The 122,036-nt window shown below is 37.1% G+C and overlaps 2 protein-coding genes across 3 annotated transcripts; one reads left to right on the plus strand and one right to left on the minus strand.

Moving 5' to 3' along the window:
- Positions 1 to 11,881: 11,881 nt before the first annotated feature.
- LOC5571696 (putative mediator of RNA polymerase II transcription subunit 12) lies at positions 11,882 to 111,308 on the minus strand. 2 transcript variants are annotated; one of them, XM_001659789.2, is made up of 3 exons: positions 110,640 to 111,308; positions 25,505 to 25,812; positions 11,882 to 13,194 (listed from the first exon to the last, which is right to left on the minus strand). In XM_001659789.2, exons 1-3 carry the CDS (start codon positions 111,045 to 111,047, stop codon positions 12,408 to 12,410), a joined length of 1,503 nt encoding a protein of 500 aa, XP_001659839.2. In that variant the 5' UTR covers positions 111,048 to 111,308; the 3' UTR covers positions 11,882 to 12,407. The 2 variants fall into 2 exon arrangements, with proteins under 2 accessions (XP_001659839.2, XP_021697702.1); XM_021842010.1 differs by lacking the exon at positions 110,640 to 111,308 and adding an exon at positions 25,881 to 26,952.
- A 4,035-nt stretch (positions 111,309 to 115,343) lies between these two features.
- LOC5567984 (adrenodoxin-like protein, mitochondrial) lies at positions 115,344 to 116,725 on the plus strand. The gene is made up of 3 exons (XM_001657755.2): positions 115,344 to 115,622; positions 115,702 to 115,753; positions 116,169 to 116,725. Exons 1-3 carry the CDS (start codon positions 115,529 to 115,531, stop codon positions 116,518 to 116,520), a joined length of 498 nt encoding a protein of 165 aa, XP_001657805.2. The 5' UTR covers positions 115,344 to 115,528; the 3' UTR covers positions 116,521 to 116,725.
- The last annotated feature ends 5,311 nt before the right edge of the window (positions 116,726 to 122,036 follow it).

Raw genomic sequence — 122,036 nt, forward strand, 5'->3', positions numbered from 1 at the left:
CTTTGCTATAGTGCGCATCTATGCCGGCCGCCATGTGCATTATGCGCACTATTGAGAATTGAGCTGCGAAGCGGCGAAGTTGGTCAAAAATCGAACTTCGCACGTTGGTGCACCCATTTTTAGTCGCGAAGCAGTATATTTAACCGCAGACAGACGTTTAAGCAGGAACAAATTTATTCAAAATTCCTGTGTAAATTCTACCGTGGTGTCACCTAGGGAGCAAATTGCTGCAGTACAGTGACAGTTCGTAAAAGCACGTGGCTTCATCTTCTCGCTTACCACCCAGTCCACCACCCACTGAACAAAAATATCAAAACAATCACTTTAAAAATGATTCACACAATTGTGATATTTTCACGCCAATTTATTTTACATGAGTTACGATCATTCAAGGGTGTTATACTAGCATGAATCTGTGAGTAAATTAAATGACAACTTGTGGTAAAAATTACAATGGATTTCATTAACTTTTACATGAGAAATTAGAACCAAAAGGGAACATCACCCACCCAGCGCGAAAAAAAGGTGCATAGTTTTTAGCGTTGAGCTCGTGGACTGTGGGTGCGGTTGTGTGTCATGCTGTCAACGAAATGTGATCAGGATGGTGGCGGGACGCATACGCCACTAACGCCATCTGTTAGGGCGATGACATATTGCAGGAGTAGAGAAGGGATAAAAGGAGAGAAGAGAAAAGAGTCAAAGCTCTCTCAATGCAAACTATATGGAAAACGCGCTTACCTGGTATACTGAAGGCGAAGCAAAGAGGTTCAAAGAGATCTGTGGAAATCATTTGCTGCTTCGACGCGCAAGAACGCTAGTGAACGCTAGAGAAATATGATATGACTGCGCTCGTTTTTGGCGTAAATGGAGCACGGATCAGAACGTTTGCTAGTAAATTAAATCCACAAATAGGGAATTTTATAATTGAATGAATTAAGTTTTGTAACTTATCATAATTACAACTGATTTATTGATAAACTGTTAGCGTGATAAATCAAAATCCGGACAGGACCAATATCCGGACACTCTGGTGAAATTCAATCATTTCAATGTTAAATATCCTTCCTAGTGTGAGAATATTATTCCTACTATTAATGTTAACTATGTCAACAATAGTTAACATGAATTGTAACATGAATTGACATCAAGTTAGCCTTGTAAAACATTATTAAAGACAAAAACAAAAGTCGGTTCCGCTAGGACGCGTTTGCTTTCAAAATTAACGATAACCAAAGAAATTCTACTCAATGCGCCATCGCGTTTCGGCGATTCATCACGCGTTTGTTACGTCCTTATCATATGTGATTCATGTTCTGTAGTGATTTGTTTGTATTTTGTTCTCGGTAAAGTCAATAGTTTCGAAGAAATTAATGAAATGCATGTAATTCTGTGCCAGAAGAAGACTGTCCGGATACTTATATGTGTGGTTTCGAATCCTGACACAGTGTGTTAGCATACAATTTTTCAAAGTTCAAAAAGAAATACAACATCATAATTGTTCGAAAACCTGGAAAACTCATTGAATGTTGAACCGTTGTGATTTTAAATAGTATTAACTGAAAATGTTTGTAAATTATGTGTAATTATTGGGGGAACGATGCACGTATCACAAGTATCTTTTGAAGACTACAAAACCTACGTTTTATGATGTTTCTGTATAATCCAACAGAGGAACAACATTATTTTTACAAATCCATGAATCTTTGTATCGTGATATCAAGGTATGTTTAATGGTTTTTATTTTTTTTTGAAGAACAACTGTGATTTTTTGAATGTCCGGAATTTGATTCATGTGTCCGGATTTATGGACACGATATGATGCAGAATTAACTCAATTTTCATTAAATTCATCGTAAATTTGGTGAAAATTATCAAGTTCTAACCTAAAAGCTATCATCTCAAAGTAATACATAATAAAATAACGATTAACCAATCGTATGCAAGCATTTGAATATGTGTATCATCTTAGGTGTCCGGGTTTTGATGCATCACAGTAATCAGTATTTTTGTTTTCTATATTATTTTATTGCTTTCTCCAGTTGATAACTACTTCGAAACATCTTTTATCATTAAATGTGGTGGAAGAATCCCTACTTGATATTGTTGGCGAAAATGAAAAACTGTTTTTGATCGAAATGGCATTTGAATATAAACAAGAACAGGGGTGAATAATATTTTGCTTGTTCAGCACTAATCTCTCTTTTAAATATCTAGATTTTTCAACAATTTTATTACAATCATGAATAATTATAATTCGTCAATCATCTATTTCTTATTTCTATTTGTCTTGTTTCCTGTCTACATTTTCCTCATAAATCGAGATAAAAAGATGTCGAAGAATATGATCAGTTGATCATGTAAGCTCAGGCTTTGATTTAAAATTTCATCAGTTTGAACATTCACTCTTGTGTAATTTTCAGAGTACTCTTGGCTTTATGTGACTCCATTTTGCTGATTTGAAGAGCAGATTGTTCGCTGTTAGATGATTTGACAGCAAATAAACAGAAATACAGAATGATAATACTGACATCTAAATTTGAAAAAAAAATATTCAGATGGACTTTCCATCGAAAATTGAAATTCAAGGTAAAAGCAATATTCTCCGTCCCAACCTCACCTCCCAAATAATCTATCCAGCCCAATGTGAAACAAAACAACGCCATCATGGGTTCCGGGCAATTCGATCGGATAAGTAACTGTTTGTAAAACGCCTCAAAAAACAGGAAATCTTCCTAGAGTTCTTGATTACGATCCAATATCAAGCACCAGTTCAATAAAATTTTGTGAAATATCTAGATATTTTGTGCAACACTATGGCTTACGTAAAACAAACTTGCTCCTTGTGGATCACTTGTCAATGCGGTATATAAAAAATCGACAAGGCATGTTTGATAAAATCTCAAACTATATTACTTAGTACAGACAGAAAGCGAGGATGTGAAAGAGGAGCGTACGCGTTGAAGGTCTCTCCATGCATCTTGTATGAAAATCGCGCTTACCTGGCATACTGAAGCGATGCGAAGAGGGATGGAAAGTGTGATCAAGCGTGAAAGCAGTTCGTATGGTGCTTCGACGCGCGAAAACGCTTGAAGATAATTTGAACTATTATTGGCAGCACTAATATTGCGCGTGAATTTCGAACTGATGAAAACAGTTGGGAGTAAACTAAATTAACAAACACAAAAGAAAAGTTCTTTTTTATATTTGAAAAAAAAATGTGTGCTTTGTACCACTGAACTGATCTTATACAATAAAATTCCGCAACTCAAAATTATCACTCTGCCATTCCGTAGAAAAAAAAAGGAAACCACAATGTTCCACGACTTATAAATAAGAGAGTCGATTTGTTATCAATCATTAAAACCATAGCTTTTACTTTAATAAAACGGGAAATTGCTCTCAAATTTGATCGATTATTACTCGTTCGGAAAATCAATATTTACTTAAAAATTAACTGCAATTGGAACTATTCGTGATCTTGTTTATAATATCGATGATTCAAGCTTAGAAAAGATTCCCATAAACATTTACAGTACTCGTAGAAAAGGTATGCAATTAACATACTATTTCATTCCATAGATATTGAGCTTCTCGAGAGTTTTTAGCATTTCGATCACTTCCTCCTTACTTCGAGTGTTACGCGCCATGGTCTGGTACTAGTTGGGCACTTTGCGAATCTTTTCTCAAAACCGCAGACCACCAAATAAGTTGCGCGCCGATCGATTATGCGCCGAGTTGTGGGTCGATCAAAACGATTGCAATCGCCTGCAACTTGAACACAAGAAGGTATACGAACAATTTTATTCCGTAGGTTTTGTATCGATAAAACAATTATGATCGCTCTCCAGTTTAGGACTCGAACCCTAAAAGTGATTCACTTCCTCGGCGAGATATTTTGACATTTCTTTATTTACTTTTTGGCTGGCGCACAACTCGGCGCATGGGCCACCGGCGCGCAACTTGTTGGACAGTCTGCGGATTTAAGTAAAGATTCGCAATACAAACATGATATTATATCTATAACTAGTGTATTGTTTAATCTTCCAGTCGTCGCGCGGTTCACCACCGTCAAAACCACCACACTGCTGTTGAGGACGAAAAGCGAGTTTTTTTTTTCAATAGTGTTGTACAAAATACAACATCGTGACGACTGAAGTGTTAAGTGAATTTAAAGAAATTATTCGTTCATAACAGCAGAAGTTTAATAATTTAATTTTGTGTGGAAAAAGGCATTCAATTTCAAAATTCTCGAAAATTATAACCTTTTTTGAAAAAATATTCGGTAGGCTTGATAGATATCATTTTTTAAATTTCTTTATAAGTATCATTTCAAATATTACATATATTTCTTCTGTGTGTTCTGTGTTTTATTTTGAATTCTCTGAAGAGCTTTCTTCCTGGTTACAATTACAACAGCTAGTCCATATTGGTACAGCATACAACATGGTTGGCCTGAAAATTTGTTTGCATATCAAAAGCTTGTTCTTAAGACAAAGTTTTGATTTTCTATTAATAATGGGATAGAGACATTTTACATATTTGTTACATTTGACTTGAATGACCTCAATGTGATTTTTGAAAGTTAAATTCTTATCTAGCATGAGCCCTAGATACTTAACTTCATCTGACCAATTTATTGGAACCCCTCTCATCGTGACAACATGTCTACTTGAAGGTTTCAAATAAAGAGCTTTTGGTTTATGTGGGAATATTATTAGTTGAGTTTTGGAAGCATTAGGAGAAATCTTCCATTTTTGCAAGTATGAAGAAAAAATATCCAAACTTTTTTGCAATCGACTACAGATGACACGCAGGCTTCGTCCTTTGGCGGAGAGGCCTGTGTCATCCGCAAACAAAGATTTTTGACATCCCTGAGTTAACTCAGGTAAGTCAGATGTGAAAATATTGTATAATATTGGTCCCAAAATGCTGCCTTGGGGACACCAGCTCTTACAGGAAGTCTTTCAGACCTGGAGTTCTGATAATTAAGCATAAGTGTACGGTTTGACAGATAACTTTGAATTATTCTAACAATGTATGTTGGAAAATTAAAGTTTTTCAATTTTACGATCAAGCCTTCAGTACCAAACACTGTCGAATGCATTTTTTATATCTAGATAAGCAAGACCAGTAGAATAGCCTTCAGATTTGTTGGAACGAATCAAATTTGTTACACGTAAAAGATGATGAGTGGTCGAATGTCCATGGCGGAATCCAAACTGTTTATTGGCAAAAAATGAATGTTCGTTGATGTGGGCCATCATTCTGTTCAAAATGACTTTTTCAAAATGTTTACTGATGAAGGAAAGCAAACTGATTGGACGATAGCTGGAAGCTTCTGCAGGATTTGTGTCTTGTTTTTAAATAGGCCAGGGGAAGTGGTTCACCTAGAGTGAATTCCTGTCAGAGAAAAAGTAGATTTTGTATGAGAATTGACAGAAAAATGAATGACAAGTTCATCCACTTCTCCTGGCCTATTGGTACAACCCTAGCATTTTTTCATTTGTCAGGAAAATATGCTAACTGAAAACATTTGTTAAAAATATCAACTAAGAATGATAAGCTACTTTCGGGAATTTTCTTGATGAGGATGTAAAAAATTCCATCATCGCCAGGAGCTTTCATATTTTGAATTTTTAAATTATAGTACTAATTTCTTCCAAATCAGTATCCCAGGAATTTTCGAAAACGTTCTCTTGATTGAGAATATTTTCGAAGTCTATTTTGAAGAACTTGATTTTCTATTGGACTAGTCCTTAATTAAAATTCTGCGCGCTTTCAAACTGCATAGCAAGTTTTTGAGTTTTTTCGCAATTAGTTAATAGTAATTTGTTTACTTCTTCCAATGCCGGTATTGGCTTCTGAGGTTTTTTTTTTCAAAATTTTAGATAATTTCCAAAAGAGCCAAGGTACAATTGAGAAATTTTATTTTCAAAAGTTTTTGTTTCTTAATTGAGAAAAACGTTGTGCGTTGAAATTGCCTTCTCCTCACGTTTTTTTTAAGACGGTTTATCATCATAGTCTATAATCACGTATTCAAATTTTACTTCACATTTCGGAACTGCAATGCTCCTGGCTTCAACTATGGAATTCGTTAAAGTTTCAAGAGCATTGTTTATATCAAGTTTTGTTCGAAAAAAATGTAAACAGATTAGAGTCAATTTATGTTCCATATATATATACCAGTCGGCTTGATAGCTATCATCATTATACACAACCATTACCATATATGTTTTGATTTATTTTTGTTCTCTTGAATTAATTAATTTAACTTTTTAGTAGTTGTTTTGATAATATGTGATAGTGATTCATATTTAAAAACTATGTCACGAAAATCTATTCATTGGTTATTTAATTAATGTAGTCAATCGTGTATTCAATCAGATTAACAACAACTTATTTATTCTGTTATATTTTTTCCAATTTTTATGTTGTACCATGCCCACACAGTTACGGATCACCCACAGTGACGGATCACTTTGGCGTTCAACATCGAATAACTTGCCTAAAACATAAACGTTGACGTAAAGCATATTTTTCCCATGTTATACTATTTGTCTTCTACCATTTTTAATGTCAAGCACAACATTCAACCGCTAAATAACGGTGTATTTGACAAATGTTTAGTTGGTACCACACAGCTATCATTGTATGATCGTTTTCTGTAAGAAGTGCCGTCAGCATTCATAAGCTCCCACAGGTGGTAAAATTCAAATGTTATAGCATAAAGCATGCTTGTTCGCTTCGATTCAGTATGAATTCATCATTGGAAAACATTTTTGTTGATTCTAAATACCAAATATTAGCACTTCTAACTAGTGATCCATAATATGGACCAGGAAATGATTGGTTACCATAGTTATGGATCACATCCAAAGAGTGTAGATTTCTGCCATTTTAAGCATTGGATTCGACATTTTTAGACAAAAGCACTAAGGATAAAACTAATAAAACATCAAGGTTTGTCAATTTCGTTTTTTAGCAGACAAAAATGGGTGGAAAACTTGGTATGGAGCGAAAACAGTTCATGTCTCAGTTACTACAATGCAGTATCACAAAAAAGGGCATTTTACCGTTGTTTCCAGCACTAATACTGCTATTTTTTTGCAGTAATATGTGACACATTGTTAACTTTCGTCAAATCAAGCAAAACAGATGCATTGAGTTGAAAATCTCTTGATTTTGCGCACTGATTCGTAATGTGTCATAATTTGATCCATAATATGAAAATTGATCCATAATATGGTTTTCAGAAACCGATACAATTTTTAATTTTTATGCAATCCTATGTAAATATTACATTCAAAACAGTTTACTATATGAAGATCCAATTTGAAACGATTCAATTCGTGCTTTAAATTACGTTTACTATGTAGTTTTATTGAATTTTATAGGTTGGACTCCATACTATTTGATCCATAACTGTGGGGTCATGGTATATACTCTGAATGATAGCCTATGATTGCTATTTCTGCTTGTTTCATCCAAGTTGTATCGGCCCTACATTTTAATTTCTAGCTGACTTGAGTGCGGATGATGACGAAAAATAAACATGCTTAGTGATTTAAATGGTTTTCTTCGCACGCCATCGAGAAGCAGTCTTCCTGCTTGATGAGAAATGATTTTAACAAACTTGCTACATTCTACAGAGTCGCCTTTACAGGCCTCTGCTGATGCGAATGGGACATGGGAAAGGAGAAGAAACCGAATAAAGCAGCCGTGCGCGCTCTCTCTCTGGTCGCGGGCAGCATGCTGTTGCCGAAGCACAAAATCAATGAAAACACGGAGCGCATTGAAACTCTTTCGAAACCTCTCCCAGTATGCCATACCATTTTTACCTCTTCTCTTCTCTTTTCGCCAACACTTCACTTCACTTCTCTTCTCTTTCGGTATGCCATCGGCCTTAGCTTATTGCCACTTGGCGATTTGTGGCGGCCATGTTTTTACACAAGTGGCTGAGTCTAACTTGAACGTCTGTCTGCGATTTAACTCAGGGTTTAATTTTACAAAAAATCAGCCACATAGTTTTCGAGTTTTGAGCACCGCCACATTTTTTTTTTAGAATGTACTGAAAATCCACGATTTTTCGAGAATTCCGCCGCAGTGTTGTCTACAATCGAAATTTTTCCCTCGATTTAGTCCACAGATTTGTTAAAAATGCTTCAAGTAATTCGTTCTGTTCCTCTACTTTAGAATCTTCAATTAATTTTGGCTAATAAATTCCTCGTGAACAGGAATTGCGCTAAAAATTCTATAAAGAGTTTGTTTTCCGGAGTTCATGTGTTTGAGTTTTACGAGTTTTCTTCCGACTGATAGGGCATCGGATGATTTGTTGTGTACGCTGGTTGGATGGTCATGAGTGGAGTGGCAGATTTCACTTAATACCCCGATCAGTGTTGCCACAAGTACAGATTTATCTGGAAAGGTACAGATTTTTTGATAGTTTTTGGTACAGATTATGTACGGTACAGATTACAGATTTTCACGAAAAAGTACAGATTGGTACAGATTTTTGGAATTGGTAATTTTGTGACACAAAATCCGAAAAAAACCGTGGTATTTGGAACTAATTTCCACAAAACTATAATTGAAAGATACAATTTTCATAGAATTGAATAATAATTATATTACAAGTGAAATTATTTCAATAAAAACTATGATAAACTTCCAAGTTCATTAGGATTTTAAGAGTTTTTTCAACAATTTCTATTAGATGTGGTACAGATTTTGGGTACAGATTTTTGGAATCTATGGTACAGATAAAAAAGATTTTTGAGCCTTCGGTACAGATAGGAATGTGGCAACACTGACCCCGATCACTTAATACGATGATGTGGAGTTCGGTTTTGCGTCGTCCGATAGATTTTTTTTCCTGTTTCGGAGCGTCTTGCTGGGTAGTGCTTCGTGAAGCCCAAGCAGGACGGTTCGGTTTTGCGTCGTCGGTAGAGTGTCCATTTCCCGGCCTTTTTGCTTGTCCCGGGATTCGGGACAAAAATCTCAGCTTGTCCCGGGAAATCCCGGGATCCCGGGATTTCTTAAATTACAATAAAACTTGTATTTTGGTTAAAATGGAAGTACAAATTCAACAACACGATGTTTCTTTTATAATGAAATGAGCAGATAATGTAACTTTCTAAGATAATATGCTGATTATATCAAATAACATTTCACATATAACTTTCTTATTCTGATGAAGTAACTAAGGTAAAAACCAAAACTTAGCTTGACTGATTACGGGTTTTTTTTTTTCAAATTCTCTATAACACTTATGAATGGAAGTATGGCTAAAAAACTAAGTCATAATATTAAAGCATGTTTTAGACAATCAACATTTTAGAACAAAAGAAACGATTAAATATCATTGAAGGTATTGTAGAATATCATGCTTAAAAACTGACAATTCGTTCCCTTAATGCTACACAACTAGATAACCCGAAATTTCAAATTTAAGAGTTCAATTTGTCGAAAGATAAATCATAATAAAATCTGCCAGATATTCACAAATTATAAGCGTGTAATTCAAAGTAAACAAGTCAAAGATTACCTTTCAATCATATTCTCTGTGATTAACCATCACCTTGTGAAACGGTCAACATTCAATGTTAAACACTATCAAATTTGCTTTCTAAATCTAGGCTTATAAAAACGGCACATGTTAAAGAGAAAAGCATTAAAATCAACTAGACAAATGAAAATATATGTTTCTTACTTGATAAATTGGCCGTTTCATGAAAGTAATTACTAGTTTATTCTTTTTTCCATTATGCTTTTCTATTTTATCAAATATGGTTTGATAGTAAGGAAGATCGTCATTGTTTTTCACTGAAATTAAGTGTTTTTCATTCACTTCTACGTTAATTTCGGGAATCCCGGGATTCCCGGGATGTCAGAACAAATTTCCCGGGAAACGGGAAATCCCGAAATTTGTCAAATCCCGGGATTTCTTGTCCCGAGATGTCCCGGGATGGACACTCTAGTCGTCGGATAGATTTTGCTCACCGTTTCGCGCGTGTTTTCGTCTCCGAAAATTTTTGTTTTTTTTTTTCTCTGATTTGGAGCGTCTTGCTGGGTAGGTATTTGGGAAGGCACAAGCAAGACGGTCTGTTGTCGGAACGCCAAGAAGTTTTGCTGTCAGTGTCAGTTTTGTGTTCAGTCGAGGATGGATTACCAACTGGTGAGTTCGTTTCATGCTTGTGATAACACATATTTTCTTGAAAGCGTAACTTTTAAGTAATATTAAAACAAACTTTGTATGGTTCGTCACTATAAGTGTCGGCATTATGCTTTTTTCTTATACAATTTCAATATACATATATTTTTCTCTTTTTGACATTATTAAAAAATATCTTTTGAATTGTTCGACATTGTGAATGTTGACGTATTCTTTAAAAACTTCTACCATATCGAGACAAAATGCACAGTAATACTCATATGTAGTTTTCAAACAAACTATGTATAGTTCGTCACTACAAGTGTCGGCATTATTCCTGTTTCATATAATTTAAAATATATACATGTAATTTTCAGTTTTCGTCATTAATAAAAACATCTTTTGAATTGTTCGACATTATATATGTTGACGTATTTTTTAAAGCTTCTACCAAAAACTTCTCGAGACAAAAATACAAAACTAGCTTTAAATATAAGTCGTATATATCCCCCTTGTCCATGGATCGCATCATCGACCAGAGGTGACTCCCAGATCTTTTCCTCCCTCACTAATAAACACCCGTGGTGATTGTGGAGATGCAGAGGTATTCTCGATCTCTAGAAGCAACAATCATTACACCCTAACATTCCTTCCCCATCCCAACTGACTGTAAGGACTTGGCCGGCGCCGTTATTGATCAAAAATATTAGATCTGCTAAAATTGCACTTCGAGAGTAAGCGGAAACTCCCATCCCTTATTCATTTGGATCGTAGTGCAATTCTTACCAGTTCCGATCAATCACGGAGTAGCAACCATTGACATGTACAGTCAGTCTATGCTATGCTATGCTTGAGTTTTACGAGTTTTCTTCCGACTGATATTATAAATATTGAATACTAACCCATACAAAGCTTATATTCGTCTCGTATAAAAAACAGAAGTGTAATCTTCTATGCGCCATCTATTTAACCGTTTATGGCAATCAAGTCTTATCATGGAAAGATAACTGTTAAGTAATATTTAAAATTACTGCAGTTCCTTATATTCTAAATTGAATAAAGTCCACATAGAACGTATTTTCATATCTAGTAATTCTGGACAAACATTTCAAAAGGGCACATCGACATTGGTAAACAATGGCTTTGCAAGACGCTGTGGGGCTCAATTCAACTAGATCACACTCACCAATACCACTATCAGGAAGAGCTAACACTAATCTTCTTGATAGTGGTGTTAGTTTACGTGGGCGGGCTAAAATGGGCTCAACAGCAACGTTTCCGAAAAAAGGCTCAAGACCTCGAGCTCTTTTCAATAATTTTTATTTTTTTATCATAAAACCTTAAGGTGATTATAGAACGAAGCCACACCTCAAATTTTCAAGAGCACAAGACTTGAGAACCATACAGCGCTCCACGTAGAAAATCAATCCCATTGGTCACCACCAGCAAGCAAGCAATTTGATTGGTTTTCAACGCGAACTGTTATCAGATACTCTCGTCTTGTGCACTTGAAAATTCAAAGTTTGGCTTCGTTTTATAATCACCTTAAACGACAAAGAAGTTTACATTATTGCATGAAGTAGAAAATCGAAAAATTAGAAATCGAAATGATTCTAATTAAAAAAAAATACACATTTGAAACCCGGTGAAAAAGAAGGAATTTCGAAATAAAAATTCGGTGGCCAGCCTTGTTCTTTCAACTCTACGCGTAGGATAGAAATGCAGACGCCCTTTCTTTAACATAATTCACATTTATTGGGATTATTTTATAATGTTTCTTTGTATATAGTTTCTGTCGAATATGTTAAATCATGGTTTCAAGATATTCACTAAATAGCATTTAATTACTCTCCGATGCTTATTCCTACGAAAAAAAAAAGAATCTCTAAAATAACTCTATTGAACTACGAAAATTGAGGAATAATGATGGTCATTGTGTGTGACGGATCAACCGCTTCGGCAAAACATGAATATGAATCCCATTTTCACGTACCTAATCAAAATGACGAATTCAATTTTCATTTGGGATCTGGGTGGTTGAAATGAAATGCTTCTCACAGATACGTTCCCGTTTTCCGTCTCTAGAAAAATGCAACCAGTACCTAGTCGAATGTTTTTTTTTGTTCTGAATTCCGGTTTGATGATCGATTGTTAATCTCTAAACGATCATTTACTGCTATTACTGTTTATATAAAATAAATACACGTTTTTTTGTTTCAGGCTAAGAAGAATCCAATGGCATTCTGATGGCGCGGTTTTATTCCTTGCTCGCACTTTCGTTGCTTTCGGTTGATTTCCGCTCGTCGCTTCTGGCAGAGCTGTTGGCCGAGCTGTCCTTCCTCGCATTACTGGTTCCGTTGGTGCTGTTGGTGGAGTTAGCATTGGCAGACGTTGCCAAATCAAACGATTGGATTTGTGCTTCATGCAACAATTGCATGATCTTCAGCGACGTTACCGATCCCAACCGTTCCGGGAGTTTTCGGAGAATTTCTCCGACATAAAGTCCGAATGCTCCGTGCTCATCCAGATTGACGGAATGATCCAGGTTGTTCTGGTATTTGACGGTACGATTGAGGTTGTAGTTCGACACGGATCCTGCCTCGTCCATGTCAAAGTTGAGCCGCTGGCGTTTCGGGACATTGTACGAAACTTCAACGTTGGAAGCCGGTATGGGAGATTCGGCCGGAGTGGGTTGGGACAGACTGGCGCGCATGGCTTGGGCTGCAGCCATAGGGTTCGGACCCATTGGACCCGGGTGATGTCCATCGCCACCACGGTGCCCATGTTGACCTCCATGGTGGCCCGGTTGACCTGGCCCGTGTTGTGACTGGAGGTGGTGCATGGCCATGTCCTGCCCCGGGTGGTAACCTTGGTGTTGTGCGTGAGGATATTGCTGCTGGAGTTTGGCCTGCTGGGCCTGGTAGTGCAACTGAGGATTCTGGGCCGCGGCCATCTGCTGCAGGTCGAGGTACGCGTGAAGATCGTCCTTGGCGTCCTCCATCTGACGCTTGCGGAGCGCGACCAGTGGGTTGGTCTCGTCATCGCTGGAAATGATAAAAGGGAAGGATGCTTATCAATCAATTTTGTAAAAATATTAAAATTCCGCTAACGTTTTTTTATAAAAATGTCTCTATGCGATTTGCAAATACTTAATTTCCAAGCAATTGAGAGCTTTTTAAAAGTGGGATTTTTGTGTTAGGTCAACTTTATAATCAAAAGAGTTATATTTCATCCAGAGAACAACAAATACCCGTTAAAAAAACTTGAAGTGATCGAAAGCTAGAAGCAGTACTTTTATGTACATCTGAAATGTACTGAGAGTGCAGGCAATAAGGATCAATAAATCAGCGGAAATGTCTCTGTCAGTACTGCGGACGATAGGAATCAACCAGCCCCTACACGCAAAAAAAATGTGCGGTAAAAACTACCATTTTAGGGGGTTAACTTAAGCGCTCGCACCGGCAATTTTCAGCAAACCAGAAATGCGCATGATTTTACCATGTCTGTAGTTGGAATCAGATTGTTGTAATTTATTTCTGTCAAATGTACCAGTAATGCGGTGGGGTATACCGTAAACATAGTAAATTGGTCTGAATTTCCATGGTAGTTTTAAGAATGGGCGTAGTCAGCTAAAATAGTTATTTTTACCACAGATTTTTTTCCCGTGTACTTTGAGGGAGGTTAACCTTTACGTTACCGGCCTCCGACAAGGCATTTTCAAATAGCTGCCATTTCGTCAATTTCCATTCGATTTTTTAAAAACCAGCGTCAGTTTACTTTGAAAATGTTTCAGTTATTTGTCATAAATGGAGAATGCTGAATATGGAACCATGCCGTAGATATTCCGGATTGTACTGGGGTCACGAGGGTGCCAAATTTGGGAAATGTGATTATTTTTTTGTTTATTTCAGTTACAACACTGAAGTTTTTATGTAAAACGTGAGATAATGATCAATTGTCATCATTTCAACATAATTTGAATAAGTGGACCGTTCCGGAACATCGTAGCCGGTTCCGCGAGGGCCAGTTTGGGGACATTTCCGTTTTATGTCCAAAACATACCGTGCGACGTCTCAATCTTCTTCAATTCGAGAGAGCATGTCAATAAAGGAAGAATAAACTAAATATCCATAGATGTGGCCACTCCAGAGCACCTGACACATGTTCTGCCAGGGCCTCTTTGAGGACATTTCCGTTTTTTGTCGGAAACATACCGTGCGACGTCTCAATCTTCATGAATTCGAGGGAACATGTCAATAAACAAAGATTTGGCCACTCCAAAGCAATACAATTTGAATTGGGGCGAATGAACTGGCTTATTAAGTTTCAAGCTTCAAAAATAATTAAAAAAAAGAAAAATGCATGAATAATTTGTAAGTAAAACCCTTGCGGATAATGAGCATGAGCTCAAGCATAGATGACCGCTTCGTAGTTGCAGTAGAGATTTGATGAATGGGGTTTGGGATTGGCTTATCATTCTCAAAGAGCACGAATCGAGAGTTCAAAGACTGAATATACCTCTGCATCTCCACAATTGTCTTGGACAGTACATTGGATTAGTGAGTGTTTCCGGTCCCATCGCTCGCTCCAGCTGGAGCGATGGGCCAATCATTTATAACTGGGTTACACAACTTTTTCTTCGCACTGCGCGAAACGGGTACGTCTGATTTCTATTGCATCGCTCTCCCCCGTAGGGGCAAGCGACACAATAGATGGACCGAACACTAATTTGTAGGAAAATCCTTTGCGGGTGATAGATGAAATCTCGAATGGGTTCCAAATTAGATAATTGCTGGCAAGATTATTGTTTAATTTCTGATGAAATCCTTAACATATTCTAAGCAAAGTTTTTGTTCTGTTGCACGTGGAATTCCTCCATTCATGAATAAGCGATTTACGGAACCGACGTTTGGTCGAGTTCAATCTTCTTTAAACGGGCAATAGGTTGTTCTATTTTTATACTGTTGAATCAATTATTCGCAGTAAACATGCCAAAGGTCAGTAAGCCAAAGGGATTTCATAAATCATAAGACTGTTTTTATGTTGTATTCATGATGAGTTCCAAAGCGAATTTTTTTTAAGTTTTTATCAACAAATTTATTGAGAAAACTGAGTAATTAATAGAAAATTTTCTTCGATGTTTACAATAGATTCTTGGTAACAATCCTTGGATTCTTGTTAAATTTCTGATGATGTTCGAAACAAAGTTCTGGTGGATTCCTTGTTAGTTTTCTTATCAGCTTTCTACTGAGTTTTAACTAGTTGCACAGTGCATTCCTGGCGTATTCATGAAGATCTGCATAACAGATTTTCCAAAAATCGTGGAAAACATCTGTTCAGAAAGATCCTGCCTAAGACTGCATCAGTGAAGAGAAGCCACATCAGTTTGTATGTATTTTATCCTAGATTTATTTCAGAATTTTCATTATGTTTTACCCTTGGCACATCATGTTTTGTTCAAATAACGGAAAATTTTCAAAAAAGGTTTTCGGCGAAACCTATTCCTTGTTCTCTGGAGTAGTCAGATCTGTTGGTAGCGAGATCATTCTTCATTTATTGACATATTTTTTCCTTCAAATAACGGTAATGTCATAAAATAGGCCTTTCTGGAACCTGTACGTGATGCTCAGGAGTGGAATTACAGGGTCTATTCCTCATTAATTGCCATGTTCTGTCGAATTCATGAAGATTGAAACGTTGCACAATAGGTTTTAGACATGAAACTGAAATGTCCCCTAAGAGGCATTGGCGAAACCAGTACCAGGTGCTTCCCAGTGAACACACGATCGTATGTAACAGGATATAAGAGTACAAATGTGGAGGTGATATAAGTACGTACATTTTGCATGCGGTCTAAAGACACGTGTACGTATATCGCCTCCACTTTTGTACTCTTATGCGCTATCGTATACGAGTTTGTGTTTACTGGGTTGGCAGTGACCTAATTAGTTGATACCTAGTTCATACTTCATTAATTGACATGTTCTTTTGCATTCACGAAGATTGACACGTCACACGGTTTGTTATGGATATAAAACCGAAATGTCCCCAAGGATGCCCTTGCGGAACCTGTACTTGGAGCTATGGAGTGACCACATCAGTTGATAATAAGCTAATTCTTTTTCAATTGACATGTACTTTCCAGTTCACAAAGATTGAGACATCACACGCTATATTTGGGCAAAAAGCAGAAATGTCCTCAAAGAGGTTCTCGTGGAACCTGTGCCAGAAGCTCTTAAGTGGCTAAATCTTCCATAACCGTGTTTATTTTTCATGTATTGACAAGTTCTTCAGAATTCATGAAGATTGAGATGTCGCACGGTATGTTTTTGGACATAAAACGGAAATGTGCTCCAAGAAGCCCTCGTAGAACCTGTGCCAGGACATCTGGAGTGGCCACATCTGTTTATACCGTGTTTTTCTTCTATTATTGATAAGTTCTTTCGAATTCACGAAGATTGAGACGTCGCACGGTATGTTTCCGACAAAAAAAAACGGAAATGTCTTCAAACAGGCCCTGCCGGAACCTGTGTCAGGTGCTCTGGAGTGGCCAAATCTATTGAAATTTGTTTTGGACATAAAACGGAAATGTCCCCAAATAGGCCCTCGTGGAACCTTTGCCAGGATCTGGAGTGGTCACATCTGTTTGTACTGCAGTTTTTCTTCTTTTATAGACATGTTCTCTAGAATTCACGAAGATTGAAACGTCGCACGGTATGTTTTGGACATGAAACGGAAATGTCCCCAAACTGGCCCTGGCGGAACCGGCTACGATTTTCCGGAACGGTCCACTTATTCAAATCATGTTGAAATTATGACAATCGATCATTATCTTATGTTTTACATAAAAACTTCAGTGTTGTTACTGAAATAAACAGAAAATAATCACATTTCCCAAATTAGGCACCCTCGTGACCCCAGTACAAACCGGAATATCTCCGGCATGGTTCCGTATTCAGCATTCTCCATTTATGACAAATAACTGAAACATTTTTAAAGTAAACTGACGCTGGTTTTTAAAAAATCGAATGGAAATTGACGAAATGGCAGCTATTTGAAAATGCCTTGTCGGAGGCCGGTACCGTAAAGGTTAAGGATGTCATTCACCAGCTCATGAACAATAAAGCTGCTGGTAAGGTTTCTATTGGAGCTAAACTCATAAAGATTGTCTGTACCGGCTAATAGGCACAGTCAGGGAAACAGAACAATTACCAGAGGTGTGGAAGGAAAGGAAAGGATAATATGCCCCATTTACAAGAAAGGCGACAAGTTAGATTGTGATAACATTCGAGCGATCACCATTCTAAATGCGGCCTATAAAGTATTATCCCAGATCATCTTCCGTCGTCTGTCACCTGTAGTAAACGAGTTCGTGGGAAGTTATCAAGCCGGCTTCGTTAACGGCCGATCGACAACGGACCAGATCTTTACTGTACGGCAAATCCTCCAAAAATGTCGTGAATACCAGGTCCCAACGCAACACCTTATCATCGATTTGGCAAATTATGGACGAGAACAGCTTTTCTGATGGAAAATTGCAAAATTGTGTGAAGATTTCAGGCGAACATTCCAGTTAGTTTGAATCCAATCAGGAACTAAGACAAGGTGATGGACTTTCGTGCCTGTTGTTCAATATCGCGCTACAAGGTGTACTACGGAGAGTCAGTCTCAACAGCCGGGGTACGATTTTCACGAGATCCAGTCAATTTGTTCACTTTGCGATGATATGAAAATTGCTGGTCGAACATTTGAAAAGGTGACAGACCTGTACACCCGCCTGAAACGCGAGGCAGCAATAGTTGGACTGGAGTGAATGCGTCCAAAACAAAGTACATGCTTATATATAGTGCCGAGCACGACGGGGCTCGCCCAGGAAGTAGTGTTACGATAGCCAGGGTACGTTCGAGATGGTCGACGAGTTCGTCTAACTTGGATCCTTGCTGAAGGCTGATAATAATGTTAGTCAGTTGGTCGGCGTTAAGTCAGAGGGGACCAAGTACAAAACTTGGGAAAATTGGATTATTCTCTCATTAGATGCGAAATTACGTTACCTCCGTTTCACTTTGACCAGATTTGATAGATGCTGTAAACTGCGAGAGATATGTAACAAATTTAATTTGGACGATCAATAATAAAAGTGTGCAGTCAGAGTGGACCAAGTGCCATAATAGCGAAAATGATCAGCGCTCTAAGGAATACGATGTAATGAAAAACATTTCAAGAGATTTGCCAGATTTTTCGACATCGAATGATTCTTCATCTTATCAATCAATAGAAATATATAAATTTTACTTAATTCGATGCATTTGATTTTGGTGTTTAACCATTTACCATATTTGGATGGGTGGTCAGAAATTGCAACAATTTCTGTTCAGACAGAGCGGACCAAGTGTTGAAAAACAATAAACTTATTGATTATTGCATTTTTGAGTCAATTTCAGAGACCGATAGAAGTTTATGGTAGTGCTTTGGTGTATGTCTGGAATATGCTAGAACCCGCTTTTTGGACCAGTATATTTTGGTCGATACTCGAGATTTTTACTTGGTCCACTTTGACTGAACACATATTTGAATATTTCTGGTCTTCAATGCACTGACCCTGCAAAACCTTAATTTTCAAGCTATCGTAATGCCACTGATTTCGGTATTGACAAATAAATTATTGAAAAATTTACGATACTTGTGTCGAAGGGTCTTGATAATCTGCTTTATCTTAAAGATATGCACCCAGTTTGACCGTGCAAGCATTATATGATTGTTATTTTCCTAGAAATTGTTCAGTCAGAGTGAACCAACTCACTGAACGGTGGTCTTTAGTTCAGTCAGAGGTGACCAAGTACACATAGTTCATCAAAAAATTGTTCTATCAGAGGTTTGTATTATGATTTTTCATTATTATCCCTTCACATTATATTGTTTGAAAGTAACACAAAGATGTGTAGAAATATTGAACCAAAATTTGAACGAGTTCCAAAATTACAGAGCGTTAGACTTTAAACCATTTTTCTCAAAATATGAAAAAATGCCACTTGGTCCACTCTGACTTACCGCCGACCAGTTGAAGTCAAGCATACTATGGCCTCCGCAAGAAGCTGTGATCAAGAAAAGGTTTACTCTCGTACCATATGCACAATACGAATATAAGACCAGTGGTCCTCTACGGTTTGTGGCGGCGAAGGATGAACCAAAGCTGGAAGGGTACGACTGGCAGGGCATGTTGCTAGAATGCCGTACAACAAACCTGAAAAATGGTGTTCGCTTCGATTATGGTTGGAACAAGAAGGCGTAAAGCGCAGCGAGCTAGGTGATTTGACCAGATATACCAGGACCTGAAGAGCGTGGGTCGCAATCAAGCGGCCATGAACTGAGTGAATTGTCGAAACATTGTTGGTGAGGTTTTATCAAGACCATTGATGTAGAACTAAATAAATAAATAAAAACTTGGGTTGCTGACTTAATTGGGTTTATTCTACGAGTGGCGTGAGGTGACAGTTGTCGGTGTCGTATAGCGAGGTGACAATTCTCGACTCGAGTGAAGTGACTCTCCATTTGATTTGCATGGCGAGTCACTTCACTCGAGTCGAGAATTGGCACCTCGCTATACGACACCGACAATTGTCATCTCACGCCACTCGTAGAATTAACCCAAATGTCTAAGAAAAGTGATCCTAGAAGCTTCACTTCACTTACCGAGCAATCATCAACCGAAAGGGTTCAGCTGAAACACTTTTCAGCTCAAGCAGAGCAGTGTAGAAAAAGTGAAATGGGAAGTGATGAAGTAGGTTGCAGAGCTATCCTTCATCTCTTCCATGATTCACTTTGGCATAGGGGTTTTTCTCGGCCGATTTGTCTGAAGCATTGCCATTAGGACCATTTTAATACGACTCATATTGTGATCAAATATGAGCCCAGTAGCTTTCAAAAACATCACTGCCGAAGTGAATCAAAAGTGCCAAGAATAGGATCCAGCTCCCTGTGTTGCGCAGAATTGGTCAGCAGTTAAATTGTCCAGAACCGTTTCAAGATCTAATTCCTAACGCTAAGCATTAAGACCTTGCAGAACCCCGCTGTTTTGAACAGAATTTTGGTTCTGGACGTCCACATCCCCCCTACGTTGCATTATGTTTTATTTTATAGATCTCATGCGTTTTTTGAATAGCGTCAAAACCGTTTGTTTTAGTTTGTTCGGAGAGTTTTCTTGGTATATGAAAACGCATATTTTGATGAAAAGAGTTTTGTGATGAATCCACCTAGCAGTGAGATAGAAAAACTTTTTTTTCATAACATTTAGATAGACATATGGTGTCCTCGGCAAAGTTGTAGAATTGCCAACTTGAAACAACTTTGTCAAATACACGATTTTCCTACAGTGATACCTCCATGAGTCGATGTTCCATGACTCGATATCGACTCATGGAACCATACTAGAAACAAAATTTCATGGTTACTAAGATGGTCCCTCGAAAAGGATTTCTGTTCCATGACTCGATATTTCCATGAGTCGATGGTCCCTTCAATATCGACTCATAGAGGTGTCACTGTATCTCTTATACTTTTTGAGATATTTGCCGTTGTATGTGAATGGCCCCTAATAATCATATTTTTTATCATAACTTTTTTTCCCAGACTATCTTTTGAAGTAACAAATTTATTTATGAATTACTCTTTTCTCAAGGGGTTTTTTAGCCCCCTATAACTGCCTTCGGCGCAACATGGCGCATACAACTCTTAGAAATAACGAAAGTACCATATCTTCCCTTTCGGCAAAAGACAAAAACTTTTATCTATAAGCTATCTATAAGCTATCTATCAAAAACTTTTATCTACTATCAAACAAATAAGCCTTATTAAAACGAATTCGACCGATAATTCCTTTACTTTAAGAGATAGACAGGTGTGATGTTCAGCAAAAACACGCGTTTTAAGATATCTAACAACTTTGTAGAAGACATGAAAAATGTTAAAAATCTTGTAAAAAGGAGTGAAAAAAATACGCTCTTTACTTTAATTACAGAAAGGTATTGAAATCATTCCCATTTTTTTACTGACCACCCGTTAGTTGGAAAAAACAGTATCAAGGACTAATCAATGAAAAAATGTACAGTTTATTATCTGAAATAATGTGTAGCTAAATTAGTACCTGAAGTAGCTAAAGTCGTGTTACTGAAAATCTCTTCGAATTTTTGGTTGTTAATTCTAATTGTATTTGGCATATCTTCCGGAGCAGTTTTGATAAGGTTTCTTCAGAATACAGGTTAAGATTACTGCAGAAAATTTACTAATAATTTCTTCAGGACGCGGAGACTTACCGGTCAACGGCGGAATCTCGATAATAAAGATAATAATAATAATTTATTCAGTAAGTCTATCTGGTTTCCGCCAAAATTTATTCAAATTTTATGGCCAAAAATCCAGTTTTTTGTAACTTGATCGAAACAGCACATTTTTCTAAGTGTAACACGATATTATTGCGCTTGAATGTCTTAATTTTAATATAGTAAATAATTAAAAAAGATTTAGTTCCGTCGACTAAATTTTTTTTTTTTTTTTTTTTTTTGTCGGTAGCGATAGGGGTAGTACTGGCACTCTTAATCTGCCCTAAGCTCCTTCCCAGCATTTGCTTTTATAAGCCTCTATTGCGTTCATCACACAGACGTTCCTAAGCAATGTTGCTCAAATGGTCACTGTGTACCCTAGCAGCAATCAGCCCTTACCGTAGTTTTGCAGTCTAGTACTTCAGACTACTATCAAACTATGATAAGGCTTGAAATGCTACTAGAGTGGTTAAAGTGAAGAACGAAATAGTTTTATTAAAAGGTCCTCATTCCCCTTTTTATTTCATCACTCACTACCGTCACTTTTATTTTCGACACTATCACGTATTTCACCGTTTATCACTCATCAACTTTCGTAATACACTTCAGATATACTTTCCATTATATCACTTTTCACATCACACCATTTTCATATAAATTCATTGTTATTAGCATTTACCATCTGTTAGCATTACTACGTAATTAAAAGATATTCAATTTAAATGTTTCATCATTTTTGTTGCTGTAGAGTCATTACTATTCAAACTAAAATTTAGCACTATCAACAAAGTTACAGTAGAACAAAATCGATCCATTTTTCTGCACTCGCTGTCATTATTAACACTTTTATCATGCATGTTTGAAGAACTAGGCAATAATGTTTATATTCAGAGAAATGATTATTAAATTAGTGAACTCTAATAATACATCATTATACATCATCATCATTATATTTCTAACAAAACTATCAGAATCACTTCCAATTTCATTTTCAAATTTTCATCACCATAGATTTTATTATAAACACACTATTAGCACCAACACAATCACTAAATTTAATAACAACAAGTGTTACGCGCAGTTCAACCAAACACCCATTCTTATGTTGCATTATAAAACGATTGATCACACGTTAGCTTCGAAACTTAACAACCATTACTGATTAGTACAAAGGATGCTACAGCTCGTGGTAAACGAACTGAACCATCAACAACCAGCACTGGTTTATAAGTAACTAATGAGCCCTGGCGGTCCCTCCGTTCGAAGAGGACCTGATAATATGCCGAAACATATTAACAGATCCTCCGCCTGAATGCAGCCGTTTCATGATAAATCATGAACCGTTAGAGGTGTGCCAAAGTATTGGGAAGGTGATATGTTTCACAGACGGGTATTATTATGGTGCACCTTCTACTCTGGCACCGTCAAACCCTGTGATCGTGGCCAGGGTAGTTCCGTCGACTAAATGACATTTTAATTTACATAATGACAGCCCGTCCCAAAGTTAAATTGGGGTGATTCAAACGCGATTTCCATACTAAATTCATATGTGTATTAAAAATAGTTCCAGGGCACGGACAATTATAAAACTTTGAATTCTGGCTCAGTTTTTAACGTGGAATCAGAATATGTAAAAATACAAGATACTCCTAAACAAGCCAATTCAGCCCAAAGCCGCTTCCTAAGTTTCACTAGAATCTTCTCCAAAACTTCCGCCAGATTTTTTTTTAATTTTCCTTTGGAAAAGTATATGAAAAATTAATCTAAATCCTACCAGAAAGTTAGCCAGGAATCCTTATATTTCTTGACACTCTCATTTCCAAATAACACAATATTTCATTATTGTTTTTTCATTGGGGATTATTTGCATTCATCGATTTCTCTTCATCGTTGCTCTCTTTGCGTTATTGTAGAAAACTGATTCTCTTTTCGTAACATATTTTTCTGCTGTAGGATGAAGAATCACTAAGATCGCAGTAGGCAGCGCGCGCAAATGGAAGTGTTGAAAATGTATCTGTCACGTTTCTATCGTCTCCGCGAAATATAAGATTCGGCTGGTGCAATTTTTTTGAAGAAAATAAGTGTCTATAGACGAAATAAAACGGTTCATTCTGCACGCATTCTGCTGGGGAGTGCTTTGTCAAAGCCCAAGCAGAAGGTGAAGATGCATTGAATCCTAACCTCAAATTTTCAGGAGCACAGGACTACGGATCGGGCTGAGGACTTGATCGAATTGTCACCCACTGTCGATCAAGTTTTCAGCTTGAACCGTTGTCTGGTTCTCTATATTTGTGCCCTTGAGGGTTTAATTTTTGGCTTTGTTTCAACAAAAAAATAAAAAAACATTTTATCTTGCGTCACCGCGTCGACGGAGTATTTTTTCTTGTTTTAGCTTGCACGCGTTCTGAGTGCAAACGAGTTCAGGTTTTTGCGTCGTCGGAGTGATATTTTGCTTTTGTGAAATTAGCATGCTGATTAAAATAGCTACAATCAATAAAGCACGGATGATCAATTTGGTGAGCTCGTTTCATGCTTGTACAATATATTATGAAATGTATTTTTATCATGAAAACGGTGAAAATGTTACTTAAATGAATTGATTTAACAAAACATGAATAGTTCGTCACTGTAAGTGTCGACATAGACTCTAGTAAATTACCATTGAAATCGTCAAAGACGAAGCAGCTCAGGACTGAAAGTCTCTATAATAATGCAAAAAAAAAAACATCGAAAACCTCCAAACAATATCTTTCTTTTCCCCTTGTTTTTATCATTACAAAAAATAACCTTTGAATGGTTCGACACCAAAAGTGTCGACTTACCGTATGTTAACATTGTCTTTAGTGTACAGATAGGTGATTTTTTGAGCTAAGGTTGCATGAATCGCATCATTTACCAAGGTGAATCCTGATCATGTAGCTATAATCCCTCCTCACTAACACAACTCCGTCCCGTGACAATCATGGAAATGCAGAGGTGATCTCGGTCTCTAGTAACAATGGATGTCACACTAACATTCCTTCCCTTCCCCGATGACCGTAAGGGCGAGGCCGGCGCCGTTATCGACTCTTTAATATTAGGAATTCTTGAAGGTGTACATTGAAGATGGAAAGCTACTCTCAAGGTACATCTCTTGGTTAATTGTGCAACTTCGATTATTCTGGTCAATCATGGAGTAGCAACTGTACGGTCATTCATGCTTATGCTTATGCGTATGCTTATGTAGGATGAAGAATCACTAAATCTTGCTTCATTAACAAGAAATATTACAGTTTTATCTAATTTGGCGAAGTTATTAGCCATTAGAGGATCGATGAAGAGGAATCGCTCATGTGAGTTAGGCACTATTAAAGTAATTTGTCTTTATAATAAATAAAATCAATTTCTCGTTGTTTTCGTTTGATAAGTTTACCCAGCCTCAAATTCCATTATCAACAGATCACGAAAATAGTGACTTTGGTGTAAATTTTTTTGAAAAAAAAGTGACTTTAATGACTTTTTGTTGCAAATAGTGTCTTATAAGTGACTAAGTCGAAAGAAGTTATCATATCAATAAAAATTGACTCACTACCAGCCCTGGTATTCACAAGTTAATCTTAACTGATTCGTGATCAACGTAATGATAATGAAATAAGGAACACCTAATCCAACTTCTAGAAAGCCTAAAGTTACATCAAAATCAACTCACGTGTCCGGATCGACGTCGTATGGTAACAGCCCTCTAATTTATAAGGCAACTCAAAAGAGTTGCGTAATGAATCATGACGCAACTGATTTCTGTAGTGTAATAGTAGGCTATGAGATTAATTGCAGAATAATGGTTTTTACAGCACGAGTCGTATGTACATTTATCTAATGAGGCTTGCCGAGAAACCTGGTATGATGAAAAATTGCAAACATAGTTCTATTCACAAATCAATCTCTTCCACGAGAGCAACATTATAATTTTAACATGCATCCTCAGAAAAAAATAATATAACGATTACCTAATCTAACGTCTAGAGAGCCTAAGATTCAAGGTACATCAAAGTCTACTCACGTGTCCGGATCGACGTCGCCGTTCGGTGCCCGCGGCCTCCGGATCTTGATGTGTTTGTTCAGGAACTTTAGCTTGTCCAGCAGGGGCCACTCGCTGCAGTTGACCCCGTTCTTCATTATCCGCCGCTCGACGGTGAACCGACAGCGAAAGTACGTCATGCGCTTCTTGCACTGTTCCACGTTCATCTCGCACAGCCGACTCAACTCCCGCCAGGCCTTCTCCTTCTTCGACTGGAACTTGTAGTGCGGGTGGCTTTTGTCGTACAGCACCGGCATCCGACGGTAGTATTCGCACAGTTTTTCATCTTTCTGCAAGAGAGAACAATAAATTTGATTGTTAGCGAGATTGAAGTTAGTTATATTTAATTGTTAGAGACCTCTAAAACATCAACGAATGTGAATGCCTCTTTTGGGTGATTGTCGACGATCGGAGACAAATTACTCGTTACGAGTTGCTGCTCAAGAAAAGCAGCAGGGTAATCCATCATTGCGACAGAATTGTATTGAATTTCCGAACCGACTTAACAATAGGACGTGTGTATATCAATAAGCTCAAACAACAAGTGAGGATTGCACCGAGAGGTAGAAATTATATGTTTAAACTAAAAATCCAGCGCAAATACGCACACAATCGTATAGACGGTGTTCGAATGGTAGAAACTCACATACAAACCAACAACGTACAAAGAAACGAAAAAGCAAACAAATGGAAATTAATATTCGTTTGGTTGGTTTAATTAAATAAGCGCAAGCTAGCAAGGGAAAAATATAACATTAACATTCGAGTTTGTGGGTTAGTGTAGTCCTATAACGTAGCAGGCCAATGCGAACGAGAATGAAAGACTCTTTTTATAGCACTCTTTTAAACAATCTACGCGCGCGAAGTCAACAAGTCAACCGCATGGCACACTATGCGGTGTGCTGAAGAAAGTGTTTTCCAGCGGCACTGGACACTAACGGCTAAGCAGGCTGGGGAGTGGAACAGGCCCGTATTGTGTAATTTTACGATAGTGTTCAACTTTCTTTGACTTCTAATCTAGATCTAACAGCACTGGAATCAACAATAAGTGGTTCGACTAAATATATGTTCACACAGTTCGCTCCTCATCATCCAGAGTTATAAAAGCACTACTTAGGGAAGAGCTACATATTCACGTCAACATCTATATAACAAATAACTAGATATGTGTGCGACGCCTTCGACTATTCGGTACGCTATCTGTTCTTCTATTCGCTCCGATTGTGTAACAAACAGACGATTTTATTTTTCCGATCGATAATATATTATTTCTGTTAGCAAACTTCTCCGCTATGGTACTATTTGTTCGACACTTTCGAAGACTAGAAGTAGACTGACTGCTAAAGTTTATATTATTTCTCGTTCGTAAACTGTTTCTTCCCTTATGCGCCGCTAACTCCGGGAACAATCTTCTCGACCCCGAATGCGGAGAAACACATTCCCGGGCTGTATAGTATTATAATAATAAAAGAGTCTCTTGCCATATAGCCGGCAGTTGAGTTCAGTTCAGTTCAGTTCGTTCGCTCTTTTGAATTTTATTGTTTGTTTAATCTTTTTTACCTTCTTCTATTTCTGTTCGTTTGTTATTATACTTTGGTTGTATTTTTCAACCCTCCTCCTCGGGCTGATAATATGTATACCCTCCGTGTCTCAGCAAATGGCTCGGCTGGTGTATGACACATGCACACTCCGAGTCGTAAGTTTTATAGGGTAAATGAATGTGTTTTATTGCCATTAATTTTTGGAGAGCCACAGTGTGCGCGTCTTTTGTGCGGGAGATTTAGATAACATGTAACAGTTTTCGACATAAAAGCGAGAACGACTTTCATTATGATAATGCTCAAACAATGTCATTCTTTTGAGTAGTTTTCTCGGCAAAATACTAAAATAGATTTAAGCATTTTTTGTGTGCGTTGAAAACTATTTGGTTTGAAAGAATATAGAACACATTGAACATCACCAAAATAAAAAATGGGGCGTGATAGTGAAGGGAATGAAAAATCGCAAAAAAAAACGACAGTTTTGTCATATCTGAAGACGTCAGCCGAAAGCTTTTCTATTATTTCACGTAAAATATAATCATAGAATTTTTCATAAAAGTGCTTCTCCATTATTGGAACATGTCCCGTGATAGTGGTATTGGGTAACTTTTGTTCCTTTAATAGTGGTTTACATAGATTTCCCATTAAGGCTCACTCACTACACTATTATAGAAACGCAATACTATTACTGGTGCAAAGAACAGAAAAGTTAAGGGTTTCAATTGTTTTCTAAAAAGAGAAAAATGCAAACAAAAATAAAAATTGCCTAGTAGTAAATCAATCATATTCATAAACTCATAAGAAAATAAAGTTGTATGGTCGTATTGAAAGATTTTTCGTTATTTTCGACTTTCCGACTAGATTTTCTTGATTGTAAATTCTGTAACATTTGACACTTATACTTACTTCATCAGTTTTGCAATGCTGATTTACTTCCGAAATACTGCACTTACGTGAATCGCAAGTCAGTCCCATCTGCATTTTCGTCAAAATTGAGTTGAGTTTAATTTTCAACATCTCGTCCAATGATCTTTCAGCTGCACTAATGAAATAATATGATTTGTTTGGAAAAAATAGGAAAAAACAGCAAGTCAAATTGTCCCATAATGAAAAGTAACCGCATATCAGTCCCACTACAAACTTTCGCACCGTGAAACACAAAAATGTAACTTGTTTTGATCATCTTCATATTTTTTTTAGAAGGATATCGTAGTGAAAAGCAAGATGTGAAAGTTTCATTGAGATTGAAACATGTTACAATTCTCTGGAACTGTTTGAATATTCGTATGGAAAACGAGTTTGAAAACTTTACAGCCCATTTGCTCAATGCCTACTTTTTACAGATGGAACTGACTTGCGATTCACGGCAGTGCAACACTAGTGGCAATGATTTCTCTTGCAAATTGACCTTTCTAGTAGTATCCAGTTTTTTTTTTACATATTCTGGTGCTACGTCAAAAACTGAATCTGAACCCTCAGTCTCAAAATTTTCCGGACCTTAGAAATATGAATTTAGTATGAACGTCACCTTTGAAACACCCCTCGACAAATATTACTACAGGCCGAGCTTTCATTTTGTGAATTGAAATGTCATTGAGTCTCTACAGATTGAAATCTATTTTCAATAATTTATAAAACCAAATTAAGATATTGAAGTGCAATAAAATGCTCTTTTAATCGAGACACGAAAAACTGAAACATTTTGATCACTAAACAAGCCAATTGCTATGCTTAGAGATCATTCAAATTGCTGAAAAAAAAATGAAAACATGTTTAAACAATATAGGTGAAGAACGGCAGACAAAAACCGGCAAGAGATTGGTGATACGATAACAAATCTACCACGAATCACAATATAACTCCCAGATGTATTGCAGAGAACCATGAACCCCATTCGTACCATGCCTATTAGGGGGCATCCACAAATTACGTAACGCTCTAGGGGGAGGGGGGGAGTAGACTCAAGCGTTACGGCTCATACAGAAATTTTAAATTTTTCATACAAAAAGCGTTACGGAGTGGGGGGCGGGAGGTGGTCAAAAATTTCCAATTTTAGCGTTACGTAATAAATGGACGCTGTCTTAGACTGATGCAAATTTTAATGTTTTTGCCTCCCTATGCTTAATCGGTATCAATTATGATGAAAATCATTCTCCCAAAATTCGAAGTGATTTGGAAGAGATTCGGGTATGCACACGCCATTTGAAGTTTATATGGAAATTACTATGGAGAAGCCAAACATTTTGTGTTCAGTCCTCTAACTGCTAGTCATCTAACTGCTATGGAAACGTGAACAAATACTTCTAATGAAATCTTCCCAGCTACTACTTTGCCGAAGACCACATTTTGATGGAACGTATGGATAATTTGTTATTATTGATAACAAAGTCTCAATCATGCTGAGATGATCATTCCATTACTTTCAGAGCAACACTGCCTTTTTGCTGTAGAACGCTAACGCTAGAACATAGTAGCTTGGATTACTTTGATCTATTCATCCCGCCAGGAGCACCACTGTTGCCTGCCGAACAGATGATGAAGCATGTAAAATGCAAACCCACTTTATGATATTGAATAACAATTTATGCCGAAGTCCAATCATAATATGGTCTTTTGCAAAGTTGTAGCTAGAAGAATTTCATATGAGAAGAGTGTGTTCACTTTTCCAAAAAATATTATGATGAAGAGATAGAGGGCTGAACACAAAATGTTGGCACTTTCCACAGTAATCTCCATATAAACTTCAAATGGCGTTTGCACAGTCAAATTTCATCCAAATCATTTCAAACATTGGAAGGATGCTATTTACCATAAGAGAAATCGTTTAAGTATAGGGGAGCCAACATTTGAAAATTTGCATCACTCTAATGCCTATCCTTCGAATTGTGACCACTAACCTCGAGTTGCCACGCCAGGGTACCGGCTCCATTCCGTACTAATTTTGGTACTGAAAAAGTTAATGAATTGTATATACTAAAAATACAAAAAAGAGCAAATGTAGTTTTGCGGTTAGCGGCGTTCAGTTCCGTAGTGTGCGGTTGGCACCCGCTATGGGCGCAAACCTTTAGGGGGCGCCAAAATGCACGACGTAGTTAACCTTCCGTCAGTCGCTCAAAAAAAAGTTACACCAGCGGTCGCATCGTGTACTGAGTACACGCGGAGCAATTTTGATTGTACATCCAAAGTTAGGCAAGATAGAATATGGATGTCTTCGACAAATTTCTTTAGTCCAACGGTACCAATTGGTCAGTGGACAGAAAACACTTTGGAAACATCCTCATCTTCCTGTGGCCATCGGATTGTGCCCCGGGGGAACCGATGTAGTGGACATTTCGCAATGCAACATCTCGTACACAAATATCTCAGGATCTAGATTTTTTAGCATGATGGTGTCTTCGGCAAAGTTGTTCAGTAGGTCAAGGGCAAACATGCGATAGGCTGCTTGTTTCGAAATTCTGCCACCATATGGTGCTAGTGAGCATTTAATTTTTCAAACACCGATATCTCAAGATCCTGATTACCTAGAAAGATGATGTCTTCGACAAAGTTGTTTTATAGGTCAAGGACTAACATATGATAAGCTACCTAACAAGGAAAACTGCCACAAGATGGCGCTAGTGAGCATGCAATATTTTAATCACGGATATCTCAGGATCCCAATTTTTTAGAAAGATGGTGTTTTCGGCAAAGTTATTCAGTAGGGTAGAAGTACCAATTATGGCTATAGTACCAATTATGGCAATAGTGGGAACAAAAAGAGATTTTTCTTATTGTTTCACTAGACTATAATGGCTTATATTCACAGGAATGATTAAACTATTTGTTTTTGATGGTAACTAAACCTTGAAAAGAACATTCGTGCAACAAGCTTCGAAAAATGAACATTTGAAAATTTTGCCTCACATATATGTCACCTTCTTAGCAGTTGGCTAAGGGACCTCCGTTACGAAATGTATGTTTTCATCCGGATAAACTGTTTCAACCGATTAATGCATGTTACCTAGTGAGAACAAATGAATAAATTTAGCTGGTATGCAATCAATTATACTGTTTTAAGTTGGAAATCGTGTTATTTCCACTATGTCGATAACTGGTACAAAGAATGTATGAGAGCCCAATTATGGCAATACTCTGGAGGCGGTTTGTTTACATTTTTTGATCAGTAAAATAAAAGAGTTAAAGCTATTTTACGGGTTACTTCCACGACGGGACGGTTCGGTAAGGCATTATCTTCATGTTTTGTACTCAATTACTAAGATTTTTCAATCACACGTTCGAAAACGTTCGCGAGTGGAAGATGCTAATTTCATGATAGAGAGGGGTTTTCAGCGACACTCGATTTTTGAATTTTCCCGCTTTTTTCGTTAAAAATTGGCACTGGAAAGGTAATGTGAGATCATTAATGCTGTTTTGTATCATAATTTGCATTTACACTACATTTTGACTTCTTTTTCGAAAATTAATTTTCTCCCATGAACCCATTGCAAAAAATTGATTTAACATCTATTTAACCCAAAATTTTTGGAAAATTTTATGAGCGCTATCTTTATTACATATTAGCGTTGCATTATCATTCGCTCTTCATGGCGTTTTAGTTCATTTCGTGCAAATATTCGATAGTCCATAATTGGTACACTTTTATGTCGAATGCTAGGAACGCTATTGCCATAATTGGTACAAAGACAACGCTTTTTAAAATCCATTTTTAAAAGCTTAAAGTCAATTTAGTACTAAAACTGTTTAAATCAACAGATTCGCAAGGCTTTAAACTAGTAATTGACACCAAAAAGTCATGCTTGCGTTTTAGAAACGCGGTTGCAACTTGATTTTTATTACTACTGTTGACATATTGCATCCATAATTGGTACACCTACCCTAGTTCAAGGGCTACCATGTGATGATCTTCTTGATTCGGAATTCTTTCAATAGATGGCGCTAGTGAGCATGATATTTTGCGAACACAGATATCTCAGGATCCAGGTTACCTATAAAGTTGACGTATTCGACAAAAGTGTTGAATAGGCCAAGGTCTAGTATGTAATATGCCACCCAACTTGAAATTCTACCACCATATGGCACTAGTGATCATGCTGTATTTTGATCGCGAATATCTTAAGATAATGATATTTTAGCAAGATGGTGTTTTCAGCAATGATGTTTAGTAGATCAAGGACTAAACATGTGATTTGCAGTTTGATTCGGAATTCTTCCACAAAACGAAATTTTCGAATTGAATTATTTCAGGATCCTGGTTAGGAAAATAAAATTAGATTACAAAGATGGTGTCTTTGTTGAAGTTGTTCTGTATATCATGGGCCAACGTGTTAAGTGTAAAATATACCTACTCAAAATTCTTCCACATTCAATTCAAAATGCAATGGGCTGCTAGATTTCAAATACTTCCATCAGGCTAGAGAAAGAGCTCCTGGTTTATTTTTTTTTTTCAAATACAGAATCTCAAGTTCCCGATTATTTTAAAACTTGACGTCGTCATCAAATTTATTAGGTAAGGAAAGTGCTCACATGTTATTGGCAATTATATTTTGAATTGTGTAACCCTGCGCCAGTGAGCATTTAATTTTCTGAACATCTTATAATACTGATCATTTGGGCTCATCATACACGTTTTGTCAAATGTTAAAACATTTCGCTACCAGTAAATTAATAGATAAGCAAAAAATAAAATTAAACATATAGGGTTCATTCTACTTCAAATTCTAGATTCAAATTGAACAATATTATTTTTATACTTAGTAGAAAAGTAGGACGCAAGCTTTTCGTTGCTGGTGATAATCTAAATTCGTTGCTGCACATCTCGTGAGAGCACACTCTCGCAGTACTGGTTTTTCCTCCGGAAAATCAGCTTGAGAGATAGGCTTATGATTATCGCCGTGATCGATAATTTCACTTACTGGTTGTTTAAAAATAAATTCAAAGTGCCCTTTGTGCTAGTATAATCATAATATGGTTATACTAGCACAAAGAGCACTTTGAATTGATTTGTTAACAACACAGGCAATGACTATCACATTCGAGGTGATTCGAACAATGTTGTAGTGTGCGTGCCATCCCGTGAGTCGCCATGAGAGACCGAGTTTCTCATAACACACATCCATCTTTGTTTTTGTGTAACAGCTTTCTGCCGCCCATGAGCCTCTGTACGTGCCATAAATTCTTTTGTTCTTTTAACTTTTACTGTGCGCCGTGTGTTTGAGCTGTCTCGCTCTCTCTCACGGGCAACTCGAAAACAGCGCGCACAGAAAAAGTCAAACGTTTTATAGCATGCATAGGCTCATTAGATATTTGATAGGCCTTTTCATTTTTTTTTCAAATGGAAGAAAAAATGAAAAGCCACGTGTACTAAGTCTACAACCAGTTTTAAGGCTATTATTCGCATTATTTAAACTAATCAATGGGCTTGAAATATACTGTTTGATAGCAGAAAAATACTACGTGCTACTGCAGTATGCTATTGACAATATTATCTGAAAATTCATTTGAATTCACAGAATAGAAGTTTTCTAGAAAACCGATTACGCCTTCATAATTATTTGATCGTTATTTTGTATTATTGTTTACCTTTTAGAACCACCGACACGTTTGGCAAACAGAAGAACTGTCAAAGACCTTCCGAATCAGTTGATTTGAGACGTGTCGTGAAAAGGCCTACCGTGCACCCCCGCTAATTTGAACGGTACCTCATGCAAACCAACGGGGTTCATTTTTAATTTGAACATCTACTAACCCTAGAAACGTGTTTCTGGTTACCTCTTTCACTGTTTTGTTTTGATTCTGCGTTCCAGTGGCACCATCTAGTGGAAGAATTCCCAAACAAGTGTGGCCCATCACAAGTTTGTACTTGACTTACTGAACTTTTGAGCCGAGAAGTTTATATTTGGAAGTAATCGGGATCCTCAGATATTAGCAATCAAAATATGCATGCTGAATAGTGCCGCTAGTTGAAAGAATTTTAAAACTTGAGGTTCCTTGCATTTAGGCCTTCATCTTAGAACAACCTTGCCGAAGTCTTAGTAATGAAAATATCTCAGGATCATTTTTCTAAGCGATCAGGATCCAAATATATCTGCGTTCGAAAAATTACATCTTCAGCGTCCTTTTGTGGAAGAAATCCGAATCAAACGGCACATCACATGTTTAGTCCTTAATCTACTAAACATCTTTGCCGAAAACACCATCTTGCTAAAATATCGTTATTCTGAGATATTCGCGATTAAAATACGCCATCTGTTGGAAGAATTTCAAGTTGGGTAGCTTATTACATGCTAGACCTTGACCAATTCAACACTTTTGTCGAAGACGTCAACTTTATAAGTAACCTGGATCCTGAGATATCTGTGTTCGCAAAATATCATGCTCACTAGCGCCATCTATTGAAAGAATTCCGAATCAAGAAGATCATGGTAGCCCTTGAACTACTGAACAACTTTGCTGAAAACACCATCTTTCTAAAAAATCGGGATCCTGAGATATTCGTGATTAAAATATTCAATGCTCACTAGCGCCATCTTGTGGCAATTTTTCTTGTTAGGTAGCTTATCATATGTTAGTCCTCGACCTACTAAACAACTTTGTCGAAGACATCATCTTTCTAAGTAATCAGGATCTTGAGATATCGGTGTTTGAAAAATTAAATGCTCACTAGCACCATCTGGTGGCAGAATTTCGAAACAAGCAGCCTATCACATGTTAGCCCTTGACCTACTGAACAACTTTGCAGAAGACACCATCTTGCTAAAAAATCTAGATCCTGAGATATTTGTGTACGAGATGTTGCATTGCGAAATGTCCACTACATCGGTTCCCCCGGGGCACAATCCGATGGCCACAGGAAGATGAGGATGTTTCCAAAGTGTTTTCTGTCCACTGACCAATTGGTACCGTTGGACTGAAGAAATTTGTCGAAGACATCCATATTCTATCTAGCCTAGCTTTGGATGTACAATCAAAATTGCTCCGCGTGTACTCAATACACGATGCGACCGCTCGTGTGACGGGCCCGGTTAAAAAAAGTTACACGAGCGGTCGCACTGGTGTACTGAGTACACGCCTAAAAACTTAGGTTAAAAACACGATGTTTTCGAATACTTTTCGTTGATTTTTTCGAAAAATTTCTTCTCTACAAGCAAGAAGAAGAGTAGATCTTGGAATAGGACCAACACCCGGATTAATTTGAAGGGATTTTCAACGTGTTTTTCGACTTTTCGCAAAGTGCGTGTACTCAGTACACTAGGGCGACCGACGGTGGGTTAAAAAAAATGGGATACGTTTATATGTCTCCCATTTTTTGTTGTTCTACCAACAACATTATTAAAATTTAAATTGTAATTGTAATTGTAATTGCTCAATCCACACCCTGGCAGACAATTATCCGCCCATCTAGACACGGGCTGGGTGAGGACCTACCAAGCCTCCCCCGTTAACATGTCCTATACCGTTTAGCACACCGGGATCTTCCACAAGCAGGCGCCGGAATTAAAGCGGTCCCACAAGCTTCAGATACATTAAATAGATATAGTCCCTCTGGCACTCAACCGAATAGCGGCCTTCATATCATCACTAGCACTGCCTATCCCGCACGCCAAACAAAATGCCGGAAGTAGCGTGCCGTGCAGAACATCCGATGTTCTACACAGCACATCACCTCCGACACCATGCTCAACGTACAGCAAAGACATCGCTAATAAAAAGCGGAATGCGTCATTCGATTCAGTGCCAGAGGGACTATAAATGTAACGAAGAGGAAATGAAAAGATAGTAGAGATGGTTTGGTTGTTGGATTGCTGAAACGAGAAGAAATAAAGTCATTACGTTAAAACGTGGTTTTTATAGTTGAATAAATGTATCGATAGTTTCTCATCTGTTTCTTTTCCGTGTCGTAGTTGCGTCGATTCTATCCACCTCGAGTTTTGTCGTCTCCGCTCGAGCAATGAGGACCGCGATGAAATGAAAATATAAAAATATGACCATTATTAATATTATTATTATTATTAATAGTGTTTATCTATTATTTAATGTGGTTCTCATTTGCTTTTAAATACCTAAGTAACATGTGAACTCTGCCTCTATCAGAAAATTCTAATGAATTATATTTTATTCTCCTGCACTTTCCCTAACACAAAGAATTCCTATTTAGTAAGACATTTACAAGTGCAAAAGCGCAAATAAAAGTGTGGGACCTCATCGAATCATGTTGATGCCCTCAGAGCACTCATTCTTCGATTTGCGAAAAATGAGTCCGCTGAAAACACCGACCCGACTCGACGCAATCGCGCACCTCTACCAACGCCTCCGCACATGTAAAAACTTCTGCGATAAACCTGTGGTGTGAAAGAAATGCGCAATATTATTTTAATTTCAATCCGTAGGCTCTATGCGTATGATTGTTCATTATTTTAGCTAAATATACCAGTTATTCCTGTACATCAGAAGAAAAGAAAAACGATTAAGAATATCTTGCAGCGTAAAGTTTAAGTGATCAAATATTAATCCTTTCTTCGAACCTAATTTCATTATACATTGGGTTATGCTATGCTTCGCGTGTGATACGAACAATTAGATTTATCAATATAATGCATTAGCATCCAAATAAATACCCTAGAAAATTTTCTTATTGTCCGACAAACATTTCAAAACAATTACGAACTGCAAAAATTCAACGGTAACTTTACTCAACAAAGCTTTCATTCGATCACCCTTAAAATACACAGTCATCAGTAGACCATGCACTATAATATCCTCCTAATATAACGCAGAGCTAAAAATCCTCTCTTGCGTTACCCAATCTGAACAAGAAAACATTTTCAAATACTTCCCATAATTTGTGCACGGCGCCCAACTCTCCAGACCTGCGCCCTCCAAGATCCAAGGTGCTGCTGCCTTACGTTCAAAACTTCTTTCCTCAAAGTCTGTCTATCAATTCCGAACTCTATTGCATACTACCATACCAATCAGACCCTATTCCTGACAGGACACAGAGTCATAACCCCAATGTGATGGATTTACCCAGTAAATCCACAACCTTGTCCTAACCCCTCTTACGTTTCGCTATCCTCGAAAGTCACCCATATTGATGCTTGGCAAAAAATATCAGTATTCAATCCACAAATCCCAAATTACACCACATTACGTTGGTCCGTTTGGCGTCGCCGGTGGATACCTGTTCTGACATTCGTTTCTTTTAAACTCCATTTCAACCATGTCCCTCCACTTTATCAATACGAATGTTGACGAATCACGATAATCTGAAGATCGTGACCAGAACGGAGGTAGGATAAATCACTAGGGACCAACTACCACCAACAACATTATTAAAATTTAAATGATCACAAATTAATATCCAAACTGCAATAACTTTTTTGTTTTTTTTTTTCACAAATTTTTCATAAGTCCTCAAAAATACTTGTACTTTTAGTATATGTGTCGATTTTGATCATTCCTAGACAACTAAAATATACGTATGGCGAAATCATCTGGAGGCTTTGCATGTGCAAAATTTAACTTATAAGATGTCGCGAAAAGACCTTATGCGTGCAAAAGTGGAGGCGATATACGTGCATATATTGTGTGATGAATAATAGCATACAATGCGAGTGTAAAAATGTTCTATCGAACTAACCTGTGATCTTATGCGAATTAACTTATGATAACAAATGTTGATTTGACAGCTGCTACGTATTGATTCGACTTAGTTTGTACGAGTGTACGGGACGAAACAAAATGTACAAATGAACTCAGAAAATAAGCGTTTTATGTAAGGAAATTCATCAATCTGCTGATTTTATCCACTGTGTTTTGCGGGTTTGATGTAATTTGTATGAACAAACGAGTTATTACGTGAACTTTTATGCGACTTGTTTATGTGGTTGTCTGGGTTGGTCATCTGAATCCATACAAATTCCAACAATCCGTAGATTCCAACGCTTAGCCGGGTTAACGTAAATATCTCAGACAATAGAATTTTGATCATATTCGATTATTAGCTTTCCAAAACTTCACTTTGACGAGTGGCTGTTGTGAAAAAAATCAAGCAAATGGATGAAATCGATTTTGAGTTATGAAAACATAAATTTCTGCTAGGGTTCAGAACCACTTGGGCATTTCTATGATTCACTTTGGTATGGACTTTTTTCCCAGACAACATTGGGTTCTTTAGTGATAAAAAAGTTAGTTTTTGTAGCTTGATCGAAAGAGTACATTTTCTTAAGTATAACAAAATTTTATTGCGCTTTAATATGTTAAAAACTTATGTTAAAATCGAGATACCCCTTATGTTAAAAACTTACGTTAAAAACGAGATACCCCTTAACAAGCCAATTGTCCGAAACTATACAACAAAAAGCACTTCATTACGAAGCATATTGTGGTCAAATATGAACTCTAGTAAACGGATGATCTACGGCTATAAAAGAAATTCTACACCTGCCTTCTGGAAGAACATCGTCAAAACTCCTCCGGAAGATAAAACAAAGACGGTAAGGAATAACAATTAATAAAATCAAACAGTTTGTCGAGCGAGTGAAAATTTTGCTAGAAATTATTCCAAAAATTACATTAGAAATTTTAGCAAATAAACTATACATTTTTCTATTACCCCTTTACAATGTTTTTACACGACGTTTTAATAATATATGCTTGAACATTGTTGGACGATGATAATTAATCAATAGTGATATCAATGGCTATTTCCTAACGCCAAACATACCTGTTCAGAAATTTCAGCAACAAATATACGATTTCAATCGATTACTTAATGCTTTACAATCTAAGTATGCAAAATTAATCGTTTTCAGGGTCGTAGATCGTATCAAACGTGAGGTTACTAGTCGCCACTGAGTGATATTATTGTTTTCAATAATTCATTTATTGAAACGATCAGTTGAAATATAGATATTTCAAGTGCGTCACCGGGAAAAAAGCGAGAAACCGGAAATTGGAGGTGATCACCAGGAAAATGTGTTGAATAAACATTTTCCGGCTCTACATTTACAAATAATCAAAAATGAAATGAAGAAAGTTGTTTTGTTTGATTGTATTGTGATGAGGCTTATGATATTTTACAAATAATTTTCATTTGAATGTATTATAACATATTAATGAATTAATTTCTACTTTGCTTTAATATGCTTCTTAAAATACACCAACACGTTGATGCTTCCAGTGGGCGATTTGCCTTTGAAGAAAGCACCACACTATACAACGTTTACTTTTGTCAAAAGTTAGCAATGCTTTGAAATACTTATTTTTTCATTTTTTTTTCTTTTTAGTTTCAGGGGTAACAATTTTTGAACGTTTCTCTAACTTATTTGACCAAGAAGATTTAGGCACTCAAAAAATGGAAATTTTATTCAGTTGTAGAACATGTATATCACAATATATCTGATTTTTTTTAACCAATAATTTTTTTAAAGGAACTTTCAATTCTGTCATAAGTTAACTAATCGACAAAGAGATGAATAAATAAAGTAAAGGTATATGCTTCAACTTGTGTACAGATGAAGACGTGTAACTTTTAATCCCAATGCAAAGTATATGTAATGTTTAGTCGTTCGGTAGTATGGATTAAGTATCTTTCGAAGAGTTCCCTGCCAGAGTGAAGAAAGAACCAAAAATATGATCCGTCTCCCCATTTGTACAATTTAAAATCGGGAAAATTCTGGAAGCAATACCACAAGGAAAAAAGGGAAATTGAAAATGGAAATTTGGTGGTCACGCTGAAAACAAAAACCAATTCCATGCTAATGTTCGTATCGTAAAAAAAATAATAAGTCAATTTTCCAGAGTACCTTCTTTTTGGTCATTTATGACAATCAAGTATTTTCTCGGAGAGATAGCTGATAAGAAATATTTGAAATTACTGCAGTTTTCTACATTACAAATTCAGTAATTCACCCATTACAGTAATTTCTCGATTATATCACGGACCCAAAGTATGTTGGCGTGATATACCGAAGCGTAATATAATGAAAATGTATTTTTCTGTCCTATAATTTTCATCATAATTTGAGTTTTATGTTGTAGAAATAGAACGAATGAAATGAAAATCACATTAGAGATGTGCCAGAGAGATGTATGTTGAATGTTTAGAGTTATTTTTAATGTAAAATATATGAACTTCATACAATTATTACGGCGTGATAAAATCTAACAGAAAATCGTGCCTAAATCGAGAGTGACATAATGAAGCGATATTAAAACGAACAGTGATAAAATCGAGAAACTACTGTATATTGATTCATATAACGTATTTTCATTTCTAGTCATTTCTATGAACAATACTTGTAGTTTTGAAGTCAATTTTAGGTCACTTTTTGGTCACTATTTGATCACTTTTTTGATCATTTCAGTCACTAAAGTCACTATTATTTTGCTGCCTGACCGCTACCAGCCCTGTGCTCTGACCGATGAAGATTAGGGCGGTTCAAAATTTAAAAAAAGTTTAAAATCAATCTTCCCATATCTTCTTTACCATCCTAACCTTAAAAATAGTGTTCTGTAAAATTTTCGGCTTTTTCGGTGGTGATTTAAAGGTAGCCCAAGGACAATGTAGGTTTATATGGAAATTACTATGGAGAAATTTTGAAAAATGTTCCAAGCTCGTCAGTACTGGAATGTAAGTACAAAACCTTAATAAAGGATGTTGCTGAAGAAACAAATCCCTTTTGAGCTAATTTTGTTTGGGATTTTTGAAGATGTTTGCAGAGCTATTATCCCATATTTAACTAAATAATAGCAAGCGAACTCATGAATATCTCTTCTCTTATCCGTCGGATTGAGTTGCTCGTTTCAGCAGATATCTTAATTATGATTCGAAAAATAAGTCTTCACTTTGGGATGATAAATTTGTACTCACATTTCAGTACTAACGTGTTTTGAACGATTTTCAAAATTTCCTCATATAAACCTTCATCGTCTTTGGGCCACCTTTAAGAGAGAGCGTTGAGAGCACGGATGTGTGTGGCGTGGCGCGCAAAACAAGCTTTTTACGAGCGCCAATGGCTGCCGCAAATAGCCTCGCTTCCTGGAAGGGATCAAACGATATGACATTTGGGTCCGTTCAATAGAAATGACCCAAGCCAAACGTCAAATCACCCGATCCCTACCAGAAAGCGAGCCTGCTTGCGGCAGCCATTAGCGGTTTTAAAAAGTTGGAATAAGATACGTTATAATAAAGCCGAGACACGAAAGAAGAGAATAACTGCTGATTGAATGAACCAACTCTCGACGAAAAAGAGCCAAGGATCACTCATTATTACGAGATACGAAATATCGAGTTAGAGAGAGTTGACTGGAATACCAAAATCTACGCAAATTTTCTAGCATTCCTGCCTAAGGCTTTCTTTTTTACTTACCCAAATAATTTGTCTCAATTCCTGTCAATAAGAGTCATCTTGATCAGTTGGTCACAATTCAATGTACCTATTTTTGACTTGGTAAACAGGGCCGCACAGTTCAGGGGCCCCCACAAGTTACAGATCACTAATCAAAATATTTGTAATAACACTTCCAAAAATAACTTGGAATCAATGAGACGGCGGTCTTTGGCAATGTTGTTCATCGTAAACCTATCGAGATCTGTGTTCAGAATTTTTATAGAGGACAACGGGCGACCCCTGGCGATTTTTCTTTGCAAAAGTAAGTTTTCCCATAGTAATTCCCATACAAACTTTGAACGGCTGGCGCTAAAATATAGTTTCTCCGATCGAGCTAAAATTTTGCACAGTTGTTATGGGACCTAAATGCAATCCAAAAAGTGAACTGGAGCGAGAATTTAAATTTTTCATATAACCGTGTCCCAGGCTAATGGGCATTGCATATCTTGCGACGTTCACTTCAAGTTTATAAATTAGGCAACAACTGCTGGCGGTTCGCCAACAATTGAATATTTCAATATTTACTAAGAATAACTTTTTCATAAAAAATCACCTCACATGAACCATAATATAATTATTCTTTTCCGTGAAAAAATAATTAAATCCATTTAGTTTTAACTTTTTTATAATCTATTCAAATGGGGGGAATATTTAGGTCATGACGTAACTATATTGGTTCTACTTGAACCTCGCTGCTTATAATAGTTTAATTTCACATTAAATGCATGGAACTTTTCAATGAGAAGCAAACTGTTGGTAGCTGGAATGCAGTATAAATTAGTGTTTAACATTTGTGCTTATTCTGCGCGTCGTGATGAGTCGCTCTCACCGCGAGTGACGTGAGACGACTAATGTTAATCAAATGGGAGCGAGTCGACAATTGTCACCTCATTCGACTCATGTCATCTCACACGCCGCGCAGAATAGGCACGATTTACATCAGGTTTTTAATTAAATGTCATTTATACAATATTTCCAGAATATTGACAAGTATGCAATAATGGGCAATCTACCCTATTTATAGAAGAGATAACCATTAAAAAAAATGACAATAAACGGTATATAAGATAAACGTTTACTGAGATAATTTTTAAATAGACATGTACATACCTAGAGTTACCTACTATATTATGAGCAAATCACAAATTTCATTCTGCTTGTTCCAGCTTATGTAAAATAAACAACACTAATAATTCAGTCGTAAATTACTGTCCCATTCAACTTGCTAATTGACAAAAGAGCTGGAAAAACAACACAATCGAATGTATTACATGTTCTTGATTATCTTTATCTATGTGTCACATAATCACAGGTAAACCCGCAAACCCATAAACGTTAATTTTCCTCTTTTTGTTTTTGAACCTCAACGAGGTCACAGAACAGAACCACCAATAATAATGCAGGTAACTCACTTCGAACCTTCATCATCATCACCATTATACAAAGTTGGTGGGTGTATAATTGATGTCATTTTGAAAACAGAAAAAAAGACTGTTATCTGTCCCTGCTTATTGGTTGCCAACTGATGTGGCAATTGTGGAGAGCAAACTGCATCATCTTTTTGCACCTCTCAGAAATAGACATACCATCAGAGATTCAGAGGCTAGGTAGTCGGGATACATGGATTGGATGCCCTCTCCAGTAGTAGCTAGTAGAAATAGAAATCTTGAATAATTTCTCCGGGTTTTGCCCAACTGCGACTGCGCAGACTTTTATTAATTTATAAATTTATTTCTATTTTACTGCTTGCTTCTTTACTAGGTATATTCTACTTGCTTCGTTCATGGTGTGTATGTTTCCTGCCTAACAAGTATAAAAGCTCCCACTTTTAAGACCGGGGGTAACTTTTAACGATGTTTTACTGCGATGGAGCTTTTGGGGTCCTATACGGGTGGTAAGGGTCGTTGGAGGAGGAGAGCACAGTTCGAGTGACATTTATATGCGTGTCAGCTAGGATAGTGGCGCAGCGATATGTGCATCTGAGAAGTGGTTGTTGGGTGCGAGAACTTGCAGGAGTGATGACGATGGGAAGGATGTTTACTCAAACTGAGTTGCATGTGAGCGAGCGACAAACGAACATGAATTGCAAATCTTTTGGAAAACACTATTTCTTCATATGTTACCCAGGTTTGTTTGGTAAGTTGATATCGCCAGCGGTTGGCGTCAAAGTAAGCATGTTATGTCGTTTTCGTTTTTAGGAACTGGGTCGGTGATCAACACATAAACAAACCAACGTTAGGAAAAGTCTAGTTCGGTCGAACCTGAATCGGGTTGGGGTTGAAACTGTGATTCAGAACGGGTTGCGCCAGTTCCAACCTAGGTTCAAAAACGAATTCGACATTAGTATTGGAAGCATTTTTTTCATACCATGGGGTCGTCAATTGATTATGTAGTGGTTAATGAGGGAAATATAAAGGTTTCTCATATAGAAGATTTCGAATTTGTAAGCAATTATTAAAAAGTAAAAGAAATATATTTCACCTCATTTGTAGACGGCACTTATGACACTGAATAAATCAAACAATTATATAGAATCAGACTAGACACAGTGCCGGATATGGGCTTCGGGGAACCAGGGTCGGACCTCTTGACGGGGGTCCTTGGTATAAAATAAGCGGAAAACGTAAGGCATAGGAAAGTTTAGTATTATGAAATAAAATTACAGGTAATGAAATAAATCATCTGTATAAAATAGTATATTTTTTTCTTTATTTATTAACTTCTTAATAAAATTGCTGAGCTAGTTCATCTCGGGACCAACGGCTGTACTTCCCTTCCGAAGGAAGTCGTCACTATAACCTTCAAGTAATAAGTGACTATCTCGGAGAAGGGATTCGATCCCAGGTCCTTGGCGTGAGTTCTAACCACTTCATTAGGTCCGTCCGCATGATAGGATCCAAATACTTGAAAAGTCGAACATAATAGATGATGAGATCGAATCTCGACTGAAATCCAAAATTGAAAATGTTCCAGTTGAAATCGAGACAATACGATTAATTAAGACATGTATAATAATAGCATAGATTGTATCTATTTTTTTAAATTTTGCTGCAAACAGTCGTAATCTTTTTTTTGTTTGTATGGTATTCAGTTGGAGCTGCCTGACAGCTTAACTTGTCAAGTTTCCCCTCTACCAGGACCAATACTCAGACGGACTAGGCTATGGTGCCCACATGAACACTGTTTTTTTTATTAGTATTGTGACGTGATAGTTTTTGAAAAATACCCTGGCTTCTGAGAAAAGGAAGCATTGTGAAAATCAGCAGCTCCATCAGAATTTTTTTGAAATAGTAGTATAGTAGTGTCATTACTAATACTGTCAAAACGGGTTTGAATAATTTGTCATTTAAGGCTAAGTAGCCTGTCATTCGTTTTGGCAACAATGATGACTTGTCAGCTTGCATTTCAAAGTGATAAAACTCAGTCTTGATAGTTTATATTGACTTGAAAAAGTATCACTGTACGCGCCAACATGCATAAAGTATGCTGATACTTTTTCAGCTGTGTCAGTGCAAAACCAACCGATTTTCTTTGATTCGAATCGTGAGATAAATAGCAACAATCATCAACGACGCGTACAAATTTCAATGACGGCCTACTTCGCCTTAAGTGCTATTCTGATTACTCCTGTCTTTTACGTAAGATTAGAGGCTTAAATGTCAATTGTCGTGAAGTCTTAATAAAATTAGGCTGTTTAGTAGTAGTTCTAGTTAATTTCATTTTTTATTGTTAAAAGTATATATTGGTCATTAGGTTCATACATCCTTAAAGAAAAAAGTCATCTTTCTTGTCTGTTCAACAATTTCTCGAACCTAGCAAATGAACCCTAATGATCGATCTCAGCGTCTTACTTTCCATAGTCATTTTTATAGTGAATATTTAAGAGTAAAGTTACCTTAGTCTTTTATAACAGTCTCCTACACGATTCACTTTTCGGTGGCAAATGCAATGCTTAACAACGCCTACTTTCTTCTTGTAAATTTTGCGAAAATGAAGCTGGAATTAGATTATTTATACCATTGTTACAATAGAGGTATTCCTTATTATGGCAATGTAAAAACCATATTAAAATAAGATTGTCGCCACTTATTTCTACTCAGTGAATCTACTAGTCATTTTCCTCAGAGTAATATTCCCTACGTCGTACATGATAATGATGTGTCTAGCTAGCTAATAGTAAGAGTGGTTACGGATCATTCTGGTTAGCAAAAGGCAAACTGATCGTCAATAATAGTATTAATGTACACTTCGAATAGATTAATTATTTGAAATGGGCATCAATTCTATCAATGACGCAGAATGTCCGTTGGATCACATCCGAGATATTAGTGCGACTATGCCATATGAATTATGACGCGGCTTTAAGCAAAAAAATGCCAAAATGTGATACCACCACTGCAGGTTACGCCTTTGGTTTCCATCATATGGGCTAATAGATTATGCCCTCCCATCGCGGCAAGGTCGCATAGCCAAGGGGAGGGAACTTGAACGACAGCCGTTATCGAAGCAATAAGCAAATCATTAACTATTTTATTTTATTATGCATACATTTTCATTATTAGAAAATAAAAACCTACCGACTGGTAGAGATAGTAGTAAAACAGTAGAATATGAAAAAAATATCGAATTTCCGGTAGAATTCCATATGTGTTTCAGTAGTTTCAGTACCCTAAAAGTAAAATTAAGAACATACACTACCCACCATAAGTATGGAATCGCATCACCTAGTATTGCAACACCTCAGTTGAATATTGCAGCACCTCTTAAAAAGTTTAGCATCACCAAAAAACAATAATATTTACGATGTAATATCTTGGAACCATTACTTTCTTCAAAGTTGTGGTTTTCGGCAAAGTTGTTCGGCAGCCTTATGGCGTTCATTTGGTGAAATTTTCAATGCGTAATTTTGGTGCTACGTGGCGCTAGTGTGCATGTAACTTGGTCAAATTCATTATACTTTAGCTCATGATCCTGGCCACCTAGAAAGTACGTGTCTTCAGCAAAGTTGTTCAGAAGCTTGAAAGCAATTTGAGAAAGCACTGTTTAGTTTGCAATTTTGTCGTAACGTGGCGGTGGTTCCGGGTCATTTGGCCGAATGCCGTTTGACTGAAATTGAAAATCAATTGTGAATTACAGCTAGCATGCATTTGTAATGAATTTCCAAGCTGAATTTTAAAGAACCTTTTCAGCTTATTCTGAGAGAAGGATAAATCATCATTGATATATAAACAATTAGCTTCTAAGCTCAAGAAACAGTCAAGGCTAAAAAAGAACAGCAACAAGAGCTGCCAGCATAGGTTTTCGCATTGCATTTGTAGTCAGCTTTTGACAGTAACAAAAACGGTTTACGGCTGCTCTTGAAAGAACAACCATTTGCAAAGTGATTTTTTAATACGAGCCACGAACCAAACGGCATTCGGCCAAACGATCCGTTCGGTCAATTGGCGTTCAGTCGAACGGCATTCAGCCAAATGGTTTGACACTCAGGGTTGGTTTGGCTCAGGGTCATGCACAAGTTACGTCATGCTCCAAGGGGGGGGAGGGAGGTAAAGCCAAGCGTGCCAAGTCTTACAAAATTTTCGGAGGACTTATACAAAAGAAGTGACATAGGGGGGAGGGTTTTCAAAAAAGATTAAATTCAGCATGACTCATGATTCCGACAACTTAGAAAGCTCGTGTCTTCAGCAAGGTTGTTCAGAAGCTTGAAAGCAATTTGAGGCAGCCCTGTTTAGTTAGCAATTTGGCCGCTACGTGGTGCTAGTGTGCATGTGATTTGATCTTGTTCTAGAAAGCTCCAGCTTATGATCCTAGTCACCTAGAAAGCTCGTGTGTACAGCAAAATTGTTTGAAAGCAATTTGAAACAGCACTGTTTTGTTAGTAATTTTGCTGTTAGCTGTGGTGTTGAAAATATCATTTTGAGCCATTTTGAACCACGAATGTTTAGAAGGTATGTTTCTACAAAGTGTACAATACTAAGGAATAAAAATCGAAACATGGTGGAGTATAATATATGAGATTATGTATTAGTTTGTTTTCAAAATATGCAAATACCAAAATTGCCAAATATTAAACAGTGCTCCCTCAAATTGTTTTTGAACAACTTTCTATGTCAAGATCATGAGCTAGAGTATGGAATATGACCAAATTCGTATGGACACTAACTCCAGGTAGCGGAAAAACAGCTAACCAAACAGTGCTGCCTCAAATTGCTTTTAAGCTTCTAAACAGCTTTGCTGAAGAGAAGAACTTTCTAGGTAGTCTGGATCATGAGCTAGAGTCTATTGAAAGATGACCAAAATTGAAAACTAAACAAAGCTGCCTTAAATTTCTTTCAAGCTTCGGAAAAACTTTGCTGAAGACACGAACTTTCTAGGTAGCCCGGATCATGAGCTAACTAAACAGGTCACTCTAGTGATTCATCCATATATGGCCAAATTCACACGTTACATGTCACCAACACTACTTAAAGAGTGCTGGTGGAAAATATAAACAAACATCAGCTTTTCCCAGCAAAATCAAACGGCAGTATTTTCAACCAGCAAATTTGCGCACGTGTTCGCGGCACCGCTCGGCGAGAGCACAATGGAAAATAAAATCTATTTCATTACAACAATGTTGCCAAATTAGATGATTTTCATTGTTTTTTCAGAGGTCTTCTGAAAATAAATCCTTTGTATTTTTAATGTGCTGGAATTGAATAAGGAACTCTATGAAGGCGTAGGTTATTTTTCATATTAATACTACAATAGTACTTCCGCCAGGACGAACATTAAGCCTAAAAATTCTACTTATCTCAGTTCCTTTTAAATTTAAAATATTTTTCTCTTAAAAAATCGGTGAAAAATATTTTTATGTTATATGGAAAATTGTTGCTCCAAAAATTACTTGATATTTTTCAGCAGGCTTCTGATTGATGAAGCTTTCGACAAAACATTTTTGAAAATAAAAAATATAGATTGACGAATTCTCTAGCCAATTTTTCATTGAAACTATGAAATCAATAAATATACTACTAAGTAAAAAAATAAAAACTGTCGTCTTATGTCATATTATCTCTGTTAGAAATCGTATCGCATTTCTATTTATTTTTTTCACCTCTCGGGGCCCCGGGAATTTGCCCCCTTGGCAAGGTTTTAACGCGTATTTCAATTTAATGCATTCAATATAAGTTCCTTCACCATTCAAACAAATATTATATTTTTTTATTTAAATTCTACATAATTTATTAAAATAAAGCATGGCTGCGTTCTTTTTGGAACATAGTTTGGATTTCGTCCTTCATGATTTTCGCCTTCTGACAAACCAGGAATCCTATTAAGCCCGTTAGTCGAGTTCAATTGGAATATCAGCTGTCAATGCAGCCCCTTAGTTTTGCCTTCTTGCTCTTTCAGCAGTGTCGATTGTGCTCTTGTACACAAAGTTTGTTTTTTTGCGGTTTCGGTGTTCGTCAGCTTAGGAAAACTCAGTGTTGTAAGCAATCACAGTAGTCGACACGTTTTCGCTGAAATTCGGTAGCGCTTCCCTCAAAAATTCACAACACGAGCGAGCAAACGAATGTCGAAAAGAAAAATGTCAATTGAATGCCACTGATCACGATAGCTACGCTAGGAAACGTTACGGTTTAGTTTGTTTCTGTTCTGTTTTCACTGTATGTGTGTCACATTCGACATAACAGACAAGATCAAACTATTCAATTGACACTTTTTTGTGTTTGTCGACGTTATTTTTGAAGCTCGTGCTGTGACTGCTGACCATGGCAACGAAACGAACGGCGCGCAGTGTCGAATATTTACAGCACTGGGAAAACTTCTGCCTAGAGATTCCACGATGATATGATTGCAAATGTCGGCGTGTCAGACGACATTCATTTCACAATCTTTGCGTTTTTTGCTCTGGATGTGTGACGATAGCGAATGAGGTGACGATAGCGAATGAGCGCATAAAGATCAGCTGACTGTTGACCATGGAAGCGAAACGAGCTTCACGAGAAATGTGGAATGTTTACAACACTGAAATGATAAAATTGTGCTGAACTTAAAAGCTCGTTCCTAACGATTGAAAATTATTTTTTTACTTATTGTATGTACTTACATATGAAGGGTTTAGAAGCAAAGCTGTAAGTGACAAAAACCTTGTTTTTGTAAACTCGACTTTGAAGTGAAGTAACAGCTCGAAAGTATTTTAGAGTTAAGTCAACTAATCCTTCAAAGAACGAATGTAAATATAATTTGAAATTTTGCATGCCAAAACAGACACATCTTCAAACTTTGTTGCTTTTTAGTTTCAAGATTTCACGAAGAAAATTTAAAAATATAATAAGAAAAATTCAAAATAGTTGCGACAGTTGAATATTTCAAAAACCGGGGAAATTATTGAGAATTACTCCGGAAAAACCGGAGAAAATGAATTTCAAAATAGAAATTCTGTGGCCACCCTGTGTAAACTGTAATTATTCAGCAGTATTATGGTAAACAATATTGCGTAGCAATTTCATTACTCAACGCTTCCTCATTACGCAACTGTTTTGAGATGCGTAATGAATCATTACACAACAATTTCTCAGAAATTGTAAAATAATGGTGAAAGCATTCCGATATAATTTCTGATACCCTCAAGTGATCTTCTACGAAATTGCAAAAAAAATGTTGTACATAACTCATTGCAGAACTCGATTTTTACAGCTCGTTTACGACTCGTGCTGTGAAAATCATCATTCTGCAACTTGTTCCGTAAACTACTATTTTTTATCATGGAACAGCCTTATTTCCTGCACAGATTTTAGCTGCGTAATAGATTATTACGCTACCCTTTTGTATTACGTTTTTTTTTTTTTAGTTTTGTGATCAATCATCATAAATTGCGAAATTTTTAACTTATTTTTATTTTGAATTAATATTAATCAGGAATCGTAAAGGATATCATCTAGGACTATCCTCAAGAAATCCCAAAACTCCTGGTCAATTCCTAAATAAATTACGGGAGTTATGCTCTTGAAAGAATTTGGAATTTGGAGAAATTCCTGGAAAATTATCGAGTCTCATTTCCGAGTCTAAAATCTTTGAAGTAAATGCTAAGGTAATTCCCCGAAGCGAACAAAGAACGACTCTCTGGAAGAATCTCTAAACATTTTTCAGAGAAGTGTTTAAAAAAAGTTTAAGAAGATGCTTCGCGAGATATTTTGGTGTTGTGGAAATAAGAATTATTTTCATCAATTAGAAGATAAAGTTTGTCCTCTAAAGGAATTCCCTTAGGAGTTCTCATAAACGCTGGAACGCGATTGATCAACTTTAAATTGATGTGTTTCTTTTGAAAATGAATTAAAAAAAATCTGAAATGTTGCATTTGAAAGTTGAGTCTATATACAATGGTCGCTATGATGAGTTTTCCCCTTTTGTTCTTCAGCTTTCAAAATTGCGTTCAAGTAAGAGAAACAGCGTGTCAACATTTTGCTCGCGCAGCAAGAGAATCCGACGTTCTCTCACGAAACTCGAATATATGAAGGCGAAATCAGGGTGTCCATCCAAAACCAATTTTCCAATTCCCGGATTTTTCCCGGTTGCACAAAATATTAACAACTGATGACAAAATGATCTTTGGTCTTAATGTTTTAGTTTTTTAATCTCATACACATTTAGGAGGTCTTTAACTAACTTATTTATGAACATTTTTTATTTATATTTATAAAATGCTATAAGTATCAAACGGTTCAAATTTCGAAAACGTTTTGGACAGAAAGATATAAACTAAGACCGTCCGCCAACGAGAACTCATAGAAAGTTCAGAGAGGATTTGGAATTATATGAACAAATTTCTGCTCTGAGTATCTACACTTGTTGAATCCAAGCAGAGATTAACAAAAACGATATACCCTAATATTTTTTGTTTGATCCCCTATGAAGTTGGCTAACACTTTTGACCTAAACCCAAAATTGCAACTTCCAAGAATCGCGTGGATCAAATATCTCGGTAAGAATACATAAAGGATCTCGCTATTTATTTATCAATCAAAAAGCTTATCATGAATTTATGAAATTAAAATTAAAGAATTTTCTTTTGTATGATAAGAAGAAATCGCTTTAGGGGAAAGTTGGGCAATTTGAACACCTTAAGGAAAAGTCGATAATAGTGCTGAAAACATTATGGAATCTTCGGATTTTTGCATGATTTCCAACAATTTTTAGATGAATACACTAGATCCACATAATTTCTGTTGTCTTATAAAGTTCAAGAATGAATGAATGATTTGTAATTTTTTGAGTCGATTTTGTACCGATGGGGTGATATGAGCACCCTATTTTTGGTGGTAAATGAAATGACGAAATTCGGAAGAGCCATTCGGGGCAATATGGGCAGTTTTTTCGAACATCATTTATTTCTTTTTCCTTATGTTTAAAACACTGACTTATAATATGCCTATTGCTTCATTTCCTTATCAGCTTTGGGGTTGCATGTTATTTAAAAAAAATGTAGTTTTCAAAGCGTGCTCTCCACCCCATTGGCCAAACCGCCCCGACTACCCCTAAATATGAAGAATCCCATTCAAAATCTTTTCAGGGGCCTCATAGGACCTGCATTATAGATCAAGGACTACTCTAATAAGCAATCGAGATAAGGCTTCACCAATAATCAGTATCATCAATAATCAAAAAAATCTTTCTAACGGGAACTCTCAAGTAATCTGACAATGATTTTGAAAACAATATTTGGCAATTTTTTTTTTGTTTAGAGTTTTGCTAAAAATTTCAAGCAATATCAGTCAAGGGTCTGTTCTAATACGCACTAAAAACCATAATAGCGATCTACTAATAACCTTTTCAGTAATCTCTCGGAAAATTGATCAATTATATCGATTCGATATCCATAAGGATTCTAGCAAAGATCTCATTTAAAATTGGCTATGAATCTAAATGGAAATCTAACAAGAATCTCGCCAATAACCTTGTTAAGAAACCCTAAATACCCTTCGTGTAATATTTCGAAGAGCTTAATCTATCTGTCTACCAGCAGCTTAGCTTAGCTTAGACTGACTACACATATCAATGGTTGCTATTCCGTGATTGACCGAGGTCAGTGAAAATGCACAAAGAATCAACTAGAAGATCGGCTGGGATTGGCCAAAATCTTCTTCAGTGTGCATAATTCAGTGCCTCTATTTATACATGGTCAATAACGGCGCCGGCCACGTCCTTGCAGTCAGGTGGGATTGGGGGAAGGAATGTTAGTGTGTAACCTTTGCTATTTGGAGACCGTGTTTGCCTCTGCATCTCCACAAAGGTTACTGGGAGGGATGTTTGTTAATGGGGAGGATCGTTGGGTCACAGGATTCACTTTGATAAGTGATTAGACCATGATAAATAATTATTTGTGAGCTATAAATATGCTTATATGTAAATATAAAATTTTCTATTTGGTGTGAACAATATCTATGTAGAGAAAAATTATGCCGACACTTGAGGTGACGAACTTATCAAAGTTTGTTGAATAAAGTGAACCTTTCGCAAGTCTACACTCGTAGTGTCGAACCATTCAAAGTTTTTTTTTAATTACAAAAATAAAAGTAAAAGGAAAAGGTGTTTTGAGTAAAAAAAATTTGACGTAAATAATTTATGAATCAGAGTTTATGTCGACACTCACAGTGACGAACATTTCATAGTTTGTTTAAAAATTATTAAAGGTGCAATCATACATATTTTATAGATTAGATATAGTAGCATGAAACGAGCTCACCAATTGATCCGTCATCCTTGAGCAGCAACAATCCACTTTCAGCTTCACTCGTTTGCTCGGCTATATGAAAACACACAGAGAAAATAGGCGCGCGTCCCGAGAGGGAAAACAACTGACGACTGCTCGGGCTTTCTTGACGCACTGCCAAGGAGCAAGCGTCAACGTCGAAAGATCAAAAAGAACTTATCGAACGCGGCACTTTTTCACTTTACTCGACCGATGCGCGACATGTTTGATCCTGCCCTCATCGCCGGCCCCCGCAGGAGCAAGCATCAAGGTCGAAGGATCAAACACAACTAAGCGATCACGCCACTTTTTCACTTTCACTCGACCGACGCGCGACATGTTTGATCCTGTCCTCATCGCCGGCCCCCGCAGGAGCAAGCATCAAGGTCGAAGGATCAAACACAACTAAGCGATCACGCCACTTTTTCACTTTCACTCGACCGACGCGCGACATGTTTGATCCTGCCCTCATCGCCGGCCCCCGCAGGAGCAAACGTCAAGGTCGAAGGATCAAACACAACTAAGCGATCACGCCACTTTTTCACTTTCACTCGACCGACGCGCGACATGTTTGATCCTGCCCTCATCGCCGGCCCCCGCAGGAGCAAGCATCAAGGTCGAAGGATCAAACACAACTAAGCGATCACGCCACTTTTTCACTTTCACTCGACCGACGCGCGACATGTTTGATCCTGTCCTCATCGCCGGCCCCCGCAGGAGCAAGCGTTAAGGTCGAAGGATCAAACACAACTAAGCGATCACGCCACTTTTTCACTTTCACTCGACCGACGCGCGACATGTTTGATCCTGCCCTCATCGCCGGCCCCCGCAGGAGCAAGCATCAAGGTCGAAGGATCAAACACAACTAAGCGATCACGCCACTTTTTCACTTTCACTCGACCGACGCGCGACATGTTTGATCCTGTCCTCATCGCCGGCCCCCGCAGGAGCAAGCATCAAGGTCGAAGGATCAAACACAACTAAGCGATCACGCCACTTTTTCACTTTCACTCGACCGACGCGCGACATGTTTGATCCTGTCCTCATCGCCGGCCCCCGCAGGAGCAAGCGTTAAGGTCGAAGGATCAAACACAACTAAGCGATCACGCCACTTTTTCACTTTCACTCGACCGACGCGCGACATGTTTGATCCTGCCCTCATCGCCGGCCCCCGCAGGAGCAAGCGTCAAGGTCGAAGGATCAAACACAACTAAGCGATCACGCCACTTTTTCACTTTCACTCGACCGACGCGCGACATGTTTGATCCTGCCCTCATCGCCGGCCCCCGCAGGAGCAAACGTCAAGGTCGAAGGATCAAACACAACTAAGCGATCACGCCACTTTTTCACTTTCACTCGACCGACGCGCGACATGTTTGATCCTGTCCTCATCGCCGGCCCCCGCAGGAGCAAGCATCAAGGTCGAAGGATCAAACACAACTCAACTCTTAATCTATCTGTCTACCAGCAAAAGATAAACATGATGCGAGGTGACAAGCAGTTGAACACTTAATGGTAAAATTTTCTAGTTTCACCTATAGTGCTTTCAATTAAAACAAACCTGTTTTTCCGGAATCTTAGTGAAAATTCCACTTACGAAAATTCCTCTGGAGTTCTTCAAAAAATGTTCTTTTAAAGAATTCTGTTGGAGTACTTTCGGATGTCTCTTGCGGACTCTTCACAAAATACTTCTGGAATTCTAGAAATGTTCATGGGGCTTTTCTGGAATTACTTTTGAGATTCTTCTGAATATCCTTCTAGGACTTTTCCTCTTGAGCACTTCCAAAAACCTGCTGGAAATCTCCAAGACGTCTTTCGAGTATTCTTAAAAAAAAAATCAGGGATTATTCAAGTCTCCAGGGCAGCTTCCGTAAGACCTTCAGAGATTTTTTCGGAAATGCATCTGAAATTCTTCGGTAAATCTTTTCGAATTCTTCAGAAAATCTTGATGAATTTCTACGGAATATCGTTTGAAGATTCTTCCAGGCAACCCTCTGGAATTTGTCCGGTATTCTCTTTAGGAATCTGTCAGAAATACTGCTGAAATTCTTCAGGTTATTTTTCGATTATTCTTCCGGAATATCTCCTGAGATTCTTCTACAACAGGTATTCTTCTGGAAATCTTTCTGAGATGCTTCCAGAATTTTGTTTCGTCTACTTCCAGAAATTTTTCTAAAATTCTTCATGAAATCCCTTTGAGATACTGCCATAAATTTCGTTAGGATTCTCCCGGAAATTCATAGAGAATCGTTCCGGAAATCCTACTGAAATTCTTCCAGAAATCACTTGAGGATTGGTTTCCCGGTGTGTTCTCCTAAATCCCAGATATTTCCCGGTCATTTGTTATTCCCGGGTTTTCCCGCTTTTCCCGGATTTCTCGGATGGATGGACACCCTGCGAATTACAAGCTGCTTCCATGAGTTTTATACCGCATCAGGAAAAGGGAAGATGTTCAAAACGAAATGTTCAAAACCATCAAACTATCGAAATTCTCGAAATAGTACCTCGTCCGGCATGCCATACGCTCGTGTGGTCTAAAAAGTGACATCACTATCGGAACCATCAATCATGATATCTAAGTCTAGGAGTGCCTTGATAAACGGCTACTACCATTCCTGAGGCAACATAATAAACCTGTGCTGTTCTGGCCAGACTTGGTGAGCTGCCACTATGGAAAAAAGACAATTGAGTGGTACGATGCAAATAACGTGGTCTTGTTACCCAAAGAATGGAAGGGGTTAACCTGAAGGCACAGCAGTTCGGATTTGTCAAACCAAAATAATAAACGAACATTTTCCAAATGAGTTTAAATTGGTGAAACTTATTCCTAAGGGGAAAGACCAGCGTATGCTTACGTTCATTTCTTTCAAAGTTGGCATTGCCGCTGACTTGAAGGAAAAAGCTATGTCCGCCGACACATGGCCCATGGGAATCCGTTTTCGTGAATTTGAAAACCAAAACTTGCCACGAGCGGGTTTTTGGAGACCATCCGCTCCTGTTCCCGAGAATACATTACCGCAAATAACAGTCACATCAGATCATCCACTGAACGTGGCTTGATACTGAATACGGACATCGAGCAACCATCCACGCTGCCTTCTGTTCCTACTTCCTCCTTCCTCGTGTATTATCAAAATGTCCGTGGCCTCAGAACGAAGACGAGAGAGCTTTTTTTAGAACTATGCAGCTGTGATTACGAAGTCATCTCATTTACTGAAACTTGGCTGCACCCGGGTATTGCTGATTCTGAGCTTACATCTAACTATAATGTTTACCGCTGTGACCGCAACAATTCAACAAGTGAATTTCAACGTGGTGGAGGTGTTTTGATTGCTGTCAAGAAGCATCACCGGTGCGAAGTAGTTTCGATGTCAAACGGAGAAGATCTTGAGCAAGTAGTGGTGCGAATTAGACTTCCTACCAAAACGATCCACGTCTGTTGCATTTACATCAGGCCTAGTTCTGCCCCATCAGTTTACGAACAACACGCAGCTTGCATCCAAGATATTTGTGCTGGAGCTTCGATGAACGATGCCATACTATTACTAGGGGACTATAATCTACCACATCTTGTGTGGCGATACGACAACGATATAAACGCGCATCTCCCAACGAATCCAAAACTTCCGAATCCGAAATCTCGCTGACAGAATCAGTGATCGCATCTGGACTGTTTCAATTTTTGAATATTCGCAATCATAACGATCGACTGCTCGACCTAGCTTTTGTGAACGATCCAGACAATGTAGAGGTGCTTGAGCCGCCTTCGCCTCTACTGAAACCTGACGCACACCATAAGCCGTTTCTGTTAAACGTTTTTCTACCCGCAATCGAAGATAACGAAAAGGACGATGTTTTATAATTCGACTTCCGGCGATATGATGCAAGCGCTCTTAGTAGAGATCTGTCTAATGTCGACTGGAATTCAATTCTCAACGAAAGCACTGTAGACGATGCAGTCAACGTTTTTTATGACGTGATCTACAACGTAATCCGCGAACATGTACCGATGAGAAAGCGCCGAACAACTCGCAGCAATAATCAACCGTGGTGGAACAATGAACTTCGTACATTGCGGAACAGGCTTCGCAAGCTTCGAAAACGATATTTCAAACATCGGTCCGAGGAAAACAGAACTCTTCTTCAAACAATGGAAAGACATTTTTCGACGCGACGAACTTCCGCTTTTCGTGAGTATATTAGGGGCTTAGAATGCAATGCCAAAGACGATCCTTCATCATTCTGGACATTTGTTAAAAGTCAGCGAAAATCAAATGGTATACCGCGTGAAGTAAGTTACCAAAATGTTCATGCCAGTTCTGCAGAAGAATCCGCAAATTTATTAGCCGATTTTCTGAAGAGCGTTTACAATGACAGACCAACACCAGTTACTCAGGAGGTACTTAATGGTGTTGTGACCTATGATCTGCATATGCCACTCCTCAATGTAACCGTCGAAGAAGTTTTCAGGCGCTTCTCTGATATCGATGCTTCAAAAAGGTCCAGGACCGGATGGAATTCCGCCATTGTTTGTTAAACAATGTGCGGAAGCGCTCTCTCTTCCTGCAACAATAATTTTCAATCGATCGCTTTAAAGCGGAGTTTTCCCAGCTTTATGGAGGATTGCGTCCATCACTCCTATCCATAAGGCAGGAAACCTGAACAACGCAGAAAACTACCGTGGCATTTCTATCCTCAACTGCATTTCAAAAGTTCTAGAGAGTTTCGTTCACGAGGCATTGTATAGAACTGTACGTTCAGTGATTCCGGAATTTCAGCATGGCTTTGTCAAAGGTAGATCTACTGCAACGAACCTCATGTCTTTTGTTACATGTGTGAAAAACAGGATAGAGAAGAAACATCAAGTCGACGCTATATACATTGACTTCGCCAAGGCGTTCGATAAAGTACCGCATACCCTAACAATTGCAAAACTACGGAAAATGGGACTTCCGGAATGGATAATTGCGTGGCTAGAATCCTATCTAACCGAACGATTTGCTTTCGTTAAAGTACATGGGTATGAGTCTGCTCGGTTTACAATACCGTCTGGGGTTCCTCAAGGCAGTCACCTCGGACCACTGCTATTCGTGTTGTTTATTGCAGACCTATGCGATCTGATTCAATCAGAAAAGTTATTTTATGCCGACGATTTGAAAATTTTTAAAAACGATTCTCTCTCAAATGGACTGTTGCGTAATTCAACGCGATTTGGACACAATAAGGAATTGGTGCAGTGCTAACGGAACGGATACCAATGCTGAGAAATGTAAGGTAATATCATTCACTCGATCCCGAGCGCCGATTCAACAAAGTTACTCAATCGGAGTTCATGAGCTGGACCGTGTCACTTCCGTAAAGGATTTGGGAGTTGTCGTTGATAACAAGATTACATTCAATGAACACATTGCTACAACTACTGCGAAAGCTTTTTTCTCTCCTTGGGTTCTGCGAAGAATAACGAAATCGTTCCAAGATGTGTACGCACTCAAATCAATCTACTGTACGGTAGTCCGCAGTGTTTTGGAGTACGCCGTTCAAGTGTGGTCACCATACCATCAAGTCCAAAGCAATAGAGTTGAAAGAGTCCAAAATCATTCTTGCGATATGCTTTACGGCGCCTGCCGTGGAACGACTCGATAAGGTTGCCGCCATATGAACACCGATGCATGTTGATTGGACTGGACACGCTAGCGTCGAGAAGGATACTGCTACAGAGGGTGTTCTGTTTTGATCTTCTGACGGGGGAATATCGATTGCGGAGATTTGCTTCAACAACTGAACATTCATGTCCCGAACCGTCGCCTACGCCATCGAACTTTTTTGTATATTCCGACACATCGCACTCTTTACGGGCATCATAACCCTCTACACTCTTGTTGTCGATACTTTAATGACGTTTATGATAAATTCGATTTTAATATTACTAAGATGACGTTTAAAAATAGGATAAGGCATTAAAATAAGTTTCAGTCTGTACAATTAAATTGAAAATTGAAGACGTAGAATAAATAAATAAATAAATAACATTTGAATTAGCTACCAAGCTACCAGAAGATTTTTGTATTATGAATTTTGACTGAAAGATACGATTTTTTGTCGACCAATTTTTGCGCGTTCCATTCTTCAACACTTCCTTGATGTCTCTTCTATAAGAGGTTTTAAAAAAAGATCCTTCCTCAAAGAATAATCCACATGGAATCCACAGAAGAATACTTCGGGATGTTATGAACTTATGGTCGAATTTCCAAAGGATATTTCTACCGAACAATCTCACTAATACATCTGATGAGAAAAAGTAAGAAATTCATGGAGTTTTAAAGTAATTTCTGAAAGTTTTGGAGAACAATCAGGGTGAACTGCCTGGATAAATTCTCTTGGAATCTTTGGAGAACATCGTGAACAATTTCAAGAAGGAACACTTGGAAGAATTTTAGTAAGAATTAACTGAAAAATCTTAAAAGGCAATTTTAATGAATTTCTGAATAAATTTCAAAAGAAATTAAGAATGAAATAGTTGTACCTATTTGTGATTTCCTGATAGAATTTCTAGAGCAAAGTTTGAAAAAATCTGTACTAGGATTCTTAGTAGAATCTTTACGGAACTGCTGTAGTGATTCCTTAGTACATTCTTGGAGAAAACGATGGAGGTATTTATCGATGAATCGTCGAAGAAATTCCAAAACTCATTGGAGAAATTATCTAAAAATTTCTAGATTTGTCCGTAGAAGAACTCTTGGAAGTATACATCCAGAATACACTAAATAATTTCAAGTCTGGTAGAATTGCTCGAGTACCCATGGAGATTCTTACATGGATAATTGAAAGAATTACTGTTGTAAACTGTGGAAGAGACTGTGGAAGAAAATGATTCTCTGATAAATCTCTGGATGGATTTTTAGGCTGACCAAAAATCTAGGTAATCTAGATAAATTTCATAAGAAAATTCTTGTAAGTAGCTAAGAGAATTTCTGCAATGAATCTTTGTAAGAGCTGCAGGATAAATCCATGAATTTCATTGAAGGTAATATTTGACTAGATTTATATCACAAAAACATTGAACTAATTAAATTTTATACAATTCCTGCACACCTGATCCCTGGCCGACATGCACAGCTCTACGACATGACACCGGATTAACTTATCTTCGAATCGCTCCAGCAAACTACAATGTATTCAGCACATGTCTACGTCCACATGGTATGTTTTTCGTCTTTGTCGTTGAACTCGAGAAAAGTGGCAACAAAAACTCAAATCATAAAATGACTATGGGACTTTTGCTGGGTAACACTGATTTCAATATATGATTTTATCCTCACCCCCTTCCGACACTCTCAGTGCGGTGGTGGGCGCTGCAATGAATATGGACAACTCGTACTCTGTAACAAATTACAGAGAGCGGGAAATGTGCTGCATATGCACGTTTGGGGACGATATGAACCATGTACAAAAGCAGCTTACGAACTAAACTAGACCGATCGCTGTCGGAAGCTTTCCGTCTTATCCGTTTCTGAAGTTATTTCTAACGTTAGTTGGAAACGTTGGAAGATGATGACCTACACGAAGTACAGGCATGTTTCGTTTTTTGTCACGTTTCAATTTCTTCAACAAACTTTTCCGGTTTTGTTAACAATGGAAATTACAATGAAACAATGAAAAAAAAAGTCGTCTGCTTAGGTTAAAACTAAAAACTTTTGCTGAAACATGTTTTGAAACTAAGCTTTTTTAAATGTATTTTGAATGCCATACCCAGACAACCAGAAGTCGCAAAAAAGTGCACGTAATAACTCGTTAACTCATGCAAATCACATCAAACCCGCAAAACACGCGTGATAAATTCGTCAGACTGATGAGTTTCATCGCATAAAACGCTTCTTTTCTGAGTTCATTTGCACATTTTGTTTCGTCTCGTACACTCGTACAAAGTAAATCGAATCAATCCGTAGCAGCTGTCAAATGAACATTTGTTATCATAAGCTAAGTCGCATAAGATCACAAATTATTTCGGTAGAAAATTTATACACTCGCATTGTATGCTATTATTCATCACATAATATATGCACGCATATCGCCTCCACTTTTGTACGTAGAAGGCCTTTTCGCGACATCTTATAAGTGACATTTTTCACATACAAAGCCTCCAGGTGATTTCGTTATGCGTACATTTTGGTTGTCTGGGTAGAGTTGAAGTTTCGACATTTTTTTATTATCATTACACGTTGTGGGCGAGCTAAAACTGGGTAGGATAGAAGTACCGGTTTTGGCCAGAATAAGAGAAAATATTTTTTTAAATTATATGGGAAGCCCTATATGTACTCTAAATACATCAAATGAAATCCATGAATAAATCGGAAATGAGCAGAAACTTCTATTTAATTGGAAATTGCATTGGGTAATATAGACCACCAGAACCAATTTTGGCCAGATATTCAACTTCGATTCTTAAGTTGGGACAATCACATTTATTTCTAATGAGTATGGCCAAATTAAAAACAATCCTGGTCAGATTAGGTGTATAAGAGTTCAAATTATAGGGAAAATCAATTATTTTCCTTTATTTTGCGAATCAATATGGATGAGCAAAACAAATGTAGCTCTATCACTTGAATGTATGTCTACTGAACACGACATTTTTCATACTGTTTTCTATGTGAAACGGTGTAAATCTACTGTGGCTACTACTGGCGATATGGCCAAAACCGGTGCTTCTACCTTACTAGGTGTTAGCGTTAGCGTAGTTACGGTATACTTCGTAGATTGGATACTAGCAACATTCATGTTTCTTTTTAATAATCTCATCCTGACTACTTTCAGGAACAAGCAGGGGAGTACCTTGCACAAGCCCTTTAAAGTTTGTGTGGGATTTACTACGGGACAAATTATCTCAGCAGCATATTTATTGATCTGAGTATGCATTTTAGTCCAATAACAAATACAAATGGACAATCTAAAGGTTCCTCACAGTTCCTTACCGTAAATCCTGTGCAAAAGTTTGGGGTCATCTCCTAAAAAAAAGATACAACAGTGTTTTGTCCATATCTCTATGATTACACGCCTAGTTGAATTTCTCTATGGCTCATTTGACATGGCCAATTTTATCAGCATTGGATTGACAAATTTTTAATCTATGCGACCTTAGAAACGTTGTATTCTTATTTTTAAGAAACCAACACGTTAATGAAGAAAGCATCAAACTAGACACCAAACTAGGTAACACCTGACAAAAAGTTTTCCAGACTACGGGTTTCGAACCCAAAATCATTGAATCGATACGGTTAAATGCTTGGTAGCACTAACCGCACAACCACGAAGCTCTTGGATCACCCCTTGGTATGGATGTATCGTGCAAAAGTATGGGATCACGAAAACACCTAAAACACGGGAATTCAGTAAAATCTCATGCTAACTATGTACATGTCATTATTTACTTTTAAATAAGCCATCATTTATTGAAATTGGTCGAAAAATGGTAGAGGTATCACAGGGTGTCTACTCGTTTACAGGAATAAAATTCCCTGATATTTACAGGTTTCACTAATTCCAGATTTAAGAAATGCTCTAACATACATAAATAATCAATGAAGAGGTAATTTCAAATTATTAAAATTTCTTCAAATCAGTGCCAACTGCAATGATATCAAAAAGTAGCTTGGTTGTGGATTTACATGTTTTACATACCCATTATCAAGGTAACCCCAAAACAGAAAACCGACTTTCGATTATATTAACAACTATAGATCCATTCAAAATAGATCTTTATGCGATATATTAACAACAATATATAGCTTGGATGCCAGTACTTAATCTATATAAATAAAAATGGAATGGTGTTTGTATGTCACGAAATGGCTTACAAACGGGTCAACGGATTTGAATGATTCTTTCTCAGTTTTGTTTGTCAAGGGTTCCGACGTGTTTGTGTGTATAAAAATCCCAGGATAATCACCGGGAAAGTTGAAAAAACAAGCGCGAACGAAACTGTCATTTTATATAGGACGATCATAAGCGTTTATCAACAGCCTACTTGATGGCAAGACGAAGTTTGCCGGGACCACTAGTTTAAAAATAAAAATTATAAATCTATGAAACAGAATGCATAAATACTCAGATTTTCTTCCGAAAAACTATCAAAGTTACCTCGTTTTACGGTACCTGGAATAATTTTTATCTTATCTTTTATTTTATCTTTTGTACACCTGGAAATATCTTTGACGAATCTCTGACTTTTGAACAACCTATGTTTTGTTAGACTTCGGCTATCCTTTTTAAAAGTCCCTTATCGAACTCTTGGAAAGATGTTTGGTAGACTCCTGTCCAAATTCTTAGTGGATCTCGATTATCTTGGAAGAATTCTAGCATTATCTGTGGTGAATTATAGAGCTGACTTTTTGGTGGTACATACAATCAAGAATATCTTTTGATTTATAATCAAATCTTTGGAAGTTTTCCATAAACTTTTATGTCGAGAGAACCTGCAATTTTAGGGGGTCAGCTGGATATTTGTAGAATTTCAAAGGGAGTCGCAGGTTTAAACAGTTTGGGAACCACTGCTCTATATGATGAACACGGTGTGTTTTGTAGAACAAGTTTATTACAAAAAAATAGGTAAGTCTGAAACTTCTCCACAATAAAGTATAGGTTTCTCGCGTTTATTTGCTGCTAAAACCAAAATAATCGGTCGGGGGTCCAGAGTATTTTTTTTTTGTTTGATTTCGAGAGACTTGCACATATGTTTGAATTTGCCTGTCTATGTGTTTATAGTACATTAAAAAAATTGTTTGAGAATTCAATCTCACATATGTTCCTTACTATCCTTACTATAAAGTGTTCTGTGAAATTCGCAGCTTTCTAGGTGGTGATTTAAGGTGGCCCAAAGACAATGTAGGTTTATATGGAAATTACTATGAAGAAATTTTGAGGTATGCTCCAAACACGCTTGTACTGTAATGTAAGTACAAACTTATTATCCCATTGTTAAAGCTCATTTTTCAAACCATAATAAAGAAATTTGCTGAAGAGAGAAACTCAATTCGACAGATAACAGAAGAGATATTCATGAGTTTGTTTGCTATTATTTAGCTTAACCCCTCTACCGGCAGCTTCATTTTTTCAGCACAAAAATATATTTGAATCGCGATAACTTTTTTGTTTCTCTATATTTTCCACAATTTTTTAACAACTTCTCAAAAAAACTCTTCTACTTTTGGAATCTATGTCGGTATTGACCATTGGTCAACTGGTTTTAAAAATATTTCGGTGTTCCTTGGGGGACCGAAACTTCCCATATAAAATTTCAATATGATGTTTTAAGAAGTTTTCAAGATCTCGTTACGGCTAGAGTGGTACCAAAAACATAAAAGCTCATTGCTCGAAAACAGTTACACTGATTTGTTTGATTTCTTCACAATAGACTTTCATCAAAGTTTAGTTTTGAAAAGCGAATAACCGAATATGAGAAAAAAAATCTGTAGCCAGAGATAATTACGAGAGTAATGGCTATGCGTCGGTCCCCCAAGGAATTTTGGAATATCTCCGAATATAGATGACCAATGCTCGAAACCGATATAGATTCTGAAAATAAGAGAGTTTTTTGAGGAGTTGTGGAATTTTTTTTCAAAAATATTGAGAAACAAAAAAGTTATCTCGATTTGAATATTTTGAAAAAATGAAGCTGCCGGTAGAGGGGTTAATATGGGGTTATAGTACTGCAAACAAGAACCAAAATCCCAAACCCATTTTAGCCTCATGATGTTAGTTTCTGATCTTTTCATAAGCACTGTGCCATTAAGAAAATAACATAAAGAATATAAGATTTGAAACTTCTCAAATACCATCCAAATTAGCGTATTTTTCAGCACCATGGGGCAAGTATATTACATGCCTCATAACAAGGTTTATCACATGCGAAGCCCTCTACTAGTTAATTCGAATAACTGAAATTGTGTTGTTTGAAAGGCGGATAAGTCACTTTTGTATCTAAGGGTCATGCACAAATTACGTCACGCTCCAAGGGGGGGAGGTGGTTAAGCCATGCGTGACAAGCCTTACAAAATTATCGGAGGACTCATACAGAAAGTGTGACAAAGAGGGGAGGGGGTCGAAAAGTTGAAATTTAGCGTGACATAATTTGTGCACCATCCCCTACGAGTAAAAAGAGAAATCTCGCATAATTTATGATCTCGTCCTAAAAGCCATAGCTTGTTATTGCTGAGCAAACGAATGGATTTACACTTTATTTCACAAAGCTACGACGAAGAGAAGATCCTCCTCTGTCTCCCAGCGGTGACAGTTTTTATTTTGGGCCGTTTATCTGCTTAATAACAAAGAGCTACATACTCAGTTACCAATGGTTTTAAGGGTGAAGATACATAGAGGCCAAACCTTGAATTTTCAAAAGCACAAGTCTAGAGAAGCAGACAACCGGTAACTCACTGGTCACTCGCTGGTGGCGACTAATCAATAAAATGTTCAACGCAAAAGGTTGTCAGGTTCTCGAGATACAAATCTACAAACAAGCTCTTGAAAATTCGAGGTTTGATATCGATGCATCTTCATCTATTAAAAATATTTCCTAATAACTTCTTACATCATTATGACCAATTTTAGTACGATTTTCAAGATTTTTCGTGGACAATAACTAAAATGACGTTTGAAACAGTTTTGCAATTATGCGAATATCATATGTCATATATGCTTAATACAGCTCTTTTGAGCAAGAACAACTTTACCTTCCAAGCCAAGGTGTTCAAATGGTTTGATCTTGCAGTTTTTCCCGTATCTATGTTCAACGCAATGTGTGTCGGTACAAAAAACACATATCCATGAATACTTCACACAAAATAAAAAAAAATGTTCTGGACCCCCGACCGATTATTTTGATTTTGGTCGCAAATGAAAGAGCAAAGTCTAATTGTTTTTAGTTCGAAATTTCAGACTTACCTATTTTTTTGTAATAAAGTTACTCCACAAAGACACCGTGTGAATTCTTTACATTTCTAACATCCAAATTTATTAAATTACTCATATTTATTTCGACAGTCCAAAATGAAAGTTGTTCGATTTTGGAATTCCTTCTACTGGGTACTGTACGTTTGTGCCCCTGGAGGTAGGCAAATTTCAAGTCACAGATAATTTCCAGTATCGGCTTTAATGTGGTCACAATATCACGGAATTTTAAGAAAATTACATCAGTGAAACCTTTTGAAAAACGATTGAATTAGATAACTATGAGTCCTGCATTTGACAGATCCTACAAATGACCATTTTCGGGTACCCGGGACGCCTCAAATTTACATTAAAGTGGCCAATATGTATTTAAACATCTGTGCCAAGCCTAAGGAAACGCATTTTAGTGCACATTTAGTATCCAACAAATCTATAGGGCAAATGTACCATTAGTGGTGCACCTAAGGGAAAACTGCTAAAACATGGTGATAAAATAATGAAATATGTGATTTTAACGTATCAGTCGATAGATTTCAAATCCTTCTACCATTTAAATGTGTAAAAATTACGATTCATTTGAATTTTCCCTGCAAAAAGCCTTGCACCAATAATAGGAACACTGTTCCTTTAGTGGAGATATGTTTTAAGGATGGTTCCTTTAGTGGCGCAAACAATTGATTTCTTATGGGACCCTCCACTATGGGTACCGATACACCACTATAGATGCAAAGGAGCAACAATTTTAAGCAAAATAATAGTTTTAAACAGTTTTACGATTGAATTTCATAAATATTATTCGATTGCTTGTATTATTTTCGCATCGTACATAATAGAAAAATATCACATAATCATTTTTTTTATGCGAAACATGTCAAAACACACTATCTCCACTATTGAAGCTACTTCCGTTAAGGGAGCGTTTGCCCTAGCCGATTCATCCGGTCATTAAGTCCGAGTGGCCACATCCGGCATATTTGGAACGGTGCAAAACTCTTCATTCATAATGTTGAATATCAGATCTAAATAATTTATGCAAATTAAAATGATTGTCGTTGCAAATAAATGAAGGTAACTTGACATGTCCTAAAAATAGCTCTTTTTTACCCGACTTGACCCAGTGACCCACCAGAATAACTCCTAAGAACTAACCAGAATAACATAGGAATATTTCCGACTTTCTCTGGCCACTTCTAGAAACTAGATATGTGTGCCAGTATACTGACAAAAAATCATTTGAATCCGTTAAGAATTCGATGAGCGGTGAGGGTTTTAGTATTTTTGTTTTCACTCAGGCCTATACGGGTTAAAACGTTCATGACGATATGTGAACTCCTTACATAAGTTTTGGGAAGTTATCAAATATTTCTTACCCGAAAAGATCCTCAGTCAAAGCATGTCAAAGGTATTTTCTGAATAAGTAAATGTCAGTTAACAGTTACAGAACTGAACAGCTCAAGAAGCGAATTAGATGGCGGCGCAGTCGTATTTTTTTAGTTTTGTGCCAAATTATGATTTTAAAATTACTAGCGCTGAGGGTTCAACGCTAAGCTCCCTTATGGTGGAAATGTTCTCCCGTGAATGATTGCTACAAAATAATTTCCCGGATTGTAGCCAAAACGAGAATTCTAGTTTTTTTCCAGGTTAAGTAAAATTCCCTGAGAATTCCAGGTTTTCCAGATAGAGTCGGTGTACCTTTAGTAGACAGTCCGCTATAGTCACACTAGTTGCTTTTTACGGCCGTTTAGCTATAAATCGTTGCAAAATAAATTTTGAGCTATTTATTGATTCATAGCTCGGTTTTGGTCAAAAAATATCGAATAAAAATACGCCTAAAATTTTAGCTCCCTTGCACCTTGTAGTAGACCTATTGTTCCTATAATAGCACTATTGAGAGAAACTTTTTTATTAAACAAAGTAATTGGAAATTCAAAATATGTTTTGGTCCAAATAGCTACAAAGTAAGATTTACTCATTATCTTTCGAATGAGACATAGAAAACTACAATTAGACTTGCAATCACAGAGATATGAAAAAAGCACTGTTTCTGTTGATGGAAAAAGTAGGCTGATTTGCAATGGAATTGCAAAAACATTATTTTTGCAATTTCTCATCGTAATAGGCTGTTTTCAGCACGCCAATCTGTCATAAAACGGCCTGAAGTATGCAGTGCGGGAATAGTCATTACGCAACTGAAACCAGTGTTGTAATGATTCATTACGCAACGCTTTCTCATTACGCAACTGATTTGAGTTGCGTAATGAATCATAAGGCAACATTTTTTCAGAAATTATTAAAGAATGGTGAATGCTTTCCGATATAATTTCTGATACCCTCAAGTGGTCTTCTAAGAAATTGCAAAAATATTTGTACGTAACTCGTTTCAGAACTAGATTTTTACAGCACTTGTCGTATGTTACGACTCGTGCTGTAAAAATCATCATTCTGCAACTGGTTCCGTAAACTAGTATTTCTTGTTGGATCTGCAATATTTCTTATTATTTTTTTAAAACATTTTTGTCTTTTTGTCTAAGAAAATTATTTCGATTTTTCCAACTGAAAATTGCAGATTGTGTTGACAAAAACGGAACATCCCTGTACTGCCAATTCATAATCAACGACAGTGTGGTACAAGATTTATTCTCTACTAAAAACACAGCAAAGCGCCTAGCTTCAACGTTTAGTATTATTGTTACGAACATATAATAAAATCAATATTTACCATACGACTGAATTCCATTATTATTTGTGAGTACACGTCCCAGTTGTGCTGTTCGCTTTCGAACGACCATAAACACACTCAACTGCTTGTCTTGATGTCTTTGCTGTGCCTTTTGCTCTCAAATTACGGTCATACTTTAATCTTGGCGCTACCCTCCCTCACTGGCACAGTATTCCATTGTTAGACGCATTTTTGTTTTCTTCACAGCTCGTCGAATGATTTCTATCAATTTTCCAGCATAGTTTGATTGTGTTTTCAAAATTGTACCCCCCGAACGGATGGTGGTATAATTTTAATTAAAGTTAGCAACACGAACACGATAAAATTAGTACCACACACTTGCACAATGTTAGCTAGTAGCTTACAGGTACTGAACTTCAAGACACACAATCAAGACCTCTCAATCAATCATTAGTAGGTTCATGATATACCAGCAATTTCCATTGTACGTTGTAATCATTTCTTTCCTTCTTCGTTTAAGAAGTAATTTACAATCAAAATTGTGCTCGGAGATTGCTCTTGCATCGGGAGCAGCCACACTGCGCAGACGTTAGGTTTTTACCGGTTACACATTTTTATTCCAAATTGGCGCTATTTTTTCTGCCATGAACACACAGAGTCGGGGTCATGCTTTCGTGCATCTCGTAGTAAAGGCGAAAACGCGCCAGAAGCAAGGCGGCTATTAAGCGACCACGTTGGGCGGCTCACAATTTGAATAATCGCGCGCGTGTTTTTGTTGCCGCCATCAATTCGCTAGTTCCAGGCGCCGCCAGGTGGCCGACGTCTTACACCAACACACAACCACTGCAACACATACAGCGAACGGGGAGCCGGCGTCGAGGACAGATTTTGTCCGAAAACGCCGTCCGGATTGAACACTGGCATGAATGGAACTAATCACACAATCGTTCGTTTCGTGTACGACATGTAATGCGAAGAAAGACACACCACGCCGACCGACGACCGAAGAACAACGACGAAAAGTGGCACGCTGAACAGCAAGTCGAGGTTTGGTATGGAATGGACGGTGGCGCAGAGACAGTGCAGCTGGAAGTATCAAAAGCAACACGGTATTTATGCACGACAGAGAATACTAAACTGTGGTAAGGTGGTTTCCAATAGATATTGTATTCCTTCGGTTGTATGCAGATTTCTAAGGTGGATTGAAAATTCCTTTATTCTAATGCTATTGGGACAGTTGATGCATAGATTTGTGAACCGTGAAAAGGGTGAGAATTGCACTCAGTGCATTGACTTGCATTAGCGCCTTTTTGGCATTACATCCTCACTGGGACAGAGCCTGCTTCTCAGCTTAGTGTTCTTAAGAGCATTTTCACAGTTATTAACTGAGAGCTTTCTTTGCCAAAGTTGCCTTTCTCGCATTCGTATATCGTGTGGCAGGTACAATGATACTCTATGCCCAGGGAAGTCAAGGAAATTTTGCTTTGTAACCGAGGACTCTAACCACTCAGCTAAGGAAGGCCCCCTTTAGGCATTAGCGCTTTACATATTCCAAATCTAGTGTTTATTGGAGTGGGTCATTGTGAATTATTAAAGTTGGGACATTATTTCTCCCATTTCAGTGCCTTTGAAAACGTGATTAAGGGCAAAAGTCGGCCATTGTGACGGCCATCTTCGGATTCCGAAATGCTGCACCTTAGAAAGCTTTCGCAACAACCTATTTATATTTTATTTAATATAACTGTGGTAGTGCTCTTAGAACGCTAAGCTGATCAGCAGGCTGTATCCCAATAGGAACGTAATGCCAAGAAGAAGAAGAACTTCAAAATTGAAGCACTAGATGGGATTGATGGTTTAACTGACCAAAGGTGCAATGCATAGCAGAGTATAGACTGACTGTACATGTCAATAGTTGCTACTTCATTATTGATCAGAACTTTAAGAATTGCACTTCTTCTTCTTCTTCTTCTTCTCTAATGCCGTCAGTCCGTCAGACGACAGCAATTTTAGGGCGTAGTTACCAAGACTATAATGCCCTGCTCATCAAGAATTGCACTTCGTTCAAATAAATAAGGGATGTTGATCAATACTGGCCAAATCCTTACAGTCAGTTGGGATGGGGAAGGAATGTTAGTGTGTAATGATTGTTGCTGTTAGAGATCGAGAATATCTCTGCATTCTCCACAATCACGAGAAGGGTATTACAGTACCAGACCCGATTTTGTCAGCCCCAGATTTTGTCTGGCCCCGATTTATCAGTTTTTTGACTCGATTTTGTCAGCCCCATTTAAAATTTGTCAAAAAATTGTTTTCGTATGTTTTACCCAAGTTTACATTAAAACTGATGATGATATTTGATGCCATGGGCGTAGCCCCTCTCAATGGCTATGCCTCCTCCCCTCTAGACGATGAAAAAAATAATATTACGGAAATTAATCTTGTGTTTGAATTATTTAAAGATTGTTTCTAGCGCATGATAGATAGAAAACTTATTCAGTTATATTTTGAAAAAAAAACATCCTGCCAAAAATTATAAAATCAAATGTGTTAGGAAACTCAAAAACATTCTGTCAAAAATATTGTCAGCAAAATAGTATGGGGACATGCACAAATTATACCACGCTCCAATGGGGTGGGGGGGTCAAGCCAAGTGTAACAAGCCTTACGAAATTTTCTTAGGTTTCATACTAAACGTGTGACTAAGGGTGGGGGGGTCGAAAAAGGTTGAATTTAGCGTGACATAATTTGTGTACCATCCCTATCATTATTATTCCTGAAAATATTCCATAAATCGTTCCTGGGAGTACATCTAATTTCTTCAGATTCCTCAACAAATTTTTCAGCTGTTTTTGAAGATGCATCTTAGAATTCTTCCATGAAACTTAATTTAGTATGACGAATCTCGGCTAATATTAAACGAGATATGCACAGCGAATTTCATGAGATCTCGAGTATCATAAAATCGTGTTTCATTACTAAGCAACTTGACAATTTGCTAATTAAATCATGTTTTAAATTGATAAAAAAATGAGATTTACATAGCCGAGTTTATGACAAAAAAAAAACTAGGTGTGTAGGTTCATTCATGAACCTGATGCTGAATATTTTCCTCAAAATGAATGTTTCTGCGCTACGAACACACCAACAAAATAATCCATGGATACTAAAGAAAATTTCTTGGTTTCTAAAAAACACCGACACGTTAATGCTTCCAATAGACGATTAATCCTTTGAAGGAAGCACCACACTAGACAACGGACTAGCATGCAACGTCCAGTGGCCACAGTCGAAATACGTTCCTGATGCAAACCTTTCCGGACTGAAGCGGGGAATCAAACCCACACTCCTTGACTCGATGCGGCTAAATGTTTGGTAACACTAACCGCACGGCCACGAAGCCCACATTTTTTTATATACTGTTAGAAATATTTTTACAAATATTCCAGATCAAATCCTTGAGTATAATCTCCGAAACGGTTCTGGATGAGTTTTAAAATAATGTTTAGGAAAATTCATGTGGAAATCTCCGGGTGAAACTTTCATTGAATCATGCTTAAAAGAATTCCAAGAAGTGCTTCGAGGCAATTATTTATGCTGTTTCGAAGGAGTTTCTACGAAAATTAGAGGAATTATAATATGAACCTCTTCAGGAATTTCGGTCTTGGAGAATTTTTTTCGACAATTCAACGATCATGTTGACTCCGTTTGTCTTACTGGCAAGAGCGAAATTTTCGATCAAAGGGACGACAACGAATTGAATCTTCAGATTTTTTCCAATAGGTAAATCTCCAATACCTCAAGGGGGCAGGATCCGTCATAGTAATCATCGTTATCATCGAAATTTCAAAAGCAGTTTTTCTATTCAAAACTAAAAATTATTAGATGAAAATGTGTTCACTGTGTTTCGGGTGTAGAAAAGAATACAGTGAACACATTGGCGTATCCTGCCTAGGGCGGTTCAAAATTTTAAATATGTTTGAAAATCCAATCTCCCATATGTTTCTTACCATCCTTACCGTAAAAATAGTGTTCTGTGAAATTTTCAGCTTTCTATGTGGTGATTTAAAGGTGGCCCAAAGACAATGTAGGTTTATATGGAAATTACTATGGAGAAATTTTGAGAAATGTTTCAAACACGATAGTACTGTAATGTAAGTACAAACTTATTATCCCATAGAGGGATTCCACGGAGGCATGCAAGTCGATTCTGATCGACCATTTCAAAAATATCTGAAACTTTGCACAGTTTTTCAGTTCCATCTAAATCGTCATTTTCCGATATCAAATCTTCAAGTTGAGTCACGACTAACTTTTCAAAAGGGTGTATGTGAAAATGGTTTCAAAAATATTCAAAAAGCTGCACAGCAAAAACGGTTCGTTCGATTGTTAGACAACTAAAGAAACAAAGTTAGACAACTAAATAAAGATTCCAAAAAAAATACACACAGTTTTTGCATTAAAAAACATCATTTTTGCCACAAAAACTCAAATATCTCAAAACCCTATCGGAATACCAACGTAATTTTTTGAGGGAAAACGGTACATTATATTAGCTATCTACCATAAAAATTTGGTGATGGTAAGCCAATAAACAAAAAAGTTATGACATTTCAAATATTTCACAAATTTGACACTTAGTGAAATTTTTTTTCATTGTTTATTTTTTTAGGACCGCAGTTTGTTGCTGAATTTTTTGTTAAGGGTACCACATGAGGTTAACAAGTTGTTTTCATGATATTTTATTTAATTATTCATAACTATTATAGCATCTATTAGAAAGTTAGACGCGATCCAGTGTTGTGATCTAAAGTCTTGATAGTGTCATATTTTTTATTGTACGTAACTGAAGAAAAATTCTCTCAATAGTGTTGAAACCTTTTGATAAAAGAAACCTATAAGAAATCTAATATTGAAGACAAAAGCTACAAAAAAAGTTTTCTATACAGGTATACGACTAGTTTACCTGCAAAAAGTTTACCTCGTAGAGAACAAGGCGGGTCTATACCCAGGTGATCTAGTAGACGTAAAGCAGGTCGGTTTTCTCGGCGCTGGTTTTCTCCACAAAGTTAAAATCTGATTACACCTGGGTATAGACCCGCCTTGGTAGAGAATAGACTTTGTTAATCATATTTGGGAGAAAGCGAGTAACTTCAACAACATCAAAAACATGATAGGTACATACCATGAACATACTCACGAAAAAGCTAAAAATATACTACCACTATGGTTATAAAAGATTTAATTGTAAAATTTTTCTTCAGTCAAGCAAACGACACCAATCTAGTCAGTAAAAACTTAAAAGTGATTTTGTTTATTAAAATCTAACGAGCAACATGAGTAGTCGCTTTCTCAACTGTTGCAGGCCGTTTGCAGAAAAAAAGTGTTCGAAAGAGCTACGAAATCTCACCGAAAGGCACCATAGATAAACTGAAAGCGGCTGGTTATGCTCCAATGTCTACATTGAATACAAATTTACGCATTTGTACGTCCTGCCGTTTAAACGTTGACAAACGGGCAATCTGTACATCATCGGTGGATCAGGTGCAGGAAGTTCGAAAACAACAACAACTGAGGAATTACTAGATGCACCGACAACAACTGAGGAGTTACCAGAAGTACCAAGTGCAGATAGTCTTGCCAACGGTACCATCAGCGACATCTGTTTCAACAAATCAATCAGAAGATGAGTCCCGGTCAACCAGTCAGCGAGTTTCGATAGCGATCGATACCGATTCGTTTTGAATCGTTGGCGATCGCCATCATTGGACAAAGATCTATAAGAAATCGGAGGACTGGTTGGTCGGGGTGCATCCAGAAGGTCAACATCGAACGCTTCAACGAAGGGATAGTTGAAATAAAAGTGACTCCGATTAAATGGACGAAGATGGGTTACGTCAATTATCCCGAGAAAAAATACCGTGAAATCAACGAAGCTGTACGAAGAAACCTCTTCAAATTAGGACCAGAGGATGTGAAAATACAGACTACGATGAGGTAATTATGAATATGAAGGAAAGGTTCTCGAATCTAGCCACGACAAGGAAAGAAAAATTATTGATTTTGTCGATGCTGCCAAGCTCGTGGTCTATTCAAGACGCTTTCGATGAGTTCAAAACCAATAGAAATACAGCAAAAGAGGCAAAACAATTCAAAAATAACTGTCTTGCAACCAAAAATGCTAGGTCGAGTACTTCATTAACAGATGAGACAAAAGAAAAAATAATTCAATATTTTTGAAGACGATGAAGTAAGTAGAGCTATGCCTGGCCAAAAAGATTATGTATCTGTAAAAAAAGATAGAAAGCGTCAAGCAATCCAAAAACGATTAATGATGACTACTTTGAAAGTAGCGTATACATGCTTCAAGGAAATTAACGAAAATATTAAGGTAGGTTTTCCCTCATTTGCAAGCCTTCGTCCAAGGCAATGCAAGCTTCTATTCAATTCAGGAACACATAATGTTTGTGTGTGCACAACACACGAAAATATTAACCTAATCTTACATAGTTTGAAAAGAATCAATTTATCAAAGGATATTAAAATGTTAACTGGTAGTCTTTTGTGTGAAAATACAATATCAAATTGCTATCTACGATCTTGTTCGGATTGTCCAGATTCTTCATCATTGGAAAATACTTTATTCGCTGAGTTTGAAGAAAATTATATTGATCAGTTATCATTTGAGCAATGGGTGACCACGGATAGGTGTGACCTGGAAACTATTGTAAAACCTGTAGATGAGTTTGTGTCATTTTTTTGCTTGAAATTAGAAAGTTTAATACCTCACGACTTTATTAAAACAGAGCAATCCCGCTTTTTAAAAAATACGAAAATACATTACAAGATGGTGAATTTTTAGTCATTTGTGATTTTTCTGAAAACTATAGCTTTGTATTGCAAGATGAAGTGCAGTCCCATCACTGGAACGTACAACAAGCTACAATTCATCCATTCGTTATTTATTTCAATGGAAGTACGCAAATTGAACATTTTAGTTTTATTGTAATTTCCGAAGATTTAAGACACGACTCAGTATCTGTAAATTTGTTCATTGCCAAAATGATTAACTTTTTACGCGTTGATAAGGATAAAGAAATCAGAAAGATATATTTTATGTCTGATGGACCAACATCGCAGTACAAAAACCGTAAGAATTTTTCGAGCGGAATTGATGCAGAATGGCATTTCTTTGCTACGTCACATGGCAAAGGTCCTTGTGATGCTATTGGAGGAACCATAAAGCGCATGGCCACAAGAGCAAGTTTAGCCAAAGAACGTGAGCATCCAATTAAAACTGCAAAAGAACTATTTGATTGAAAAAGAAGAAGATTTAACAAAATTATCATTTTGTTTTACTACTACTGAAGAGTACGAATTAACGGCATCAGAGCTCAGCGAGCAATATAATAACGCGAAAACGATCCAAGGAACCCAAAAATTTCACTGTTTCATTCCATTGTCAGAAAATAAAATTAAAGCAAAACTATACTCGAACTGTACTGATAATGATGCAAAAGTGTTCGATATTGTAAAAAATTGAATAACAATAAATAAATAAATAAATAAGTATTAATAAAATGTTTTCATGATCTCATAACGCATACCCAAATCCAAAACTTTTAAAGTTTATATATAATATTTAGAAACTCATCGATCATACTCTAAAAAAAATATCCTGGTAAAAACAAAATTATTTTCGTGTAATCTGTTAATTCATTTTAATTTATACATAAATACATATACATATAATATTTATACATATACATAATATTTATACATATAATATACATAATACTAATGAATACATGAAAACGACTTGTTTAATTCACGCAAGGCCCTTAACAATAAAATCAGCAACAAACTGCGGTTCCCGTAATAATTTACACCGAAAAAAAAAATTTTTTTTTCTACTAAATGTGAAAATTGTGACATGTTTGAAATGTCATAACTTTTTTTTTTATTGGTTTACCATCACCAAATTTTTATGGTAAATAGCTAATATAATGGACCGTTTTCAAAAAAAAAATTACGTTGGTATTCCGATAGGGTTTTGAGATATTTGAGTTTTTATGACAAAAATGATGTTTTTTAATGCAAAAAAAAATTTTTTTACTGTGTGTATTTTTTTTGGAATCTTTATTTAGTTGTCTAACTTTGTTTCTTTAGTTGTCTAACAATCGAACGAACCGTTTTTGCTGTGCAGCTTTTTTGAATATTTTTGAACCATTTTCACATACACCCTTTTGAAAAGTTAGTCGTGACTCAACTTAAAGATTTGATATCGGAAAATGACGATTTAGATGGAACTGGAAAACTGTGCAAAGTTTCAGCTCAATAGAAAAAAATGAATTAAAAAATTTACCAAATTTTGGTGCTGTTGCTTGGAATCACTCAGGAGGTCTAATTCAGTAAATACCAAAACCCTGTGTATAGTTAATTTCACTCCAAGCTTGTCATCAGTGCGCATCGTACCTTCGTGCTGTGCGTACACGAATTCTCTCTGCTCTTGGAAGTTTTCTTAAAAACTACCTAAAGCAATAAAACAGTACTTTTCAGTGCTACAAAAACAGTACTTTTCAGTGCTAAAATTAAAAACGGTACTTTTCAGTGCTACTAAAACAGTACTTTTCAGTACTATTTTTTCTACTATTGATCCCTTTACGATCCTTGTTTGGACCCGTGCCTTCGATTTTTCGTTGGACCCGTTGGCGAAAGCTAGCGGTGGTAATCCTTCTTGGACACCGTCTTGGGAAAAAACCTTTCGAAGGTCACGTCTTCTTTCGTTTATTAATTAAACATGGTATCAACAACAAACAAAAGGAAGGGTGAATCTCTGAATTCACTACTTCCTTCCAAAAAAGTGGGTTTTAAAACTGTCACTACACGTGGCAAGAATGGAAGAAAGGACACTTCCCCGGAATGCGAACTTTCTTCCAAGGGTGAAATGAATAATTGTATTGAAATGAGCAATCAGTTCGATGCTCTAGACAAATTTTCCGAACACCAAATCGAAGCAGCCTCTAGCCCAGGCTCTTTGATTCAAGTGAGGAAGCAAAGAGTGCCGCCTATCGTGGTCAGTTGTTCCGAATTTGGGGGATTTAGGCAGGAGATCTTGAACTCCATTAGGGGAATCAAGGTTTCCTTCCAAATCGCAAAGAAAGGAGACTGTCGCGTTTTGCCGGAAACTCTTAAAGATCGTGAGCTTCTTCTCAAACATCTTGAAGAGAAGAAGCACAAATTTTTTACTTATGACGACAAAACTGAACGTTTGTTCAAAGTTGTCTTGAAAGGTCTCTCAAGTGACTATAAATCACCTGAAGAGATCAAAAATGGAATAAATGATTTACTTGGATTTTCCCCAGTCCAAGTAATCATTATGAAAAAGAGAACCCAATCTGGCATTGTTCGGAAAGGGCTTTCTCAAGAATTTTATTTAGTTCACTTTAACAAAAAAGAACTAAATAATATTAAAGCTTTAGAAAAAGCAAAACTTTTGTTTGATGTCCGTGTGACATGGGAACATTTCCAGAAACCTGGAGGAAATTACCAGAACCCCACTCAGTGCCGTCGGTGCCAAAAGTGGGGTCATGGTACAAAAAATTGTCGCATGGATGCTAAATGCATGATTTGCGGAGGTTCTTCTCACGCCAAAGACGTCTGTCCAGTGAAGGAAGATACCACCAAATTCATATGTTGTAATTGCGGGGCTAACCATAAGTCCAATTTTTGGAATTGTCCTTCACGCAAAAAGGTCATTGAGGCTCGTGCCAGGCAGATGAAAGATAATATCCGTTACGATAACGGTCGTTTCCGGAATTTGCCTGGTAGAGTATCGAACAATGCTCATTTTTCAGTTAACGATCGCTTGATCATGAATCATACCCATCAGGAAGATCATAATCATGCTCATTCACAAACTAATTTTAATCCGTCGGGTAGCCGTTCGAATCTTTCTATTTCGAATGTATCTACCCACGGTAAATCCTTTGCCGATATCGTAGCAGGAAATTCAAACTCCTCCCCTGTTCGATCCATGGGTACCCATTCTACTTGTTTCAAATCAAATGGAAAAAACCCTACCGCCACAGGTAACTCCGCTTCTTCGTCTACCGGAAATTCCAATGGGAAATCACATGACATGTCTGCCTCTGATTTTAATTTTCTAACTGAACAATTGAATCTAATGATTGATGCAATGTTCAAAGCCACCACTATGACTGAAGCAGTCCAAGTAGGTGTAAAATTTACAAATCAAATTGTTATTGGATTACGTTTTTCTAATGGATCCAAATAATAATTTAAATATTTTAAATTGGAATGCTCGTTCTCTGAATGGTAAAGAGGACGAGCTGTTTAATTTTCTTACGGTTAATAACGTGCATATAGCAGTTATTACCGAAACGTATTTAAAACCTGGATCTAAACTCAAAAGAGATCCTAACTTTTTTGTTTATCGTAACGATCGAATTGATGGGGCATGTGGGGGAGTTGCAATCATCATTCATAGGCGTATAAAACATCAACTGTTTTCATCATTTGAAACTAAAGTTTTTGAAACTTTAGGTGTTTCTGTTGAAACACAGTTTGGTAAATATACTTTCATAGCTGCCTATTTGCCTTTTCAATGCTCTGGGCAGCAAGTTAATTTGCTCCAAACTGACTTGCGTAAGTTGACTCGCAATAAGTCAAAATTTTTTGTCATTGGTGACTTTAATGCCAAACATCGGTCATGGAATAATTCTCAAAGTAATTCCAACGGCAGAATTTTATTTGATGAGTGCTCTTCAGGATATTTCTCAATTCAATACCCTGATAGCCCCACATGTTTTTCCTCTTCTAGAAATCCATCTACGATTGATTTGGTCTTAACCGACTCTAGTCATCTTTGTAGCCAACTGATTACTCATGCTGATTTTGATTCTGATCATGTCCCTGTTACATTTCAAATATCCCAAGAAGCGATTCTCAATCCTATCAGCTCCACTTTCAATTATTTACGAGCCGACTGGAATATATATAAAACGTATGTTGACTCTAATCTTGATGTTAACATTTCTTTAGAAACTAAACTTGATATTGACAATGCTCTTGGAACTTTAACAAATTCCATTGTTGAAGCCCGGAGCATTGCAATTCCAAAATGTGAAGTAAAATTTGAATCCGTGATTATAGACGATGATCTTAAACTCTTGATCCGTCTTAAAAACGTGAGGAGAAGGCAATTTCAACGCACTCGCGATCCTGCTATGAAAATTATATGGCAGGATTTGCAGAAAGAAATCAAGAAACGTTTTGCTCAATTAAGAAACAAAAATTTTGAAAATAAAATTTCTCAATTGGACCCTGGCTCTAAGCCCTTTTGGAAATTATCGAAAATCTTGAAAAAACCTCAGAAGCCAATACCGGCATTGAAAGAGGAAAACAAATTATTACTAACTAATTGCGAAAAAGCTCAAAAACTTGCTATGCAGTTTGAAAGTGCGCACAATTTTAATTTAGGACTTACTAGTCCAATTGAAAATAAAGTTACTCAGGAGTTCGAAAATATTCTCAATCAAGAGAACGTTTTCGAAAATGCCTGGGAGACTGATTTGGAAGAAGTGAGAACTATTATTAAAAAATTCAAAAACATGAAAGCTCCTGGCGATGATGGAATTTTCTACATCCTCATCAAGAAACTTCCAGAAAGTAGCTTATCATTTTTAGTTGATATATTTAACAAATGTTTTCAATTAGCATATTTTCCTGACAAATGGAAAAATGCTAAGGTTGTTCCAATTTTAAAACCAGACAAAAATCCTGCAGAAGCTTCTAGCTATCGTCCAATCAGTTTGCTTTCCTCCATCAGTAAACTTTTTGAAAAGGTTATTTTGAACAGAATGATGGCCCACATCAACGAAAATTCAATTTTTGCCGATGAACAGTTCGGATTCCGCCTTGGACATTCGACCACTCATCAACTTTTACGTGTAACAAATTTGATCCGTTCCAACAAATCTGAAGGCTATTCTACTGGTCTTGCTCTTCTAGACATAGAAAAAGCATTCGACAGTGTTTGGCATGAAGGTTTGATTGTAAAATTAAAAAACTTTAATTTTCCAACATACATTGTTAGAATAATTCAAAGTTATCTGTCAAATCGTACACTTCAGGTTAATTATCAGAACTCCAGATCTGAAAGACTTCCTGTAAGAGCTGGTGTTCCTCAAGGCAGCATTTTGGGACCAATATTATACAATATTTTCACATCTGACTTACCTGAGCTACCTCAGGGATGTCAAAAATCTTTGTTTGCGGATGACACAGGCCTCTCCGCTAAAGGACGAAGCCTGCGTGTCATCTGTAGTCGATTGCAAAAAAGTTTGGATATTTTTTCTTCATACTTGCAAAAATGGAAGATTTCTCCTAATGCTTCCAAAACTCAACTAATAATATTCCCACATAAACCAAAAGCTCTTTATTTGAAACCTTCAAGTAGACATGTTGTCACGATGAGAGGGGTTCCAATAAATTGGTCAGATGAAGTTAAGTATCTAGGGCTCATGCTAGATAAGAATTTAACTTTCAAAAATCACATTGAGGGCATTCAAGCCAAATGTAATAAATATGTAAAATGTCTCTATCCCCTTATTAATAGAAAATCAAAACTTTGTCTTAAGAACAAGCTGTTGATATTCAAACAAATTTTCAGGCCAGCCATGTTGTATGCTGTACCAATATGGACTAGCTGTTGTAAAACCAGAAAGAAAGCTCTGCAGAGAATTCAAAATAAAATTTTGAAAATGATTCTGAGGCTTCCTCCCTGGTATAGTACCAATGAGTTACATAGAATATCCAATGTTGAAACATTGGAACAAATGTCAAATACAATCATTAATAATTTCAGGCAAAAATCGTTACAATCTTCTATTGCCACGATTAATGCGTTATATGTTTAGGTTAAGTTAGGTTAAGTATATTAAAAACGTTTTTTTTCTCTTATAAGCAGGTGAAATCAACTCACCTGTAAAAAAAACTGAACTGCTACGGCAAATGAAATGTAATATGTTGTTAACAAAATGTTAAATAAATCTTAAATTTGTTTTACCAAATTAGGATGATAGTGTTGTCAAATAACACAGAACACCTAGATATAAGAAATGAATGTAATGTTTGGAATGATACTAATAAAGAAATTAAAAAAAAAAAAAAAAAAAAAAAAAAAAAAAAAAAAAAAAAAAAAAAAAAACTCCAAGCTTGTCATAAATTATCGTTACTATGTGTTCAAGTTATGAAACTCTGCGAGCAGTTTTGTCTCTTGATGTAAGAGGGCATTGAAACAGATACCCTCAACATTCAGCGAAGGAAAAGCAGTGTTTAAATATGTACTGTACTCATAATGCTCATGTCGTTAGCGAACATTCGAGCGCGCTAGATGTTGCCGTTCCCGGGAAATAAATATTGGTTTGAAGTGTACTAAGAGTCGAGCATTGAGCAAAAGAATGAATAAAACTGATGGATTGCCGCGGTACGATGAATAATGGATAATGGCTGTCATTGATTCCACGTTTGAATGTTTCTTCGTCCGAATCTTTTGATGGGCGCTGCCAACGAAGAACCAGGGGGATCGATATTATTTGAAATTGAAATTTATGTTTTGATGCCGCAGCCTAGTTTAGTTTCATTTATTTATCGTGACATTTCCACTTGAGCATCTACGTTTTTAGATAAATCACACTGTCTAGATATGGTTATCAGTTGAAATATAACAGCGAAAATTATCAGAACACGAGATAATAAATTAATACATGAAAACTTTTATTCAGCGTAATATAATGGTGCCCCAGCACTCGACAAACACATAAATTTTGTAGGTGCCTGCATATAACTACAAAGTGACTGTGTTTTATCGCCGCTTTTGAATTTTATATTTGTAACTAGCATGATAACGACGACGTTCAATTATTAATTGTGTAACCGAAGCGCAAGCGAGTCTCCATGTCTATATCAATCTAAAGCGCTGTTGGGCGAACCTAAGTAAACAAATATCATATAATATAAAGAACCAGAGTAATCGTTCCTAGAAGAGAACGACGAAGCAAACATCAACGAACGGCGCAGTACAACATCAAGTATAATACAAAGATACTAATGAATAAGTCTATAATTTATTCTACGGTAATTTGAAATGGTTGTCGTTGTCGTCGTCATTGGAGGGCATGTTGCTTTATAGTGAAGGCAAATTGTTTGATCATTGTACAACTTTGAATGGGGACTGTCATTAAATCTGTACATGTAAGTGACCGACTTACGGTACGGTTGAGATGATTGTTTTAAATTATTATATCGTTTTGTGGTGCATAACAGTCAGCTTGACAAAGAAAAAAAAAAAACAAAAAAATTGTTATCGGACGTTGCGAATTTTAATAAGCGATCACACATTTGTTTTATTTTCAATATGAACAGGTTTTGAACATTGAATGATGTTTGAGTCATAGTTAGCTTATATTGAGTTTATGGAAACTTATACAAAATGTACACATCCAAAAATGGTCAAATGACAAAGATAGCTTTCAAATCATAACTGTAGAAAAGCTCATAAGAACACAAAGACCGAGGAACTGCCTCCGTCTCAGTTGGGATTCAATACCACAAATAATATTGTTTTTTTTTCTAGAAAATTCATAAAACAATATGCAGAATTGCAAAAACTATATAATATCCCAAGAAAAGATTTCAGGCATCTAGGAATTTCTCCAAAAACAAAATCTTTAAGGTGAAGATGAATCGAAGCCAAACCTCAAATTTTCAAGAGCACAAATCTGGAGAACCGAGCACCCGTTCGAGCTAAAAACCTAATCGATTGGTCACTAGCTGGTTTTCAGCTTAAACGGATGTTTGGTTCTCCAGATTCGTGCTCTTGAAAATTTGAGGTTTGGCTTCGATTCATCTTCATCTTAAAGATTCTCCAGAAAGGCGTTTAGGGGTTCATCAAGAGTTTTCGCGCACTGTTTTTACAACGATACTTCCAGCGATTTCGTCATGAATGTTTGAAAGAATTATTCCAGAATTTCCCCAGGGAATTGTTTGAATTTCTTTTGGAGTTCCTACGTTTATTTATCTAAAAAAAATCACTAGAATTCCTTTAAATTATCTTGCGTATAATCCATAAATCTCTCCAGAAATTCTCCCGTCGATTTCACCAGTAATTACCTCAGAATTTTCTCTAGAATATTACGCAATTACCTACAAGATAACCCAGACAGGCTTTCTCTGAGATTTCTTAAGGAATTAGTATTTTATTTTTAGATTTATCTAGAACTTTCGAGAATTTTGCAAGGAATTCAGATATCTTTAGACATTCCTGCAAAGATCCCTCCAGGAGATCATACAGGACCTATTCACCGTGCTCCTTATTTATAGGAATAGTTATAGGATAAGTCTTCCGATGATTCCTCCAGAACCTACATCGGGATGTATCCATAAGAAATCCTGTAATAGTTGTTTCAATGATTTTTCCACAACTTGCTTCTGCATTTATCACAGCGGTTTCTACATGTAATCTCTCGAGACCTTTTTGAGACAAACCTTCGTCCGGGGTTCTATCTACGATACCAGCAGAATATCCACCAGTGGTTTGTTCAGAAGATTCGCAAAGATTCATTCCTGAATGGCTACAACAATTCTTCCCAAAAAGATCTCAGAGATTTTATAAAGAATCCTTTACAGAGACATTTCTATTTGCAGGGCTGGTAGCGACTGAGTGCCTTTATGCTTTTGCTTGGAAAAAAAAGACCGAATAGGCCGAACATGTGCAAGTTCTTAAGTCATTCTTGATATAATTGAAAAACAAACAAACTTATTTTCCAAATTTTGTGAAGCAACTTATTGAAAATGGAAATCTCTAAGAAACTAGGAATTAACGGAGGATTTCTTCGAAAAATAGCTGTAAAAGTAGTAACTGCTATGGAACCTTGAATGAACTTTTGAAACTTCAATGGATTTTTTTCGACAAATTCATTGAGAAATTTTTGGAAGAACTGCAGTAAACCTTGAATAAAAATCTGAGGAAATTTCGATAAAAAATTCTAGAAAAACTGAATCACGAATCATAGATTGAATTTGAGGAATTATTTGAAATGTTCTCAATAGATTTACTCAAAAAACCACTCGCTGAATTTTTGTAACAATTCTTTGGAATGAATGCGGACAAAATGGCGTAGAAATTCTTGTCGGGCACACTAAAAAAAAAAAAATAAAAAAATAAAAAATCCCTGAACGAATTTTATAAAAAAAAGTCCGTGATAAAAAAGATAAAATAGGATAATTCTTGAAACTTTTTTTTCAAGATACATGTGAACAAATTCTTGAATAGTCTCGTAACAGTCTCTGAAAGCTTCTCGAGACTCTGTAGAATTTTGCATCAGAATGCACTGCAAGTAAGAAAAGGAAAATAGAACGTTTAGAGACCATTTTGGTTGAAAAATAGACCTTAGAAACCTTTCAACATAAATAGACTTTTTAGAGATTTGCATAAAAATAAAAACCAAGTCTCTAAAGAGGAACCTGCTACCAGCCTTAGATATGTGAATCCTTTACTGATAAAATACATCAAGAGATATTGAGAAATCAATCATGTTTTGATAAGTCGATTCAGTTCCATAACTAAAAACATTCTATATTAAATTCTATTCTAAGTGCTTGCACATCCAATATTGAAAAACATCCTGGAAATACCGGAATTTATTCAGGGTGTCTACTACCTGGAAAAACTTGGAGTTATTAGGAAATTTTATTGAACCTAGAAAAAAACTGGAAAACTCAGGAAATTTCTATAACAATCAGGGAAATTTCATTGAGGCAGTAATTCAAGGTAAAATATGTTCGTGACAAAGGATTTTCGCGTCAAAACCCCTCAAAAAATTTTGGCAGAGCCGCTATCAAAACGCTCAAAGTGTGGAATTTTTTGGGTATGAAATTTTATCTATTTCCCAACACATGATTGAATTTCATGAATATCTTTAAATTTAATCAGTAATAGATACACATACCTCAATGCACGATTTTGAAAATTATTCGGAATTTGAATGACTGGAAAATTGATGTTAAGAAAGCAATCTGAAATTCAAATAGCTTTCAACCTCAAAACAATTGTCGAAACAATTAATATCAGGGCTGGTAGCAGGTCTCTTTTTAGAGAGTCAAGTCTCTAGAAAGTCTTTATTTTTGATGAAATGTCTCTTGAGTCTTTTCTTTTTACCAAAATGGTCAGAAGTCTCTTTTTTCCTTATCTTGCTTGCAGTAAATTCTGTAGGGTCCAGGGAAATCTTTAGAGACTGTTACGAGACTATTCAACTTATTCTTCAAGAAATTCACCTCAGATTTTTCGATAAAATGCTTCGGGAATTATCCTAGTGGTTTCTCCAGAGATTTCATCTGGAATACTTTCAGAGACTCCTACAGGGATCTCTCCAGATTTTTTCTAGAGATTCTTCTGCCAATTCTCTAAGATCTTCTTCCAGCGATTTTTTAAAAGGTATCTTGAAAAATTTCTCCAGGATTTGTTTCAAATGATTTCTATGCTTCTCCATTGGTTCATCGATTGGTTTTCGGCGAGAAATATACGCAAATTTTATTTGCCAGGCTGTCTGGACGTTTCGGTCCATTTACTGGCTTTCGACCATCTTCTGCGGACTAAAATATATTTTAATTTAAAAACCTTTAAAAAGGACAATTTTGTAGGAAATTTCTTTATGCATCTTTGGAGAAATTTCTGAATAAATTTGTGAAAAAGTTATTAACGGGAGTCTTGGAGGATGTCCTAGGGATATCGATGGAAAAATCACCGGAAAAAATCCTGCAGGACTCAGGGCTTTCTTGAAAAATTTCTGAGAGAATCTTTAAAGGAATTCCCGGCGGTTGTATTCTTGAGATTTCCAAAACAAAATTATTTGATGAATTCCATAGACAAACACTCCGATGGATTGGAAATAATCACTAAATAAACTGCTTTAAGGGATACGCCAGCCATGGGCTGTAAATCTCTCAAATAAAGAAATCTATTCATCTATCCTAACCCGGAGAAAAATTTAGAGTAATTTCTGAAACTTTGTGCAAATATCTGAAATAATTTCTGATGAAGATACAGTAATACGAGCAGAATTATTTGTCGTAATGTCACGATAAATTAGCAAAATTAAAAATATTTTCAAAAATAGAATTAAACTCTTATCTCCTGGTTTCTGTTAGGTCTCGGTTTGTTTTTTTTATTCCTGCTTGATCTCTTTTTGGTTCCGGTTTGGCCTCGATTTTATCTCTTTTTTCAGGCAAAAGGTCTCTAAAGTTCATATCCTGCTATTTAGAAAATTTGAACGTTTTCGAATATAATGCAAACAATTCGTATAAATCAAAAATTATGTTATCATCGGACTCGATTATACAAGTGTTTTATTATCCTGGGTGTCGATTTTCTGTGGTTCTATTTTCCGGACAAAAATGACTTAATCGTCCAGGGATTTAAAAGTTTTATGAATTATTTGTGTTTGCTTAGGTGATAATATTAACCAATTAAAATGGTAACAATAACCATTTAAAATTGTGTCATTTAGTTTTTGTCCATCAGAATTTAGAGTATTTATTAAACCTGGAATCATTTTGTAAAACCTGGAAAAACCTGGAATTATCATGAATTTGATTTCTATAAACGAGTAGACACCCTGTTATTTTGTCAGCATCAATGTTTGCAGCATATCCGTGATATGCAAAAAAAAACAAAACGACTATCAAATTATCCACGAATGAATAGCGTGATAAACGCACATATTTGAATTTTTAATGGAAGAAACGGGGACTACCGAACCAACCGTTTCATTTCAGGGAGATAGATTGAATCGTTGGTAGTGGCGTTGCTAAAAATGTTAATGCACACCCCATGTGTTGCTTCTCCTTTTCTTTAAATGTGACACAGGTATTTCTCCCTTGTGTCCTGGCTCAAAAGCCTTGGTTTAAGCGCCATTTCTCGCTCTCTGAAAAGACATGAAGACCCATAACGCAATAGTTAATAACAAAAAATAAATCGACTCCAGCTCGATTTTAAAAAAGCACCTTTGAAGAGTATATCGGAACAAACTCACCAAATTATCAAAGTCGATTTCGCTATTCAAAGTGGAGATTCCAGTTTCCTTTACCAGTGAAAAGGTTATTTCCACCACAAATTTGATTTTTCAACTGTTAAGGCCCAATCGCAATGATAGCGGAACGGCAACGGAAAGCGGAACCGGTTCGCTAGCATGAACTGGGGCAACCCACGTATACGGTATCAATGAGACCCCCTTCTACAATCGCTTCAGGGTCGGCATATGCGCGTGATAAATCGCATCCAAGAAAACACTTGAAAACTATTGAGCGACACTTAAACCCACTTCATTGGATTTTCTTGCACACAGGTACCTTTATTACATCCTCCCACTTTCTTACAACCTATCTCCTACCTTCTGCTATCTTTTCTTCAATTCTTCTGGTGACGGGACCCCTTCTTCGTTCCGCTACCACACTGGATTGGACTGGACTGCGACCGCGACACCTCTCTTTACTTCCTTTCTCCAGTCTTAACCTTCCTAGGCCTTGGCTTCACAATGCTGCGTTGCTGCTGGCAAAATGGCGTTTACAGACGCGGCTTCAAGCACAAGGCACTACGTCACTCGTCTACGGTCTCGAGGGTAACGAAGAGCACTACAGCGTATTTCGAAGCGGTAGGACCACTCAAGATCTTCGGGTCTACTACGCGCACTCTACGGCTCACGCTCTACGCCAACGGCCAAGGTCACTCCAAGGTAACTAAGGGTAACACTAAGGGCCCTGCGGGTACTTGGAGGACAAATGGGAGGTGTTTTAATTATGGGTGCGAGCGGGCTCTGGTCGAGGGACCATTACCTGGATGTTCCGGAGTTTTTTCACGTCTACCACTATCTACCTCCTTAAACTTCTTGCTTTGGCTTGGGTTCGAGTTTCTAATTTTGTCACAGACGTCTATCTCGCTTAACTTATGGCTCGATAATGATCCAGAGTAATGGTGGATGTCCACAGAAAAAAATATTTAATTTTCAATGTAATGTAAACTGAAGTCTACTGTAAAAATAAATCAAATTCGTTTGTTGTTACAGCATCATGTAAACTTAAAAGCAAATTCATTCAATTTTCAACTAAAAATTGTTGAATAATTCCTTATCGTGTAAATTTAAAGTGAATTCGATTGAAAAGTAATGGATAGGTCGTTGAAATTTAGGGGTATTTTGATGCTCCAATTATGTGCATGAAAATGAACTTAAATTTACAACATTTTGTTAGCTGTGTCCTTTTCAGAACCCTCGACCTAGAGTTTCCCGCAGTATGATAAATTCGCCCCATCATGGCTCCTTCTACACCACACCCAATGGCCGCTCATTCTGGTCGTCCAGCGATGCCTGGTGGTGAATAGCGGAATTTGCTTCGATGTGGCTGCATGCTGTCCAGTGGGCGATGGGAGATGATGCTTACAAATATTCAAACGCCTTCTTGGTTTTTAAAACATATATTAATACACGAATCACACTAAATCGCGAAATTCTGTGTCGGACAGACAGACACACCACTGATTACAAACTGTAGCATGCTTGTCGACTCAGACTTGGATCACTTTCCTTCATTGACAGCTCAGTCAGGATGGTGTGATTCAGGCTGGCGAACCGGTTCCGCTTTCCGTTGCCATTCTGTTATCATTGCGTTTGGGCCTTTAGAAAAAAGATAAGCATGAAAACATATTATCCTTCAAAGTCAATTCCCTGATTTTAATCGAAATTCCCTGATAATTCCAGGTTTTCCAGTATCTAAGGCTTGCACGTTTTGCCCAAACTGACCCAAATTCAAAAATTTTACCTTATATTTTTTCTCATGTTTTCATGCAAATAACTCCTATTTTAATTGTTTCACATTCGTTTAGTTTATCTAATTCACTTCTTTATATAGTAAACAATTTCGCTCACATCTAAACACAGGATTTGCTAGCTCGATCACTTTTCTTCTGTCTGACCTTACGATGATTTGGCAGTGTTACCAGATCGAGGGGTCTTGTCGTTACAGTTAACTACTAACCAGCCTAAATTTTAACATACACCTTCGTGCATAAGTTTGGGTTCACCCGCTAAAAAATATACAAAAGTGTTCAGTCCATATCTCTGAGATTACACGTCCAATTTAAACTCTCTAAGGCGCATTCGGAAGACAAAAAGTTATTCTTACTTTGTTTGTAGTTTTCCAAAAACATTTTTTAAGAGTTGTGTTTGATCCTTCGACCTTGACGCTTGCTCCTGCGGGGGCCGGCAATGAGGGCAGGATCAAACATGTCGCGCGTCGGTCGAGTAAAGTAAAAAAGTGCCGCGTTCGATTAGTTCCTTTTGATCTTTCGACGTTGACGCTTGCTCCTGGGCAGTGCGTCAAGAAAGCCCGAGCAGTCGTCAGTTGTTGTCCCTCTCGGGTCGCGCGCCTATTTTCTCTGAGTGCTTTTATATAGCCGACCAAACGAGTGAAGCTGAAAGTGGATTGTTGCTGCTCAAGGATGACGGATCAATTGGTGAGCTCGATTCATGCTACTATTTCTAATATATAAAATATGTATGACTGTACCTTTAATCGTTACAACGGTGAGACATAAATATGATTTTTCAACAAACTATGAAAGGTTCGTCACTGTGAGTGTCGACATAAACTCTGATTCATAAATTATTTATGTTCTATTATTTTTTTTCAAAACACCCTTTTCCTTTTACTTTTATTTTTGTAATTAAAAAAACAAACTTTGAATGGTTCGACACTACGAGTGTAGATTTGGGAAAGGTTCACTTTATTCAACAAACTTTGAAAGGTTCGTCACGTCAAGTGTCGGCATAATTTTTCTCTACATAGATATTGTTCATATCAAATGAAAATATTATATCTACATATAAGCATGTTTATATCTCACCAATAATTATTTATCATGGTCTAATCGCTTATCAAAGTGAATCCTGTGACCCAACGATCCTTCCCATTAACAAACACCCCTCCCAGTAACCTTTGTGGAGATGCAGAGGCAAACACGGTCTCCAAATAGCAAAGGTTACACACTAACATTCCTTCCCCCAATCCCACCTGACTGCAAGGACGTGGCCGGCGCCGTTATTGACCAAGTATAAATAGAGGCACTGAATTATGCACACTGAAGAAGATTATGGCCAATCCCAGCCGATCTTCTAGTTGATTTTTTGTGCATTTTCACTGACCTCGGTCAATCACGGAATAGCAACCATTGATATGTGTAGTCAGTCTAAGCTAAGCTAAGCTAAGCTAAGCTAAGTTTTCCAAAAATATTTTTTAAATTTTGTATACTAAATTTTTAATAAAGGTTGTGACATTTTTCAAAAAACACACCTAAAAAACATAGCTAATTTCCTCAGCATTGGATCGACCAACATTTTAAAACAAGGTGTCATTAGAATCGTAATCTTATATTCTTTGAAGGGCGCTCACGAATTTTTTGTGGAAACATCTGAAAACTATTCAAAATCAATGAACCAGTCATTCAAGTCATCGTGCAAAAGTATGGGTTCACCCCTCAGTATGATGCAAATCGTGCAAAAGTTTGGGCTCACCTGAGCCGCACGCAAATCATTTTTGTCAATATCTCAGCCATTTTTCAACCGATTTTAATAATTTATAGCTTTTTCAAACGCAAATAATTTTGGTCGATCCAATGCTGAGGGAATTAGCTATATTTTTTAAGTGTATTTTTTTGAAAAATGTCACAACTTTAAGTAAAAATTTAGTAAACAAAATTCAAAAAATGTTTTTGGAAAACTACATACGAAGTAAGAATAACTCTTTGCCTTTCGAATACGCCTTAGAAAGTTTCAATTGGAGAGATATGGACTGAACACTTTTGTATGTTTTTTAGGGGGTGAACCCAAACTTATGCACGGGAGTGTATTTTGTTAGAAAAAATGCGCCAACTGAGTAACAAAATCTGTTACAACTCTGTTGTAATCTACTGGTTGGGTTACCATTGTAAGGTAGATAATTGTTTCCAGTACAATGTCAGCCCGTATAATAAAAGCTTTAGGGTAATCGATTTAACACACCTTCCCCTATCTGTTTTAACAATCGTAATGAATAAGTAATTTCAGCTCCAATGCCTCCACACAGTACAATTGCTAGCAGATACCACAATTGAAGCTTATCAGGATTATTATACATTTTGTAATATATAGAGCAAGTCATCAATTGTTGATCCTGTGTTTCCTTTATGAAGTGTTCAACAATTGAGTAGGTTTTCAACGGTCATTAATCAGTGAATCGCCCTAGGAAAGCAGCACAGATTTAATTGCTTGCTGCAGATCCTAAACTAACGCACTTTGAGGTCCAACAAGAATAAGAACAGTCATTCATTGACTACCCGTGTGCCAGATGGAAAATCGATACCGAAGTGATAACTGATCTACCGCTTGCAGCTCTCTCTATCTCCTTCATTTCTCCATCCCATGACCCACTGACTGATGCAAACGGGCCAACACCTTAGACAAGTTGCTTTTGCCTCCCCCACTGCGGCCGGCCTGGTCCATGTCCAGTAAACGTCCTAAGCCAGCCCTAGTGCAGTGAAATCGTCATCACCGGGGGTTGTCCAGAGAAAGTTGTTTAAAACTAACAATTATCTGGCATTTGCTTCAACAATTTTTTATTAGATTATACAAACATTCAAACTGCCACCTCAGCAGATGAGGAAATCTCGGGAGCGGAAAAACGGAAGGTATACGAGGAAGTGTTTCATCTTATCAGATCCACAGCAAGCAACAACCGTCTGTAACGATTTATTTTAATGAAAAATCGATACCACCAATTGAACGAACTCAGACTCAGGAACGATGGCTTGTGTGTTTCAATGAAAGAAAAGTTAGTAAAAGTTTTATGTTATGTGTCGGTTGCATACTCGAAACGAAATGTGTGTAGATGTAGATAGATATCTGGAATGGTTTGGAATTTAAACAAACATGACAAATTCTGCCATAGGTTTACTAGGCGACCGAAGCGAAACTCTTGTGCTGTTTGTGTGATAAATATAAAATTTTAAATTTATGTTAAATATAATCATAAATTCGTGTTTGCCGTCTGAGGCAAGGAAGGAACTGCTCCAAAGCTGAATTGATGCTGGCGTCGCTGGCGATGACGGTATGGCTTTATACAGGTTATTGCTGCCCGTACTGCACACAGTTTTATACATCATCAGGGATTGTACATAAACGTGTATACATAGCATAGAACAGAAAAGGGAATTTTATTATTCTGTTTTTACTAACGAAATGGATAAAATAATGACATCGTAAATTTTAATGGTAAATGTTGCATAGGAGCCATTTGTTTGTGCGACTATGTGTTGGAAGTGAGCTCATGGAGATAAACGGTTTTCATGGGTTTATTGATTTGGTGTTCTAAAATACTATGTGTTCATTAATGTTTGGTTTTAATGTTATTTTTAGTTTCATGAGTAATTTAAGTAAATCTACAACACACTTCCACTCTCAGAACTTTCTTTGCCAAAGTTGCTATTTTCGCATTTGTATATCGAATTGCTGGTACGATGATACTTTAAGCCCAGGGAAGTCAAGAAAATTTCCATTACGAAAAGATCCTGGTCCGACCGGGAATCGAACTCAGGCACCTTCAGCATGACTTTGCTTTGAAGCCGCGGACTCTAACCACTTGGTTAAAGACAATCCTGTTAAACAGTGGGGAAAATGGAGTCCAAACGTGAGATAGCTAAATTTCTTTTGAAAAATAAACCTGCTGAATCCGGTTTCGGTGACTGGAAACTTTGTCCTGCTCTATCACGAAATTTCTTGAAAGAAACCAACGGGAATTGTTCGAGGGATTCCACTGGAGAGTTCTCAAGAAAATCTAGAAAAAAGTTCTAATTTTCTTTCCACTTTATTAGCGTTCATTCTTTGAAGTACCTATACCTGAGTAGACCAAAAAATATAAAATATATGGATAAACATGCCAAATATACTCTTGAAAAACCAATCATACCAGCCACGGGCTGAAAGCCTCGTTAATAAAGACAATAATAATAATAATAATATCCAATCATACAATACAAAACTCATGTAATTTTTAAGATAGCAACGATCTATTCGTTCAGTCTTCTTCTTTTTCATGGTTCTACAATCTCTCTGGCACTGAGTCTACCTTTTCAACTTAGGGTTCGTAAGAGTTTTTTAAGTTTTTAATAAAATGGTTTCCTTTGCCTGATATTGCGTGAATTTACCTCCCAAAGAGTTCCTCGATCAAACCGGGAATCGAATAGAAGGCGGAGTATCAGCATGTGCTAACGATTGTTTTATTTAATTGTTTTATCAGTATCATTCAAACATCACATTCATTTTTTAAATTGAAGTATTATGTGTTAGAAAACACTTTCATTCAGATTTGGTATAACAAAATTAAGCTTTAATTAACATTTTATTAACAACATATTACATTGCATTTGCCGTAGCAGTTCAAAATTTCACATGCTTATAAGAGAACGTAAAATTAATTAACCTTAATCTAAATATATTTATTGAGGTAATAGAAGATTGCAACGATTTTTATCTAAAATTATCTATAATTTTAATCGACATTTGTTCCAATGTTTCAACATTCAATAGCTTCAGAATCATTTTCAAAATTTTATTTTGAATCCTCTGCAGAGCTTTCTTCCTGGTATTACAACAGCTAGTCCATATTGTTACAGCATACAACATGGCTGGCCTGAAAATTTGTTTGAAGATCAAAAGCTTGTTGTTAAGATAAAGTTTTGATTTTTTTTATTAATAAGTGGATACAGACATTTTACATATTTGTTACATTTGACTTGAATGCCCTCAATGTGGTTTTTGAGAGTTTAATTGTTATCTAGCATGAGCCCTAGATACTTAACTTCATCTGACCAATTCATTGAAACCCCTCTCATCGTGACAACATGTCTACTTGAAGGTTTCAAATAGAGAGCTTTTGGTTTATGTGGGAATATTATTAGTTGAGTTTTGGAAGCATTAGGAGAAATCTTCCATTTTTGCAAGTATGAAGAAAAAATATCCAAACTTTTTTGCAATCGACTACAGATGACACGCAGGCTTCGTCCTTTGGCGGAGAGGCCTGTGTCATCCGCAAACAGGGATTTTTGACATCCCTGAAGTAACTCAAGTAAGTCAGATGTGAAAATATTGTATAATATTGGTCCCAAAATGCTGCCTTGGGGAACACCAGCTCTTACAGGAAGTCTTTCAGACCTGGAGTTCTGATAATTAACCTGAAGTGTACGATTTGACAGATAACTTTGAATTATTCTAACAATGTATATTGGAAAATTAAAGTTTTTTTAATTTTACGATCAAACCTTCATGCCAAACACTGTCTAATGCTTTTTCTATGTCCAGAAGAGCAAGACCAGTAGAATAGCCTTCAGATTTGTTGGAACGGATCAAATTTGTTACACGTAAGAGTTGATGAGCGGTCGAATGTCCATGGCTGAATCCGAACTGTTCATTGGCAAAAATTGAATTTTCGTTGATGTGGGCCATCGTTCTGTTCAAAATGACCTTTTCAAAAAGAATACTGATGAAGGAAAGCAAACTGATTGGATGATAGCTAGAAGCTTCTGCAGGATTTTTGTCTGGTTTAAAAATTGGAACAACCTTAGCATTTTTCCATTTGTCAAGAAAATGCACTAATTAAAAACATTTGTTAAATGTGTCAACTAAGAATGATAAGCTACTTTCTGGAAGTTTCTTGATGAGGATGTAGAAAATTCTATCATCGCCAGGAGCTTTCATATTTTTGATTTTTTTTTTAAATAGTTCGCACTTCTTTCAAATCAGTCTCCCAGGAATTTTCGGAAACGCTCTCTTGATTGAGAATATTTTCGAAGTACTGAGCAGGGGGGGTATACGCAACGAGGTTCGCCTACCGTTCATGTTTTGTGGGTGTATTCGTTTGGCTCACAACGCTGCTAGGCATCCCGCTGTTTGAGTGTTGAAATGCACCAGCACTTGCTGTCTGGCATGGCCCGCGTTTCGACATGTGCTGTTCGGGTCGGCCCGCGTGAGAGATGATGCTGTTTGGGACGGCCCGCCCGAGAGATAATTGTTAGGCGAGCTTTGTCTGTAGTTGACAGCCGTACACCCTGATTTTCAATTGGACTAGTAAGTCCTAAATTAAAATTGTGCGCGCTTTCAAACTGCATAGCAAGTTTTTGAAATTTTTCGCAATAAGTTAGTAATAATTTGTTTTCCTCTTTCAATACCGGTATTAGCTTCTGAGGTTTTATCAAAATTTTAGATAATTTTCAAAAGGGCTTAGAGCCAGGGTCCAATTCAGAAATCATATTTTCATAATTTTTGATTCCTTATTGTGCAAAATGTTTCTTGATTTCTTTCTGCAAAGCTTGCCACATAATTTTCATAGCAGGATCGCGAGTGCGTTGAAATTGCCTTCTCCTCACGTTTTTAAGACGGACCAAAAGTTTAAGATCATCGTCTATAATCACGGATTCAAATTTTACTTCACATTTTGGAATTGCGATGCTCCTGGCTTCAACAATGGAATTTGTTAAAGTTTCAAGAGTATTGTCAACATCAAGCTTTGTTTGTAAACAAATGTTAACATCAAGATTAGAGTTAATATATGTTTCATATATATTACAGTCGGCTCGAAAATAATTTAAAGTGGAGCTGATAGGATTGAGAATCGCTTCATGGGATATTTGAAATGTAACAGGGACATGATCAGAATCAAAATCAGCATGAGTAACTAATTGGCTATAAACATGACTAGAGTCGGTTAAGACCAAATCAATCGTAGATGGATTTCTAGAAGAGGAAAAACATGTAGGGCTATCAGGGTATTGAATTGAGAAATATCCTGAAGAGCACTCATCAAATAAAATTCTGCCGTTGGAATTACTTTGAGAATTATTCTATGACCGATGTTTGGTATTGAAGTCACCAATGACAAACAATTTTGACTTATTGTGAGTCAATTATTGCAAGTTAGTTTGGAGCAAATTAACTTGCTGTCCAGAGCATTGAAAAGGCAAATATGCAGCTATGAAAGTATATTTACCAAGCTGTGTTTTAACTGAAACACCTAAAGTTTCAAATGACAAAAACAATTGATGTTTTATACGCCTATGAATGATGATTGCAACTCCCCCACATGCCCCATCAAGTCTATCATTACGATAAACAAAAAAGTTAGGATCTCTTTTGAGTTTAGATCCATGTATTAAATACGTTTCGGTAATAACTGCTATAAGAACGAGCATTCCAATTTAAAATATTTAAATTATTGTTTGCGGATCCATTAGAAAAACGTAATCCAATAACAATTTGATTTGTAAATTTTACACCAACTTGGACTGCTTCAGTCGTAGTGGTGGCTTTGAACATTGCATCAATCATAAGATTCAATTGTTCAGTTAGAAAATTAAAATCAGAGGCAGACATATCACTTAAAGTGGGTACATTTTCTTATGATTTCCCATTAAAATTTTCGGTAGACGAAGAGGCGAATAGGAGTTACCTGTGGCGGTAGGTATTTTTTCCGTTTGATTTGAAACAAGTAGAATGGCTACTCATAGTACGAATAGGGGAGGAGCTCAAATTACCTGCTACGATATCGGCAAAGGATTTTCCGTGGGTGGATACATTCGAGATTGAATGATTCGAACGGATACCCGACGGATTAAAATTAATTTGTGAATGAGCATGATTATGATCTTCCCGATGGGTATGATTCATGATCAAGCGATCGTTTACTGAAAAATGAGCATTGTTCGATACTCTACCAGGCAAATACCGGAAACGACCGTTATCGGATATTATCTTTTATCTGCCTGGCACGAGCCTCAACGACTCTCTTGCGCGAAAGGCAAGGCCAAAAATTGGACTTATGATTGCCCTTGCAATTGGCGCATGTGAACTTATCGGTATCTTCCTTCACTGGACAGACGTCCTTGGCGTGAAAAGAACCTCCGCAAATCATGCATTTAGCATCCATGCGACAATTTTTCGTACCATGACCCCACTTTTGGCACCGACGGCACTGAGTGGGGTTCTGGTAATTTCCTCCAGGTTTCTGGAAATGTTCCCACGTCACACGGACATCGAACATAAGTTTTGCTTTTTCTAAAGCTTCAATATTATTTAGTTCTTTTTTGTTAAAGTGAACTAAATAATATTCTTGAGAAAGCCCTTTCCGAACAATGCCAGATTGGGTTCTCTTTTTCATAATGATTACTTGGACTGGGGAAAATCCAAGTAAATCATTTATTCCATTTTTGATCTCTTCAGGTGACTTATAGTCACTTGAGAGACCTTTCAAGACAACTTTGAACAAACGTTCAGTTTTATCGTCATAAGTGAAAAATTTGTGCTTCTTCTCTTCAAGATATCTGAGAAGAAGTTCGCGATCTTTAAGAGTTTCCGGCAAAACGCGACAGTCTCCCAATGGAGTTCAAGATCTCCTGCCTAAATCCCCCAAATTCGGAACAACTGACCACGATAGGCGGCACTCTTTGCTTCCTCACTTGAATCAAAGAGCCTGGGCTAGAGGCTGCTTCGATTTGGTGTTCGGAAAATTTGTCTAAAGCATCGAACTGATTGCTCATTTCGATACAATTATCAACATTATTCATTTCACCCTTGGAAGAAAGTTCGCATTCCGGAGAAACGTCCTTTCTTCCATTCTTGCAACGTTTAGTGACAGTTTTAAATCCCATGAATTCAGAGATTCACCCTTCCTTTTGTTTGTTGTTGATACCATGTTGAGTTAATAAACGAAAGAAGACGTGACCTTCGAGAGGTTTTTTTTTCTCAAGACGTTGTCCAAGAAGGATTACCACCGCTAGCTTTAGCCAACGGGTCCAACGAAAAATCGAAGGCACGGGTCCAAACAAGGATCGTAAAGGGATCAATAGTAGAAAAAATAATACCGAAAAGTACTGTTTTAGCAGCACTGAAAAGTACCGTTTTTAATTTTAGCACTGAAAAGTACTGTTTTTGTAGTACTGAAAAGTACTGTTTCATTGCTTCAGGTAGTTTTTAAAAAACTTCCAAGAGCAGAGAGAATTCGTGTACGCACAGCACTAAGGTACGATACGCACTGAAGGTCAAATCTTCAGTATCTATCCAGTATCTCACCAAGAACCTTGTCAGGAACCTGTTCAATATTACCCATGAATCTTCAAAACATCTCACGAGAGATTGGTGAAAAATGCAAGACAAATGTGGCGTTGTCTATGTTCTGGGGTTATTTAATAGACAGGCAGCCCTTGCGGTACATGACTGATAAGATCGATATTTGGCAACTGAGAATAACTAGTGAGCTGAATATTTCAAAACCTTGTGTATTGGAGTGCTGGTAACTTAGTTATAGGTTTTTTTTCGGCAAAAAATTTCTTTGCTTCTCAGTTAGGAATCATTGAATATTGTGTTTCTGGTTCAAGAAACTTGTGGTATTCGTTTGTTTCACCATATTTTCGTAATGCCAGATTATAGATTAACCACATATGAACTCGATTTATCTCGATAGTGACGAACAAAAATACAACTTTTCTGAAATTGAGTAAAGAATCTTGAGAAAATATTTGACGCTCATTAGTGCCACTCAGTGACACTATTCCGTATCAATCAAGTATGCTAATTGTTGCTCTTGTTTAACCAGCCACTTTACTGAAAACACCAGCCAGTTATTTGCTCTGCATCCTGAGCTATATGAGTTTTCAATTTTAATGCTCACTAGCACCTCATACCATTCTGCCGGTACCAATAAACCAGCAATTTTTAGCTTTTAAACCTGCAGGGCTGGTAGCAGTCAGACAGTAAAATAATAGTGACTTTAATGACCAAAGTGATCATAAAAGTGACCAAATAGTGACCAAAAAGTGGATTGAAAACTACAAGTATTAGTCATTAAAAAGACTAGAAATGAAAATAAGTTATATGTGTATATTAACCATTCTACATATTAGGCGAATTTAGAATGTACAGAACTGCAGTAGGTAATTTCAAATCTTTCGTCACAGTTATCTGTCCGAGGTAAGACTTGATTGTCATAAATGGTCAAAAAGATAGCGTATTCGAGATTTCATTTATATTTTTTACGAGACGAACATTGGCCTAAAATAAGGTTACATGTTAAAAAATCAAGGGAAAATGTTTGATTGTAGATAAAATTGTGGCGAAAATCGAGAATAAATTTCAGAATATTTTGAAAAACATCCTGACAGAATTCAAAGCTCAAAAACGAACGAAATATAGAAATTCATGCTAAACTTGTGGCAGAATTGCTGTAGAATAAAGAATCTAAATAAACAATAACTCCAGAACACAATTGATTATTTACGAACTCGAGAAACAAAAAGTTGGATGTCGTGCATAAAGAATTAGAATTTCAACTGAACATTTCAATATACGAATTATTGAAAATAATCACAGCACTCAGTGGCGACTCGTAACCTCACGTTTTATCTGATCTACGACCCTGAAATGACTAATTTTGGCAATTTAAATTATATAGTAAACGATAGAAAGCACAGATTTGTTGCAGAAATTCATGAACAGGTGGATTTGACGTTAGATAATAGCCACCGATAACACTATTGATTAATTATTATCGTCCAACAATGTTCTATCATTCATTATAGAAACAAGTTGTTTTGTTTAGAAATAGTTGACCATAGTCATGTGGCAAGGGTTAATCAATAGAAACATGTATTGTTTATTTGTTGGAATTTTTTATGTGATGTCTGAAAAGATTTCCAGCAAAAATAGTACTTTGAAGTCCTGGACGAGTCTGACAAACTCTTTGAATTTATTTTTATTGTTACTCCTAGCCGTCTCTAGCTTATCTTCCGGAGGAGTTTTGATTATGTTTTTTTTTTTCAGAAATCTGGTTTTGGGTTTCTAGGTAGGTTACTCAGATCAGATATTGGTTTCGGTTTTTACCAAAACTGAATAAAATATTTCGGACAACAAATTCATCATAATGTCGCTTTCTAAGTTTTGCAAGAATGTTCTCCAAAGCTTTACCCAGGATTTTTTTTTTATTTTCCATCGGAAATGCCTATGGAATATTCATAGTTTTCCAGGTGGGTCCTGCGTAATTCCCGTATTTTTCCCGATCGTTTTTGATTTTCGGGTTTTTCAGTTTTTCCCGGATCAATGTACACTCAGGTAGTGTATTATTGTGTTTGTTATATAATATACCATTTCATGTAATAGCAATCAAAGAAAACGCTGCAATTGAAAACTGTGGAAATGCTCATTAGAACTGTAAGCTAGAAAGATGTATCAAATTTTAAAGGAAACGTGGAGCCACGAAAACAGAACATAGAGTAAACCCTTCATATGAGTGAAGGTTATATATTAGCGTTTTGTGCTTTGCCAGCTAACACATAGCGTAATGCGTTCTTATAAATCGAATTAAATTCAACCTCTAAATATTTTGTTCAATTTGATAAATAAATGCTGGTTGGCTTGTTTGCGTTGAACTATCGAAATCCTCTACCGCCATGCATGTGTCTCGTAAAACGATTCCAAACCGCCATTGACCGATTTCGTTCGACTTCGAATAACGGCTGGGAACAGCCATGATGGCCAAATACGCTGACTGGCAAGAGATTATCTTTTATGAGAATGAAACGACTTTATTGTAGAAATTTTATACATTTTACCAAACAGAACACAAAAATAAGAAAAGCGTTCATTTCGTTCGTCGTCTCTTGGTCTGATGGGGGAAGGAGTCGTAAAATTCCAGAAAGTCATTCGATAAAATAAAATAATATAAAAATATGTTCTGCTGCTGGCTTCGGTAAGATATATACTTAAAAGCGGACCGCTATCGAAGCTGTGTTATTGTTACAACAGTGAGTTGCTGACTTGCTGTTGGTCTGGGGTTCGAGCTAACATAGCATCAGCAGTAACAGTGAAGAATAAATGAAAAGTTGAAAATAAACGAATAGCGAAGGAAAAATATAATAATTACACTGGCAGGCATCACAGGCGTACCAAAATACAGGGCGACATTAACACAACGAACGGCGACACAGAGGCACGTCCGTTTCAGACCAACGGCAAAACCGAAGGGGAAAAGAGGGAATGGATCTTAAGTCGGCTGAGAACAGCTTTAAATATAATAACAATAACAAATGAATGAAGCGAACAACCATTGAAAATAGAAAAGATGGTTTATTTTCTGGGCGGGGGTGCCTTGGGATGTGTCGAAGTTGTAAATTTTAAGATTATTTTTTTGTGTGTTTAGCATACAGTGAAAGAATAGCATAGGATCGCTAAATGCAGTTCAAGATATAGGGACTTATTTTGGTAGTAGACGGATGATAATAAAGTACACAACACAATCCATCATAAGACTTATCACATGGGATTTATAGAAGTGCTCATAAGAACAGCAGGCTAAAAAGTAGGCTATGCCCCCGTTGGGACGTAACGCCAGAACCGAAGCAGAAGAATAATTAAAATAATGAATTTTGTAGACTTCTCTGGACTCCATCATCCCTCAATCTTATTAATATGAAAAAATAGCCTCCTTTCAAACTTACAAGGTCACTAAAGGGTCAGGGCCAGATGAAATTCCACCCGCATTCATGAAAAAAATAGCAACTGAACTCAAAACTCCATTATGTTGGTTATTCAATATGTCTCTTCAAACTGGTGAATTTTCAAAGGTATGTAAAAAATCATTCCTTATACCAATATATAAAAAAATTGAGAATCGAATTCCCAGACCCGTCCCTTTCCTCGTAATTTGCAGTTGTATCTTTCACTTGCTTCCACTCTTAATCTATCACAGTTTGATCTATTCATAGCATTTGCTAGAACCAGAGACGAACAAAAAAAAACCTTCCCCTACACTTCCATTCTGCCATAATTATAGCACGCTTTTTCTTACGCCTGCTAAACAAAAAAAATCTCTGCCATAAAATTGCCTTGCTACCCTCCCTAAAGTGGACATTTATTGTACTACATCTTTTTCATTTATCTATGAAATCGTAATCGGTTTTCTGTGCATCGTTGGACTACTATTCTACGATCTTATGAAAATATGAGATTTTTCACTTAACAAAAATCCTCATTTTAATTAATAAATTGTATGTTGGTATACTCTGCTATTTTATCGAAGTTCAATCTCTCACACTAGGTCACTCTAGTGATATATCCATTTATGGCCGTGGGCGCAGAAGAAAGATACTTGAGAAGGCATATAATTTGGACAGGTTAGTCGTTTTATGTTGTTTTCTAATGAGATGGTGAGGCATATATGTACGTAAAATCATGCACTGCATTATTTAGACACTATACTACTAATTCATGATGACTATTTTCATAAGTGGCACCAAATTATTAAAATTGTTAATTGTATCAACAGATCATCTTTGAAAATTTGGGTTAACTTAAAAAAAATAACAAAAAAAAACATACAAAAGTGTTTTGTCTATATCGCAGTGATTGTCCAATTGAAACTTTCTATGACACATTCGAAAGGCAACAGTCATTCAAGTCATCGTGCAAAACGGGTTTGGGTTGACCACCCCTTAGCATGGTGTATCGTGGAAAAGTATGGGTTCACCTAAATTTACCAAAAACCCGAGAATTCTGTGGAATCTGAAGCCAATTATGTACACGCCATTATTTGCGGATGAAAAATGGCAGAGCTATTGACAACAATGTTTTTCGTGCGGCTCAGATGATCCTAAACTTATTATGGTTTTTATGCAGTTGATACAATTTGGCCATCTGATGGAACACCCTGGAACCGTCCCATGCATGCATACTTGCGGGCGTGTTCCGTGGATCTGGCAATATTTGCTTAATTAAATGAAATGATTGATTATCTCTGAGATACACATACAATAAGCGAAAATGCCTAAGTCTTGGGCTTGGGATTAAATTTTCCAGGGAGCGATGAGTTTCGATAATTGATCGCTGTTGTTAGTAGTCTTGATTAAATATTGGGTGAATTTCAAAGCAATGTTAACCTTTTTATTACAATATTTAGATTTTATCTTCTGACCTAAAGATTCTGGTTAAACTACTGCATAGTACCAAAGACAAATCAAAGACCTCCATGTCCCTTGTAGTTCCCCAAAATGTTATGAATCATAAGGTAATCTAGAATGCCGTGAAAAGAGTACTGCAATCTGTCAAACTTGGGTACCTTTTGCACTACCGAGGGACCGAATGCAGTACTAGAAGTGGTACCCAATCTGAGCCCGAGTGGGACGGACCTGATAGTACAGCTATCACTCATCAAAACTACTTTCACTTCGGGAAAATATAATTTCAAGCTGGCGAGAAGATTAAAAACTGAGGGTTGGCTAGGAGCACAATCAGACCTTTGAATGTGTAATGTGGGGTAGTAATTGGGAATGCCATTGACGGATTGTAATCTTCTACGAGGTTTTCGAAACCCAACAGGGCGCGTGCACCGGGTTGCGAATAGGAGCAAAGGGAAATCAATAGCATCTACTTAAAATAATAGAGCAAAAAGCCGTTCCATGATTAGGTAATGTTTAGTGATAATATCAATAGTGATAAAAACATTAAATAATACCTAATACTAATAAGTGCAATGTAGCTTCACTGTAGTAATAAATGAAATAAAATCAATTTTCTATACTTGACAAGGTTTTGAAGACAATCAATGAGTGAAAGAACTACCTATTAGAAAAGCCACGTCAGCTAAGCCTTTACATATACAAATGTTGATCATGGGGTCATGGCGTGCATTCGGTATCTATGTCTATGACTGATTCTTATCCAACAGGGTCACTAGAAGACCACGCGGACAATTTCGAAACAAATTATTTTTATATATTGGTCTTACGATCCGAAAGGCTCAGCTATGCCGTAAAGTTATTTTTTGAAGCTATTCATTAGTACTGTTTAATTGTTCATTATTCTAACAAAACTACATAATAGGCCAAGTGGGTCACCCAGAGTGAATTTATAGCAGAGAAAAAGTAGATTTTGTATGAAAATTGACAGGAAAATGAATGACAAGTTCATCCACTTCTCCTGCGTTATTGAATCCAGGGCTGGTAGCAGTCAGACAGCAAAATAATAGTGACTTTAGTGACTAAAGTGATTAAAAAAGTTACCAAATAGTGACTAAAAAATGACTTGAATCTGAGCATTTGTCATAAAAGAATGACTAAAAATGAAAATACTTTCTACATGTACATTAATCAATCTACTTATTGTATGAAATTTAAAATGCAGTGGACTGCAAATATTTGGGATATTTCCTAACAGCTTTTTGTCAGGATTAAGACTTGATTGCGAATGGTCAAAACGTTGGTGCATTGAAGATTTCAGACCTATTTTTTTACGAGACGAATAGACTTGGCAGGGGCTTCTATTTCGAATCTCTGATTTTAGTCGCTAGACAACTTGTTTATCAAATCCACAATCAAGCTTTATTTACTGTTCATGAAGAAGAAGATTTTCAAATGTCTTAGAGATACAAAACAAATCACTTGAAGCATATTTGAACAAATTTGTGCAAAAAATCGAGGAAAAATAGCACAAAAATCTTAAAAAAGAAATGGAAAATTTTCAGACAATCGAATTTCTAGTAGAATCCAAAATTTAAAAACAAAAAATGAAATCTCAGGATAAATCTTTGACAGAATTTCTGAGAAATTAAACCTTTCCTTTCCCCCAAAAACTAAATCTAGAACGCCATTGATTTCTGACGAGCTCGAGGTAACCTGAATTAGTATTGTGCATTAGTTACTAGAAACTGATGACTTGCGCACTTAAAGTATTAACATTTCAACTGAACATTTCTATAAATCGCGATAGTTAATAACAATTATAGCACTCAGTGACGACTTGTTACCTCATGTTTTTCCTGTTCTTCGAACCTAAAATGTACAAATTCTGAACTTCTGGCTTACCTTCAGAAGGAGTTATGTTGAGGTTCTTTCAGAAGATAGGTTTATGATTCCTACTTTAGTCGAAGATTACGTTTCGATGGGTTTTCGGCTTTCAGTCCATACATATCATTAACGGATTTCCATTCTACGCCATTATGATCTGTACAGACCATGAAATCCGAAAACCCATAGAAACATAACCTCCATCACAGTTGATTGCTGTACGTCGAAGATTACTGCAGAAAGTTCACAAGCATTTCATTGTTCAAGTGTATCGGATATTGGTCCTGGCTTTCGTCAAAATTTCAATACAGAGTCAGAATTAGGGCGAATGTGAACACTAATACATTGTCAGTAAAATCGGTTTGAAGTTCAGCGAATATAATTTCAATTCTATATTATGTTTCCGATCCATTTAATCGCATGATGCATTTTTGTATGATCCATTACAATATTATTTCTGTAACAAACCATTTGATTTATTTTCATATTATGAGCAACATGTTTAAATAAATAAAAAAGCATCATGCGCCGTTCATCAAAATTGAGGATTGTTGCGCCCCTCGGTTTTTCGTCTCCTTCAGTTTGACAGCCGCGATTGCGCCTTTTGACCTCGTCCTTCTGTTTTGACTATCATCAGCTTCGCCGTTCTGCTACGCTCTTTCACATGAACCTTCTTCACTATCGACCTTCTGCACGCTCAGTTTTAAATGCGCCCTGCTGCCACACTCAATCGCAAATGCGCCCGGATACCGCAAAGGGGGAAGATGGGCGAAATTGACATCAGAGTTTGTATCGAAAGAGAATATCAAATGCGCCTTTATGTTTTTCTCACTTATTTCGTGAAAAACGTTATTTTTAAGAAACAGTTGTGCATTATATGGTTGTAATTTATCAAATAAACTGTTAGGTGAATAAAACTCAATTTGTTTACATTTGTCAGTTAGGCCGTATATCTGGTACTGTATTGATTTATTCGAATATCTGGCCAGATTTTGGCCCAAAATCGTTTCCTAAACTCTTCTTCAAAATTTACTAAGGAGTATTTTACATTTTCCAATGAAATCTTTCTTGACACTTTGATTTCCAAATCACACTGCGCTTGTCTGTAGACTAATATGTGTTTCTTGCTGTTTGGCTTTGAAAAGTTGACCCAGCATTAAGTTTATTTTTCGTCAGATCACGAATATAGTGACTTTAGTGACCATTTTTCTGGAAAATTACTAATCACTGTTCCTATATTCTCTCTTTCTCACCTTCTTATCTGTTGCATAACTATGATCATTAATAATACAATGCATGAGCATGCACAATAAGAATAATTTCAGGATTGTATGCAGTAAATGGATACCTGGATAGAATAGCTTCGAAAATGGCGCTTAAAATAGAATAATTCTGGTCAGGGAAGTATTATCATCAAGAGTAAGTAAATCTTTTTCATTATTAACTCATAGATCATACAAATAAATGAACTAGTAATATCAAATATTTCATATAAATCAGTGAACTGAATTATAATTGTTGTACATGATAAAAACAGATAAAGATCGATTGAATTGCGTTCTTTATAGTAATGTTCAATTAGTATGAAAAGCATCTAAAGCGTCGTATCGTGCCATCAGCAGCCCTTAGCACCACTCTCATATAGTTATTGTTTTGTTGTTTATAAAATTTCTAGAAAGCGATCAGCTCATTCGTTCTTACTTGTACAATTGCCGATCCATTTGGAATTTTAGTGTGTCAAAATAAACTTCAAAACTCAAATTAAATTGCTTTCAGCACATTTACATTTTGTAGCATTAATCGCATTACTGTGACAAGTCTTCTCCAATTCCTTTTACCCTACCCCAACGCTTCCTATCCCTTCCGATGGTGTTCAAGCGGTCCGCATAGACTATTACGGCCATTACCTATCCCTGTCCCGGCTTTGCACTGACTTGCGCTCTCATTGCCCCACCAAACGCTGCAAAATGAAAATGAAATAAGCGAAAATGCTTAAGTCACGTGTAAACTTTTAAAACTATATGATATGGACGTTATTTTTAAATACCATTTCATGGATATTGAAATAACGCCCCTGTTCAAATTATATTCACATAAGTGTGTCCAAAATATATATTAATTTTGATGTCCGAAAAGTTTAACATACAGGTCGCTAAAAACGTTATTTTGGAAGCTAAGGGTAGAATTGGAACAAACATGTTTAGTCGAATCTAGCACATGACACTGAAGACGGCCAGTTGAGGTCAAAATACGCGTATCTGTCAAAGGATACAAACTCTAGTGGAATTAAATGGTATAATACTAAATTCGGTTTTTTCATCTACTTATAGGTATTCTACTAAACAGCTCGAAGATTTATAATCAAACATGTTTGATTCTAAAAACGACTCTAGTGATCGAATTTAGAAGCTGAACCGCGTCTATGTGTGTTCTATAACGATAAAACATCACATGATTTTTTTCGCATCTTAGTTCGAAGGCACTTCTGAGAAATTCAACATGGAAGAAGAGAGATGGGAAATAATTGCGCACAAAAAATTGGAAAACCCATCTTGATCAGGAACAGAAATTGCAAAAGTGTTTGGTTTTCCAAGAAATATTGTTTGGCATGTACTGAATAAATACGAAGAAACTATTTCGACGGATCGCAAGCCACAAAGGAAGCGTCGGGTAGTTACTGTGCACCGTCAGCTGCGGATTAAAGTCACTGAGTCAAATCCAAGCAATCTATCTCGGACCGCGATTTGGCCAAAAAGTTTGGTGCTGCAGCATTCGTCTGCATTCGTGCATTCGTCTTCGGATATTAAATTTTTCGATCATATCATGTCTGCAGATAACCAAATAGGGAACAAAAATAGAGAAATGTGGCCAGATTCCATACCATGAAGCTGTTTGATCAAGTGTTGACGGAATTTAAGGATTTTTTCATGATGCCTGATACCCACCTAATTGACCTCAATCCAGCAGAATTTTAAAGATTTTAGGCTATTATGAAGCGGAAGCTGAGAGCAAATGGAAGTACCGCTAAAACATCACGAACTGTAAGCCCGAAATGGGATGAAATTGTCAAAAATATGGATGAAAATACTGTGCGCCAATTAATGAATGGTACCGTCGATGGGGGTGACAATGGGTCTAGGGGGTGAGATTGGGTCAAAACGAAAAAATATGATTTATGAAATAGTTCAGCTAATAACGCTGATATTACTAAAATTTATGATTCATATGTTAGGGAACATATTATAACGCATAATTCATTACAATATACATTTTTAGAAATAGTAGTTTTTGTTTACTATATCAATAAACTTGTATGTTGAAACTAGAGAAAATTTACTCCATTAAATTTCTCCTGTGCAAAGTATCACGCATCGTTATATTAGTGGAAGGTTGAATGTCGTTTCATTACATTTCGCACGTATTTTCCGGAATCCATTTGATTTTTTCACACAAACGCAAGAACGATAGTAAATGAAATTGCAAGTCCACTTTTACTTTTACGATTGACATTTTACGATGCTGGATGTTACCTTTTTTCATTAAGATTTATTCTTTCTAAATACATACGATAAATGTTGGGTTTACACATTTTTTCTCATATCTCTTCAATTTTTTAGGTTAAACATTCTTTTAAGTGGGTTTATCATACTTGCGAAACATTTTATATATCTTTTCGTCTTGTTTGCATCGTATTTCATCAATATTTTTCAGCTGTGAATGAATTTGCAATCATATTCTCAAAAACAAGTTATTTCAATTACAGTGATTCAATGTAACCCCCTCTATGGGGTGAAATTGGGTCATTTTTCATTCACTTGTGGTGCCCGCTGTGAATAAATATTTTTCTTTAATTTTTTGAACGATTGTTATTGTACATATACACCAAATTTGAAGTTAATTGGAGTTAAATTGCAATAGTTATTCAATAAATAAATCGTACATATCCTTTTTTGACCCATTCTCACCTCCAACGACGGTATTCCGGGAAAAGTCCGTCATTTTTTTGTAAAAGGGAATAAATATTTTAATTCATTTTGGTTGAATTATATCCAAATTATTCCAATTTGTGTATGTTCCAATTCTAAATAGGCCACACCTTAATGCTGCACTTCATAAGCTTTTTATCCACAAAAACTAAAAAAAAGCAGTAAGACATAAAGCATATAAGTGACATTATGCAGTAAATCAATCGCCGTTTCCAGACTGACTTACCCGTAGCCTGTCTAAAAACATATGATATACCCTAAAATTTAGTTTGGAGAACAAGCATTACGAATGTTGCAAATTTCTTTTCGGTACAGTCTTTAAAGTCGACTTTAGTTTTCTCATAAAAAGAAACACTTATAATGTACGCACACCCACAATTCCCAAATCCACCTTTTGTGTAGAAAAAAAAACCCTGCCATAAAGTAGCATTAGAAAGATGTGGAGGATAGATAGTTTATTGTAAATAATGAAGTCGGCTCGAGCATCGGCGGCGACACTGTAAGCGTTTTTGTTTACACGTGCGTACGCTTCGATGTGTTCGTAGAGCAGTTCGGGACGGATGTGTGTACGTGAGGCACGGCCACCACCGGATCGGATTGATGCCATTCACGGACGAAGACGGGAGGGAGCATGCGTATGACCACGACAGACAAGGGATAATTAATTTTATGTTTTTGCAGGCTGGAGCTAGGAGAGAGGTTCTGCTTGCCCAATTGGGAACCCCACAATCTGGACCAAAAATGGACCAAAATGGGGCACAAGTATACCGTTAATCCACCTAAACCCCCATCGTAATCGATTAGGGATGCTTTGGGTCTCATGATTGGCAAGGGGGAGTATTTGTGGACCACTTACCTTATACTGCTGCAGAGTGAGCGATTCCGCCTCTGCAAAGTCATTATCGTCCGAATCAACATTTTCTATGATGTCCAATGGTTCATTGTCCACCGGATCATTGGACAACGGTTGTTGCTGCTGTTGCTGTTGTGGTTGGGGCTGTTGCTGCTGAGGTGCTTGCTGTTGACTTTGGGGAGGTTGTTGCTGTTGCAAGCTGCCCGGAAGATTGCCATTTCTCATCGAGGGCTGCTGCTGTTGCTGCATCGGATGCTGCGGAGGTTGATGGTGTTGTTGTGGCGCCTGTGGCAGTGGGTTATAGTGCATCTGCTGCTGCGGATGCAGGCCATACTGTCTACCGTCCGGTTCCGGCAGAAGCAAATCATTCCAATCGGGTTCCGATTTGATGGAAACGGGTTGCTGCATCATTTCGAAAGAGGTCACTTTTGTCCCCGACACCGCTAAACAAACACTCACTGAAGCACACCGATTCGCTAGTTTAAAACCGTCTGAACACACTTTTCCGCAACACTATCGACTCGAGCGCGCGACGATTCAGCAATATTAACTTATTATTAATGAATTATATGAATTTTTGATGGTGGAAAGTAATTAAGAAAGCGCCCCTCACAAACCGCACAAAGAGAAACACCTCCAACCGCAGTGACGTTCTGTACAGAAGTAAACATGGAAGATGAGGAAGGGAAGAAAAAGTGACGGAAGACGCGCAACGAAAAGAGAATGTCAAAATTTAACGAACATCGTTTTCTCTAGAGCTGTGCGCCAATCCTTTCGAAACATCAACGTGAAGATATAGACCCATCCAGTTGCCTGCGTAGTAGTGCAATGTTGACAAAATTTTCTTTGTTTGCTGTGAGAACTGTCACAACATTGCTTTTGTTTGCTGTGAGAATCCAAATATAAACAGAATTGCTGCAAAACAACCACTTCCTTGTTGGCCTGCTGTTGACCGAAAGCTCAATAACGTCAAACAAACATCGATACGTTTTCATTCTGAGGAAATCGACTTGTGTAAGATTGATTGTGCGTTGGTGTTCGTGGCAGTTTGCTTGGGGACCTCTATTGAGCTCTCGCCGAGCGGTGTCACAAACACGTGCGCAAATTTGCTGGTTGAAAATACCGCCATTTGATTTTGCTGGGAACAGCTGATCTTTGTTTATATTTTCAACCAGCAATCTTTAAGTAGTGTTGGTGACATGTAACGTGTATGTACACGAGCGCATAAACCACTATTGCTGTGTGCGTTTGAAATGCAAATATCAAATACGGGAACACCAAACGCGGTAAGATTTTCAACAAGGAAGGCGAAGTCAAAAAATCATTTTCTTTGCTAGGTTGGCATGATATGGATCATGGTTGCTAAGTATCCTTTGGTTACTTTATGTTACCGCATTTGAAGCCCCGTTAGACCGGGTTTGCACGTCAAACGCGAACAGCAATACATCGAAGCCAAACCTTAAATTTTCAAAAGCACAATTCTAGAGAACCAGACAGTTTTAATGTTCTAGAAATAGTAAAAGGGCTTGTTCATTTATTTCATAACGCTAAAATTGGCCATTTTGGACACCCACCCACCCCCTCGTGACGCTTTTTGTATTGATTTTTGTATGAGCCGTAACAACGTTCGGACACCCACCCACCCCCTGAAGCGTTATGAAATTTGTGAATAGGCCCAAAGAATAAAACTATTTGTAGAATTATTGACCGTTCAGTTCCTAACTGTTCACGACCGTTTGAAACAGTCGTCGTCTGAAACGGTCGGTGAAACAGTCGCTGTCAGATTTAGCAGCAACAATGAGCGAGAAAGTTTTCGCGCGCAAACGTGCACCGCTACTCTTTCAAGTAGAGCAACAAGGACAGCAGAGTGGGCGTTGGATTAGATTTCCAAAACAGCTGTTTTTGACACTCAGCTACCGACTTCACCGTGCGAAAACTGAGGGGTGGTTGGATGGAATGTTTATAAAAGTATCTTTCACTAAACAAAATTCAGCTCGTTATAAATGTTTCTAGTGCTAGAAATTCAGGTTCAATTAAAAAATCCATTAAGTGGCAATAGTTTATTACGCGTAAGGTATGTATAGTTATCATAACAATGTGTTTCAACAACATTGGCAACATTATTTGATCTGGATGGAATACATTGAGATTCCCCTTGATTCCCGACGACTGTTTCGAACAGTCTCATAAATAGGGATAATCCAACATTCAAGTGGATATACAATATAATACGAAAAAATTAGAACAAATATTGTGAAAATCTTTGACAATCTAATCAACAAACTCGAATCATGGCCTGTTTGGACTTCGCTATAAAAACGTGGACAAGAAATGTCTAAATCCAATCACCCCTTGTCGTTTTATAGCCAGCGTAAAAAGCTGAACTTTCCAATCAACAAACATTCAACTATCGAGTCATTCCATGTAGCGGAGCTCCAACGAGCGAATCCCCACTGTATATCCACCAAATCCGAAACGTTTTTAACAATTCGATAAACGGTAATAGGAAAATCACAATACATATGGGGAGTAGGCGGTTAAATTATGTAACCATTTGAAAACGTCGATTTTCTCGAACAAAATTTCTCATCAACAGTTTTCCAAATGGTAGATATACTGTCCATTTTCCGGCAAAATTAATGTAAGCCAAACAGTGTTAGATACATTTGAACCATATGTTTCTAAGGGAAATAAATAACGTATGGATAATTATTGGATTACGGTGCTTTATTGTATTTTTACTATATCCTATACTGTTATGTAATATAACACTTAAAAATCAAATATTTGAATTGAATTCAATAAATAATAAATAATGAAGCAAATGAATACGTGAAAAGAAAAATAATGCTTCAACTTGATTAATTATTTACTCAAATCATCATAGTCTCTTAAATAACTGACTTCAGTGGTACGTTATTAGAGCACAGGTATTCCTTGTTTCATAGTTTCTTTTAAAAGAATCAGATGAATAGTCACGTAATTAACCTCTTAATTTTGCAGTTTTTAAAGACTCGAATTAAAATAGAAAACCAGATCCGCTACCAGCCTTGCGATGATTCAATTAAAGTTAAATACCACCTCAAGGATATTATTTCATTCTTTCTGAAACTCACGGAATATCGCCTTCAAAAGCATCCATGTACTGATCGATTCCCTTAAAAGATAGCATCCAGCAACCGGAAGCAGCGCAGCAATCACTCGCAATCTTCCACTTGTCGCCCTGGGCTTCTTCTTTCTGGCGTTACGTCCCAACTGGGATAAAGCCTGCTTCTCAGATAAGTGTTCTTATGAGCACTTCCACAGTTGTTAACTGAGAGCTTTCTTTGACGATTGACCATTTTTGCATGTGTATATCGTGTGGCAGGTACGAAGATACTCTTTGCCCTGGGAATCGAGAAAATTTCCTTTACGAAAAGATCCTCGACCAGTGGGATTCGAACCCACGACCCTCAGCATGGTCATGCTGAATAGCTGCGCGTTTACCGCTACGGCTATCTGGACCCCTGGGCTGTAACCGTGAAAGTCTTCTGGAAGGGTTTGGTATAATAATTTTCCTGGAAACTTCCAGTTCCGTTCCCGAAACCTTGTTGATGAACGTCAGCTGCGAGGATACAGCGTCGCCAATGATCGGCTGAGCGACAAGGGTGTTCATAATGTTTTCGGGCGTGTAGAGCCGGGTTATCTGATGCCGCTTCTTGGCTACTTTTTCGTTGTACAGTTTGGTGATTTCCTCCTCCATCCGGCCAGCGGTATCGATTTTGGTGCGCAGTTCCTCCGGGGATTGGGTTTGCACCAAACATCCAACATATTAGCGAAAGATATGTACTTACTGGGTCGATCGCAGTTGTCAAGCCTAACTTGACTTTTTTTTAAATTAATTGCAAGCTTTGAAAAGTTTTAATAGTCGAATAAGAAGTGAACAATGGGGCTCTGCACAAAAATGTTCCTCTCCCTTTCATTCTTTTACGAAATTTGTAAACAACAAGGCCAGTAAATGTCAAAATCCCATGCAAAATCAAAACAGTGCAGAGGCCTATACAGCTTGACAGTTTTTCTTTCGACGGCAATCGGACGGCGATTTTTTTCTACACTCAACGCTAGATTAAATGACGCTATAAATACCAACAAAATGTAACTATTTGCGAACTGTTAAAATGTAGTTCAATATTGTCAAATGCAAATGTGTGAGGGTGTTGCACAAATTTAAACAAAAACAATTTGCCGAATGGTGGCGGGATATTTCCACCATATCTTGCTTGAATGGTGAACAGCTTTGAAGTACATATAGTTATACAGAAAAGCAACTATTTCTGATACATTAACAGTAACCGTTACAAGATGTTTATTGGTCTTAAAGTAAGACAATGGTTTTGAAAATCTGTTTAGGGACCGTTCAAATATTACGTAACGCAACAGGGGGTGGGAGGGGGTCTTATATAGTGTTACGGTCCATACAAAAATTTAAAATTTTCCATACACAAGCTGTTACGATGGGATGGGATGGGATGGGAGGGGGTCCAAAATTGACAAATTTTGCGTTACGTTATATTTGAATGAACCCATAACGATGATGGTTATTTTCCTCTTAAACGTCTCGTAGAATGGACATTGAAATTAATTTCAGTGCAGTCAATAGAGCTGTGTGCACAGTAATTTGACGAAAAGTTTACTTTTCGATCTGTCACCAAATTGATTCTCCTTTCTGCACGTTTGTTTTGAGTCTCGAATTCGCAATGCTTTTGAATGGTTCGATTCGCGGAGCCGGAGCTCTTATCAATCCAATACCGATAGTCGTAAGATAGTGCACGTTTAAACCTATCCGGAGGTCGTTTACTCACTTTAGTTTAGTCTACTAGTAGATAAAAAGCACCTTAGAATCAATTGTAACAATGTCAATCTCAAACAGTGTACGATATTTGGCCCATAATCTCTACAGTAGCTGGCACTGCTTACTGATTCCACGCAATGTCCATCTTTCGCGATGTAAGTCAGGTTGAATCTCGCCAAAGATCGAAGAATATTACGAAATAAGATTTACTCTAACAACCATTCATTGTTTCAGATCTCTTGCATGGAGAATATGAATGGCAGGATCCCAAAACCGAAAATGAAGTGTGAGTAATCGGACAGGGCTGGTAGCAGGTCACATTTAATCCTCTCCCATGGTAGCGCTCCCTAGAGCTACATTAATTTTAAAATAATTTGAGATAAACCGACCACCAGCGAGTGATCAATCAAACAAGTTTTCAGCTCAAACCGCTGTCTGGTTCTCTAGATTTGTGCTCTAGAAAAATTAATATTTGGCTTCGATGCATCTTCGTTGTTGAACGCATTTCTCATGAAATTTCTCAAACTTTTTCTGGGGGATTTCTTGGTCAGATTCTATGACGAATAAAACTTTTATTTCCTGTTCACTGATAGTTTTTTTTTCTAATTTTCTTGATTCCTCTTCAGACTCTTTTTGGTTCTTGTTTGTGTTTTTTATGCAAATATTTTTCCTGAAATATTTTTCATTGGATCCGATTTCAGGGTCAACATCACCTATATCGACAAGGACGGAAAGCGAATACCGGTTCGAGGCAAAATAGGCGACAACGTGCTCTATCTGGCCCACAGGTTCGGCGTGGAGATGGAGGGCGCCTGTGAAGCGTCCCTAGCCTGCACAACGTGTCACGTTTACGTGCTGGGGGATTACGGGAACAAGTTGCCACCCTCGGAGGAGAAAGAAGACGATCTACTAGACATGGCTCCATTCTTGAAGGAAAATTCCCGCTTGGGTTGCCAGATAGTGCTGACCAAAGAGCTCGAAGGCTTGGAACTGCAATTGCCCCAAGCGACCAGGAATTTCTACGTGGACGGGCACAAACCGAAGCCGCATTAGACGGGGTTGACAAAAGGGCAGAGCCCCCCGGTTCGCTGGGGGTTTTCTATGTATAGTGCAGCGAATTTTGTAGATATGATAGGTAGTAGTTACTATACATTGTTATAAGCAAATCGAGCTTCTTTGGTTTTAGAGTTTGAATATTATGAAATAAAGACATAATTTTCAATGTTGCCACAGTAACGTGAATACTGTCGAAACGAAATTCTGTACTCTTTCAAAATTTCAAACACGAAAAATTCTCGACCGTCGATATTTGATTCTACAATAGCTCTGTTGGTAAGCGCGTGGAGTTGACGATTCAGAGATCGTTTGCTCGGATAGAGACGTATTTTGTTTTTTTTTTGACGTTGGATAACGTCTTACGACAACATACTGGGGTACAATTTCGAAAAACGAAAAATTGCTCGCGTCACGAAAATTGTTATATTTTAACTGTTAATAACTTACTAACGCCCGGATAGATTTTCAAGATTCTTGCACCAATCGATTGGAAATCTTTCTACGAATCTACTCCAACAATGAACACTATTGATTTTCATGACTAAACTATTGAAAAATTGGGATATATAGAGGTATTCACGAGACGCGACGGAGACAAGACATAACACTTATCGTTCTTACAAATCGTCAAAAAGTTTTAAAAATTACCTTTTCGTCGACCGGTTTTGGGCGCGATATAGCCCATCTTCGGGACAATGTCCGACTGATTACGCTGTATTTTCGTACGGTGTTCGTACTCGTCCAGGTCGAAGAGATGTTACGTAATTGTCGTGTCTGCTAGACTTAACAGACACGATGTGATTGGAGGGTCATCTTCGTTCATCAATGGTTCCTGGGTATTCGCGATGAACATTGACTCCCAAGCGTTCAACTGTATAGGTTTCCTCACTGTTTTAATGAGCTTCGCATTTTGCCAATTGATTGTGTGGTTGGAAGCTGCAGTATGCAGTGGCAAGCACGCCTGATTCATTCGGTTTACTGGATTCTACCGCACTTCTGTGTTCTTTCAAACGTACTTTCATTTTGCGACGTGTTTGACCAATGTAAACCGCCGGACAGTCTTTGCAAGGTATTTGGTATATACCTGACAGCTCTTCTGGCGGAACCTTATCCTTTAGATTACACAGAAGGTCACGCAGAGTGTTTTCACTTTTGTGCACAACTTGAAATCCTTGTCGTTGGAGCGCGTTTTTAATCGGATTTGTGATTTTTGGATAAAATGGGAGGCTTATTCGTTTGATGTCTTCTGTATCTGGTTTCAGCGTCGTGATAGTGCGGCGGTGTTTTTTACGTTTGTGTGTTTGGAGAATTTTTTCCACAAACACCTTGTTATATCCATTGATTTCAGCTGCCTTTTGAATTCGGATTTTTTCCTCCTCGAACTCGTTCTTATCCATAGGCACATTATATAGCCGGTGAGCCATTGAATGAAAGGCAGCTTTTTTCTGGGCACCAAAGTGGTTAGAGTCGGAAGTGATGTACCTGTCTGTTGAAGTAGGTTTTCGGAAGATACCAAACTTCAACGTACCATCGTCATTTCTATTGATCATGATGTCGAGAAAGGGTAGCTTTCCATCGATCTCTTTTTCAAACGTGAACTTTATTGCTGTATGCTGGGAATTGAGCATTGCTAGCGTTTGTTCCAAGTAACGCTTCTTTACTGGTGCGAAAACATCATCTACATAACGCCGCCAAATACGTGGAAATAGTTTGTTTTTCTGAGCTTTACTTTCGAAGTCGCTCATGAAAACATCTGCTAACAAGGGTGATAGTTTGCTACCCATACTAAGGCCAAAATTTTGCTTATAATATTTCCCTCTAAAGGCGCGGCCAGGGTAGACGCGAATTGCGAAGCGAAGCGAAAATTGCACGGGAAGGAATAACAATTATTAATAATGAAATGTCAAACTCCAAAGGATTTTCGCGTCGCTTCGCGTGACGCGTCTACCATGGCCGACACCTAAAAGAGAAGAAATTTTGGTTCATACACACCTGTGCAACTGAAAGGTACGCCTCGATATGATTGTGGGGGGCTCGACTACGTTCCAGGTGTCGTCGCAGGCTTTGCAAAGCATCGGTAACTGGTACGCTCGGAAACAACGCTGTGACATCAAACGACACCAGTATCTCCCCTCTTCTCAATTTGAAGTCCTCCAACTGCTCCACCAAATCAATCGAATTTTTAACACTTTTCCCATGTCTTACCGGGTACTTTTTCATTTCGTTAACGAGCCACGCTGCCATTTTTTCGGTGGGTGTACGAATGTTAGAAGAAATGGGGCGCATTCCAACTGGATTTTTATGGATCTTTGGTAAGCAGTATAGGGATGCTACCGTTGGATTCGGGACTTGAAACTGGTGTTTGTGGAAAAAATTCTCCAAAAACACAAACGTAAAAAACACCGCCGCACTATCACGACGCTGAAACCAGATACAGAAGACATCAAACGAATAAGCCTCCCATTTTATCCAAAAATCACAAATCCGATTAAAAACGCGCTCCAACGACAAGGATTTCAAGTTGTGCACAAAAGTGAAAACACTCTGCGTGACCTTCTGTGTAATCTAAAGGATAAGGTTCCGCCAGAAGAACAGTCAGGTATATACCAAATACCTTGCAAAGACTGTCCGGCGGTTTACATTGGTCAAACACGTCGCAAAATGAAAGTACGTTTGAAAGAACACAGAAGTGCGGTAGAATCCAGTAAACCGAATGAATCAGGCGTGCTTGCCACTGCATACTGCAGCTTCCAACCACACAATCAATTGGCAAAATGCGAAGCTCATTAAAACAGTGAGGAAACCTATACAGTTGAACGCTTGGGAGTCAATGTTCATCACGAATACCCAGGAACCATTGATGAACGAAGATGACCCTCCAATCACATCGTGTCTGTTAAGTCTAGCAGACATGACAATTACGTAACATCTCTTCGACCTGGACGAGTACGAACACCGTACGAAAATACAGCGTAATCAGTCGGACATTGTCCCGAAGATGGGCTATATCGCGCCCGAAACCGGTCGACGAAAAGGTAATTTTTAAAACTTTTTGACGATTTGTAAGAACGATAAGTGTTATGTCTTGTCTCCGTCGCGTCTCGTGAATGTCGTGTAGTTCTTACGTTAGTGCAAACTATAAAAATGAATATAGAGGTATGTCTTATTTTTCATAGAAAAGCACATTTTTCTTGCTGTTATAAGGTTTTGACGTTTTGAAGTTTACATGTATACGCAACTTTAACATCGATATGAGCAAAGAGGAGAACATAGAGTTCGCGGTTCATGAAGAAGTACCTCAACCTCAAACTGGCTTCGAAACTCACTAAAGCAACCAATCTTAGTGGATCATGCGAGGATCTAACGTTCAACCGGAATATTGTTTAGGGAGCAAGAGTTACCGATCATGCTTCCTCTTCCATCGACCGATTCTATCGGTGTTGAAGTGGTAACCGAACCAACCAAATAATAACACACAATTTCCATAATACGTCAGAATTGACATGCAACAAATAGTATGAAAATTGATTGGATTTTTATAAGTAGAAATCTTTCATAAGTTCGTGACGGTCTCAAGCCAGGAAATAGAAGAAGCTAACGTTATCCAACGTCAACTTGGCGGTCGTATCTCGGAAACAACCTCTTACTTTTTTTTTCTTCAAAAAATGCTCCTAATTTGTCGAAAATAAGATTCATATTTTTATTCGACTCAGTGCTTCTGAACAAAGATTTGCCCATAGTGAAGGAAGCTTGTTTGTTCGTCATGACACCGAGCCTATGTAACCGGATCTCTGCGAGTTGAATGACGGTTACGATTCTTCTTTTAGTTTCGTCGTCGATTTTTTCCATTTGACGGCGACGATTTTCTACCCTGGTTGCGACGATAAAATCATAAGCATGAAACGAGCTCACCAGTTAACAATTCATCCTCGACTGAACGCGAATATCTTTTCGTACTCGCACAACTCGAATCGCACATGATTGATCTTACGTTATGCCTTAGGGGCAAACATTTTAAAACAAAAAGCATTACGGGGAGGGGGTCAAAAATTTTAGCGTTACGTAATAAATGGACGCTGCCTTGTACAAGGGCAATGAAGGGTTTTTTTTTATTTTAAAGTTTTAAAGAAATCAAAACAGGGCTTTCGGACATTCATTAATATTTATCGAGCTGTTAGCTTTAGGCAAATATTTCTAAAGGGGCCGTCCATAAATGACGTAGCATTTTTTCACTGATTTTCTACACCCCCCTCCCCCCTCGTAGCATTTCGTCACAAATGCTGATACCCCCCTTGGAAAATACGTAGCATATCAAGCAACCCCCCCCCCCATATTTTTTTTATTTGTTTCCCTAAGCAATTGGGTTAAAACAAAAAATTGAAATTTAGAAGTTCAATACAAAGTTTGATATTAATTACTGACTGAAATGTAAGAAGGAAAGTCTAACGAATTATAGTTTGCAATGCAGTAGCGCTCAAACTTTGGAAAACAGTTTTAAATAAACTTTTTCCTCTGTAAGTTGTTGGCTAAATTGTATTAATTTGCTGTTGTTACCATGAAAAACAAGTTTACAGCTGAAAATATAGAAAAAAAAAAAATGAAAAATCTTGGATTGGATTGATGAAGCTAAGAGTAACGAGTTAGGGTTAGATTTTATAATATGTTGAAAAGAAATTTCGTTATATTAGAGGATTGTTTTTTTTTTAATACAGTCAACTCTTCACATCTCGATGTTCTATATCTCGTTATTTCTCCCTATGTCGATGATTTCGTAGGTCCCTTCATTTTGCATACAATTTCTCTCTCTATACATCTCGATATTCTCCTTATCTCGATATCTCCATATCTCGATGAGATCCTGTTAATCTTTCGTTCCCAATTTTCTCTCTGTATGTCGATATGACCAATATCGAAGGTTACTAGACGAATTTTTTTGAGATCAAAGTACAGTCATCCCTCCATGAGTCGATGTTCCATTACTCGATATCGACTCATGGAATCATACTAAAAACATAAAATGTTGGTTACTATGATGGTCCCTTCAAACAGCTTTCCAAAGAATAGCTGTTCCATGACTCGATATTTCCATGAGTCGATGGATGGTCCCTTCAATATCGACTCATGGAGGTTTGACTGTAAATAAAAAACGTGCAATGACGTCTGATTGTTTATTATTTTCTTGATAACGGAGTGTTTTTCAATCTAATATTCTACAAAAATTTGTTCTTTGTCTCGATCTCTCCCTATCTCAATGATCCCGTCGATATCGAGATGTGGAGAGGCGACTGTAATTCATTTTTAGAAAATATATTTCGGTGAAAATGATTAGCAACATATCTTAAATTGAAATGAATATTCGTCAATATTATCCAAATTCAAATCCATTTAGCAATCAGTGGTCAGATGTAGAAAAGATTACATTTATAATATTTGGCATGTTCAGAAAATCCTAGCGATTATTATACAAATTATTCATTTTTATTAAGATTTGAGCATAACTTCATTATCGTTCT

The sequence above is a fragment of the Aedes aegypti genome, chromosome 2 (genome assembly GCF_002204515.2).
Source record: "Aedes aegypti strain LVP_AGWG chromosome 2, AaegL5.0 Primary Assembly, whole genome shotgun sequence".
Lineage (NCBI taxonomy): Eukaryota > Metazoa > Arthropoda > Insecta > Diptera > Culicidae > Aedes > Aedes aegypti.

What these genes read in the sequence shown, in the direction of transcription:
- LOC5571696 (XM_001659789.2), bottom strand. Translation starts at nt 111,047, where the DNA reads ATGATGCAGCAACCCGTTTCCATCAAATCGGAACCCGATTGGAATGAT. An exon ending in TCACTCTGCAGCAGTATAAG is followed by an intron (nt 25,813 to 110,639) that starts GTAAGTGGTCCA and finishes TCTCTCTTGCAG; the next exon opens with AAAGATGAAAAACTGTGCGA. An exon ending in GGCGACGTCGATCCGGACAC is followed by an intron (nt 13,195 to 25,504) that starts GTGAGTAGACTT and finishes TATCATTTCCAG; the next exon opens with CGATGACGAGACCAACCCAC.
- LOC5567984 (XM_001657755.2), top strand. Translation starts at nt 115,529, where the DNA reads ATGTCAATCTCAAACAGTGTACGATATTTGGCCCATAATCTCTACAGT. An exon ending in CAATGTCCATCTTTCGCGAT is followed by an intron (nt 115,623 to 115,701) that starts GTAAGTCAGGTT and finishes TCATTGTTTCAG; the next exon opens with ATCTCTTGCATGGAGAATAT. An exon ending in CCCAAAACCGAAAATGAAGT is followed by an intron (nt 115,754 to 116,168) that starts GTGAGTAATCGG and finishes ATCCGATTTCAG; the next exon opens with GGTCAACATCACCTATATCG.